The 144,179-nt window shown below is 43.9% G+C and overlaps 1 protein-coding gene and 1 long non-coding RNA gene across 2 annotated transcripts; both read right to left on the bottom strand.

Annotated features, from left to right (window-relative positions):
- Positions 1–65,784: 65,784 nt before the first annotated feature.
- On the bottom strand, positions 65,785–137,297 carry LOC135972719 (uncharacterized). Its single transcript, XR_010589198.1, has 5 exons — positions 136,766–137,297; positions 91,731–91,869; positions 78,104–78,294; positions 68,602–68,759; positions 65,785–66,432 (listed from the first exon to the last, which is right to left on the bottom strand). It is a non-coding gene; the product is annotated as an uncharacterized LOC135972719 (long non-coding RNA).
- Positions 133,552–135,953, bottom strand: LOC135972718 (uncharacterized). Its single transcript, XM_065551740.1, has 2 exons — positions 135,116–135,953; positions 133,552–134,121 (listed from the first exon to the last, which is right to left on the bottom strand). The coding sequence occupies exons 1-2, from the start codon at positions 135,690–135,692 to the stop codon at positions 133,646–133,648; spliced, it is 1,053 nt and encodes a 350-aa protein (XP_065407812.1). The 5' UTR covers positions 135,693–135,953; the 3' UTR covers positions 133,552–133,645.
- Positions 137,298–144,179: the final 6,882 nt, after the last annotated feature.

The following is a 144,179-nucleotide window of genomic DNA, read 5'->3' as shown; positions in this document are numbered from 1 at the left end:
CAAGATTAATGCATGGTAAAACATTGGCATTCCATGTGAACATTAGTCATTTCCATAGGCTCATTCTATGGAGTAAACATTTGTCTAACGTGTTATTCTGGCTTTCCTTTCCTTTTTGCCATCTGCCTCTCTTTTCCTCATTTTTCTCTCGTTATTTTTGTATCTGTTGCAATGCTCTGGGAAGATCCCTTCCAGATTCCTGACCAGAGTTTTGGAACAACCCCCTAGAATTAATCCCAGGTTTTGAAGTAGGTATAATGCATAGTCTGTCTGCAATTTGAATTTTTTTAATTTAGTCTAGTGTAAATGCTTGTGCAGTTTGGGCAAATTCAGCAGGGTGCCTAGTTTTCAAACATGCGTGTTTACACCAAGTGCCCAAACCCACATACCTGCTTTAGGCACCGGATGTGGCAATTTACATGCTCAAATGTGGGATTTGAAAACTTGGCTTTTTTATCTTACAGCATTCTTTCAAGAAGCTCCCAGTAAACTGAGACACCAGGCCAGATCCTCAGCTGATGTTAACGATCACAGCTCTTTAAAAGTCTATGCTGCTTTGCCATTCATTATACACCGGTTGAAGATACAGCTCTCTATGTCTGTCCCTCTCCATCTCCCTCGCCAGCCACCCTCCCTCCACTTTTCTTCACTTCCACATTTTTCCTTTTGTTCTCTCAGAATTTTGTTTCCTTGTTTTTCCTCCTCCTTTTGTAGTCCGTATTTAGCTTATTCTTCTGCTCTTTGTTCTTCTTTCTCCTGATGCCTGGATTAATTTGCTTCATTTCCTCTGTTTATGTCTTACTACTTTTGTCCCTCAGTATTTCTCTCACCATTTGTTTTTCTATTTCTCTCCATTCCCTTTTTCCCTTACTTCCTGCTTTTCCCCTCCATTAATCACCATTTTCCTCTAAAATCTTTTTTTTTCTTCCCACCTATTTTTGATGATTTTCCTATGCAAGGAATCAGTGACCAGATTGTTCCATGGTATTTCATTGGGAATATTTTAAGATCAATCATCATTACTGGGACCTCTTTGCCAAAAATGAATTATTATAGCAGACTGGTCAAAAAGCCATCCACTGGTAAATTCAGGTTTACACCAAATCCATTACACACATTGGTTCTGATAGCTCCCTTAGCTGACATATCCCTACCATATACTGTAAATATAGTTTCAGCACTTAAAAAATTACTCACTTTATGTAGCAAAGCAGTAAAACTCTTCCGGGGACACATTGTCTCTGATGGACAGGATGTTTTGTTGGTTGGATAATGACATGATATAAAATACATCAGTACAAACACAGAGAGCAATATTCAGTCAAAGACGGAATCATTCAGTCAGAACTATTTTGCTGTGATACTGAATGGGATAATTTCTCTTTAATTCTTAATTGACTCCACTAATTGATGTTGTGATTAAATGTGTAAAAATACTATTAACTATGTTTTTTTCTGAAAGGCACTTAATAAATATCGCCGTTTTCTATTGTACTTCAAAGTACAGTTAAGCAGGTTGTTAACCAGACAAAGGCAACACTACAATAACAGGCACAGTTAGCATTATTGGCTTTTTAGTCTCTCAGGCTATACACGAAAGCAGTGATAGCCTGGGTGAGCCGTTTACTCACACAGAATTGCAAAGAGCCAAAAATAACCAGAGAAGGACATTTTGTCACTGCTGTGATGTTTGTATCATGGCACTGCAACATGGCCACTCATGTTAATGTAGCACCATTATGCTTGCATTGTAGCAGTATCGTGATTAATAGTCCTGAGACTATTCAGCACCATGGTATTTACTCTCTTCTTCTTTCATTCTGTCATCTGATCTAGTCCATCTAGTCTGTTCAATGTCACCTGTCTCCATGTTTGTGGAAGATTAGCACCAATCAAGTACATGGACTCCACAAAACACATAAGAGGGGCCCCAAAGAGTTACATGCAGGTTTCGGTGTCATGGGTTGAGTAGTACTGCCACTCAAGTCATTTTCAGAGTCCTCATCTCCCGCAATAACCCTTGTGTATACTGTGTAACGTTGATAAACATACATTGTACAATGTTTTGTAAAGATGCATGGAAGTCGATATGTTAGAAAATGCCATTTTCGGCATGCTTTATTTTCAGTGAATAAAAATCAGGAGGAAAGATTTGCCTCCAATGATCCTTAAAAACCCAACTGAGCAGAAGCCGATTTATAGCAGCTACCTGATTCTCCACAGTGGATTCCACATTAGCTGTAATTCCAGCAACCCTTTCTGGGACACTGGAAAAGACCTGAAGTTTCCATCTTGTGTGATTCCAAAGAAAGACAATCCAGCAAAATAAGTAGGACTGTTACTCAAAAAAATGGTGCAAGGTGGGACAGGCTGGGTCATCCTGCAGTCTTGTAACAGGCTTCCTACTCCACTGTTTGGACCACCACCAAGCTGGACGCTTTCAAGTTTATAAACATCCATGGGTTATTTATTGTTCACCAGTACAGCCTTGTGCAGCAATATACAACTGGAGGTAAACTTCTTCTTTAGCCCACTCTCTGGGGAAAGAGAGGGCAAGATCTTCCCATCCTGAGATCATGTCCCCCTTGGTCCCTGCCATACTTCCCCTTTGCACCTCCTTCCTGACCTTTAACTCTTCCTACCTGACGGGTAGGTCGGTGCCCTGTCTAATTAAGCCCTTCAGCCCCAATTAAATCCACTTTGGGAGGGAAATACCCAGTACCTTAGTGACCAGAATGCTGGGTCAGCTCTGGCTCTTAGCACTCTGTCACAGGCCTATCCTCCATGCTGCCCATATGAGGAGCAGATTTTACTCCCCAAACTGGTCCTTCACATCTTATGTGGTAAAGGCTGTGAGCAGCATTACTGAGGTAGTTTGTGTGCAAAAGGGATGGAAAACCTTGCACTGCCCTTCCACATACTTGAAAAAACAGAGCAACAAAGACAAATCTTGGCTTTATCTTGACATCAAATTCAACATTTACAAACTTGGCTGTCAGAGCAAAAACAACTGATAGCAACCTCACTAGCAAGTACTACACAACTTGGCATTGCCTTTCTACAGCTCCTTGCCAGGTTGGTGTAATGTCCCTGTGTTTGCAGTGAAATTTATGAACATTCCTCTCTAGAGCTGCAGTGAATCCAGGTACTCCCTTCTCTAGCCTGGTATGATCTATGGGCAGGCAAACTGGTGTACCAACACGATCAAAAACCTTTAGTACCATATCAGTATGTGCTATATGCCCCTTGTTTTGTTTATTTTCCTTTTGTCTTGGAGTGTATTAGCAGATAATACTTAACATATGATCCAGCCTTTTCAACTGATGCTGCAAGAATATTATATGGCTCATTCCCAGCACATTGGTTGGAGAGTATTTGAACTAACCACACAAACTCAGTAATTAATTTCACCATGGTCTAATAGGATATTACCACTGAGCTGAATGAGTAAGGATGCCATAAGAAGGAATCCCCATTCCTCTGAGTCCTTAGTAGTTCATATTACTATGTGACGAGCCTAAGTCATGTTTTTGAACTGGAGAAAATAACATTTGATAAAGCAGGAAAATAAACAACCCAGTAAGTCTTTCTGACAGAGTGTACAGGCCCCCTTGGGATTCTTTCAGGGAATGCTCTTGGGCTGGAAGAACCCTGTCCCATTTGGTACATCAGAATAAAACCCCATGAGCCATGTAATCAATGTAGTGCTTTTACAAGCCAACGCACTAGCTGCCCAGGAAGCCAGTTACAACTACCAGTGTATCTATACTGAACTGTGATCCAGATACTAATTGGTTTTCATGATTCTTTGGAAGCAGAACTCCTGATGAGCAGGAGGGAATTTCTCTCTCTGGTGTCTGGCTAAAAAGAAAAGAGCTAAACCTTAGGGCTGGTTGAGCTAGAAAAGACAGCAGGCCTCATTACATTTAAACAAGCCCAGAAGGAAGACAGAGAGGGGGACAAGAGGTCCTCTCTTGAGAAGCTCCTACTGTCTAGAAGCCAGGACACTGAGCTCTGAGAAGCAAGAACTTATATTGTACATTGGCCTCTAATCTGATTTAGAGACTTTAAATATTTTTAACTATAATAGGGATATATAGGCAGTGAATCCGGATGCTGCTACATTAGATTTGGAAACACTCCCACCTGTAAACAAAACTAGAATGCCAATGAGGTACTTTCAACTTAGATTCCTGGTGAATGTTCTGTCAAGCCCTGCTGACCCCAAGGACTTCCACAGTTCATTTTTTAAAACAAATAAATAAAATTATTCTCCCAGATGGTGAGCCCAGCAACTCAAACCATAATCCCCCAAACTCACATCAGCCTATTCACAATACATCAAAGCTGAGATCTTTTTTTCCGCTCCCTAAAAGCATTCAAGCAAGTGGAAGAGCTAATACAACTCTTTTGTCCATCAAGATACAAAACTTATTAAAGGAGACATTTGAATTGCAGGGGGAAAATCTGCTTCTTATTATATAGCTAACAATTAGGAGTGGGAAAAACAAATTCTGAAATGACTGCAAATTACTACTGTTGTTTATGTCATTCAAAACACATCCACTGTGTGGTAGGAATTCACATGGCATTTTATACATATACAACTATGCAGTTCCCAATGATCAAACATTTAGTGAACTATTTTTCCAATAACTTTCCTAAACTGTCTGACGCTCTGCAACTAAAGGTTAAGTAGGCCTGCAAGGAGGCTCAGGGCAGGAAGTACATATTGCAACAGACATGTGGACCGGTAGTCAAACCATCAACAACATGATTGTTACAGTTAACTGGTTTTCATTTAGAAGTGCATCTTTTGCTTCTGTTCCTCCCTACTGCCCCTCAGCAAGTTTGAAGACAGGCTGCTCTTTTCATTGCAATGTGTGATAAAGATCACTTAGTAGTTAATGTGACAAAAAATGTGTGGCTTACCTTACCTGACCCTCTTTTAGATCTTTAAATAACAGTAATGCTGGGAATATAGCTTTTGCTGCCACTGAGAATGGTGGTTTTGCCTACACAGGGCTCTGCTGTGAAAAAGAGAGATCAAAGTAAAGAATTACACACACACACACACACACACACACACACACACACACACTTCAACAGAACTCACATAACTGCAAGAGGTAATATACTGAAAGGACTGCTGATTCCAAGAGCTTCAACCCAACATCTACGCATCTCGTTACTCTGCTACCTGCTTAATCCAGCCTCGCCTACTGAATATCCTGCTCATATCAAGTATTGTCATCTTCTACTCATAAGAAGTATATTCAAATACTGCAACAATAGGACACATTAAAATATACGCTGCTTGTGTGATGCATGTACCCAAGACAAAAATGTTATCAGGAAGTTCCTTTACTCAGTTAATTTTTCTGGTTACGTTATAGCATTAACATTTATGCAATTCTGTTATAGTCGGCCACTTACTGCTACTGTGAATTCCCTCCACCCAGAAGGATGGTGGGCATTTGTGCTTTGCTAGTTCCATAGGCAGAAAAGTATCTTAAAGATACCTATATCTGATAAGATTTCTATAGCATCTTTGTGAAGGAAAATTAGGGTTACCATATTTCAACAATCAAAAAAGAGGACGGGAGGAGCCCCACCCTAGCCCCGCCCCTGTCCTGCCCTAGCCCCGCCCCTGCCCCTTCCACTCCCTCCCACTTCCTGCCCCCTCAGAACCCCCAACCCTCCCCCCCACGCCTTGTCCCCTGACTGCCCCCTCCTGGGACCCCTGCCCCTAACTGCCCCCCAGGACTCCACCCCCTACCTAAGCCTCCCTGCTCCTTGTCCCCTGACTGCCCCCTCCTGAGACCTTCCCCACATCCTAACTGGCCCCCTAGGACTCTACCCCCTACCTGTCCCCTGACTGCCCCAACCCTTATCCACACCCCCACCCCCAGACAGACCCCCGGGACTCCCATGCCCCATCCAACCACTCCCCACCCCCAGACAGACCCCCCAAAAACTCCCGACCCATCTAAACCCCTCTGCTCCCTGTCCCCTGACTGCTCCAATCCCTCTCCCCACTCCTGCCCCCTGACAGCCCCCCCCAGAACTCCCAAACACCCCCTCGCTCCTTGGCCCCTGACTGCCCCCTCCTGGGACCCCTGCTCCTAACTGCCCTCCAGAACCCCGCCCCCTACCTAAGCCTCCCTGTGCCTTGTCCCCTAACTTCCCCCTCCTGAGACCCCCCCCCACCTGTACTCTGCCCAAAACCTTACACCCCCAACCCCCAGACAGCCCCCCCCGAACTCCTGACCCATCCAACCCTCCCCCCTGCTCCCTGTCTCTTGACTACCCCCCCCCCAGAACCTCCCTGCCGCTTCTCTGACCCCCGGCCCCCTTACTGTGCTGCAGAGCGGCGCGCTCGGCAGCGGGGGAGGGGAGCAGGGTTGGAGCTCCAGACTGCCGGAGGCCGAGGCGATGGCCGGCAATCTGTGAATGCAGGGCGGGGGGAGGGAGGGAGAGGAGGAGAGTGGTCTCAAGTTGCAGGGGAGAGGAGGGGGGAAGTGAAGGAAGGGCTCTGGCTGCCGGAGCCCGTGCGAGTGGCACCATCTGGCCGGCTGCCCTGTAAGCCCCGCACGCTCTGCATGGGGGGCGGGGGAAGTCCGGACATTGACAAATTCCCCCCGGACGCTATTTTTAACTGAAAAAAGCCGGACATGTCCGGGGGAATCCGGACAAATAGTAACCCTAGGAAAATGCATCTTTTGAGACATTTCACAAAATCGCTCTGACAGGGGGAAAAAATGGCTGCTCTAAGTCCCTACTAAACACAATGGCTAAGGCCTTGGCTACACTGGCGCTGTACAGCGCTGCAACTTATTGCGCTTAGGGGTTTGAAAACGCCCCCCCCCCGAGCACAGCGAGTGCAGCGCTGTAAAGCGCCAGTGTAATCAGCGCCCGCAGCGCTGCATGCTCCCTTGCAGCGCTGCAAGCTACTCCGCTCGGAGAGGTGGAGTACTTACAGCGCTGCGAGAGAGCTCTCGCAGCGCTGGCGGCTCAACTACACTCGTGCTTCACAGCGCTGCCGCGGCAGCGCTGTGAATCCCCAAGTGTAGCCAAGGCCTAAGGCAAGGTTTATTGGAGGGGTATGTGCATGGAACAGGTAATGCCTTTATGGATGCCCCATTTATGAGTTATGATGATTTGGCCCCAAAGTATATTTAGGCTTGGTCTACACTACCCCCCTAATTCGAACTAAGGTACGCAACTTCAGCTACGTGAATAACGTAGCTGAAGTCGAAGTACCTTAATTCGAACTTACCTTGGTCCACACTCGGCAGGCAGGCTCCCCCGTCGACTCCGCGGTACTCCTCTCGCCGAGCTGGAGTACTGCAGTCGACGGCAAGCACTTCCGGGTTCAACTTATCGCGTCCAGACTAGACGCGATAAGTCGAACCCAGAACTTCGATTTCCAGCCGTCGAACTAGCTGGTAAGTGTAGCCAAGGCCTTAGAAGAGAGAGATATTATTCCAGGAGATGGTGCTTTAAGAAAAGCCCCAGATTTTACAAGACGTGGGATAAAATTACAAGACTTGGCAACACAAGTTCTAACACAGCTTTAATATAAACAATGTCATACTCACAGTCACTAGTCCAATGCCTTGATTTTTTTTTCCGAACCTTTGATTTTGCTCACCTCTAAACTTGTCCCTGATTCCATCCTGAGCCTAGATATAGTCTTGTTATAGTTAGTTCCCAAATTGTCCCCCTGCCCCCTACATTCCTGTTCATTAAGCCTCTTTCAACACAAAGGCATCCAGAGCTAAAGCCCTAAATCACTATGATTTTCCAGTGTGTATGAAAACATATTGGGCCAGATTCTGCTGGTGTAAACTAGCGCAGCTCCATTATTTCTTTAGTAACTTGAGCCTCTTTAATTAACAAGACCACCTTAAAGCATGTGTCTGTTCTCCAAGACACACACTGTTTTATTTATTAGACAAATTGTTCATATTCATGACTATAGATTTTAAACAAAGATTTCTAGTGATAATTACCACACTTCCATATATACTTCATCAATTCTGAATTTTATTATTACTAATTTTCTATACAGCACATGCCAATTCCCTGTATTATAAATACAAGGTGGTTAATGCCTGGATAATTGTATTTACCCATCTCACGTTGTGTTTTGAGGATTAGCCACAGTACTTTTAGCCAGGCCAGAAGGGAAGTGCTTCTTCTAGAATTTTCAAGCCAGAAACTAAAATTGCACCCAGCAGTAGTGCTAGTACCATATATTCTGTGTGACATATTTGTGGGTAGAAACATCTTTCATCAATATAAACTATGGAGTTAATAGCATTTAGGCGACACATATTCCAAAGCCTTTTCTAGTGAATAGCACTCATGTTCATGTCACACCATCCAAGGACCTGATCCTGCACAGCTTTCATGTACATGTTAACTCTAAGCACAAGAATAGTCCCACTGATTTAAAATTAAGCACGTGCATAAGGACAGGATTCAAAGCCCAGTGAAGGCAGTGAAATGACTCCCATTGATTTCAATAGGCTTTGGATCAGGCCATAAGAGAGTAGGAAATAAAAAAAAAACTCTTTACCCTAAAATATTTTGCTAAATCACACTAGAACTATGTATGCCTTTCATCATGCAGATGCTCACCTCCCCCCCCCCCCCCCCAAGAATATTAGCACTGTTATAGCAGTCCTTTCGCTATTCTGCTCGACCTTTCAAAGGAAGAAAGCATCCAATAATTGAATGTTTAATTATCAAGTGGTACATTTCAATTATCTGCAGGGATCTGAAAGGAAAACCAAGGGCTTAATGAGTGGACAGCTAGAATTTCAAGGCGCAGGTCATTTTTCAATCATCCATGTCTTGACAAGCTGTCCTAATCGGAAATGTGTGGCATTGATGTAGACATATCTAAAAAGTATCTTTACTGTCAGGAGATAGAAAAACAATATTCTATTGCCAAGAAGGGATTTTCCCTGCCCCCCCCCCCTCTTGTTTTGTACCTAAAATATGTGGCAGGGTCCCGTTTTAAAATTCAGAATGGAGATCCCTGCTAGCAGATATTTCAGCAGAAATCAGAAGGAAATGCTTTGCCAATGTAGGCAGCAGGTCTTCAGGGATTTTTCAAGACTGTGCTGAAGAAAGCAAAACATATGCTCATTCGGGACAATTTGTACTTCACAAACATTTAACAGCTAGTACAGGGGAATACAAATAGAGACAACAGTGTGTGCATATTAAACCAGAGCTCCCTGTTTCAGTCTTATTATATAGATACCTGTGTCTTTGTTCCCATTCGTCAAAAATCTGCACCACAATCCTAACTCTTTGCTGCCATTTATTTCATGATCCAGTTTTGTTTTACTGGTACTTTTATAAGCAGCTATTTTCTTTTTCGGTTACAGGAAAGACAACAATGAAGACAAGAGCAGAAAAGAGAATTCAGTCAAGCTACAAGTGAGTAATAAGAGAATAATAAGATTTATGGATGAAGGATTTCAGTAAAGGAGAATTTACAGGAAAACATATTCCTATGTTGGCTAATAACACCTATGTACTGTGAAATCCCATCATGTTGAAAACATAACATTTATTGAAATGAAAGAGAAAACAAAAGTAGAACAGAGAAAGAGATTAATGTGTATAATAAGTATAAACAAAAGAAATTAAGTTGTACCTCCTAAGATGTGGCAGAAGACAAACAGCTGTCATCTGGTAATATCTGAGGATTCTTAAAATATACACACCCCTGGACACCCTGAAATGCTGTGTGGAGATGTCATTCATGGAGTTGCCTCTGGAGATAGATAGATAGTTAGAGGCGACACCACTTATGACATACCCCCAGCCACCACTGTTGTTCTGGAAGGGACTCTCAGATACTCATGTTCCTTGTTAACAGAGGTTGCCTTTGGGCCCCATGAAAAGGAGTAAACTGAGATTTTCTTTTTTCAAAACTAAGTTTTTAGAATTTTACCTTTCAAAGATAGCCTTGAAAATGTAAACAGAATGCTAGGGTAGAATGGAACAAGCAGCTGCATTCCTGCAGTAGGAGGCCGAGAAGAATCTACAGTTCCCTCCCACTCCCACCCCCACCCCTTTTATATAAAATTAGAGTTAAATTTGCTGCGTATCCCAAATGATCATCTTGCTACCCTCCCACCCAAATATCCTCAGGACAGTCCCATGCAAACTGGTGTGATGACAGTAGACAGGATGGAAGTCAACCCATATATGCTGAGGTCAACTTTGCTCATTCATATTCCAAGCCCTCTCAGGGATTGGAATTGAGCCAGCTGCTGCTCATCTCTGGCAGCTCCCACGATAGTGGCACTTGCTGCAAAGGAAACAACCATTTTATGTTCCCACCTGGGACAGCACCAGGTAGTCCCCATTGGCCATACCAGCGGGGCATCAGGAGGAGAAGATGGGCCAAAACTGGCATTGCAACTGAGTGAGTCCTGCAACCATTGTAGCCGGACTCTGCCCCAGTGACCAGGCTTACCCCAGAGACCTACTCCACCAGCCAGCAATCAGAGGGAATCCACTCTTTTAGTCAACCCAGACAAACCCAAGCTGGAAAGACCCATCTACTTCAGGAACCAAAGGGGTCCCATTTCCCATCCAGACTGCAGAGAGGACTCTCTCAGCCATATAACCAGCTACTATAGAGCTGAAGTCTGTAAGACAACAGACCTCCCACCCCTTCTGAGGTTGTGATGGGCAGTTTCAGATGACTAAGAAGGGGAGCCACCTAGAAGATCCTCTAGGATGGTCTGAGGGAAGCCTGGTGGATGAAGAGGTACTGGGATGAGGTGGGTGATTTGAGGGAGGAAACAGAATAGAATGTGTATAAAGGGGGATATAGAACTGATGATTATTTGGGATCAATATATTTGGTGGCTGGGGATATGGTACCGACTGGGGTTGTGGGAAAAAACTATTTTACTCAAGGCATGTCATGTGCTTTGCCTACTGATGTGGTCATTATCATCAGCATCATCATGTTCCCATTACGCCTCTGGCGTTTAGGGAAGCAACAAAGCTCCTCCACTACTGTCTGTTTCTGGCAAGTCTTTCAATGGTTCCCCAGCTGTGCCCCAGGTTTTTCAGCTCAGCTTCCACAGCTCTTCACCATGTTATTTTCTGGCAGCCTCGTTTTTGCTTGCCTTCAAGTGTCCATCTTATTGCTATTCTGGTGATGGAATCAGTTTCCACCCAAAGTACATGGCCAATCCATCTCCAACCTTTCCTGGCAATGATGGTCCAAAAGATACGGAGAATTTTTCTGAGGCAGGTTGTATGCAATCAAGAGAGTTTGGGCATGTCATACTTTCTTCTTCCCCAGCATTCTGCACTATAAAGTAATGTTGAAAATACGCAGCTCTGATAAATCTTGAGTTTGGTTTTGGTGTTGTATTTTGATGATTTCCAGACTGTATTTAAGCTCCTGAAGGTGTCCCTGGTTTTATTGATTTTGTTCTGGATGTCCTGGCTTGTTCCATCCTGGCTGATGGTGCTGCCCAAGTATGTGAATGTTTCTACATTGGTGAGAACATAATCCTCTCTCTGTACTGGCGATGGTGAGGCAATATTAAAGGTCAGGATATCTGTCTTATTGTGATTGATTTTGAGTCCAATTTGCTGGCTGAATGCATTGAGTCGAGTTATTTTTTCTTGTATATGGTGTTGGGTATGTGATAGGAGATTGCCATCAACTGGGTAATGCAGCATACAACAGAAGACATGCCAACAGGGATTAAATGGACACCCTTTCATCTCTTGAAGACCTGGACTTCGCATATGATCTCACTCTCCTATCACATACCCAACACCATATACAAGAAAAAAAACGGATGTGGTGCATCTTGTTAAAATTTTGGCAGAACATCACTTCTGCCAATTTTTTGATGTCTAGAGACTGTGCCCCCAAGAATGTGACTGATCACCTACTCCACCTCTCACAGCTGCAACACCTCTTTGAGAAGCACTGCTTTCATTGGCAGTGCATTTCAAGAGAAGCAAAATTCTAGCAACACCCACTGTTCTGAAGGCCAGGAGTACAACAGAATAGCTGCTCCACCCAAATTGTTCTGAGCCTTTGGTCCCATCAGCACTAGCTGATGTACCTTGATTTCCCTGCTTTTATTCTTTCCTGGTTGGTTATGAACTTCTAAAGTTACAGCCATAGTAAAAAAAGAAAAGAAAAAGGCAGACAAAAGTGAATAGCACACCTTCTCATTAAATAACTGCTGGGTGAAACAGGATGGCATCTGATTTTTTAGAACACCAGAACAAACACAGACTGTGATATCTTCAGGGACAGTCTTCAAGAGCTTAATGTTACTGATGCCGTGCTTCCCAGAAAAAAGCAATTATCCAACTGTTGTTAAACATAAAAACCTGTGAACAATTATTAAACAAGGAAGTACAAAGGGCTTACCCATATGAGTAACCATGCACATAATGTACACAGGAGATGGTTAATTGGATATACAGCCTTTCACTGTCAGGTCGCTGGTGGGAATCTAACTTGGGTCGGCCATCGCCAAAAGCCATTACTGTTGATGGAGCCATTTGATGGTTGCTTGGTGGAGTGAGTAGATGATTCCATCCTGATCCACATCATAATACACACACACACACACACACACAATAACTGGCACCTAACAGTCTCAATGGAGAAACCAAGGATGGAATGGGCATAGGGACTGAATTTCCCTCAGCTCTAAAATTGATCCCTTCAGCTCAGTGGTGAGAAGATCATTGGTGAAGTAGCAGGAAAAGATGGTTGCACTTAAAATACCTGTGCTGAACTATGCTGAGAGTGATTGTATCAGATCCCAGGACTGCCACCCAGTCACCTATCACTAGCATTATATTCACTAAAAGGGAGGAAGAGCAACTAGGAATATTAACAGTTTTCACAGTGAGGAAAGAACAAAGCCAAACTGTTTAGGCTACAGTTACAAGCCAGGGCTGAAAGCTTCCTTCAAACAGTGGGAGGAGGGGTGGGGAATTTACATAAATGAATGGAGAGCAGTGATTTTTCCATCTGCCCCTTAGCAAGGGTTTGCAACAGTGAGATAGTTTTGCAATTATCCCACAGAAGGGAAATATTGTCTCACTCCCTTTATTTTTGAGTAAATATTGATAACTTTAGTGTTGCCAAAGTCAGGTGAAACTAAAAATTGCCTCAGAGGCAAAGCCTGTCAAATGGAAATGCTAAGTTATTTAATAATCTCTCCACTGATTTGTCCTAAATTAGGTTATGACTCTGGAAGTGCAAGGATTTTGAAAAGCCAGACAGGGGAGTTGGAGGTGGAATCCACTGTGTGTTCTATTTAACACTTTTTTTTAAAGCTGAAGGGTGGGTTGGAGGTAGAATCTGTTTGTTGTTTTTGCATGTGGAAAAATCAGCCAAGTGTCTCAAATGCAGAGTCAACACGGCAGGTTTCCAAGCTTTACAGGAACACTCTAGACAGAAGAGGAAGATGGCTTAGAAACAAGTCAAAATAGGTACATTGACTAAGGGTGGAGGGCTAAGAAACATGGGCAGTGATGCTTTAAGATTTCTCATTCTCCTGGCAGACCCAACTGGGCAGTGTTGCTCTTCTGACTGAGTGCTGAACTATTTCTCTTATTAGTTTAGTTCAAAGAACAAAAGCTGTGCAAATCTTCTCCAACCAAAAACCAAAGGTGTAAAATTAGCCTTTTAGTCATTTTTATTATGAGGGGGGGGGGGGGTGACGAGTAGCCGTAAGCCTGAGGACAGCTCACCACCATCATCCATGGAGATTGGGGGAAAGGAGCAGGTTTCCCAAGGGAATCTATAGGTGTAGCCCTTGATGATCCTCAATGCATTCACCCCACCACCTCAGCATATTATGGCTTCTCCTCCATTGAGCCCAAAAGTTTGGCTACCTATCCACACAATCACCCCCTCCAAACAGGACTGGTTTTCACCCACTACTTCTTGTCTTCATGCAGTTAGCTAGTGTACATCTTCTGGGGTCAGATTTATTCAGGCTGTAGCCAATGCTGTACAGAAGGAGGTGGTCTGTGCATCCCCCGTTCAGAAGCTGCTAGGGGCTGTTTTAGCTCCTGGCATAGATTTGCAGGGACAGTGATTCTTTAGAATGTTCCCTGCTTCCCCAGATCCACCCTCTGCTTCTTCTGGCCTGCCCTCAGCCCCACTCCATCCCAGGCCCACCTCAGAACACTTCCTTCACTGGGGACCTCTGCAGAGATGGTGCAGAGCCAGCTCTGTTCCAGGCATAAAGGGCCCCTGAGCCAGTCAGTGGTAGTGCTATTCACTGAGATGGAGGTTAACTCCTGTCCGATGCTCCTTTTCAACTATTCTAGCTGGCAGGGCACCAATGAACAGAGCCCCTCCCTGGTGTCCCTGCAGAGTAGCCTGTAGGCCTTTGTGCCCACTAATAACAAGATGATATACTGCTGAGGCCAGACACCATGTTTCAAGTCTTTGGGGGCTATATTAGGCCACACTAATACCTTATAATGTATTAGATAATTAAATTAAGTTAAATTCATATGTGACAAGTAGTGAAAGTATATGTAACCTGCACCAACACACTGTAGCTCTCCATCCCCCTCTAGTGGCTGGATCTCATAGAAGTTTATCAAAAAGAACAGGAGTACTTGTGGCACCTTAGAGACTAACAAATGTATTAGAGCATAAGCACGAAAGCTTATGCTCTAATAAATAGAGACTAACAAATTTATTAGAGCATAAGCACGAAAGCTTATGCTCTAATAAATTTGTTAGTCTCTAAGGTGCCACAAGTACTCCTGTTCTTTTTGAGGATACAGACTAACACGGCTGCTACCCTGAAACCTGTCATAGAAGTTTATGAGTCTGTATAGCCTTTGAGCTAACAGAGGTGATTCTTTTTACCCATGTGTTTAAGATCCAGAGATCCCAGGTTTGATCCCCACTGTCAACAACCCAGCCAGGAGCATCATGATATATATAAATCACACCACAATAACTATCAAACCCATTATTCATGACTGACTGTCATAACTATAAAGGGAAGGGTAACAGCTGTCCTGTGTACAGTACTATAAAATCCCTCCTGGCCAGAGACTCCAAAATCCTTTTTCCTGTAAAGGGTTAAGAAGCTCAGGTAACCTGGCTGGCATCTGACCTAAAGGACCAATAAGGGGACAAGATACTTTCAAATCTTGGGGGGGGGAAGGCTTTTGTTTGTGTTCTTTGTTTGGTTGTGTGTTCGCTCTCGGGACTGAGAGGGACCAGACATCAATCCAGGTTCTCCACATCTTTCTAAACAAGTCTCTCCTATTTCAAACTTGTAAGTAAATAGCCAGGCAAGGCGTGTTAGTTTTCCTTTGTTTTCTCAACTTGTAAATGTACCTTTTATACAGTGTTGATCTTTGTTTGCTGTACTTTGAACCTAAGACTAGAGGGGAGTCCTCTGAGCTCTTTAAGTTTGATTACCCTGTAAGGTTAATTTCCATACTGATTTTACAGAGATGATTTTTACCTTTTTTCTTTAATTAAAAACCTTCTTTTTAAGAACCTGATTGATTTTTCCTTGTTTAAGATCCAAGGGGTTTGGATCTTGATTCACCAGGAGTTGGTGGGAGGAAGGAAGGGGGATGGTTAATTTCTCCTTGTTTTAAGATCCAAGGGGTTTGGATCTGTATTCACCAGGGAATTGGTGAAGGTCTCTCAAGGCTATCCAGGAAAGGAAATTAGCCTTGGGATGGTGGCAGCGGACCAGAGCTAAGCTGGTAGTTAAGCTTAGAAGTTTTCATGCAGGCCCCTACATTTGTACCCTAAAGTTCAAAGTGGGAATACAGCCTTGACACTGACATATTCCAATCATTCATTTCCCATTAGTTGAGGTATATACTCATCATGCTCAAATCAGTCAGAAGTCAGTTCCCTTTGAGTGTCACAAGACATTATACCAATGATTTAATGAGACATTTTCTATACACACTAGCTTTGCATCTAATGAGAATCTCTGCTTAAAGAAAACAGTTGGAGTGTTATCAAGATGTCAATGTATTTACATACTGTTTCTAAAGTCAGTTTAGGGCTTGTAAAAGATACAGAACTGATCGTATTGGAAAATACTGCCCATATAGTGATAATGTAGTACCTGTGTTCTGATGATAGTGCAAGCTTCTACCCACAAACCATACCATGTTGGTTCTATTCTGACCAAGCGGAAGAATTATGTTCAGCTACCATGACTTTTCATTTCTTAGCTTCAGTGTTAAGAATGCCACTGAAGATGCCAGATGTAGCAGTTTCATGTGATTTCTCTTGATGTCTGAATTTGAAATGAATCAACTTTCTTCACAGAGGCTGCTGGAAGAGCCACCAGATGATATCAGCCAAGCAGATAGGTTTGTTTTAAACATCCATTCATTTTGTTAGAATTCGAGGTTTTACAGCCACATAAACAGGAAGAAAGCAAAGAAAGAAGAAGTGGGACCGCTGAAGACTATTGCCGGAGAGGAGATTAAAGACAATCTAGGCATGGCGCAATATCTCAATGAATATTTTGCGTCGGTGTTTAATGAGGCCAATGAAGGGATTAGGGATACTAGCACCATTACAGAGGGGCGTTCGGGATGGGGGATTACCGTATCCGAGGTAGAAACAAAACTTGAACGCCTTAATGGGGCTAAGTCGGGAGGACCGGACGATCTTCATCCGAGAATATTGAAGGAATTGGCGCGGGAAATAGCAGGCCCGTTAGCGATAATATTTAATGAATCTGTAAACTCGGGGGTGGTCCCGTTAGACTGGAGAATAGCTAATGTGGTTCCTATTTTCAAAAAAGGGAAAAAAAGTGATCCGGGTAACTACAGGCCTGTTAGTTTAACATCTGTAGTGTGCAAGGTGTTAGAGAAAATTTTGAAGGAGAAACTAGTTGAGGACCTGGAGGGTAGTGGCAATTGCGATAATTTACAACATGGTTTTACGAAGGGCAGATCGTGCCAAACGAATCTGATCTCCTTCTTTGAGAAAGTAACGGATTTATTAGATAAGGGAAATGCGGTGGACCTAATATACCTGGATTTCAGTAAAGCGTTTGATACTGTACCCCATGAGGAATTATTGGTTAAACTGAAAAACATGGGGATCGATATGAAAATCCAGAGATGGATAAGGAATTGGTTAATGGGGAGAATGCAGCGGGTCGTATTGAAGGGTGAACTGTCAGGTTGGAGGGAGGTTACCAGTGGAGTTCCCCAAGGTTCCGTTTTGGGACCCATTTTATTTAATCTATTTATAACTGACCTCGGAACCGATTGCAGGAGTAGGCTGGTAAAGTTTGCGGATGATACGAAGGTGGGAGGCGTTGTAAATTCGGAAGAGGATAGGGATATCCTGCAGGGAGACTTGAATGAGCTTGTGAATTGGAGTGTCAGAAATAGGATGAAATTTAATAGTGAAAAGTGTAAGGTGATGCATTTGGGGATGACCAATAACAATTTTAGTTACAAGATGGGGACGCATTGGTTAGAAGTAACGGAAGAGGAGAAGGACCTAGGGGTCCTTGTAGACCGCAGGATGACTATGAGTCGACAGTGTGACGTGGCGGTGAAAAAAGCCAATGCTGTCTTGGGATGCATTAGGCGAGGTATATCTAGTAGGGATAAGGAGGTCCTGCTTCCGTTGTACAAGGCGCTGGTGAGACCTCATTTGGAGTACTGTGTGCAGTTCTGGTCTCCCATGTTTAAAAAAGATGAACTTAAACTGGAACGGGTGCAGAGAAGGGCCACTAGGATGATCAGAGGAATGGAAAACCTGTCGTATGAAAGGAGACTAGAGGAGCTTGGGTTGTTTAGTCTGACAAAGCGAAGGCTGAGGGGGGATATGATTGCTATCTTTAAATATATTAGAGGGATTAATACAAGGGAGGGAGATGAATTATTCCAGCTTAGTACTAACGTGGATACGAGAACGAATGGATATAAACTGGCCGTGGGGAAGTTCAGGCTTGAAATTAGACGAAGGTTTCTGACCGTTAGAGGGGTGAAATATTGGAACGGCCTTCCGAGGGAAACGGTGGGGGCGAGGGATTTGTCTGGCTTTAAGATTAAGTTAGATAAGTTTATGGAGGGAATGGTTTAATGGTAAAACATAGTTGTCAAGGAAAACCAAGCAATGGTAGGTAAATAGCATAATGGCTAAAAGGGGTCAGGATGGAGACTCTTGCCTATATGCTCGGGGTCTTACTGATCGCCATATTTGGGGTCGGGAAGGAATTTTCCTCCAGGGCAGATTGGCTGAGCCTCTGGAGGTTTTTCGCCTTCCTCCGCAGCATGGGGCAGGGATCTCTAGCAGGAGGGTCTCTGCCGATTGAGGTCACTAATAACAGGATTGGGGACTTCAGCAGCAGAGTCCAGGGAAGGGGCGGGGACGGTTTTATGGCCTGCAGCGTGCAGGGGGTCAGACCAGATGATCATAATGGTCCCTTCTGACCTTAAAGTCTATGAATCTATGAATCTATGACCACTTACTAGGACCATTTCTGCCTATATGGTATTATAGAATCATGATGCATGGGATATGATGAACACATCACCCTGCAATCTAGAGCACTCCAGGAACCGATGTAACAGATACATTTCAGAACTGACTTGGTTAAAGTGAGATAATTTGTTTTAACAAGTCTCCCTTTTGATGTGCATAATTTAGTGGATCTTACTATGCTGATTTCATGTATGCATAACAAAATCCTGGAACTCACTCAATTGTACTTCAAATCATACTAAAATTTAAGCCACACTGGTTCACAATACTCTTGAGTGTTCTATTGCAAGTGTGATTCTACTCTCAAGACTTGAATATATGAAAGTAGATCTACTTCCCATATGAACTCAGAGTTTCAAAGGCTTACTTTAGGGACAACAATTCATTTTTACTACCTTACACGACTGCGAGCACTGCAGCACCAACACCGCTAAGAAAGTGATCCAGATTCTATTCTTTGTTGTGTATTAACTAATTGTTTACTACTGTAAGTTCCAGTTGGTTGCATGTGCGCCAACTCATTAAGGCAATGGATTCAGACTGATGTCACTGGGGGCAGGGCCGGTGCAACCATTAGGAGAACTAGGAGGACGCTTAGGGCGGCTAGAGGTTGGGGGCGCCTAAAAGCCTGCTCAGGCGAGGAGGTGGAGTGGAGGTGAGCTGGGGCGGGGGGCACGGGGAGGGCCGCCCGCAGTAACAGGGGGGGTGCACAGGAGAACCGCTCCCCGCCCCAGATCACCTCCACTCTGCCTCCTCCACTGAGCACACAGCCCCCACTCTAATTCTCCTCCAATCGGTGCCGCAAGTCTGGGAGGGGAGGAGAATTAGAGCGGCGCCGGCGTGCTCAGCTGAGGAGGCGGAGCGGAGGTGAGCTGGGGCGGGCTCCCCGGGTCCGGGGTTCGCTTCCGTGGGGGCAGGGGAGGGCTCCCAGGATGGGGTTAGCTGCCATGGCGGGGGGGTGGGGGCGGGGTTAGCGGCACGGGGGGGTAGCTGCTGCGGGGGGGGGGGGTCCCGTGTGGGGGGGGGTGGCGGGCAGGGTTAACTGCCGCGGGGGGAGGGGCCGGGTTAGCTGGGTGGGGAGGTGGCGCAAGGTGGAAGTTTCACCTAGGGTGAGAAACTTCCTTGCACCAGCCCTGACTGGGGGAAGAAGTGGGAAAACACCGGGGTTCAGATATCGCACAAGACCTAATTTGGCCCACAGAGTCTTTATTAAAAGTGTTAAGAAAGGAGCTGGAAAGGACTCCGCGTAGCTTTCAGATCTCAGCCTGAGTTCACTGGTCTGGCAGTTAAAAAAAAAATTAACATTTGTAAACATGTAAACTAAGTCCATTTGATGCATGAGCTCATACATCAACAGGACACCGAATATCATTTTTATAAAGTAATTCTTCAGCATAAAAATTTTAATATTTCTTAATTTAAAATTTTTATGAATGGCACATTATGAATCTTCCATTTTCTAGAGATGGTCTCTGTAAGCTGGTATGCAGAGAGACCCATTAGATCTTCCCTGGGTCTCTCCTGTCTAAGAGACGGGAAGTGTATCTGGTTTCCTGCTCCTGGTCACATGTCCTGCAAGTACAGTTCCTAGTTTTAAAGAGCAGAAGGGCACTACCAGGCAAACAAAGACACTCATATGTGTTCCAACACTCAGCTTCCCTCCAGTCTCAGTATCCTATACGGCCATACTGCATGAAATATCTTCACTCTTTGGAACAAGTGCATTTCTTAATGGTAACATGCTACAGTCCATAAGAGGAAAGTGCCTCATATAAAATAATTTTCCTGCCAGAGGCATTATCTGGTGCTTCTAGCCCTGGTCTACACTACGAGTTTAGGTCAAATTTAGCAGCATCAGATCGATTTAACCCTGGACCCATCCACACGACAAAGCCATTTTTGTCGACTTAAAGGGCTCTTAAAATCGATTTCTGTACTCCTCTCCGACGGGGGGATTAGTGCTGAAATCGACATCGCCGGGTTGAATTTGGGGTAGTGTGGACGCAATTCGATGGTATTAGCCTCTGGGAGCTATCCCAGAGTGCTCCATTGTGACCGCTCTGGACAGCACTCTCAACTCAGATACACTGGCCAGGTAGACAGGAAAAGTGTGGGGTTCCATGCGGAGCAGATAAAACACACGACCACTGTGGTTGCAGGCTGAATCCGAATTCTGTTTATTGCAAGCTTTCTTTTATAGTTTTTTCTTAACATTACATAACACAATTAGGCTATAATAACACATCTACGGATTGGACAAGAAGGAGAATCATGTGTTTATCACATGTATAGCCCCACACCGATTGGTTCAACCGCTTCTTACATAAGGCCATGATTTATTACCTTGTTTACCTTATCTTATATAATCCCTAGACCACCAGGGGGCCTTACATAAGGCCATGATTTATTACCATGTTTACCTCATCTTATATAATCCCTAGACCACCAGGGGGCCTTACATAAGGCCATGATCATCTTATATAATCCTAGACCACCAGGGGGCCTTACATAAGGCCATGATCATCTTATATAAATCCTAGACCACCAGGGGGCCTTACATAAGGCCATGATTTGTTTACCTGGCAAGTGTCCCATCGTGACCCTTATCTCCTCATGGAACTTTCCATTAGGTTGGTGTAGGGATGATACATCCCCACACCTCCCCCCTTTTCCTTAAATAAGGAAACATAATATTACGTAAATGCCCACGAAAACCATTGGGGTGTAAATAAGGATAGCCAATAAGACATGTTCTAAAGGGATCCGATGGGGTGGCCATGGACAAGCAAAAAGGGCTTCTTGGCCAGTTTGGTTCGCTCAGGTGACCCAAACATTTTGTTGTGGGTTAACAAAAGGTACAGAGTTTGGACATACAAAGACCCCTGCTCCTATAATAAGGAGTCCGAACAAATAGAAGCACAGCATTATTAGGTGTCTAGGTTGTAGCAAACAACAAGTGCAAGTACGGTGCCGCGGGGTCGTCGTCCGGCTTCTGCATGGCGGCGTCGGGCTCTTTAGCAATTTGTGTTTTGAGCCACGGCCGGAGGGATCTTATCCGGTGGTTTTTTTTCTATATGTCCTTTCAAAGTTAGATAAGCCTGGCTCCGCCATTCTTTTTAACCTATTTTGCAACTGCTTACCCTGCCCCGGGAACTTCGCCCGGAACTTTGGGGTACAAACATTATTGGTGACAGGAAAGCCGGGCTGGTTCAGGGCTCGCAATGTGTGGGACTGCGGGGGATGGCTTTCACCGGCCAAATGGGACAACTGATTCAGCATGTCCTGTAGCTGAAGGCCCTGTTTGTACATTCCCGCGTTTCTGCCCCCATTTCAACAAACGGGACAACGCGTCAGAGGGAAGCTTTTCTCCCCGCTTTTTAGCGATGCGTAATAAAAAATCATGCACCGTCTCCTCCTCTGCAGACAAAGCAGAGCCCATTTTATTAAATGCATCCGCTCACCTGTGAGCTCATGAACGTCTCTCTTGGACGACCAGGAGCCGGTATCCTCCGGTACCTCCTGCCGCGGCTGCCACCTCCGCCTTTTCTCACCGAACGCTTCAATCGGCTGTGAGCTTACGAACGTCTCTCTCGGACGACCAGGAGCCGGTATCCTCCGGTACCTCCTGCCTCGGCTGCCACCTCCGCCTTTTTTTACCAAACGCTTCAGTCACCTGTGAGCTCACGAACGTCTCTCTCGGACGACCAGGAGCCGGTATTCTCCGGTACCTCCTGCCGCGGCTGCCACCTCCGCCTTTTCTCACCAAACGCTTTAGTCGGCTGTGAGCTCACGAACGTCTCTCTCGGACGACCAGGAGCCGGTATCCTCCGGTACCTCCTGCCGTGGCTGCCACCTCCGCCTTTTCTCACCGAACACTTTAGTCGGCTGTGAGCTTACGAACGTCTTTCTTGGACGACCAGGAGCCGGTATCCTCCGGTACCTCCTGCCGCGGCTGCCACCTCCGCCTTTTCTTACCGAACGCTTCAGTCGGCTGTGAGCTCACGAACGTCTCTCTCGGACGACCAGGAGCCGGTATCCTCCGGTACCTCCTGCTGCGGCTGCCGCCTCGCCTTTTCTCAAACCATGTTCAGTTTTTGGTCGTGCTCCAGTTGACACTGAGCTTGGCAAACCATCTAAATCTTGGTAACCTGCCCTCTTATTTCCACAGATTCCCTTTCTCTGATGATCTTTGTGAAGAAGGCCTGTCTCCACCTTAACAGGGCATGGCTGTTTGCGCTTTTTGGTAGAAGGAGTGCTGGAAGGAGAAGAGCCAGCACTGAGAGCCTTTTCAATATCTAAATTCAATTGTTCCAGTTTCTTCATGAGAGATGACATAGAGTCTGACCACTCAGATCCTTTTTCTGGTTGGATCTGCTTTCTCTTTGCTCAGCTTCTGAGACAACACCTGTTGGGTCTACTGTCTGAGAACATTGATCCCTGCTCCGCTGGCGGCTGTGTCTAGTATGATCTCTGCTAGCTCACTCTGGGCAAAGTCCTGGCTGCCTTGATGTCCAAGCCGAATCACGTCGGGGTCACCATTTGTGGGGTTCCATGCGGAGCAGATAAAACACACGACCACTGTGGTTGCAGGCTGAATCCGAATTCTGTTTATTGCAAGCTTTCTTTTATAGTTTTTTCTTAACATTACATAACACAATTAGGCTATAATAACACATCTACGGATTGGACAAGAAGGAGAATCATGTGTTTATCACATGTATAGCCCCACACCAATTGGTTCAACCGCTTCTTACATAAGGCCATGATTTATTACCTTGTTTACCTTATCTTATATAATCCCTAGACCACCAGGGGGCCTTACATAAGGCCATGATTTATTACCATGTTTACCTCATCTTATATAATCCCTAGACCACCAGGGGGCCTTACATAAGGCCATGATCATCTTATATAATCCTAGACCACCAGGGGGCCTTACATAAGGCCATAATCATCTTATATAAATCCTAGACCACCAGGGGGCCTTACATAAGGCCATGATTTGTTTACCTGGCAAGTGTCCCATCGTGACCCTTATCTCCTCATGGAACTTTCCATTAGGTTGGTGTAGGGATGATACATCCCCACAGAAAAGCCCTGGGAACTTTTGAATTTCGTTTCCTGTTTGGCCAGCATGGCGAGCTGATCAGCACGGGTGACCATGCAGAGCTCATCAGCACAGGTGAGCATGCAGTCCCAGAATCACAAAAGAGCTCCAGCATGGACCGAATGGGAGATACTGGATCTGATCGCTATTTGGGGAGATGAATCCGTGCTATCAGAACTTCGTTCTAAAAGATGAAATGCCAAAATACTAGAAAAAAATCTCTAAGGACATGATGGACAGAGGCTATAACAGGAACCCGCAGCAGTGCCACGTGAAAATTAAGGAGCTCAGACAAGCCTACCAAAAAGCCAAAGAGGCAAACGGCCGCTCTGGGTCAGAGCCCCAGACATGCCACTTCTGTGATGAGCTGCATGCAATTCTAGGGGGGGAGGGGCCACCACTACCCCATCCCTGTCCATGGACACTTGCAAGGGGGGAGTCTCACGCAGCAGGAATGAGGATTTTGGGAATGAGGAAGATGAGGAGATGGAGGAGGATCGCACAGCACGCAAGTGGAGAAACCATTCTCCCCAGCAGCCAGGAATTGTTTATCACCCTGGAGCCAATACCCTCCCAACTCGGGCTCACAGACCATGAAGCCGAAGAAGGCACCTCTGGTGAGTGTACCTTTGTAAATATAATGCATGGTTTAAAAGCAAGCATGTTTAATGATTAATTTGCCCTGAAGACTTGGGATGCATTCGCGGCCAGTACATCCCCTCCTATTAAATGGCCAACCCAATGGGTGCTTGGTATGGTAAAGGAGGGGGCTGCTATTTGAAACCATTCCCACATGTTATGAAGGTTGAAGAAGCCGAAAGACTGTGGCTTACCATGGCTGCCTACAAGCTGAATTCTGTTGCTCAGCCCTGCGTGTGTGATTTCTCACACCAAACCAGCAGGCCCGCAATATAAGAGATAAAATGCGACCTTGTACCGAAAGCACATGTGCTATGTAATGTTAACAGCTTGGTTCACCGTGAAAGAGTCTACCCATTGTTCTCTAAAATGTGTCTTTTTTTTTTTCCTCCTGCAGCTGCAAATGTTTCAACACTCCCCCTATATGCGTCCCAGAGGCTAGCGCAGATAAGAAGGTAAAAAAAAAAAAAGCACTTGCGGTGAAATGTTCTCTGAGCTCATGCAGTCCTCCTGCACTGAAAGAGCTCAGCAGAATGCATGGAGGCAGACAATGTCAGAGTCCAGGAAAGCAGAAAATGAACACGAGGACAGGAGGGACGAGTGAGATGAGGGGTGGTGGGAGCAAGAGGAGAGGTGGTGGCAGCACGATGAGAGGAGACAGGATGCAATGCTGAGGCTACTGGAGGATCAAACCAATATGCTCCAGCATCTGGTAGAGCTGCAGAAAATGCAGCAGGAGCACAGACTGCCGTTGCAGCCCCTGTTTAACAGCCTGCCCTCCTCCGCAAGTTCCATAGCCTCCTCACCCAGACACCCAAGAATGCGGGGGAGGAGGGGCTCCAGGCACTCAACCACTCCACCCCAGAGGACTGTCCAAGCAACAGAAGGCTGGCATTCAATAAGTTTAAAGTGCAGTGTGGCCTTGTCCTTCCTCCCCTACCCTCATCCACCACCCCACCCGGTACTTCCCTCCTCACCCTCTTCTCCTGGGCTACCTTGGCAGTTATCCTCCTATTTGTGTGATGAATTAATAAATAATGCATGATTTTGAAACAATAATGGACTTTATTGCCTTTGCAAGAGGTGATCGAAGGGAGGAGGGCAGTTGGCTTACAGTAGAGTGAACCAAGCGGGTGGGTTTTCATCAAGGAGAAACAAACAGAACTGTCACACCGTAGCCTGGCCAGTCATGAAACTTGTTTTCAAAGCTTCTCTGATCCGCAGCGCACCCTGCTGTGCTCTTCTAATCACCCTGGTGTCTCCCCCTTACACTCACAGATATTGTGGAGCACACAGCAAGCGGCAATAACAATTGGAATATTGGTTTCACTGAGGTCTAACCTAGTCAGTAAACTGTGCCTGCGCGCTTTTAATGTCCATTCTACCACCCTTCTGCACTTGCTCAGCCTATAGTTGAACTTCTCCTTACTACTGTCCAGGGTGCCTGTGTATGACTTCATGAGCCATGACATTAAGGGGTAGGCTGGGTCCCCAAGGATAACTATAGGCATTTCAACGTCCCCAACGGTTATTTTCTGGTCTGGGAAGTAAGTCCCTTCCTGCAGCTGTTCAAACAGAGCAGAGTTCCTGAAGTGCTAGCGTCATGTACCTTTCCCGGCCATCCCACGCTGATGTTGGTGAAACGTCCCTTGTGATCCACCAGTGCTTGCAGCACCATTGAAAAGGACCCCTTGAGGTTTATGTACTGGCTCCAAAGTGATCTGGTGCCAAGATAGGGATATGCGTTCCGTCTATCGCCCCACCACGGTTAGGGAATCCCATTGCAGCAAAGCCATCCACTATGAGCTGCACATTTCCCAGAGTCACTACCCTTGATAGCAGCAGCTCAGTGACTGTGTTGGCTACTTGGACCACAGCAGCCACCACAGTAGATTTGCCCACTCCAAATTGATTCCCGATTGACCGGTAGCTCTCTGGTGTTGCAAGCTTCCAGAAAGCTATTGCCACTCGCTTCTCAACTGTGAAGGCTGCTCTCATCTTGGTATTCTTGTGCTTCAGGGCACGGGAAAGCAAGTCACAAAGTTCCATGAAAGTGTCCTTACCCATGTGAAAGTTTTGCAGCCACTGGGAATCATCCCAGACTTGCAACACTATGCGGTCCCACCAGTCTGTGCTTGCTTCCCGGGCCCAGAATCAGCATTCCACGGCATGAACCTGCCCCATTATCACCATGATGTCCAAATTGCCAAGGCCCGTGCTTTGAGAGAAGTCTGTGTCCACGTCCTCATCACTATTGTGATCGTGCTGTCGTTGCCTCCTCACCTGCTTTTGCAGGTTCTGGTTCTGCACATACTGCAGGATAATGGGCGAGGTGTTTACAATGCTCACAACAGCAGCGGTGAGCTGAGCGGGCTCCATGCTTGCTGTGGTATGGAGTCTGAAGGAAAGCAGGAAAGCAGAGTTGCAGCGGAATCGGTGGATGATGACAGATGCCATGAGAATAGATATTTATACCGAACGACGAGAGGACCTGCGAGGTGGATTCATGGCACCAGGAGAGCAGACTTGCAGTGGAAGCGGTAGAGGATGACGGTTAGCACCACGCACATTTCCCGAGTACCCGGGAGCCCATGACAGACAATATGGAGAAATTCGCTGTCGAGGCAATATCAGCAGAGCAGAGTTGCAGCAGAAGCGGTGTATGATGACAGTTAGCAGTCCTACTGCACCATCTGCTGCCAGCAGCACCCAGGACACAACAGTGGCAGTGTTAGTGAGCTGAGCGGGCTGCACGCTTGCCGTGGTATGGCGTCTGCGTGGAAAAAAGGCTCAAAACAATTGTCTGCCGTTGCTTTCAAAGAGGGAGGGGAGACTGAGGACATGTACCCAAAACCACTCACGACAATGTTTTTGCCCCATCAGGCATGGGAGCTTAACCCAAAATTCCAATGGGTGGCGGAGACTGCGGGAACTGTGGGATAGCTACCTACAGTGCACTGCTCCGTAAGTCGATGCTAGCCACGGTAGTGAGGACGCGCTCCGCCGACTTAATGCGCTTAGTGTGGACGTACTCAGTCGGCTGTATAAAATCAATTTCTAAAAATCAACTTCCATAAAATCGACCTAATTTCATAGTGTACACATACCCTCAGATCACATGAAAACTAAAAATTGTCAATGTCTTGTTTATTCTTTCAATATATAAATTGTGAATGACAAGCCTCCAAAATGACAGAGGTTCAGTTCCATTAAGCACACAGAACTATCCAGCTTTGGGACCAAGGTTGGGAAACTTCTGAGAAAAAGCTTGAGAAATGTGTGGCATTTCTAACTCAACTGGAAATACCAGAAATCTTCCCTTTGGCATATAAAGCTAACGATGAAAATATGTAAGAATCAAACCAAAAAGTTATTCACACTTTTTGAACCTCAAGTTCATTTTGGGTCTGAGGTGATGGTTCCGGACAGTTCTTACTTATCTGACTCGCTTTGCCCAGCCATATATAGAACACAAACTCTTCATGTTACCAGAGAAAATCCTCTCAGTAGCTAACTCTGTGCAATATTGCAAGGACAGAACTATCCAACTTTGCCCTTAGAAAAAATATGACAGTATTTCACAAAGGTAGTACAAAATCACTACTGTGTCATTATTGTAACCTGTCCTTTTTAGGACCTCTACTGCAAAATACCAAAATTAAGCCTAAAACCCTAAGTACTCTATGAGGCAAAAACAAACCCAAATTTAGTAGAATCCATTGGGGTGCAACATGCCATTACCCAGCAGAGCTGAACTGGTGCAGGGGGAGTGCTTGCTCCTGAAGGGTGCTGCAGCTTGTATATCTGCTCTCAAAGATTCCTGGTGGTATTCTGGCTGGGTCATCCACAGATGCCTCCATGAAATCTAAACACACAATGTTAGCTGTGGCTTTACACCACAGACCAACCCCATGGCTTAGTGCTTATGCAAGTATCATACAATCAAAGAATCCGAATAATCTTCAACCAGAGTCAATGCACTGGAAAGGTTGCTGATGGATTTAACTTCAGAACATTTTGGTTTGTCTCACTACTTGACAATAAACCCTTGTATGGAATGATTTAGGAAAACTAAATAGCTATGCCCTTCTGTTTCACAATCAAGGAGCCATAGCAAGAATTCTTTTCTAGTGGGAGGAAAAGAAATACAGTTTATAATGAATCTAGCACTATCACAAGGATTCCTTTTTCCATTTAATGTGCAGAAACTACGCTATGCAATCCACAGCAGTGTCAGTGAAGTGAAGGCTTACTTCAGTCACATGTGCTAATACACTTGGAATGAAGAGGAGAGTGACTGGAAATTGACATAAATGTCTACCTAAATAAAAGTCGGCATTTTCCTGGCACCTTTAACCTGAGGATCTCAAAGCCAGAGGGCAGACATTTGTTAAACAAGCTCACAACATCTCTATGAGGTAGATAAATACAACTCTGATGCATCTCAGGGAACATGGGGCGGTGAGTCACCATGTTATATCTGCTTTCAGTGAAAGGGAGTCTTGCCTGTGCCAGTTGGGTGTTAGTCGACTTAACTTTGTAGTGTAGACACGGTGTGACGGGGTGTGCATGCCCCGCACTGGTACTGCAGGGGTTAATTCCTCTCTTTGGCCCGAGGAGACCACACCTCCTTGACCCTGCTGGGCATGCTCCGGCTGGAGGCCAGGTATAAAAGGGAGCAGCCCAGTTCATTTGGGACTCACCGCCAGAGAGGAAGGTGTGCTGCAGGCTCTTGCTGAAGGACCGCCGGCACTTCATGACTCAGAGGCTAGCCAGACAGCAGCTTCGAATGATACCCAGGCTCCAGACGCCACAGAGGGAGGAGAGACCGGGGCAACCACGAGACCATAAGCTGCGGAGAAGCGGATAGGAAGTAACCAACCCAGTGAGTCTTTGCAGGGAGGTGGTTGGAGAACTGGAGACTAGCTCAGTGTTTCGGCTGGAATCTCATTGAGCTGGTGGCAGGCAACTCCGACACTGAGAGGGCCCTGGGTTGGGACCTGGTGGAGAGGGAGGGCCCAGGTCCTCCTATCATGGCTGCTGCCCACTTTGGGGCGGCAGCTCACCTTACCAGCTCTACTGACTCTGGCCACTAGGCTGCACAGACTTGAGAGAGGGCGGCAATTGGGACTCTGACTGTTAGACCACAATGCCCTGATAGAGAGGGTGAGTAGATTGACTTTGGTTGTTAGGCCACATTACTCCGAGACCCAGAGGGGTCACACAGACTTGACCACGGCCTATAATGACCCATGCCCCATCCCAAAATGGGACAGGGCGTGCATGACCAGTGACATATGGCCTAAGACAATCATCCTGTTAACCACTCAAGCACTCTCTTTTGGGCTACACCAGTCCTGTCTTTGCCTCTGAAGGTTGACAACAGATGCACCCCAGATGCCAAGTCCCTTTAAAATGTCCCCTGCTGGTATATAATCCCTGATCACTTGATACCCCCAGAGATCCCAGATCCTCCATTCACAAATGAATAGCGTACCTCAGTGTACCAGCTTTATCTTAGACCATTACCACTATTTATGCACAGCACTTGACTTCAATTATCAAGCAAAAGGGAACTTAAAGAAACTATAGAGATTCAAATAAAAACCAGTGAGAGAGATGGGAACAAATGGGAACATATAAAACAGCATCATAACATACGTTCTAAAGCCTAAACTTCACTTCTGCCTAAAGAGGCTTATCTCACCCAGAGCTCTTCCCAGAGTTTTCAATCAAGCCTAACGGAGAACCACTTTTCATTAAGCAAATCTGCTGTCAGTTTATTGCCTCTCTGAGGGATACCAGGGTGTCTCTGCATCCCGACATATACTAGAACCAGGGCCGGCTCCAGGCACCAGCTTGGCAAGCAGGTGCTTGGGGCGGCCACTCCAGAAAGGGGTGGCAGGTCCAGCTATTCGGCAGACGATCCCTCACTCCTGCTCGGAGCGAAGGACCTTCCACCGAATTGACGCCGCAGATCATGATCGCGGCTTTTTTTTTTTTTTTGGCTGCTTGGGGTGGCCAAAACCCTGGAGCCGGCCCTGACTAGAACAGACCATTTATGTTTGTGTCAACACAGGGTGTTCCCCCTCCCCACTGTTTACCTCTTCATGTTAATTTCCATCTGAAGTCCCTGCTACTCTTTATTAGCTTTTAACTTACAATGCTTAATAGAATTCTACTGTATGACATACAACACACAATACAATTATCTCCAGGATGGCCTCTCTCACCCTCTGTCTGGAGAAGTTTGTCTCAAGGTATGCTACCTTCGAGGGACTGGCTTTTAACTATAGACCTAGAGAACATAATTTTAATATATACTCATAACTCCTCTTCTATTTTCCATGCATATCTCTCACAATGATTATGATGACCGGTACGACACTGGCTTTCAGTAGAGACTTTACAAGACATTCTTTTGCTGAACACAGAGAATCCCTGCACCCCTCTATACTCCTGTGCCCTCTGCTAGTTGGCATCAGAAAGTTTTTAGGTCACAGTTGTAATCCCATTTGTTACATATGAGGAAACTAAGGCACTGAGAGATCACATGGAGTCGTCCATGTTCATACATTAAATCAGTGAAAGGGAATATAATCCCGATCACTTGACACCCCAGTCCTGTGGTACAACCATTAGACTATCCTTCCTCTACATGACTCCTACTATACACCATATTCAATCAGAATAATACTTATCAATTCAGAACAAATGGATTTGGGGCTTCTTTTTTTCTATTGCTCAAGTTACAATAAGAAAAACTAAATTCCTTTCAATAGGCATACTCTGAATCTACTGGGAGAGGTCTGTTTTCCTTCAGTTTTTATTCCTCGCATTTAATCAGAACCCATTCTCTCTAAAAATTCCTCTTTTCTTTATAACTTTGGATTTATGAGCCCTTATCTGGACCTAATTCTGAAGACTTTCATATCTTCTCCTATTTTCTTTTCTATAGATAATACATCTATTTTCCCCTTAAGCTGCTGTCTTGTTCTTCAGTGTTTCTTCTGCCTTTAGGCTACTAAGCCTGCAAAGAACAGTTGAGATGCCTCCATAAGCCTCAAGATGGTCTAACACTTCCCAGGCCCGATCCAATGCCTTTTGAAGTCAATGAAAGACTCATATAATCATCTTTCCTCTGACACCGACTCTGTTTGTGACCTTGGGCAAGTCGCTTAAGGAGTCTGATTTTCAGAGGAACTCAGCTCCTGCAAGTCCCATTGCCTTCAAATACAGTAATGGGCAATGTTCCCTGTAAGCTACATGCATGCATGGCCATGCTTCAAACTTGTATCCACTGCATATATCACGCGGCTAGGAATGCTGCTGGAATCCAGGTCACACTCCATATGCCAGGCTTTCAACCTGCCGGAACATACAGCAGCTCCTCTCGCCACCAGGGACCAGGACACAGGACAGACCTGAAGCAGCAGGTAGGGGTATGGAACAGGATGGGGGAGGCAGGAGCTCCTGGGAGTGAATCATCAGGAGGCTCCCTTGTGGGCTGTTGTATTAATTTAGATGGAATATATAGGCCCAAAGAGTTAGAGGTGTTAACAGAAGCCTGTCACTGTCCAACATGCAACAGTTTTAACTTAGTTCGGAACCTCAACCTGCTTAGTACCATGGCACAAACACCATTAAAAATCTTTTCAGCCTTTCATTAAAGATACAGAAAAAAATAAAGAAAAAACAGTTAAAGCATCTGAAATGTGAAGTATTAAATACAGCTTTCAGTTTAACAACTCTTGTTCCCTTTCCCTTTAGCCATAAGGAGGTTTTAGAAGGAAAATACCCCCATTTGACAGTAATTTAGATGGTATTAAAGATGGTGATAACTATCCTTTTGGGGAAAAGAGAAGTTAGTGGAGATGGGCTGGAGCTGTCGTTGTTAAAAGTTGAATCCCATTTCCTAAAAAAAGAAGACAAAACAAAACACACACAAAGGGTGGGGGGGACGGGAGAAGAGCAAAGATGGAAAACACAGTTCCTGTCAGTCATGTTGACTTTCACATGTAACCCCCATATTTGGAAAAAGTGTGTCAGCACATTGTCTTATTAGCCACTCTGAGATCTGGCAAACTTGTACCAGCATCAGGCTGTTTGGAGCATTGCTTTTAATTGCCTTGCTGGCAGGGCCGGCTCCAGGGTTTTGGCCGCCCCAAGCAGCCAAAAAAAAAAAATAAAAGGTCCCTCACTCCGAGTGGGAGTGAGGGACCATCCGCCGAATTGCCGCCGAATACCTGGACGTGCCGCCCCTCTCCGGAGCGGCCACCCCAAGTACCTGCTTGCCAGGCTGGTGCCTGGAGCCGGCCCCGCTTGCTGACCACAGGCTTACAACAGTGTTGCAAAATATACAGTACTGGCTGGCTAAAGCAGCTTCTTATTAAACAGAAGGCAAACGGAGAGAGAAAGGAAAGACAAGAAAGGTGTGGATGGGAACGGACAAGTGTCTCACATCCCAAGTGGTGTTTCGGACTTAGCCAGAGTTGGTGAAGGTGGTGGTGTCATCTGGCTCCCTCTCTCTGGTGTGGCTCAGAACATCACTCAGGATTAGGATGAAGAAGATGTGGGGTCCCAGGAGACGGTAGTGGAAGCAGCCATGATGGTGAAGCTCACTCCTGCCCCTTCGTACAGTTGGACAGCATCACAGTTTGCTTTGCCTTCATGACTTTTCCTCTTCTTGAAGACCCCAAGAAGGAATGGTGTAGGGACTAGCCCGCCCCCTCATTATTTTGTCCGCCAATTTGGCCTAATTTCCAACACACCAATTTTAGTTCATTGAGTCCCGGTCCCACACTTCTCTTGTTTACCAGACATAAACTTAACATAGCCCTTGAGTTATCTCTGCTGTATTAATACACTTGGAAAGAAGAGGAGAATGGCTGGGAATAGACTTATGTGCCTACCTAAATAAAACTGCATTTCCATGGCACCTTTTACCTGAGGATCTCAAAACCAGGTGGGATTTATAACATAATCTGGTTAAACTGGTACTGAGCCCAGTGAGACCAGATAGACTGTGTGCGTTTTGGGAACGTTTAGCCTAGTAATTTTTACAATGTATGTACTTTGCGACAGTTCATTTAAAAAATGTATCTCATTTTTATTCCCTGTCACATTTAATCATGAAGGAGCAAATTCTACTCTCAGTGAAGCACCACCAGCCGTTTGTGTACTACCCTAGCACATTACAGCCAGGAAAACACTCTTGTCTATTTATCTCCAATCAACGGTGTTCCTGAGAAAGAGGAAGCCTTTCCCCCTACATCATTCTTGTCCCTTTTCAGCCAACTGATTAAAAGCTAATTCACCCTGACACCACTGCAAGATATACAAGAGATGTGTCTGCTTACTAGCATGGGCAATATATTTATTGGTATCAGTGGCACTGGTACTATGGCAGTACCATACTGCCACTTGCATGAGGGTGTGTGTGTGTGTAGGTTTCAATGCTGCATCGGAATAAGCATAGGACAGGTGGTCCTTGCACCATGAGCCTGTCAGGGTATGCCTACAGTGCACACTAAGCCCAGGCTCTGTCTCAGGTCTGAGCCCAAGCTCCCCTTCTTTCCACATACAAATCAGTTAGCAAGCACTCAAGCTCTGCATGCTAGACTCAGTGCGGGGGTGGGGGGGTGTCAGAACCAGAGACCCACTGTGGCTCGGGTCTAAGCCCTGTCTTTTTCCAGCATAGATGCAGATGAAGCCACAGACCTGAGTCAGGCAGTTTGTGTAGTGCAGTATGATCTTGTTAGCATGGCTGAGAGTCCCTGGTCCAGTCATTGTAACCCCAGGTTTACATATGTAATGTGAATGCTCAAGCACGGTTTTGGAAACCTATACCGACCTAGTCCACAAGCTCATGTCCCACAGATCTAGGCTTAGTGTGCAGTGTAGACATACCATCAGTGCTTGTGCTGGGGAGGAACCACTTTAAGTTCTGGTCAGGGCTGCAAAGAAGGCTGCATGGGACATACACTGAACCAGCTTCTCTCATTATTATTATTGAAGATTTATTAGGGTTACCATACGTCCGGATTTTCCCGGACATGTCCGGCTTTTTGGTCCTCAAATCCCTGTCCGGGAGGAAATTCCAAAAAGCCAGACATGTCCGGGAAAATAGGGAGGGGTTGTGGGGCTTGGGTCCAGGCTAGAGCCGCTGGGGCCGGAGCCGGAGCCGCTGGGGCCGGCGTTGCTCAGCCGCTGGCCGGCGCTGCTCGTCTAGGGCCGGGGCCGGGGCTGGGCCAGAGCCGCTCGGCCAGAACCGGGCCCAAGCCGAGCTGGGCTGGAGCCACTGGGACCAGGGTTGGGGGTGCTTGGCCGCCGGGGCGTCACCAGTCTTGGCCGGGACCGGCCGCTGGAGGGAGTCGCTCAGCTGGGGGGGCCAGACTGGGCCATACCTCCTCATGCCCTCCCCCCCCCGCCACCGCCCCAGCTTACCTGCTGCCTGCCTGTTTCAGGCTTCCCGCGAACATTTGATTTGCGGGAAGCAGGGGAGGGGGAGGAGCAGGGGGGTGGAGCGTTCAGGGGAGGGGGTGGAGTTGGGACGGGGCAGGGGCTGGGGTGGGGCCAGGGCCCCATGGAGTGTCCTCTTTTTGTTTTATTAAAATATGGTAACCCTAGATTTATACCGTAACTCTTTTTAGCCAAATAAATATCTCATCTTATTTCCTACTTGGCCTCAATGGTATCCTATAGCAATGAGTTTCACAGGCTGACTATGGACTGTATGAAGTACTATTTACTTTTGTCTATCTTAGGCCTGGTCTACACTAGGAAATGAGGTCAGTATAACAACGTCGCTCAGGGGTGTGAAAAATCCACATCCCTGAGGGAACAGTTAAACAACCTAACCCCCAGTGTAGACAGTGCTAGGTCAATGGGATAATTCTTCTATTGACCTAGCAACTGCCTCTAGGGGAAATGGATTACCTACACCAACAATTATATGAACATTCAGATTACATGCAAGAGGTTTTTAGGTAGGTCTTTTAATCTACTAGTCAAATAGTAAGATACAAAAAGCACAAAGAACTTTAGATCAACCAGTAGGAAGCCTTGGGGAATTAAGAAAAATAAGTAGACAAGAGAAGTTGGGAGTTCTGAAGAATTGTGAGGTTCAGCTGAGCATGGACTAATCTCAAACCTTATGTTTGAGATTAGTCCATGCTCAGCTGAACCCACACAGCTGGGTTTTCGCTCTGGAGGTGGCAAGCCCAAACAAACTAGAAGACCTCTGGACCAATTTACATGGATCCATCTTTTAGTATGTTTGGCATTATAAAGGCGTTGTTTTCCATTTGGCCCCTGGAGGCTAGGGAGCACTTATTGCTCATCTGTGGAGGTGGGGGGTAGGGAAGGTCACATCATGTTGACTTTTCCTGGTCTCCAGCTGCTTCTGCAGATATCCAAGATAGACAGTACAAACTGCAGAGAGCAGCCAGCCAGACTCCAGCCAGCAGAAGTAGTCAAAGCAGGGATCTCTGGACAGTCCAGACAAACCTTTAAAATGTTCAAACTTTCTTTGCCCTGAGCTGATTGGCTGTTTGCTCCAACCATCCCCCCCACACTTCCTTTAGCCTCTTCACCTCTGCTTCCCCTGCCCTGTCCTCCTTACCTTTCTTTCCATATAGTTGATCCCATTTTAATTAAACCCACTCCTAAAACACACACACACACACACACACACAGTGGAACTATCAGGGCTTTGGCGTCAACCACATTGTTCACTCTGCTGGCATGTTTTACTCCTTTCCCCACCCTCTTGTCCACTTAGATTGTAAATTGTTCAGGGCAGGGACCATCTACTATTCTGTGTTTGTACAACCCCAAGCATCCGACTCTTGGTTATCTCTTAGGCACTACCATAATAAACATAATTAATAATAAGGAGCAACCTGTCTCGGTTGTTCATAGGACGGGAGCTATCATTTACTACCAGGAATCACCACTGGGAGAAAAGCATGTAGGGGACAGGAGAGAGGGCAATTGCTGTTTCAAAAAGGGCAAAATACTTCTTGCACTGACAGGTAAAATACCAAAATGCTCTCAATATTTTTCCATATAAGCAGTTGCTGTAGGATACTGTGAGACTACAAATAAGTTTGTGACTAAGAGGTTGAGAGGGGAAGTCTTCAAGAGATGACCTCTTGCTCTCAAACATAGTCCATACTCTAAGATCTTCTGCTACAAAGGATTTCTCTCTTTCAAGTGTTTGGTTTCCGGGACATCAGCCTTGGGCTCACTCAGCGCTAAACTTTTCAAAGCATGCCCAGGAATGCTTTGGCTTGCTGCTTGAACACAATCCCCTCTCCCCACTCCCCCAAAATGGGATCTCTTAAATATTTTTATTTAATTAAATAAGTAAGCAACACCTGTGCCTCAGTGTTATTTGTTATTCATAGAGTTGGAGATGTATGCAGCACTATCTAACTAGGACAAAATTCACTCACTTTGGTCTCAAACTATCCAGAAAATCCCTGCATTCCCCTGTAGCTATCTTCTTTTATCTCAAAACAAAACTTAAAAAAAAAAAAGAGAGATTCAACATCCCTAATAAATTATCTCTTCCCCCTCTTTTTTCATTAACCAGCCAATCTAACTGGTGTTTTGACTAAGAAAGATGACTTCTCTAAAATATGTCAGTGTGACGGCTAGCATCCATCAGTAAGAGTTCTAAGTACCTTTCTTACCGTCCAACACTTAGGATAATGATACTTTGCATTTATAGAACATGGTGCCTTTTATTCAAGAATTTCAAAGTCCTTTACAAACATTGATTGATGAAGCTTCATCAGATCCTGAGAGGTAATTTTATTATGCCCACATCAAATAGCCCTGAGTAAACTGAAGCACACAGGTTTTGCAAGGCACTCCAGCAAATGGAGGAGTCAGCAGCTAAGGTTGGCCTCTGTGTTTCATGGTCAAAGACAAAGCTGCAAAACCTAGGATCAGGTCCACCCACTACTCCAATCTCTTTGAATAATGAAGCTGTCAAAGCAGTCTCCAGGTTTTGTTTGTTATTTGGGTTCTATACTCACCAGTTCCTCCAATTCTCGCATGGAGGTTCTCCACTGGATTGGATCACAGTGTCTGCCACGGATCATTTACAACAAATATGGAATCAACATAATCTCAGCACAACAACCAAGTTCAGGATCTATGCAAGCTGAATCCTGTGTACTGCTGTACGGTTGTGAAACATGGACATTGTGCCGCTCAGACTGGGCAAAGCTGGAAGCTTTCTACACAAAATGCCAATATCATATATTGGGCATAAAGTGGAATGACTTCATTTAGAATGCAGATGTTTATGGTCGCTCCAGTCTACAGACTACTGGGGCCACTGTCCGCAGACAGCATCTTACACTTTTCGGACACATTGTGAGAATGCCACAAGACAGTCCGTTGAACGCTGTTCTTTGGGTGCCTTGTAACATACGGAATAAAATTCCACCATCCAACAGATGGAGGTGGCCTAGAGGCAGACCCCCCATTACAGGGGTGCATCAAGTGCGTTACGGCATTGGACTCTCAGCCCATCATGCCCTTGCAGACATACAGGAATGGACCAAATGGCAAACAATCACTATGGCCAACCATTCAGCTCAGCATTGAAGAAGAAACTGAGGTTCAGAGATTAAGTTGATTTGTCCAAGGTACTACTAATGCCAAATATTGGACAGAATCCAGGCATTTTGACTCCCAATCCCCACTCTAACTACTAGAACATACTAACACACAGTTTGCACTAAATGTCAACGTGTGATAATGCCTACAACTACTGCATCAGAGCAAGAGTTTAACACACAGAATTCCTTCTCCTCCCCTTCCCCCACCATTACACACCAACCTAAAGGCTGGTTAACAAGAGATAGATTAATTGATTTGTACTGAGAGACTGGGAGAAATTTAAGACTTGCTATGTATTTATAAAAAGGAATAAACTTTTGCAAAAGTGGCAGTTCTGTCCCCCATGTGACATTTGCCAAAATAATGCTGATTAGTTTAGAACCAGATTTCAAGATACCATTCAATAGTTAAAACAAATGGTTTTAAAGGGACGCTTAATGTTGGATAGTTTGTATCACAAATTTTAGTCCCAATTTTGCAAAGATGTATGCATCTGCTTATCTTCACACTCTGCGAGTCAAATAGGAGACAATGTGGCCCAGTGGATAGAGCACTAGATGGGACTCAGGGGAGCTGGCTATATTTCAGGGTCGGCCACTGTCCTTCTGGGTGATGATGGACAAGTCACTTCACCTCTGTCTCAGTTTTCCCATCTGTAAAATGGGGATAATGATACTAACCCTCCTTTGTAAAGTGCTTTGCAATCTGCTGATGAAAAAGCATTACATAAGAGCTAGATATTATTACTATTCATAATGTGTAAATTTAAGCTTTGTGAGTCTTTGCAGGATTGGAGCCTTAAGAGCTTTGAAATAAATAAAATTTGCAAACCTAATACTGATGAGCCAGGAAGGCTTTATTTTTAAAATTTAATAAAAGTTTCTTCTCTCTTTTGGGAGGTTGGGGGGGTTAATATGAAGGATTATGCTAGTTTATGAGAATCAAGAAGTGAAACTAACTGGAAACTGATCACTGTAGCTTTACAGTACAGTTAAATGCAAAAATGAAATAAGTGAAGGGCGGGAAAGGGACTAGCATAAATGATGAAAAGCAAACAGTATTTAATGCTTTCAGTTTTAATATCAATCATTGGTAATATTTATATTATTTGGTCAAGCAAATATTTCCAAAGGAGAAATCTCTCCTAATAACTAAAATTTTAGGTGTGTCTGAGAACTATTGAAGTTGAAGATCAGCCCTTCATTATAAAAACTTTTTTAGAAGATACCTTAAAATTCACATTAAGATGAAGCTGGGCATGTAAATTCTCTGCTCTGGAGCAAATTTCTCCTGAAAGGTTTTGTTGAAAAATAGGTTTTAACTTTTTTCCTCCCAGTTTACATACATTACCCTCAATTCCTGTATTTGAACACAGGTAGAATGTATCCATGAATTAAGCCAAATATTTTTTAGAGAAATCAGGTTTTACAGGCAGAAGGATAAAAAAAAATACTATCCTACAATTTATTTCAGAACTCTCCAAAACAATTTTGCATATTTAGGGCCAGAATTAGCCTGTACACTGAACAGGACATTAAAAGTGGGACACAGATGCAGTCCTAGAAGCAGGCAAGAGAAGGAATTCAGGCTCCAAGAGACAGACTTTCTTCCTTGGGTCTCTGTTTTCCCCAGGGTGGGAAAGAGTTATGTCTGCCATCATATTACCTGATTATTTGTCCATCTCCTGCTCTGCCCTCATGCTGGGTAATGTGGAGCTAGGGCTCCGCCCACTCCTCACCCTCCTGTGTTTCAAGGGTTGGGGGGAAGGGGAGGGATTGTCCCCTTAATCCCATGTGCAGGTGCATAGGGCAAATCCAACTTTAAAGAATGTATGGGGATGAGCTATCTTGGTTTTGGCCTTTTGGTTGTGATCTAGTATCAGTTTGATAGGTGATATGAGGACTATATATCTTGCATTGGCAGGAAAAAGGATTAAAACGAAAGTGACTGTCTCGAATTTCTGTAATCCTTAAAAGCAATTAATTTACTTTCCTGATGCCCTAACACCAAAGTCCCATGGTGTGGGATTTTTAAAAAAGCACTTGGCGGTGGTATCGCTCTGCTCTTGTTAAAGTCCATGTGAGATTTACGTTTTACTTAAATAGGAACAGAGTGAGGGTGGTAAATGCTGTGCACTTTTGGAAATCTCACCTATTCTGGGTGCAGAATGCCAGGAAATGGAAGAGACATGGGGCAGATTGTAAACTCTGTACTCTCAATGCTGAGCAGTCATTTGCATGACTGGTCCCCACTGAAGACAATGGGAGTGCTCAGGTGAGTAACTGCTCACCATTAAGGGGTTCACAGTCTGGCGCAGTGACAGTGTCCTGGTCCAGTGGTAGCGTGCTGTAATACGCAAAAGTCTAGGATCACCTTCATCTTCTCTGGTCCTATTACCTATGACTGTTTAGCAATGGCTCTGTATTATACAGTGCTGAGTATTCTACCGACCAGATTCAGCTACGCTTACTCACTGTGAATAACACCTTACTCTACAAGTGGCTTGTTGAAATCAATGGGATCACTCGAGGAGCAAGGTGCTACTCAATGTGAGCAAGAGGGGGCTGAATGTGGCCTTCAGGATATATTATCTACATCGTGGGGGTGATTTAATGAGTCACTGTGCCGCAGAAAGGCTCCAGAATGCCCACTTTACCCTTGCCATTTTAAAGGTTCCAAAGAACAGTCATGGTCTTGCGTGGGTGTCTCAGGTGCAGGGGCGGTTCCAGGCACCAGCACAGCAAGCGCGTTCCTGGGGCGGCAAGCCGCGGGGGGCAGCCTGCTGGTCGCTGGGAAGGCGACAGTCAGGCAGCCTTCGGCGGCGTGCCTACGGGAGGTCCACCGGTCCCACGGTTTCGGCGGCAGGTACGCCAAAGGCGCGGGACCAGCAGATCACCCGCAGAAATGCCACCAAATCTGCGTGACTGCTGTGCTTAGGGCGGCAAAAGACATAGAGCCGCCCCTGCTCAGGTGTGGTCTGACACACTGTGACCAACTGCATAGTATGGTCAAGTGTGGAACAGAGTGGGAAAATATCCTTGCATCTGTCCTTTGCGCTCTTTTAATATGGCAGTAGATGGGAGAAAAAACACTGTATGATTCAGACATTCAAGGTAGTCATTTAACTACCTTTCCAGTTACAGGTCATGGAGCTGGAATGCTTGCCACATATAGATCTGTGCTGCAAGCATCCCCCCCACACACACACCCTCCAGCCTGTAGGAATCCAACAGTTATCACACAACTGTCACATGTTAACCTCATACATCAGAAATTTAAGAAGCCTGCCTAGCTGAAGGGCAGATGTATTGAACAGTGCTGTGTACACTTAAAAGCCTGTTCCATTTGGTCATATTTTATTGTCAGCCTAGCACAGCTTTTGACAGAAATAATTATCTTTTGTTCCCAACACTGAAAAGTTTTTTTTTAAACACTCTGGAATTGATGTCCCATCATTAGACAATGGCTAAGGGTTCTATTGACTTGGGATAGTTTACCTATTGTTTTGTACACGTGTTTACAAACAAAATAAGCTGGGGGGGTCACATCTCTTCTTTATGCCCCATATCTTCCAAGCCACTTGCCTCTGGGAGATGAGGCTCCCACTCCATGAATCTGCAGTCAGAGTTGAGTGCCAAAAGATAAATCAGACCTGAAGGCTGTACTCCCCTCTGGTCACATACAGACAATGACACCATCAAAATCTATGCAAAAATTGCACTAGAGAAAAGAATAATTTGTTAATAATTGCTTAAAAACCCCAAATAATCATATATATCTAAACCTCAGTCTTGTCGGCATGTGCAATGGGACCAGCAGTTAGTTAATCAGTCAATAGTGCCAAGACATTACGGAGTTGATAAACTGCACTGTAATTATAGTTGTTGCCACTTATTTCCCTTACGAATAAGTACATAGCATCTGCAAAGCCTTAGGATGGAGCCTGGGCTAATAGTTAGAATAGGGGATTGAGTGTCCATGTAGCTGGGTTCCATTCCCTTCTGTGCCATCTATCCACTTTACTTCCTTGGTGCCACCACTTCATAACAGAGCTTGCAATGCCACTGTTGGCACAACAGCAGCAAGTAGGAAGTAATTCACACCACCTTTTCCTGCCTCAGAATACAAGAAGGGGATACAGTTCTTACAGCGACCCTGGACTCTATTCTTAGACATCTCTCCGCTGCTGTTGTCACTTCTGATTTCCCTAAACAAAGAGATTGTCACTACAAAATAAGTAACAATGGAGAAACGCACAGGAATTAATACTAGTTGAGCCTTAAACTCACCATATTCCTATGAAGTGTATTTTCTGAGCTATCCTTTTGATAAGTGACAGACAGAAAAAAAAAATAGACATAAGATGCTTGGAAAGCCTAGCTGCATTTTACTCCTGTACATTCCAGTGGTACTTCTGATCCTACAGTATGTGATGCTTCCTGGAAAACTGGTCTACTGTCAGGAGATCTAAGGCAAATATGGGTCTAATGCCCTTTGAAGATTTGAAAAGGCATCTCCTTTTTTCCTGATATTATGGCTAAGACTTTCAAAAACGACTAGTAATTTTGGATGCCTACATTATTGTGAAATTAGGAGCTAATCCGATGCCGATTGACGCCATGGAATAACTCCCATTAACTTCAATCAGGTCTTGAATCTATCTTGGAAAAATTAACTTTGGGGCCTGATCCATTTTATCCAGAAAGTAGAACATCCCTGTTTCCACCAAGAAAACTTGTTGGTGGACATAGTAAAGGTATCACCTGTCACATGCAAACATTCGTAAAGCAATAATTGATGTTGTCAATCAGTTCTGGTCTTTTTAGTAAAGGCCACTCAGTTGGGAGGGAGGCAGCTAGGGCTCCAGGCCTCTGATGGGTTTCAGAGTTTATCGCTAGTTTTCCCAGCCTAGCCTCCAGCACTGCTTTTCAATGGCTGTACTTACTGTAGTAGGGCCTGATGTGGCATCATGAGACTAAGATTTGCTGCAACTTTCTTTTCTGCAACATCTGTCTTCCCAATTCAGTTTCACTTCCTGTAATCCCTCATTGTTTTACTCGACTAAAGTGTGTTGTGAGGATTGAAAGATAACCTAAGGCTATCATCAGAGCTGCTTCACATGTGCATGTTTTTTCCAATCTATTCTCTAAAGAAAGAAGTAGCTTTGGTCTTTAGTTGTTTGTATGGTGGAGGTGAAAGCGAAAAGAAGAATGGGTCTGCTTATTTGTGGTGTAGTATGCAAATAAAAAGGGAACAATGTTCCCAGTGGATCAGCAGTGTTAACAGCAGTCTAGCCATCACTATCATTGTAAACTGAATGCAAGTTTCATTTAGGGCAGGGGTAGGCAACCTATGGCACGAGTGCCAAAGGCGGCATGCGAGCTGATTTTCAGAGGCAGTCACACTACCTGGGTTCTGGCCTCTGGGGAGTCTGGGGGGCTCTGTAATTTCAATGAAGCTTCTTAAACATTTTAAAAACCTTATTTACTTTACATACAACAATAGTTTAGTTATATATTATAGACTTATAGAAAGAGACCTTCTAAAAATGTTAAAATGTATTACTGGCACGCAAAACCTTAAATCAGAGTGAATAAATTAAGACTCGGCACACCACTTCTGAAAGGTTGACGACCCCTGATTTAGGGCTTCAGAGCTGAATTCTACATTCCACAGTCAGGGTAAATTTCTGCCCTGACTTACATCTTTAGTAGTCTCTGTGGCATCAGGGTGCAAATCTGGCCAGAATTTGGCCCTTAACATAGTGATCAATTACAATGTTTATTTCTTTTGTAACAAGCCATTCTTTAAAAGTGTAATACAGAAATCTAACATGGATGAATGTGACTATTCCCTATGGTAAATACAACCTTTAAGTGTCAGTCTTTGAACTGACATCAGCTTGTTCTCCTGACAGCCGCATGACTTTACGTTCATGACTGTGCATTACCTTTAGCTAGCTGCTTCTCAAAAGTGATGACTGAACAACCAAATCTGGGCTGTGCAGAATTGCATTGTGCAGTAACCAATATTGTCAGTGTTTTACTCAGTATATTAACAGCAGAACTCCCATTGACTTTAACAGAAGCTATATGGCTAAAACCCTCCCAACATCACTTCGACAACTTAAGGGCAAAGCATCTGCAGCTAAACTATCTTTCCCACTAAAGTATTTTATGAACACCCATGCAAACACAGGCAGGCCAGATGCTCGGCCTGTGCAAGCAGGTATGGTTCTAAATGTTTGAGTAACTACTTGGGTCTTTTGGCAGGTGTGGTCCATGCTAAAAGGTTCATAGCATGGACCACACCTTAGTAGATATGTTGGCTTGTGGACCACTTCTTCTACTTATGACTTCATGGACCACCTCTCTTCCAACTGATAAGCAAGTAACATTTCTGTGGTACTTACAGCAATTGCTGACATGGAAAGTTAGTGTTTGTAACTTAACTGGTCAAAATGAGGAAGAGGAGCCAGCACCATGTGTCCAGTCACCTCTCTACCGTCAACCAGCAGATACTCCCAGATCACTGGTAACCCCTGGACTACAGTTGGGGGACTGCTGTTTCACGGGATGGTGGTCTCCAGCTGGTTCTCAGTGAACAATTTTTCAGGCAACAGAAACCTGTTCCACAATGAGCAAGACTTGGCAAGTTTGTTGACAGTAAAGCAATGAGGCCCAAAGTTGTATATTCATGGATACTAAGTGGTCATCTTCCCATAGAGGTGGCTTCTCCAGATCAAAAATAAGGAGCTCTGTCAGTGGGGAAGCTTCTACAGATGGTGCCCAGCTAGTACCTGCTCTGTGGATAAACAGGACCCCAGTCAACTCAGTGTCAGGGAGAGAGTCCTTAATTATTTATTTCCCCCTCACCCTTCAAATGTTTCAATTCTTTAATTCTATACATTTAAAAAACAATGCCAGCAGCTAGGTAATAACAAACCAGGGAGAAGCCTGAGAGGGCAGAAAGTGTAGAGAGGAAACCATTGTTGGTTTCATGGAGTTCTTCTAAATCACTGCATGTTTTAAAAAAAAAACATTAAAAAAATTATGAGAAATAATGCCTGCCCTACTTTCTGTGGGGTTTTCTTTATTAAGTATAAAGTAGCAAGAGAACTAGCAAAGTGGAATTGTACAACATATTCTTCCTGATAATTCACTGGACTTTTGCATATGATAATAATTGATGAGACAGGTGCAGACAATGCATACAACTAGATTGAAAAGCCACTCATCATTGTTATGTTTCACATCACTGACTAGAATCACTTTATCTGCAGTTGTCATTAAAAGCTAGTGACTCTACCACCATTGCCTTGGTGAATGCTATTCTGTGCATTTTTGCCAGGAGGGAGCATCAAAATGATGTACCCTTACTGAGAGCTACATATTGTTTTAAGTGCTAATTTTGGTGGATGAAATGAAGCATTGTAATATCTCTCAACTCAGTGGCATCCTTCTGCTATGGAATGTATTAGTGGATAATCAAGGGTGTAGTTAGAAAATTCATGCCAGAATTTACTAAATCTTGTCCTGTAGGAGGCAATGTGTTCTACTTGGTTTCTACAACTCTGCCATTGGCATGCTGAATGACCTTGGGCAGTCACTTTATCTCTTCATCAGTTTCCTCATGTATAAAATAGGGATAGGGATATTTCTCTTATTTGTCGTGTGCACTGAGTTGTATGAAGGAAACATTCTATACAAAAGAGCTACTGAAAATTATATTTGAAATTAGCAAAAACAGTCTTTAAGAGCCTGATCCAAAACCCTTGGAAGTCAAAGTCTTTCCACTGATTTCAAGAGGCTTTGGATCAGACCATAAGTGGTACTGTACCTTAGCATAAGTAGAAAGTAAGGCATAAAGCTTGGACAACACATAAGAACGCATGGTAAACATTTTTGGAAAAATAGCGTTATTGTGCTTAACAGGAATGGTATAAGTTAACATCAAAGGGACACAGCTCTTCATTTTAAATGCAATTTAGAGCCTATTTACATTTCACAGAAAATGGCATGTTGCTTTCATTAGGAGAAAATAAGCGTTCATGTTTACCTTCTGTTTCTCTCAAAATATTTGCATTACAAAGTCTTCAGAGTTCTAATTTGGATCCATTCACATGATAAGATTCTGAGAATGTCACTCTGAAGCCTAAAATATCTCTTGAGTCAGTGTGAAATGATAGAAGCAGCTACAACCCTGGTTGAGAGCTCTTTTTGTACAGAATATCTTCAGGTTGAATTATCACTGGGTTTCATGGTCTGTTACCACCCAATTTTTAAGTCCTTGGCCATTTTGACTTTATGAATTACACCCATGCAGTATACAGCTATACAGTAAGACATATATCTATGTCATGCTGAGAGTCCTAGATCATTTTGATATCAGAGATAACCAATCACCATCCTTATTCTTCAGCTAACTTGGATGCAACAATTTCACTGGTTGCATGAGGGAAACTGCACAGATGGTGTATTTCTCGGCCCAATAGCCACTTGCACAAATTAACACAAATCTCCCAGCACAAACCCTTTAGGAACAAATCAATACAACCACCCACACAGCAACACAACCAACACACACAATAACCCCAAACTTCACTCTAAAGCCTAGAATGTCTGTTGAGTCAGTGTAAAGCAACGGAAACAGCCACAAGCATGGCTGAGAGCTCTTTTTGTTTTGAATATCACCTGGTTCAAGCATCACTGGGATTCATAGTCTGTTACTAACCCATTTCGGCTTTTTTTAAACACATGACTTTATGAATTACAACCGTGCAACAGCATGGGCTTTAAAATGTGGCATCTGGGTATCTCCCTGATGAACAAAACATACAATGGGACTTCACATTGCATGGAAACACTAACAGAAAAGGAGACAACAATCCTTTTAAGCCCCGCTGTACACAAGTGAAAATGCTACAGCCAAGATCACCAATTGAATCTATTTATTGGTGAAGAAAGGTTAGTGGTGTGGGGGATGGGACATAAACATTTGCTCCAATTTCTTTTGTAATTATTTCCTTTCCCTCCATTTTCCTCCTCTCAGTCTATGGCTTCTTGTCTCACTTTTCAGATTAGACGCCTTTGTGCTATGTGACGGGAATGTACACCCCACACTAGGCCTGAATGCATTAAGTTGGCCAGGTTAGCCAATTAACTGCCTCAGCTGCACCTGGAGGAGGAGTTAGGGAGTAATGAGGGTTAATTAAAGGAAGCTCAGCTGGACAGGAACAGGAGGGGCCTATATAAAGCCCAGTAGCTGGGTGTAAAAGTTGGCTGCAGAGAGTGAGGGTAGGAAGCAGCCCAGGGACAAAGCAATGAGGTGTAGGACTATGAAGACCTTGACTGCTTGTTGTAGGGTCACTGGGCTAGAAACCAATGTAGAGGCTGGGTGTGGGTTCCCTTACCAGACACTGGAGAAGTGGCATGGAACACCCAATAGAAAAGGGACCCTCCCCAGCCTGGTGAAAATGAGCAAGTGAATGGGGGTGGGAGAGAGCAAGCGAAGGAGGGAGGGGGGATGGAGTGAGTGGGATGGGGCCTTGGAGAAGGGGTGGGGAAATGGTGTTCCACTTTGTTTGGCTAGAAAATTGGCAACCCTAAGCTGCAGTGAAAGAGAAGACTGTCTGGGACAGTGGAGACTGAGAACACACGCACAGGGAACTATAGTGACCTGGTTGGAGGGCTAAGCTATGAAGCAGGAGCAGTTGAGTCCTGAGAGAGCAAGACAGAGAGTGATGGAATGCAACTGCAGAAAGGCGCATAGGCCTGGCAGAGCTAATCCCCAGACTCAGCCAGGAGGAAGAGCTCCAGCTCCCTGACACCATAGTTCTCATAGTGACACGTGCTAGTGGATATACTGGACCATAAGCATGTTAGCACAGAACTCTCCTCAGGATTCTGCAAGACTAAGTCTTGTCCAAATGTTTGGACAAGGAGTTCTGGCAAGTGCTTCTCTTACATTAAGAAAAAAGACAATTCTAGATTTCTTCCCCTCAAAGTTATGCTTTTTCTGTAATATTTTCAAACAAGTACCTTCATGTTTCTCCCATGCTGCCCCTCACACTTGGGAGGAGTTCTCTGTAAACATCCACAAAAATGCTGAATCATCCCCTTCAAACTCTCCTTTTCCATGACATTGTGGAAGCAGAGAAAGAACTGACAGGAAAGGGATGCAATACATGACAGTTCGTTAGCAAGAGTCAGGCTAACTGTAACCCTGATAACGCGAGATTTGTAGAAGCGAGGATTGTGTGAGGCGGGTGAGAAAGAACTGTGTAAGAAGTCATTATGACCTGGTATAGATAAGGTGTAGAAGACCTTGTGTAGATAAGGTATAGAAAATATTGTATGTTGGCAAGAGTCAAAACAAGTGAGGAATTGAGATATCAAGATGGCCTATGTATAAACAAAATGCAACTGTTGCTCATTATTGTCTGTAACAAAAGGTATAAATGCTTGCTGTAATTGTTTACCTGTTGAGAGACCTGCTTAGCTCTCTCCCTCTGCGCAATTGTGAGAGTTAATAAAGCATCTGACTTGCTATACCTAAACAAATAGTGAGAACTCTGTTTTTCTCCGACAACATCTTCAAAAACTTAACAAGACGCTGGTGTGGTGATACCACTGCCTATCATGCTGAACAATATTGTCTTATTGCTCCCTTCTCTTTCAGGCAGTCTTCTCTCTGTATCCCCCTGTTGTCTCTTGTGTTATACTTGGTGTGACAGGTTACCCCCCACTCTAGGGTACCACATGATATACTGGAGTAGCACTGAGCCCACCTGTTCCACCAGCCTGGGCTCCCTTACTCTGTTCTGCTGAGCCAGACCCTCAAGCCTCCTCCAGCACACACCGGTAGGGACACACCCAACTGCAAAAACACCCAGATACTGAAATCAGCTCTGCCTGGGAAGGCTTCAGCTAATGAATTGCCCAGTACTCAAGTGCACACCTCACTCTGTAGTGCAAAACCAGAATTACACTGTCTTGCGGCACACAGAGAACTGTACAATGTAAGCTCATGAAATTTGCTCTCTCCTCAATGTGGAGGAACATATACAGCTTTACCCCTCCCCCGGTTTAAATTCCACAAACTGGTTTTAGAGAAAACAAAAACAAATTTAACTATGAAAGATAGATTTAAGTGATTATAAGGGATAGCAACAGATCAAAGCAGATTACTCAGCAAATAAAACAAATGCAATAAAAGCTTAAGATACTAAAAAACTGGTTACAAGTAGTAGTTTCTCACCCTAAATGTTGTTTTAGGCAGATTGCAGAGGTTCTTGCAGGCAAGCTGTTCTTGCTTGCAGCTTAAAACTCCAGGTATTTCTTTCGCAGGCCAGACACCTTCCCAGCCTGGGCTCAGTCCCCCCCATCCGTTTTTCTTTGTTTCTTAAATGTTCACAGCAGTCATCCTGGGCAGGGATTCAGTGAAGAATGACCACTGATTATGTCCTTCCCCTGTCTTAAATAGGTTTTACATATGACGGGAACCTTTGTTTTCCAGGAAGGTTCCCCCACCCCGTCAGTGGAAAAATACTGGGTATTCTATCATGGAGTCCAGTACCAGGTGACTGGATCACATGACCCTGCAGTGTCAAAGCAGCCATGAGTCAAAGGCCATTTGTAGTATCCCAGGAAGGTGGGAGATTAGCATCTTCAAAGACCTATTCTCCCTAATTGTCTATTGACTTGTCCCCAGCTAGTTAGCTATACTGATTGCATTCTGTCTGGTGGGCTTTCCCCAGGTGCAAACACTTTTGTAGTATAGTCAATATGTCCTAACTTTAGATACAAAAATGATACATGCATATAGTTATGATTTGCTGAATATGATTATCCTAACTTTTCTATCTCACATGCCTTAGTTTGCATAAAACATATCAGTTATGCTATAATCGTATTATAACAATATTTCTATGAATAATATGGGATGTAGTGTCACACTTGGATTGTAGGCTCCTCAGGACAGGGACCAACTTTTTGTTCTGTGTTTATACAGTGCCAAGCACAGCGGGGTCCTGGACCATAACTGGCACTCCTACATGCTACAGAACACAAATAATAAGTAAGTATTCACAGCGATTTAGAGTGACATTCGGAACCTAATTCTTTCAAACCCATACCTCCACTGATGAAAACTCCAAACCTGCAAGCAGATCTATAATACTGGTGGATCCTTGATTTCCAAGGGTCTCCATACAGGCAGCCCCTTGTGCCTGCATGAAGTCCCATCAAAGTCAAGAGTCCACCTACATCAATGGTTCTCAAACTTTTGTAGTGGTGACCCCTTTCACACAGCAAGCCTCTGAGTGCGACCCCCTTATAAATTAAGAACACATTTTTATATTTAAAACTATTATAAATGCTGGAGGTGAAGTGGAGTTTGGGGTGGAGGCTGACAGCTCACGACCCCCAGATAATAACCTCGCGACCCCCTGAGGGGTCATGACCCCCAGTTTGAGAAAAACCCTGACCTACATAGATCAGATTGCAGGATAGAAACACTATTTCTTATCCCCAATGAGCACTAAGGAATGTGGGTAACTAATTTAAATAAGAATTATTCCCCACATAAATATTTTCAGGCTTTTTCCCTCGCTTTGTCTTTCATGCATGGAGTATCCAAAAAACTTTTACAGAGCTAAAAATGCAGCTATGTTTTCCTTTCTGGATATGGCTAAATGTGAGAGCGTTCTCTTATTACATACAAATAAATTGGATAAATACAGTCTGACCTCAGCTGGGAACTATTGCTAAAATTCGAACTATGAACAGTTAAAGTGGGTGTGACCCTCATGTGATATCAATATGCCGTATGTACATTGGTAACCATACAATGCTGGACTGAGGAATGAATGGAATCTATAAATATAGATATAGGACATAATCCTGAAACCCTTAGTCACATAGGAAATCTTTACTTATGAGTGTAGTTCAATTGCCCAGCGACATTTTTTTCTTCCTCTTTCCTTTATTTGCAGCCTGTTGGAATGATATACTACAATAATTCACCAAACTTCCACTTTTGGGCCCAGATACTCAGCTGATGTAAACTGGCATGTTGACTTCAATAGAGCTATAACAATTTATACTATCTGAGGATCTGGCCCCCTAATTCAGCATTTGTAAGACTGTGTACACTTTCACTTCTGTGTACACTTTATAGACATTACATGTGCTTTTATTTATTCACTACAGTCTTTCAATGTGTCCCTTTCTGGGTACATGTATACAACTTAAATACAAAAAATAATTGACTAGTGTTACCTAAAGAGGCTTAATCCAGAAATAAACCAGTGTAACAAATATTAATGAACTTATTTTTGCTGTATATTAATATAGTTATCTTCCATTGTGTGTGTATTTAACATATCTATAAGTGTAAATTATATGTATATATATTATGGTGCAGATCTTCAGCTGGTTTAAGTCTCCATAGTTCTTGACTGCTAAGGATCTGGCCACACACCCACGCTACTTATTTTCACTCCATCCTAAAATGCCACTTCAGGGGCAAATTCTGTCGTTTGTGAGCACAAGTGATAATACTATCCAAATTTTGAAGAAAACCAGGGGCCTGATCCTGCAAACAGACCCACATGGGTGGACCCTTGGAATCAACGGTTATGTCTACACTGCAATTAAACGCTGCTGGCCCACGCCAACTGACTCGGGCTTGCAGGGCTTAGGCGGAGGGGCTGCTTAATCGCAACTTTGACTTGCAGGCTCAGGCTGCGGCCCAAGTTCTGGGACTCTCCCACCACACAGGATCCTAGAGCCCGGGCTCCAACCTGAGCCCAGATATCTACACTGCAATTAAACAGACGCTTAGCCTGAGTCACCTAGCATGGCACAGCTGTAGTTTTTTTATTGCAGTGTAGACATACCCAAATCTGATTTCGCAATCAGGGTCCAGGTTTGAAAATGTGGCCCTGTATTCAGTGGCACCAATTAGTGGGGCTGCAGGGAGGCGGGTGTGGAGTAAGATTTTTGCATTTGCACAAAGTTCCATAGGCCATGGAGGGCCATGGCCCAACCACAGTCAAACAACGATCCAATACTAAAGCAGTATGGCAGCTACTGCTGGAGTGGTCTGGAACATCGCTCCACTGGTGTGGCCACAGCACCACTGAAATTTGACCTGGCCACACCTCCGTACAGATGGAAGGGCAAAATTGTGACCTGGCACACGTCTAGTCTGGACAAAGGGGAGGCCAGGCCAAATGGCGCTATCATCTGGCATGCTGGGAGCCTTTACTGTACCACAGAGCTCTGGGGAGTCTGCTGGTGGCACCAGCTCAGGCACTGTGTGGGTCAGACAGGGAGTCCTGGCAAGAGGAGGAAGGGAATGAGCAAGGACCAGAACCAGAATTTGTAGCCCCTCCCGCACCACCGCCACCCAAGAAAAATCTGAATTGGTGCCACTGCCTGTATATACTTTGACACAGTATGTTGTTGTTTTTATAGGCAACTGTTTTATTAGCAGATAATTTACCAACTTAAGACTTTGAAGTGTATGTGAAAGTATGTGTCATTGTATTTATAGGTAATTTTACTTGAAAACAAACAAGATCAGAGTGCAACAGTGAAGCTTTGTTATGTCTTGTTCATGTAAAAATAAAACAAATGTTAAAGTACAGCGGGGATTCTCAACTTCTTCTGAACCATGCCCCACATTAGCTTTTTATTTAAACTTGGTGCTTGTACCTCCTACTATCATTAATGAATAATTAGAAGGTGTACTGTATCCTTCTGTAGCGGGGTGATCACCCCACTTCTGTCCTGAAGGGCATAAAACAGCCCTGGGAGAGGGCTGCAGCAGGGAAAAGCCAGGCTAACTGGGGGAAGCAGCCACAGGTGGGGCCACGCCCCAATCAGGCTACAGCTGGCCCTATAAGAGGGCTGAGGGCCAGAGACTGGAAGACACACACTCTCTCTCTCTCGCTCCTTAGAGAGAGAAGGACCTGGCTCCTGGGAAGCTGAGGAGGGTGCCTAGGAAGGGCAAAGGGAGCTGGGGAGCTCCAGCCTAGCAAAGCCCCAGGCTGAGTTAAGGGCCCACAAAGGTACTGGGGCTGCAGAGGGGCAGCCCAGATATAGGCAGAGGCAGCTTGTCCAACCCCCGCCCCCCTTGCCGATGATGTGTGGTTTATAGACTGCAGTCCGCCCCGGGGAGCGGGAGCTAGATGATGACTGGCAGTAGCCACTGAGGTGGGGATAGGGAGTTGGGGGTTCCCCTGGGTGGGGAGACCCAAATTGTGGGTTACTGCTGGGGGCAGGACCCTGACATAGAGGGGCACCAGGGGCCAAGAGGGACCCAGGGGCCAGCAGCAGGCAACACCAGCCTGCAAAGGGCACTCTGTGCTGAAAGAACTACCCAAGACTACCAGCAGGAGGCGTCGTGCTGGTGAGTCATCGCCCCACAACACCCTCCCAGAATGTTTGTGTGTGCCCCTCCCTGGTAGAGAATCACTGCAGTACAGTAACTGATCGAGAAATAAAGTAATGGATTTTAGGGCCAGAAGGGACTGTTATAATCATCCAGTCTCACCTCCTGCATAATACAAGCCATAGAACTTCAGTCAGTAATTCCTTCATCAAGCCCATAACTTCCATTTGAGTTACAAGCCTATCTTTTGGAAAGAGAACCAATCTTGATTTACAAATTGTAAGTGATGGTGAATCTACCTCATCCCTAGTTAAGTTGTTCCAATTGTTAATTATCTACACTGGTTAAAAATTTGCAACTTAGTTCTAGTCTGAATTTGTTTAGCTTCATCTTCCAGCCACCCATTCTCTTTATGGCTTTTTGTGATAGATTAAGGAGCAAGTTAGGAAGAAAGGAGGAGCTATAGGCAAATCTCAGGAGAGTTGGCAGTGTAAGAAATAGGCATGCTAATTCTTTCACTAGCAACCCTGGCCTCAGGGCTTTCCTTATGTAAGTGGGGGAATGGTCCTGCTATTATGGGGAACTTTCCTGGCTTCTGCACTACCCCGGTGAAGTGGGCTAGCAAAAGGATCTGAGTCCTTGTTCCCACTTCCTTTACCCAGAGGCCTCCCTGCTCTTGAGGATTCCCCCTCCACTCTCCTGTCTGGCAGAGTCCTTGTAACCCCAACAAGGCTGGGCCCAGGATCCTGGGGGGCTCGACCCCCAACCCTGCAGTGGTCACCTAGGACAGCGGCTTGGGTGTCCTCACTCCGGGGTACTCTCTCTGCACTGGGCATTTCCCTGACCCACGGATCATTACATACAACTTAAAGCACACAAGTTATTTAATCAATAATTAATTTAAAAAAGAATAAGGAAAAATGGGAAAGGTTAAAGGAAAACACATTACCCCGCTCTGTGGCAGGGAACATCACAAACAGTGTCTCTGGAACATCAGGGCAGTTCACAGTCTGTTCCTTGTAGGTTCCAGGCCTTCTTCTCGGGCCCTGGCTGTGCTGCAGGTTGGACACTTGCTCTGGTGGTATCTACACACCTCCGGCATTTGGGTGGTGGGACCCTTCTTCCCAGCGTCAGCTCCCCGTCAGGTTAAGATCCCCCTCCCAGTCGGGCCTGCAAGGACTCTTGACTGGGGGTGTCTTTCTGCGCTGGACCCTTTGCCCAGGGACCCCCTTGGCTGGCCCCAGTTGCTCACCACACCTGGCTCCAGACTACTCCAGCTCCCCTGTTCTAGCTCCGGCTCCACTCTGCCTCAGCACTGACGCTGCTGCTCTGCCTCCAGTCCCCTGGGCTGCTTCTCTGGCCCCTTTGACTCCAGCCCTGCTCCCAGCACTGGATCTACTCTCTCCCTGGGCTGCTTCTGTGACTCTGCTCACAACTCTGACCTGCTTCCTGGGCTGCTTTTCTGGCCCCTCTGGATCTGGCACAGCTCTGCTCCCCAGCTCAGCTTGGGCCCCTGCTTTCTCCTTAGCTCGGCCCCACTCTGTCTGACCCAGGCAATTCCAGCTCACGCGGAGGACAGGACCGCCCCTGGCCTCCTGACTCCCTGATTAGCCTGCCCGCTCTGTTATTCAGACTGACCTGGATCATTGGCCTCTCCCTATTGTTCCTGGGGACTGTCAGTCTCAGGGTTCTGATTTCCCATCGACCCTTCCCCTTTTAGTATTGGGAGCTAGCCAACCAAAACACCCCCACTGAATGTTAGTAAGGGGGCAACAGTCCCCTTACACTTAGGACTATCATCCCCTACAAAAGCTACTCCCATAAAGGGAAAAGGAAATGTCATGAGCTTCCACTTAACTTCCATTTCCTTTGCACACCTGTGGAAGTAGCAGGGAGTTTTGCAGGGGATCTGCACATGCCATGCAGGGATCTGCATAGGCCTTGCATGTCTACTCTGTCTTCCAAAGCCATTTGCCAGCACAGCTCCTATGTTCATTCCCCTGTCAGCTGCTTGCCCAGGAGAAGCATACCCTTTTCCCAGCCCCCAGAAGGGGAAGTCCAGACTGTAGGAAGGAAAATGGGTAAACTAATGCAGACAGGGTCAATGGAGTTACACTGACTATACAAGAGTGTTACTCAGGAGAATTTAGTCCTGTATGTTGGCTATTGTTAGGGAGGTGAACAGACAGAAACAACATACACGTTTATATGTATGTTTATAAGGAGGGAGGGATAGCTCAGTGGTTTGAGCGTTGGCCTGCTAAACCCAGGGTTGTGAGTTCAATCCTTGAGTGGCCATTTGGGGATTTAGTTGGGGATTGATCCTGCTTTGAGCAGGGGGTTGGACTAGATGATCTCCTGAGGTCCCTTCCAACCCTAATAATCTATGATTCTATGATATTATTTGAGGCACAGCAAATGAGACATCCCCAGGGCATAACTAGCCATCTGAAATGTGTACACTTACAAGATGATCCATCTCCCCACCCCTGTACTCCCAGAATCACCGAAGGCAAACTGGCCAAATTTTCCAAAAAGATTCCACCAAATGCAGCTATGTAGCATGAAGTTCAGCAAAGTTATAAGCAATTGAAAAGAAGGTCTTATGATAGAATGTGTCAGTCAACCTTAGTAATAGATGGTGCTACCAGCCCTGCCTATAAAAAGGAAAATACAAAGCAACAGAATGTAAACAAAATTGACCATAGTCTGGAAACCTCAGAAAACTGTCATGTTATTACAAAGCAGGATTTCTTTTACTAACCAGTAGAGGATTTTTACATGACGTTGAGAAGTATATTTCTTTGCGGAGCTGGTCTGTATCTCAGAGGTATCATAAGTACAGAACCATGTAATGTGGCAGTTACTATGGTAACAACTCATTTTCTCAGGGAAATCAGAGTGGATAAGTCAAGTAAAACCCCAAATAATTTCTTGTGACACAGGTTGGATATAGTGTTGAAATGGCACCCTTAACTTGTCCAGTCCTATGTATCAATTCTTTTCTTAGCTGCACATATGTTCCATGTATGAACTGGCAGTACCAATTTTTCCTCTTGCCTTCATTAAATTAATACACCCTGAATACATAACACAGATTTCTGATCACAACAGTATATGCTGAAGAGGGAAGGATGGGATCATAGGATATTTCTGCTAAAAGAGATGCCCACTTCATAGGAGAGTCCATCCAGCTCCCTGAGAACTGAGGGAAAACAGCAGGTTGTCTTGGGTACACATAATTTTAATTTTCATGTTGACCAAGGAAAGGAAGGGTGTCATCTACCAGGCAAATGTTACCATTTAAGCAACTCTGTACTGACCAACATCCTCCAAATAGGAGGAGATTTAAATAGTTCTCCCATCCATCCAATTTAATATTTGCACTCCTCTTGCACCATCCAGCTCCTCTCCTGGTCCCTCATATCAGAAGGGGGCCATCAGGATACTATGTCCTGAATTGTTCCTGCTTCAGACGTACCCTGTGGAATTCCACTAACAAGCCCCACATGTCTGAGATTAAAAACACACACACCCCTGTCAGAACAGCCTCCTTCCATAGAGTCCTTCACTTCAAAAAAAGTTTTCTTCTGAACTGAGACCATTAACCCACAATCCACTTTACTCCTTGGTTTTCATGGGGTAGAACACTGAATGGCCAAGCTCCTTTCCTTGTGTGGGGCAGGAGGGGTGACTCCAGAGAAACATTTGCTAGAGTAGTTGCTGCCAGCTCTACTGCCACCACCCTTTAGGACAGTCTCTGAACCCTCTCCAATGTCACTGTCCATCTAGAGCAGGGATCAGCAACCTTTCAGAAGTGGTGTGCCGAGTCTTCATTTATTCACTCTAATTTAAAGTTTCATGTGCCAGTAATACATGTTAACGTTTTTAGAAGGTCTCTTTCTATAAGTCTATAATATATAACTAAATTATTGCTGTATGCAAAGTAAATAAGGTTTTTAAAAGGTTTAAGAAGCTTCATTTAAAATTAAATTAAAATGCAGATGCCTCCGGACTGGTGGCCAGGACCCAGGCAGTGTGAGTGCCACTGAAAATCAGCTCACGTGCTGCCTTTGGCACATGTGCCATAGGTTGCCTACCCCTGATCTAGAGACACAGACCCCATTGCCCAAAGTTCTCCAACAAACTGACCTCAAATGGCTGTCACATCTATCTTCTCGTCACCTACTCCAGCATCAACTACCAAACCTGCTTCCTGGGTCACCCGCTATTCTTACTGTACTCCAGGCAGCCACTCCCTTCCACCAGCCTGTAACCCCTCCATTCCCAGACTACACAATTTCTTCTCTACCACCTCCTGAGTCTGCTGCCATCTTGGAGGAATAGGCTGTGCCAGCCTAGCCACAGCTCCTACTAGGTCTCATGCACAGTAGCCCATCTCGATCCAGTATCTAGTGTACGATGGTTGCCTACAGCACACGTGCCAGAACTTAGATAAAATGGATTTCAGTGAGAGGCAGAAAAAGAAAAAAGTCATGTCCACTTGCCCTCATGGAATCATCCCAACCCCTGAACACAGAGAAGGGGAGGATCGACCATAGAAAAGTTGCTCTCCAAGGCTGCCTAGGGCCCTTAATTACCTTGGCCAGTCCTGTGCCAGCCTGGACTTTCTTCCCAGGATCCTCCTCTTCTTCCTCTGTCACATTCCCTCTCTCCACTGCCACCTCCTTCTGCACTGAGCCACACAGCCCCAGTCAGCAGAGTCCAAGAGAGGGAACTGCCAAATTAAGTGTAAAAATATAATAAGAAAAGCCAAAAAGGAGTTTGAAGAACAGCTAGCCAAAAACTCAAAAGGTAATAACAAAATGTTTTTTTAAGTACATCAGAAGCAGGAAGCCTGCTAAACAACCAGTGGGGCCCCTGGACGACTGAGATACAAAAGGAGCACTTAAAGACGATAAAGTCATTGTGGAGAAACTAAATGAATTCTTTGCTTCAGTCTTCACGGCTGAGGATGTTAGGGAGATTCCCAAACCTGAGCCATCCTTTGTAGATGACAAATCTGAGGAATTGTCACAGATTGAAGTGTCACTACGGGAGGTTTTGGAATTAATTAATAAACTTAACAGTAACAAGTCACTGGGACCAGATGGCATTGACCCAAGAGTTCTGAAAGAACTCAAATGTGAAATTGCAGAACTATTAACTATGGTTTGTAACCTGTCCTTTAAATCATCTTCTGTACCCAATGACTGGAAGATAGCTAATGTAACGCCAATATTTTAAAAGGGCTCTAGAGGTGATCCCGGCAATTACAGACCGGTAAGTCTAACGTCAGTACCGGGCAAATTAGTTGAAACAATAGTAAAGAATAAAATTTTCAGACACATAGAAGAACATAAATTGTTAGGCAAAAGTCAACATGGTTTCTGTAAAGGGAAATCATGTCTTACTAATCTATTAGAGTTCTTTGAAGGGGTCAACAAACATGTGGACAAGGGGAACCAGTGGACATAGTGTACTTAGATTTCCAGAAAGCCTTTGACAAGGTCCCTCACCAAAGGCTCTTATGTAAATTAAGTTGTCATGGGATAAGAGGGAAGACCCTTTCATGGATTGAGAACTGGTTAAAAGACAGGGAACAAAGGGTAGGAATTAATGGTAAATTCTCAGAATGGAGAGGGATAACTAGTGGTGTTCCCCAAGGGTCAGTCCTAGGACCAATCCTATTCAACTTATTCATAAATTATCTGGAGAAAGGGGTAAACAGTGAGGTGGCAAAGTTTGCAGATGATACTAAACTGCTCAAGATAGTTAAGACCAAAGCAGACTGAAGAACTTCAAAAAGATCTCACAAAACTAAGTGATTGGGCAACAAAATGGCAAATGAAATTTAATGTGAATAAATGTAAAGTAATGCACATTGGAAAAAATAACCCCAACTATACATACAATATGATGGGGGTTAATTTAGCTACAAATAATCAGGAAAGAGATCTTGGAGTCATCGTGGATAGTTCTCTGAAGACATCCACGCAGTGTGCAGTGGCATTCAAAAAAGTAAACAGGATGTTAGGAATCATTCAAAAATGGATAGAGAATAAGATGGAGAATATCTTATTGCCCTTATATAAATCCATGGTACGCCCACATCTTGAATACTGCATATAGATGTGGTCTCCTCATCTCAAAAAAGATATACTGGCATTAGAAAAGGTTCAGAGAAGGGCAACTAAAATGATTAGGGGTTTGGAACAGGTCCCATATAAGGAGAGATTAGAGGCTAGGACTTTTCAGCTTGGAAAAGAGGAGACTAAGGGGGGATATGATAGAGGTATATAAAATCATGAGGAGTGAGGAGAAAGTGAATAAAGAAAAGTTATTTACTTGTTCCCATAATATAAGAACTAGGGACCACCAAATGAAATTAATGGGCAGCAAGTTTAAAACAAATAAAAGGAAGTTCTTCAGACAGCGCACAGTCAATCTGTGGAACTCCTTGCCTGAGGAGGTTGTGAAGGCTAGGACTAACAGGGTTTAAAAGAGAACTAGATAAATTCATGGAGGTTAAGTCCATTAATGGCTATTAGCCAGGATGGATAAGGAATGGTGTCCCTAGTCTCTGTTTGTCAGAGGATGGAGATGGATGGCAGGAGAGAGATCACTTGATCATTACTTGTTAGGTTCACTTCCTCTGGGGCACCTGGCATTGGTCACTGTCGGTAGACAGGATACTGGGCTGGATGGACCTTTGGTCTGATCCAGTATGGCCCTTCTTATGAACAAGAGCCCATCGCCTGAGCCAATCCTAGCACCAGTAGCTTCCCTGATACACTCCTAGGGGCTCTTCAGTCACGGCAGCCTGAGGTTTAGGTGGTGAATCCAACCACCCCAAACCCCACTTCAAATCACTGCAGCTTTGTCTCCTGTGACCTTGAAGTCATAACTGTTCACATGCCACAGAGGTGGTGGAGGCAAAAGCCCTGCTAGTAAACACAAATCAAGAACCCAGCAAACTTGCTGGGTTCACTATCCATATTTAGTCACACAGACCACTGGGGGACAAAGCAGTGGAAGGCAGGAGTTTGCATGGGTGAAGGAAGGCGAACGCTGAAGAGAATGAACTGATGAGCAGGTAGAAAAGTTTAGAAGAGATGCACTTTGCTTTGGTGGGGCAGGACCCCAATGCCCTCTACACATGAGCTGCCACTCCTCTCCAGTCCCAGTATGAAAACGATTAAATGCACCAGAGACAGCTCTGACTGCACCCTTCACTACAAAGGCTGCGAATGCACAGGCAATTACTCTGTTTGAATGAGACAGGAGAAATTTAAATCTGCACTCTCCACGCAGGCAATAAATCTTACATTAGCCTTTTATTAATAAGAATGACATCTCACACAATGTCTGCACAACGCTGAAAGGAAAAGGTTTAAAATTCTCTATAATTCCCTAATCAATTGCTGCCTCTCCATGTGACATTCAAAGCCTGAGTGTCACCTTCATTTTCAAGCCCTCTTCCTCACTATCAGGACCATACTCCGTGAGTCGGGGAACAGAAACAATCCCATGTGACTTCAGTGACCAATCTCAAGTACCATAGCCAGCCCAGCACCATTTTCAAATATTTGTGACTATTCAATGCTAGAAAGTTATTTGCAACACTGTTAAAAGACTCACCAAAAGTTGGCTGAGTAAATCTGAATAGTGCATACGTTGAAAGAAATTGTCATCTGCTAGGAGACTTTCCATGTGAACAGGAAAAGGGGCTTCAGTAATTCATCAAATAAACATTTGCTATGAATTATTCACTCCGTTCTAACACTAAGGTTTTTATGTTCTTGGGGTCACACAACTCTGACAGGGAGACAGAACTGGGAATCTGTTGGGAGGGACTTGTCTGCTTCTGTATTTTCTAAAAGAGGAAGAGGAATTGGAAATAATTATATTTCTCTTTTCACTTTTGAGGAGTCTCTTGGTGGAGTTACTGAGGAACTTTGCTCCTTCAAAGGGCCATTCCCCTTGGGAAGTTGCTGAGGGGAATTTCCCTTTTTGGCTGTAATTTTTCCCTTAAAGAATACAGAATCTGATTCCTTAAGGTGTCTTAGGGTTGGGGGGGATTCATGGAGGTGGGCTGGGGAGCTGTGATTAGCAGAGTTGTTTTCAGGCTTGTACCCATATTCAGGGTGAATATGAAGGGTGAAGGGACTAAGCCAAGAAAGACTGTTTTGAGACAGGCTAGATGATGAGACAGGGCAGGAAGGAGAAGAGAAGTGGGGATTGCTCTAGGCACAAACAGGGCCAGATTAGGGTTTAGGCACTATAGACCTATGGATCTTGGGCCCTAGCTCCTGGAGTCATGGGATTACAGAAGAATCTCAACTTTTCAGCTAAAAGAATGGTTTCTAGCCTTCATGGTTGCAGAGAAAAAGCTCAAAACATGGTCCAAGTGTAACTAATGCAGCACTGCCTACCTGTGTCTGCAAACAGCCTGAAACAACAGCTCTGAGGAGGATGAAGAGCCCTACACCTCTCAATGGACTGTTAACACCAAGCTCTCAGGGGCCCTGCAGACATCACCCCACTGTGTGTGTGTGTGGGGCGGGGAGAGAGAGAGTGTGTGTGTGAGAGTCAGTCAGTCAGTCAGTCAGTCGTGGAAGAATGCTGTGGCCCTGACCTGCCCACCTTTATAGGCAGATATACCCCAATTGCTGGGTAAGAATAGAGGGCTACCCTGCTGCTTTGGGGTGGGATGAAAGATGCCTCTCTGGGACAGGAGGAGACCTCTCACTACTCCGAGTGATGGACAGCTCTATAGAGCAGAGGCAGGGTCACAGCCTGGTGGGCGGGGTAACAAGGTACAACCAGAGTGCTCCCAGGTCATCGTGTGCTTAGCACTCTGGTTTATCAATCTAGCTCTGCGAGGACAAATATACCTCAGTTGCTCTCTTAGCAGCAAGTAGAGACAACTTGGGCTCCAATCCTGGTAGAGAGCTGATGGAGGAGGGGTGCACATGACCTACCCCTACTTTAGCATGTCCTTTTTTGTGAGAATATATTCACTGAGGTGGCAACCTGCTGGATGGTGGTGAGCATCCATTGGCTTGGCTCAGCGGTGGCCTCACCTACATGTTGGCTGATGGGAAGGAGCTCCTTGTGGATTTGACACAGACATATATTGACCTCATTCTGCTTAAGAGATCAATGAAGCAGCTTTTTCAAAGAACCTAGGATGGAACAAAAACTGAAACAAGGAGAGTTGCATCTCATAAAGAAAGGTTTGTGTAGCTTTGTAGAAAGTCCAAGCAAGGGGAAGCCAAACAAGTGACCCCTTTAAGAAGGTCTCAGGGAAGAAGTCTTAAGGTTCACAAGGCCCTTACCTCAGAACTCTGATCCAGAGCTCCCAAACTTGGAGCTAGCAAAGTCTCTGGGCCCTGGCAAGCTAACCCCCTGGAGCCTAACAGATCACAGCCTGCCTCCATGACTCTTAAACCCCTGCTCAGCTTCCTTTTCCTCTTTAAATAGCCCAGCACCAAAGTGGTGGAGCCAACCTACGCTGATTACACCTACGCTGGTTTGCGGTCTCTTAAAGGGATAGTATGCTTCTTCACTGGCTCCTACAAAACATGGTAAGTATTTGGGCTCAGAAACAACAAAGCACAACTGACATTCAAAATGTGTTAATATGGAAGTTGTGATCTAGTGGTTTCAGCGTGGAATCAAGAGCCAGGACACCAGGGTTCTGTTACTGCCTCACTGTGTGAACACTGGGTAGGTCATTTAAACTCTGCATCACTTACGCCACCTGTAAAATGGAGAAATAATGTTTACTCAGCTTGGTTAAACACAGAGATCTATGGATGCAAAAAGCATCAGATATGGGCCAAGACTCACATAATCATGGGGTGATGCTGTAAACCAGGGTTTCTCAAACAGGGGTCGCCGCTTGTATAGAGAAAGCCCCTGGCAGGCAGGGCCAGTTTGCTTACCTGCCCCATCTGCAGGTCCGGCCAATCGCGGTTCCCACTGGCCATGGATCGCTGCTCCAGGCCAATGGGGGCTGCTGGAAGCAGCGGCCAGTAAGTCCCTCAGCCCGCGCCGCTTCCAGCAGCTCCCATTGGCCCGGAGCAGCGAACTGCAGTCAGTGGAGACGCGATTGGCCGGACCTGCGGACGGGGCAGGTAAACAAACTGGCCCGGCCCACCAGGGGCTTTCCCCACACAAGCGGTGACCCCTGTTTGAGAAACCCTGCTGTAAACCAAGGAATAATGGGGGAAAAAAATCACAAAAACCAGGAACAAAAGAAGAATGGGTACAAATAGCTCAGGGATTGGTATCCTATTTGGCTTACTGGATGGAAGTCTCAGCTGTGAACCAAAAACTGAAAGGGAATGGAACTTCTCCATAAAGGGGGACCCAGATGGTTACTACTGAAGTACTTGGGTGAGGTGGTTTGGGGAAGTTTGCACTGCAGCTGCCTCTGCTGTGTTTATTCTACAGACAGAGGACTCGGTCTCCAGGGCTCTCAGTCCAGACCCTTTCAAAATACTAAAATCATGATAAAAGTTAAACAGTAGGGTCTTTCTCCTGTAAGCCCTTTCTCAGTGTGCAGCAAGCTGTGACAGTGCTGTACTCCAGGGCAAGGGTGAGCAGAAGCTATGCATGGGATCAAGTATGGCTAAGCACTAGGCATGGTTGTACATAAGGGTCCATCCAATCCAGTGCCCGCTGAAGTCAGTGGAAAGGCTCCCACTGGCTTCAATGGGCCTTGGATTAAGCCTTAACTCATGAACCCTTGGGCAGTAGCTCCCCTGCTTTCAAGTGCACAGGATAAAATAGAGGTGGTTTGTGGTCATAGAACTGGCATGATTAAGGAGACACAAGCTTAAGTGGAACCATCATCATGCTTCCTTCCCCTCCACATTTGCTGGAGCGACTGAGAAGGGCCAATAGGCTCCCAATGTGTGTGTGTGTGGGTGGGTGGGGCAACCTCCCTCCTGACTACTCTATGGGGTGGGGCGGGGGGTTCCCCTTCCAAACTGCTCTGTGGAGAGGAGGCTCCCCTTCAGAAGAAGTGGCACATTAATAGATAATATGAATAATGATGCCTGACTATCCCCTTGATTTCCTCCTGACCCATCAGTCCCCCTGCTCCATTGCCCCCCCATCCCATCAGTCCCTTGCACCCCCTTATTAGCTCCCGTGCCCCATAAGCTCCTGGCCAGGAGGGGGGAAGGGTGTCGTGGGGGGAGGCCATGCTTGTGCATAGACACACATCCAGTTACACTGGGGCAGGTTTCTCCAAAACTGTGAGCAGTGAGAGCCAGTAGGCTATAATGGGGAGTCAGACCCAGCTCCACAGGACAAGAGCTCTCCCTGTGGGGTGTGACAGGGTGGGATCATCCCATCCCCCCCTTCCGCCAAGAATATTTTCATCAGCAACCCATGATTCCACATCTATACCGCACTCGGACAAGCCCTAAAAGGAAGGAAGGAGAAAAGCGACTGTGGAGGGGGAGCAGACTATGTGGCCTAAAATGGAGTCTGTCTACATAACAGATCCTGTGTGTTTACCAAACTCCACCAGCATATTCTTTAATGGCTTTAGAAATGAACTTGGAGGCCTCCATGAACTTTGGCTCTCTTTATTAAGTAACTTGATATACCCCTCAATATATTTAAGGGAACCTAGATAGACATGAGGTGATGGGTGCCTTAGAGATGTGCACAGTAATATCCATTCAGAAATCATTTCAAAGGGCTTGATCAAATGGCCACTGAAATCAATGGAGGAATCTTGACTCTAATGAGCATAGGACTGAACCCTGAATCTGAATATAGTCTCTCCATTGATTCTATTGATTGATCAAAGTCTTCTCCTAAAGGACAGTGTTGGGTAGCTCTCTTGACCATCCCATACAGGAGTGGGGGGAATTTGCCCTTCCTAGGTCTCAAAAGACATCTTACCATAGATGCTGGAACTATGGGTGCTGCTGCACCTCCTGGCCTGAAGTGGTTCCCATCATATACAGAGTTTACAGTTTGGTTCAATGACTCTCAGCACCTCCAATATACAAATTTTTCCAGCACCCCTGTATCTTACAGTCCTCTTCCTTTTAATTTCTAGGAAGGTAGTCAGAGTAAATTGAATGCTCTCTTCTACTGTAGTGGATTTAAAGTAAAACATCCGTTAGCCTGATCTTCCCATTTAGTGATCAGTATCTGGCCCTTAACTCCAACAGAGCTCCTAATATTACAAAGCTCCTAAATCCATTATGTTCTCCTACATATAAAGTAAAGCAATTGTGAGTCCAGTCTTCAAAGGTATCTCTTTTCATGCTGTAATTTCTCTTCTGTAATACATCAGTATAATATTCAGCTAATAAATATGTATGCAGGATTTTTATTACTTAATAGTTGTAAGGTTAATAGTCATGGTGAATGCCCATATTTAATATGTCAATGAGCTGCAAAATGCCAAGCTGAATAGCTTTAACACACATTAGTTCTACTTGTGAATCTACAAATAAGAACCTTGTCAGAAAAGTATTCAAACCAAGATCAGTATTGATTTTGGTCCTCGGAAAAAGCACTGGACTGTGACACTTTAAAATGATAAATGTCTAGAGAATTATTTGCCAGTATTGATGAAAAGAGGGTAGCTGTAAATCTGACATCATGTGATGAACCGATCCCAAACACTAAGAGCAAAGAGAATATTGTAAGTGTGTCTGGTTAATGTCTTTTTACAGCTATATACACTAATCAACAAAGCAGTTCTGCATTCTGTATATTATAGAGATATTTAATAGGGGAAGCAGTGCTTGAATTAGGTGAGTGTGCCCCACGATAGCAGACCAGCACTTATTTACATATCCCCACGTGTTTTGCCACCCACTCTTCCACTTGCAGCCAGTGCTCTCTGGAGTCTTTATGGTTTGCACTTCATGCCTTTTTCTAGTCAGACGCAATCTTGTATTCTTTGCACATTCTGCTGGTATGGTGCTTGCACTATTTCGACTGAGGTTTGTCTTCATATCACTTTATCATGTCACATCTACATAGACCAAAAGCTCTTAAAAGCCCACTGAAGTCAATGGAAAGATACTCATTTCCTCAGGGGCCTCTTGGACTAGGCTCTAGTTCTCTAAACAAGAATGGAGAAAAAACTATTCATAGGGGAAAATGAAATGCATGGGACTAATATGCATTACACTGAATTAGGGGGCAAATTAAATCATTCTCCTACAGACGGGCAGCAGTGACGTTAAAAAACTGCAGATTTAGGAAGAGTAACTTCAAGATTGTCACTGAGGTGAGAAGTTTTTCAGGGAAGCAGTTCTCTCAGCCATACTATTCTTTTCATGTATGGAATGAAAGGATGCTACAGAAAGTCAGGTAGCCATTGTAGGATGGATTGCTTTTTAAGATAGTCATTTTCTCCAGGGACAATTTCCTAGATTTTCATAAATCAGTTTCTCCACTGTACATGGTTGTAGGCTCTACCATTTCACAGCTACACTAATTTGGGCAGCCAAGAGGAGGAACCAAAGGAGTTTTTCCTATATGAGTTGTAATCTATGGGCACCTCTCTCAACCTGCCAAGGCCCAAGTGGGGGATGTTAAGTGTAACAAAGGCTACAAATAGTGGACACATATTTAGAGTTGAGCAAAGAATTGATTTTTCAGTTCAATGACTGAATCAAAAATTCCAGGGGAAAAAGTGGTTTTAAAACAAACATTTTTTTCTTGCTGAAACAAAACAAAAATTTAAAGTCACTTGAATTAACATTTCGTTTAGAAAATGTTGATTCCAATGACATTTCATTTAAAAAATGTTGATTTCATGCTAAATGTCAAAATTCTTCATTTAGAAAATGTTGAAATACTTCCATATTTCCAAAATATGTTGGGGGTGGTGGGGAAGGGACTACAAAGAAAGACCACACTAATTATTAGTTTGGGTGCCCCCAAAATACATTTACTATTCACCAAAAAAAAAAAAAAAAAAAAAAATATTCACCCAGCTCTACACATATACATATAGGAAACTTATACTGCAGTCAGACTCATCCCTTCAGTGTGAGCAACTGTCTAACATCAGTTCCAGGGTTCTGCCTTCTGTTGCAATTAGTTTTTCAACAATAAAAGTGAAGCAGCACCAAATTTGTCTTGAACATATGTAATTTTGGGGTAAAATTAATAGTGTCCCTTGAAATGAAGGACATTTGAGAGATATGCCGGTAGGCAAGATTCTTTAGGGTGGCTGACCAGTGCTAGGCATTAGAAGCAAAAGGGGTTTTCATGACACCTTAGCAGACCTGTCCCTGAAGTAAGTCAAAGCAGCCCAAAGAGTCATTTCAGTAACCAGCAATAGAGCACAGAATTTACCCCTTCCTCTAACATGTCCCCAATGTCATGAGGGGGCACGGCATAGAACAGGCAAGAAATCTCTTAGGAGCCCCTTTAATTAGATTTCCTGTCACTTTGCACTACTGGAGTGGCCCAAAGCAGCCAAAGCCAGGGCCAGAACCTGGCCTGATATCCACGAGTGCCCCCCAAGCATTAAAGCAATTGCTTTATCCATAGCACTCCACAATGAGTTATATTAATTCTCCAAACACTTTGAATTTTGAAGCAATCCCACCAAATATCACTAAAAGAACCCATGGGTTTCAGAGTAGCAGCCGTATTAGTCTGTATCCGCAAAAAGAAGAACAGGAGTACTTGTGGCACCTTAGAGACTAACAAATTTATTAGAGCATAAGCTTTCGTGGAGAGTCCACGAAAGCTTATGCTCTAATAAATGTGTTAGTCTCTAAGGTGCCACAAGTACTCCTGTTCTTTTTGCGGATACAGACTAACACGGCTGCTACTCTGAAACCTGTCATTATGCAAGGCACTGCATTTAGCCGTATGGAGTGGAAATCCATCAACCTCATAAAAGAACCCATAAGATTATATCTCCCTGTGGCTGGGCCCCTCACCCATTAATGCACCCTCGCAGGGCTAGGCATTTGGTAACATCAGCCTTAGAATCATAGACTCATAGACTTTAAGATCAGAAGGGACCATTATGATAATCTAGTCCCTGCACAATGCAGGCCACAGAATCTCACCCACCCACTCCTGTATCAAACCTATCTCATGGTTAAAAGACTTCAAGGTGCAGAGAATCTTCCAGCAAGTGACCCGTGCCCGACTCTGCAGAGGAAGGCGAAAACCCCCAGGGCCTCTGCCAATCTGCTCTGGAGGAAAATTCCTTCCCGACCCCAAATATGGCGATCAGCTAAACCCTGACCATGTCTCCGTTTACCTTTGTATCAGTTCAAAAATATGGCCTATAGTGCTTGGCCTTTTCTTTTGACTTCATCCCTCCTTCTCCACTTTTGGGCTAGAAAGGGGGTCTCACCCCAAGGTCCCAAAGGTCCTATTATGGGCCTCCAATCACTCGTTCCAGGGCTGGATATCTCCCTGGGAGGAACAAAGGAAGTTGAAACAGACACAAAAAATACAATCCAATTAGCCACTCTGCATCTGGGTTTGGATTGCCACCTCTGAGATACAAAAACCTGAGACATCCACCTGCCCCCCACAACACACCACACCACATACATCCCCGGTAGCACCTGTCCTCCCCATGCATGGCACTTTCTCCCCATCCCACCTGCAGGATGGGGCACCAGCCCCCATGGCTGCCCCAGGCACCAACCTCACTAAGCAGGATGTGGCACCAACCAGATCTATCCCTCTCTCATCCAGCAGTGACCCCTGCAGACAGTGCCTATGCTGTCGGCATTGCCAGCCCCAAGCTCGCCCTGTTGTGCTCACTGCTCCTGAGCCACCTTTTCCCCATAGTTCCCAGACACTCCAGAGCCAGAGCTCCTTCTGCTCAGGTACTGCCGCCCTGCAACTCCTCCCCACCCCACACAGTCATTAAGCACTGGGGGAACCCACAGGAGCACGATTGATCAAACGTGGGACTTGAACAGCTACCAAAAAATTTTAAAAGGGTGGGCTGAGGGAGACAGTCCCAAGAAAACAGGTACTGGTGACAACCCTGCTGCCCCCCTTCCATGGGCGAGGGGATAGAGGAGAGGGTGGGCCTGGGTCTTCCTGTGTCTCACCCCTGCAGACTCTGTATTAGTCAGTCATGAGCTGATTGCATAAGTCTCCTGCTGCCTCTGGAACTACTTACTACCTATGGCCTTTGCAGGCATCTTCTGTATGGCAAACCTTCCCTGCACCCTTCTAACGGGAAACTGGTCTCTCTGGGTGGCTTTTCCCTGATGCTGTGAAGCTGTTCAGCTAGGATTCTCAGCTTCTGTCAGTCACCCTACTCTGTCTGGGTTGCAGCTTTTTATCCCATCTATTGCTAACCAACCATTTAGCTGCAGTTGGGGGAGGGATTACTTTCTTCACTAACTCTTTAGTGTCCACTGCTGTGTGGGGGTCTATACACCCCAACACACTTCCCTCACAATTAGCATGAGTCCAAGGCCCCATCTTGTAATTCCTGATGAGGATGAAATACGTTCTATCCAGTCCTTCATAGTGTTCTCAGGTAAGAGACACAAACAACGTGCATGCAGATGTCAGGCCAGAAGACACCCACTTTGCTAATGGCAATTACACTGTGTCAGTTATCTCCATGGATGTTTTGAGATGAAGTATGTGTAGAGCCCAGATTTTAAAATAGGGCGGATTTAAGATGGACTTTTCAGCCGTAACTGCATTTCCTGCCAAATCTTTCAACCTTAATGTCACAGTAATTTTGTATAAATGTACGTAACTAAATCCTACCATGGTGTGCAGGGCGGTCATAAGGAGCTTCTTTCCCTCCATCACCCTACCAAAGGAGAAGTAAGGATTCCTCTCTAATGCACTGGAGAGGCTTACAGAGCACATCGCTAAATGGTCTGTGTCAGGGAGCGTACCTAGGCCCTCCAATTGCCTAGTACAGTGTTTCTAAACCTTTTCACAGAGACTACCCTTTATCTCAAGTCAAATATTTTCATGTCCCCCTTACATTTATTTGTATTTGTGCATGTGCATGCACGCGCTTCGGGGGTTGACAACGAATTCTTGAAGAGTGATGGTGAGAGGAGTGGGGGAAGGAAGATTTTCTCTGCTTTAGATTGCAATGAAATTTTCAATGCCTATCCCTCCTCCACCTATTGGCGTTCATGACCCCTTTGGGCATTGTGACCCACTGGTCGAGAAACACTGGTCTCAGGCAGATGCTGCCCTCAGAAGCAAGTGCTGCTCCCAACCCCCATGGAAGGCATGCACATTGCTCATTCTGCACCCATGCTACGATCCTCAGGCCTTTTGCCTGGAATCCTGCCCCAACTGACAGAATGTGAGAGGCATAATGACTACCACTGTGACAGGTCAGGATTTGGGCCATAGTCTGCACAGTCAGTAATGTCTGTCAAGTGGCTGGATAGCTGTCTGGAGGAAAGCTGCTGTATAAAAGCAGGATTGTCATCTATATACTCATTTTCAAGGCAATGGGGAAAAAAATCACTTTTTTCACTCTGAAACAGAGGATGGAAACAGCAAAGGGAAAAGTTAGCAAGTTGCTTCTCACTCCCACTTCCAGACATGCTGCCATGTCTAGTCTGTGGGGTTTAGGAAGGCTTGGCAGTCAATACACTTACGGTCCATCTGCTCACAGCAATATCTACAATGCACCAGGTTTCTAAGTATACAATTCAGCAGTGCTACAGTGTTTATTGTTCAAGGCATAGATTGCTTTCCTACCACTTAATGCTGATTTGTAACCTCTCTCTCCAGCACTGTTTTTATGAAAAAGAGAGGGGGAAAAACAAACAAAACAGTAAATGACTCCTCTGTACCACTGATTTTGGTGCAGTGACTGTTGGCTACTGCTAATTTACTGAATAAGGAAAGGATCTACATCTAGATTTGAATGTGTGAATAATCCCCCTAGGTGGAGAAACAAGCATTTCCCCACAGTGTATTTTATTTCCACTTGCTACTAAGTGTTCTCCCACATGCTGGTTTGCATCTCTCTAAGACTTCAATTATTCTTCTTGAATCAGTCTCACAGCGCACACCCTGACGGCCACACCGATCTGCATCAAATTCACAAGAACACTTTCATGCCTACAGTTTAACTAGACTGTTTCTATGATTATGCCATATTTTATTGCTTTCGTTTAATTATATACGTTGCTCTTCAACACCTTATGTGATCTAGTCCCAGCATCAGGGTCTGATGACGTTAACAGAAGCTAAAGCAATCATCTTTGTTCGGCTGAAAAATATTGTAGGCTAAGAGAAATTCAATAATAAATGACAAGGGCCACAGACAGCTAAAAAACTCTGGCTTTCAGGATAACGAAAGGGTGAAAATCCTCAATTATCAAGCTCATGGAATTTGTGGGGGGAAGCCCCATGACATTTTTATTGAACGTGGGCCTGCTCCAAAGTCCATTCATGTTACTGGGAGTCTATTGATTTCACTAGACTTTGGATCATGCTGCCCATCTCTATATGGGCAGCATTTTGCAATCAGGCCATCTCTCAGAGCTTTTATATATCACAGCAATTAAAATTTTGGATTGGGGGGGGGGGGAACCACTTCATTCTGGTTTCCCATATAGCTAAACAGAGGTTGGATTGCTCCAAAGATCCTAACCAGACTGTAAAACCATACATATTGCACATCAAGGTTTTATTGTGTAATCTAATCAGTGATGCAGACATACAATGGCTAATCCCTAGCATTGCCTGATATATTGATCCCAGTACTCTTTGGGCTAAATTCATCCTGGGTGAAATACATCAGGAGTCCTCGATACCTGTTCGCCACAACTACAATACTGTACATTTGGGTGAGAAATTTTAAGTAACTTGCCACTAAAGATGTAATTCAAGGCTCAGGAAGAGTGAATCCCACAATGCTCTTCCTGCAGTGTCACCAACCTCACAGTGCGATGCAGCAGCCGCCTCCCTTTGTGAGGGACACGTACCATAACAGATCCGGGCCCTGATTCTGATCTCACATTGGTGTCACTCTATTCACTTCAATGGAATGTCTGATGTCCCTTGGTGCATGCAGATCTGACCCCCTCATCTGCAAGCAATAGTACTTTCAGGAGCATGTGTTTTAGAAACAGCACTAGTCTTCTGTAGAAGACAATTCAAACCCTTATTGCAGGTAGTACATGTCCACCCCCCCCACCCACACACTTACAAATGAAGTAAAAGTGGAGCTCTGCAGTTGAAAGTAGAGTGCAGATTCTCTGCCCTTCTCTGCTCCCTTTGCACACACAGAGTAAATAGTTGCTGAAAGTCCCCTTCTGGGCACAAAGCTGGTAGAGCTTCCTCCTCCACCTCCCTCCCTACATTGCCCCAGTGACTAGACAGCTGGCACATATCAAAGCAGCCTCCAGGGCTGCACCAAGGACCAGGTTGGAAGCAAAAACCCACAGAAACAATCACTCCCAAGGCAGGTTCCTGTCTGAAACGGACTCTGTGCCCATGGAAGCTGAATGAAGCAGGGAATCTGGCCCAGAAGCTGAGAAATACATGATGCCCTCCCTCTGGCTGTGCATCTTCCAGCTGGTTCTGACCTTCCAATCTACTCTGATCTGCCCAAGGCAGTAGAACCCTGTTCCCATGATGGCACCAAGGAAATTCTTTGTTTGGGGGCATCAGGGATGAAAACTGGAAGATGAACAAGGATAAAAAGAGTCTTGCTAATTGGTCACCTCCAAAGCACCATGGCGGGTGGGCTTGGGTAGCTGCATGGCCACCTTGGCTGCTCTGGTGGATCAGCAGCTACACTTCAAGCCAACACGTGCAGTTCTTCATTGAGCCTAACCTGACCAGAGGAGAGGGGCCAGACTATTTACGTGGCAGTGAAGGCAATGGTATTTGATGTCATTTCTGGAAAAGAATTGTATGTGACATACAACATCCTGGTTGGAAAGGACTCAACAAAAGGCATCACAAAGCTGTTGCTTGATCCAGCAGATCTCACTCATGACACAACCGAACTCTCAGAGAAGGAGCTGAAATCCTTGGATGATATCTTCAATAATATGTACAAAGCCAAATATCCTACTGTTGGCTACACTTCTCAAAGCACGCTGAATGATGATGGAAGCCCCAATCAGAATTTTAAGCCCAAGGATCTACCACATTTCAACAGTAGGATGAGTTTTGATGTATGATTCAATATCCTGAAAATCCTTAGATGAGCCGTGTAGAACACAACATGACTGGCAACCACTGACTATTTTAAGGAGGAAGAATGCTGTATATGAATTGGGTGCATCTTTTGTATTTAATTTTTAAACAAACCTGATGTTGGCTGCTTACTACTATAGTGAATTCCTTCAAGCAGTGAACCCAACAAAATTCCCCTCAGTGCATCTTCCAGCAGATATCATTGTGGATTGTGCATGCATATCAAGAACTATATGCAACTGATCCTAAGCCCAGTCCAGTGAGCGTCTTTACACTGGGCCTAGAGCCTGATGCAATCTGGCGCTAAGAGTTTTGGGACATTTTAACTATGTGGATATCAGCTGAGACATACACAATGAAGAATAAAGAGCACGATCCAGGAAGACTCATTTTCAAACACACGGCACTTCTCTAGAAAGAGATGTCTCTGCTCAGCTTGGGTTTAAAGCATAAAACAAGACTGGAGAGAAAATACATGGGATCAATATCCATGACAGGAGAAACCTAAGGCCAAAAGGAGGTAAAGTGAGGACACTTAAAGGGACTTGTTTTGAAAGTAGGAAGCAAGGGCTAGGAGATATCCTGTAGATAAAATAATGCATGAAATCCACAGAAGGGGAATGGAAAGCATTTAATGGAAAGTAATTGTAAGCCATGTAAAAATAAAAAAGGCACATAAAAATGTTAAAATAATACTACCTTACATTTACTTTTCATCCCAAAGCATGCCAGACAGGCAGATAGAGCAAGTGCAACACAGAGACTGCTTAGCAGTGCACACAATAGCTGAGGGCAGGAAGTGAGGAAGAACTATATTCAATTGAAAGGGCACGGAGAATTTAGGGAGACAACGTAATTACTCAAACTGGAATCTGGCCAGGATACTTGAGATATCATCTCTGTTGTAAAGGCCTGGGATGAGGTAAAACATCAGGTGCAGAAAAGGACAGGGAAGATTATACATTGAAGTTCCAAGAGTGTAAAAAGAAAAGTCACCACACAGGCAGCAAGGAAAGCTGCACAAGAGGTTAAGCTAAATAACAAGAAATTTTCAAGTGAATTAAAAAGAGGAGGTCAGGGAAGGAGACATATGGCAGTCCTCTAGGAGGTGGGAACAATAATTTATTCAAGAGAGGGGGAGAAACGCTGTAACTCAAAGTGTGTCAGAGCCAAGAAGCCAAGTATAAAGTTCACAAATGACACATTCTGTCAGAGGAATTTGAAAGAAATACATTTCACCAGGTCAAAACATAAAAATGTACCGGCTGACTTATAAAAAACCATCAGATTGTAATTGTTTGCAACTCAAACTTTAGTCTGTGGCAAGGGAATGTAGAGCTGGCCAGGCTGGAATAAGGTAGTAAATAAACTCTCAAGCCCTGGATGCAGGGAAAGATAAATAGCCAAAACATGTGATGTACAAATTAAACACTGAAAGGTTCAGGCCTAGTTGAAGGATAGAATGCAAAAAAAAAAGTCTCTCACAGTGAAAAGCAATAGTAGCAGGAGCACCACACAAACAAGCAGGCTGTAAAAAGGCATGAGAGGAGGGTGTATCCAAACAGTGCAGAACAATGGGAGCTGTGTGCTACCGGGTAAAGCTCATCTTCACACAGGTTGGTGATTCGGCCTAGTTATTACGTAGGCCTTTACCACCATAGCTCTCAAAGCACTTCACAAAGGAGGTCAGGATCACTATCCCCATTTTGCAGATGGGGAAACTGAGGCACAGAGCGGCGAAGTGGCTCACCCAAGGTCGCTCAGCAGGCCAGTGGTAGAGCCACAAATTGAGCCCAGGTCTCCTAAGTCCCAGTCCAACACTCTATCCGCAAGGCAACCCTGTCTCCACTTAAGCTTCTCCTTGATAAACCCTGGCATTGTATTATGTTGGTATTGGGGAAATAAAAACATAATATATAAAAAAGAATATAACCAGTGGAAATGGCCTGTGGAACCTGTCTTTGCTGGAATGGTTTAGTGCAGTCATGATATCTGTCTGAAATATACAAACTTGGGCCCCAGTTCTGCACACACTTAAGCATATAAAGGGTTTTATGCATGTAAGTGTCCCCATGAAATCAATTACATTACTTGCAGAGGTAAAGTTACTCTCCTGCTCAAGTGTTTTTAGCACTGGTACCTTAGTAGGAATACAACGGATAGTAGATATAAGATTAATAAAATATGGTCCCTATATTTATCCTACCTAGATAATACTAGATACTGGGTGGATGAAGATCTGAATGAGCCAGTACAGCATAGCGAACAGGATTACTGTACTAAGGCCCTTGGGGACTGATCCATAGGCCATCAGTACTAAGACACCCGCCAACTTTAGTGGATTTTGGATCAGGGTCTATCTAAACAATCTGAAAAAAGGATGCAGGCAATTATTTGGAGGAAAAAACTGGTGCTGAGATTAAGGGACAAATCCATGTATACAGCTTTCTTTTTGTCAGTTTCATTTCCTACGATCTTCAAATATTTAGAGGAAAATTAGGAATTTCTCAGTTGTGCCTAAAACTAGAAAGTGATTGTAGTAGGGACTCTTGCACAGAAACCATTTTCAGTAATGAACAAATCTGAACACTTAAGCAAAGGTTTCCTCAATGAATTTATTTATTTAACTCATGATGGTCAGCTTCTGTTTCTAACAAATGCCTTCAGGCCCAATAGAACTTCTCAACATCCATACCGATGAACATTCAGTGCTCATAAAAATGCTATTATTGGAGACATTTAGATACACACACTCCTCTCTCTCTCTCTCTCTCTCTCTCTCTCTCAATTTCCTGACTTAGAAGCCAACCCTCTTTGCACAGGATATAGTAAGTAAGGGAAGATGGTGCATCGTTGAATTAATTTCAGCTTTGTATTGCAGTGGCTAAGGGGAATTCTAATCAATATAGAGAGCGTTCAGCTTGCTAAACAGAAAGCACATCTTGTACAAAGCTGAACATTTTTCTCCTTGTCATACAGAATTATCTTAATTATTGTTTCAAGGAACAGCCTTACATGGAATCATCTAGTAGTCCAAAATGCGGCTCAGAAACTCATCACTGGAATAATTTATGATTTTTTTCTTCCTAGCATCTTGGGCTTGTTTGATATGCTTGCCATTTCTCGCTGACAGGGAGGTCGATTAAATCACATTTATATTGTAAACGTATGCATTGCTTTTTACCCTAGGCGCTGGATGAAGAGATACAGGACCCCATGGGAAAAGCAAGCCAATCCACTTTCATATTGCAAATTTCTGCTGTTCGGAAGAAATGAATGGTTGCCAGGGAGAGCTGGGAATTACTTGAGGATGCAAAATGTTATTTTAGAATTCTTTTGAGAGAAGCTTTTCTCTCCCCCCACCTCACCATTTTCACATCTTCTGCTAATGCAGCTCACATCAGTTTCTATGAAAACACTGAAGGAATGCACTTCACCAACATTCTTCAGAGGATCTGTATAAATCAGGCTTTTACTCTGCCTGTATAAAGCAGGACATTTCTTTACTTTAAAGGGGTGGGGGCAAAGGGATTTGTAACATTTTCCAAGGCATTATGTCTCCCAAATACCGCTCAAGATGGGGAAGGTCACCACATGGTTTTGAACTAAAAGAAAGTGTTAAAATTGGGGAGGGTAAAGGTCATTGCCTAGGGCCATGGAAAAATGAGGCTGCGATATCATTAACCTAACAGAACTAATTAGGAAACATTCAGCTTTTATAAATTATGCAAGGCACTCAATTTATCCTTTTTCAGATTCCTACCATAACATAGGTAATTAGAGAACATTTATAGCAACACTGTAATGTAATAAAACAACCCTTTCATTAGCATGAAACCTTCCCTCTAATACTCCCATACCTGCAAGACAGCAGACAGAATTATTATAACCTGGGAAAGCTACATGGAAACTCATTCTCTGACTGGCATCATGTTGCTACTCCTCCTCCCTCCCCTCCGCCGCCATTTAATGTACTAGTGAACACTCAAATGACTAGGTAAATAACGGACCCTACACAATTATATATGCTTTCTGCTGGAGTTTATTATGGCAGCACTTTAAGTTAACTGATTTGCTTTTTGGATTATATGCCCTGCTTTCCAGGGATCATGCAAACTTGGTTCCCAGTCCTGCAATAGGTCCACTTACAGAGTCATTGCAGGACTGAGGCCTTAGCAATTTTGTTGTCACCCTCATCAGAATAAAACATTCTCAAATATCAGCCTGGATTCCTGTTTATTTTTTAAAGGCTTAAATTGACAGAGCAATGAAAAAAAAGGGAGCTTTCTAGCTAAGCAGTCCCAAACTCAGAAATTTTGCATATACTTATAATGTAGTGGCATATGATATCTTTGAAATTGCCCAAGTTACTTAGTTTTGCATCCACAACAGATGCTTTTGAACTGTATTGTGCAGAGTTGGCCCAAAAAATCCCACAAAACGTATGCGTGGGGGGGGAAAATTGGGAGTGGGGAGTATGTTTACATCAAAAATCAACTGACAAAAAGTTTACTTGAAAATTCAAAATTCAGAAAATTTCAGCTAACTCTGGCATTTGGGGCTTTTTTGGCTTATATATTCAAGTTCTTCCTCACCTTCAGATCCTCCATATGTGCAGCTTTAAAAGGTGATTATATACTTGATCCAAAGCCTGCTGAAGTCCATGGAAAGTTTCTCTCCACTAGATGTACTGTAGAAAATATGGAAGCACATTCTGATGCCGGAGTGAGGTTTTGATAGATGAGTAAAAGACTGAGGAATTTAATATATGGTCATGGAGATTCAGCTGGTGGACAATAAAACATGAGCATGAATTCCAATATAATGGACATTTCCTAAAATGTGAGGAAAATATATTAGCAACAGAGACATCACTGTCCATCATTTTCCCTCCAGTGAGTTGCAGAGCCAGAGATACACACTATGTAGGCCTGACAACAAAACACATCAATTTTGCCTTTGCAACTTCTTAAGGTTTTTGCTCTTTGCAAACATGGAAATGTTTACAAACAATGTCTCCAGAAAACACTACATACTGCTACTGAAATATCTGCTCACTTCACAGAGCGATGCTGAATGCACACAGTTGTCACAGCTGGTGAAATTATGTACAGCAAAAACAATGAGGAGGAGAGTCTAATTTCCTAATAATTCAAGTCAATAGAGATACAGTGAATCAGTGGGAACTACTCCTGGAGTAAGCATGCAGAAAGAGTAATACGATATGAGCAAAGGTATCAGAAACTGGCTCTTACAAAACAGGCAAAGAAAAGGAGTCAGTTTTCCAGTGAACATTTTGCAAAGTGAAAAGCAAAAGTTTTATCCATAAAAACAGGATTTGTGTTAGATCAGGAAAAAATTCAATGTTAGATCAGGAAAAGCTTCCTATGACTGAAATATACTAGGCTGAGAATTCTCCAGCAGTTTCTTTCTGTGGACCACCTTGAACGGCCCTCTCAGAGATCTCTTCCCCATAGCCCAATCCTCACTCTAGTTGGCTCTCAAGGGGTGCATGATCCTGCAAACCTAAGGGCTCCACAGTCCAGAGTTTGAGAACCACTGTGGCATCTCCCAAAAGTGGTGAAAGCCCCATCATTTGGGTCATTTAAAGCTACAAATAGGGTGGACAAAGCACTAAAAAATATGACAGTAACAATCGTGCATTGGCAGGGCAGTGAATTGGATTATGTAATATGCTTTCATCTTCTATGATGTTTTATGAAAATTAAACTACTACTACCCCAACCTGAGGCCAGCTTGTTTAAAAATAAAGCAATTTCCTGGGAACATACTCAAGAACCTTTTTTCCCCCCACCCATGACTGTGTTATCACTCTGCTAACACTCCCTCTATGACTTAAATTAAAACCTACATGATTTTCCTCCCCATAGACATACATAACCAGTTTTCACTTGCTGAGATCTGATCCTGCATCACGGAAGTCCATGTGAGCAGGATCAGCCTCTTATACAGCTACACTAGTCGTGAGGCATGAGATAATTGGCTGAAGTGATCTGTACAGAAAGCAGCCAGTATTGAATGGAGTCTAACATACACTCTTTGTATACAAACACCAGCATTTTCTCCACTAAAAGTAATTGCTTTCTCTATTTTCTTATGTAAAATGCTCAGTGTGCTGTGAATCTTGTGATCCACATCAGTCTTTCAATGCTGCTTTTCTATAAATGACAAGAATGCCACTGACAAAAATATAGAATATCAGTAGAAATAATTAGAGAAGACAGAGTAACAATAAGCAAGATTCTCAGCTGGTGTAACTCAGCATACCTCCATGGCCTTCAGCAGGAGGCAATGTGGTGTAATGGATAGGGTGCTGGACTGACAATCAGGAGATCTAGATTCTAATCCTGCTTCTGCCTGTCAGTGGTTGTGGAACCGTGACCAAGTCACTTTACCTCTCTAAGCCTGTTTCCCCAGTTATCCTTCACTTTGTATGTGTTTCTGGGGCAGGGCACTGTTTGTACGTTGCCTAATACAGTACGATACCAATCTCGGTTGGGATCCCTACATGTCAGCATAATTCAGATACGAATACAGATGATAGCATAAGAGCTTGAGAAAAATTCAAAACTTTAATGACACTGTCACCAAGTTGTGGTCTGCCTTGCCTATTTCAAATGTTCCCGTTAAGACTGCATATGAGATTCTCCAGATCACATCATAGACAGCCATTAGGGAGATTGATGAGTTTGCCATGTGGTGCCGTATTCATGGGTACCCATTTAGTATCCCAGCAACTCATACATTAAGGAGTAACACCTGTGAGGCAGGGAAGTGTTAACCCATTTTACAGCTAGGGAAATGGCATGCAGAAAGCCTGATCTACTGTCCACTGAAGTTAATCAAAAGACTTCCAGTGTCATTAGTGGACTCTGGATCTCACTTAGCCAAAGACACACAAAGCCTCTGACAGACCTAGGAATTAAACCCGCATCTCCTGAGTTGCAGTCCAACATCCTAACCAGAAGACTATTCTTGGATCATAAAAAATATTCCAAGTGAAGATTTAGATCAAGTTCTGGATGAAGGTTCAAGTTAGTTCTTATTTTGGGCTCAGTCCTGCAACCCTCGCTCATTTGAGGAATCCTCTGAAATCAATGTGACTGACTGACTGAGATAGGGTTGCTCTGCTCATGTGACTAAAGATTGCAGGATCTGCTCCTTTATTAATACAAATTCTCCGAGCCCTTGTTTTTCAGCGTCTGGGTGAGATGAATAGATTTAAGTTGTATTCATTACTGTCCTCATTAAGACGTTTGCTACCAGAACAAGATATCGTAATTGTAAGACAGAGAGAGACAGTGGCATCCTGTAGCATTTTGACCTTTTCAGCATGTCGTATTGTGACCTACTGACCATTCCATCTGCTCATTGGACACTGCAGGGAAGAACCGAATAGTCATGCATGACTAACTAGGATGCAAAACAGCACAAACTTAACCCATTGGTGAGAGACTGTAAGCCTATGTGATCTTTGGAACACCTCATTAAAAATCCAACTTAGGTCCTCTGCCTTCTCCAGCTAAACTGCTGGGACTTCGCTGGTTTTGATATTATTAGAACATTTATGTTATAGTAGCAAAAGGCATTTTTATGAAGATACTACAATCTCTGCCTGAGATCTCATTGACAGATCAAGCTTCTTTCATGGAAAGTGACAATGGATTACCATTCTGTGCAGCACTTTGCAACAAGCGACAAATCATGTTTAATTTCTTGGGTATTCATTATGGTAACATTAATCCATCTGGCATTAAGCAGAGAGTAGTATGCAAGCTGATCATATTTCTCCAGTAATACAGTATTTTTCCTGTAATTTAGTATAATTCTGGAATGGCATTTCAAACCTTTTTAACAGTGATCTCCAAGTATAAACTTTCATAGTACATTAAATATGATAATATTAAGGTGTCATTAAAGCCTTGCATGATAGCAGACTTGTTCCTGGGCCAGAAGACTAAAGGCTGTGGGCTAAAGTCTCACAGAAGGGACTTGTGTTTATACATAGGATTCTGCAGCGTCTCTTCTGCCCACTCCTGAAGATGTCTATGTGCAAGTCAAAGACCATGTAGCACTTAGTCTAACCCTGGTTTTTTGGCCAACTTCCCTTCTCAATAAAAACAAATGTGAATGTCCTAGGCTTTGTATGAGCTATCACTGAGGAGCGCAAACAAGCTTTCTACAGACAGTGTCTAGTGTTCATCTACAGGAAAGCCTTTGCAACTGTGGCTGGGGTAGCAAAATGGCTAGAACTTATGCTGGCCATTTGGATATTGCATAACAGGCTACTGCGTTGGCCTATATGGATACTGAACTACTGCTGGACTTGGAGACTGAAAGGCAAAATATAAAACACTAAGACTTATGCACATGTTGAATTTTAATTTTTAGCATGCACGTAAGTATTTGCAATACTGAGGACTAACAAAAAAATAAACCCCAATAAGTCATGGACAGTTCCTGCAAGGGAGGGTTTGGAGGAGAGAACAATATAGGAAAGATTTATAGTTTCAGGGTCAGCTGCTCCTTTGTCCCCTTCCTGGTCTATGGGAGAGAGCACCCCATCAGGTGCCTGGCCTCATGTCTTTACCTATCAAGGGATGGAATTCTCAATTTTCCCACTTCTAGACCATTCCCAGGGCTATAGAATCATGTGCATCTGTCGTGTTTACCTAGCAGGTCCAAATGAGTTTTGATATCTGCAGTCCTTCCCTTTGGGAGTCACAAGCATTCAGTGACTAGTCAGCCTTCCTAACAAAAATGTATTATTATTTTACCAGAGGGGACAAACCATAGAGAAAAAGGATTTTAAAACAAAAGCAGTCTACAAGCATGTCTAGCTTACCAAAAGGCTCGTGTGATGGGGTGTAGCTACCTCACCCTGGCTCTGCAGGGGTTAACTGTGCGTTGCAGGCTGAAGAAGCCATGCCCCTTCACCTCTGCTGGGCATGCTCAGCCTGGAGCAGTATAAAGGGAAGCAGCCCAGCTAAGTCTGGCAGGCTGCTGAAGGGAGAGGATGTAGACTGCAGGTTCTCTCCAGGGAGCTGCTACAAGCCCCAACCCCAGAGTCAAGGCATGCAGAGCCCCAGACAGATTCCAGGTTGTCTGACAAACCCAGAGAGGTGGCCATGCCATCCGGAGCTACGCCGCCTGTGGAAGGAAGCAGCCATGGGGACTTAGACTTTGCTCCGGTGGGTGAACAGGGGACCCAGTCAGTGTGTTTTGGGAGGATTCTTACTGACTCGGTGGTGAGTAACCCTGCCACTGCCAGGGCCCTGGGCTGGGGCTCGGAGGAGCAGGGAGGACCCAAGTCCCCCTACCCTGGGTGCCACACACCCCCGAGTGGCGCCTCACTACCCCAGTGGGCCAATAAGCCACACAACCCCGTGGAGGGGTGCGACTTTATGGACTCCGGCCATTGGCCCCACAGCCCTGGGCGTCAGGGCCACTTTATGGACTCTGGCCATTGGGCCATATTACCCTGTTTCAGAGTAAGGGTCATTAGCACTGGACTTAACCACCTGCAGTACAGCCTCTTTCCTTGCTTGTGATCATATGTGACCAGACACCCCGTGATGAGTTTGAGGTGATGCAACATTCAGGAGGAGATGCCCAAGATATAGTTAAAAATACAAAACCACTAAGGGAATGAGGGTGGGCGATTGAGAGGCAGCTATAAAAGCACATCACTGGCTTTACAGAAATACATTTAACGGCACATATGTATCCACATGGGAAACCTGATGGTGATGTGGCCATCAAACCAAATCACTGTCCCTTCTTTTAGCAACATCCCTGTATTTTGGCATCTTTAATTTTAAGTTTGTGAGACAGCTACTCCCTTCTAAATAAATGGACACAAATCGGACATCAGGAATGGTAACATACAAAAGCCAGTAGGTGAACACTTCAATCTCCCTGGACATTCTATAACAGATTTAAAGGTAACTATTCTTGAACAAAGAAACTTCAGAAACAGACTTCAAAGAGAAACAGCAGAACTAAAATTCATTTGCAAATTTAACACCATTAATTTGGGCTTGAATAGGGACTGGGAGTGCCTGGCTCATTACAAAAAGCAGCTTTGCCTCTCCTGGAATTGACACCTCCTCATCTATTATTAGGAGTGGACTACATCCACCCTGATCGAATTCGCCCTGTCAACACTGGTTCTCCACTTGTGAGGTAACTCCCTTCTCTTCATGTGTCGGTATAATGCCTGCATCTGGAACTTTCACTCCATGCATCTGAAGAAGTGAGGTTTTTTACCCACGAAAGCTTATGCCCAAATAAATCTGTTAGTCTTTAAGGTGCCACTGGACTCCTTGTTGGTTCCCTTCTAATTGTTCTTCACCTAACTAATTTACTATTCAATATGTAAATAATTCCAAAGTCAGATATAATTAATAATTCATAAGCAATGAAGTTAAAATTAATTCTCCCATGTCTGATTTTTTTCATTTAAAAAAAATACATAATGCATGGTGGAAGTGCAAACGGTTCAAGATGTTTTACATTGGCTAAATGTATTCATGTTTTCTATGATGCTCGCTCTTTGTGTGCCCATTGCTAAGCCTTATTATTATTCAATTAGATTAGTAAAAATTAAATTCTACTGTTAAAACACATATTTCCTTTTGTTTACAGGTAATTAGGTAATTTTAAACAGCACACTTGGAGAAAGAAATTAATTAATTTGAAGAAGAAAAAAAAAGACAAGGTTGAGGTATTGTATGTATAGGTAATAAGAGGCACTCTCTTCTGGATACATACACAATTCCAATTTAAAATAAAATAATACCACCTAATAAAATTTGAACACTTTAAATGTTCACTGAGGCCTGGTCTACACTAGGCGTTTATGTCGAAGTTAGCGCCGTTACATCGAATTAACCCTGCACCCGTCCACACCGCGAAGCTATTTAGTTTGACATAGAGGTCTCTCTAATTTGACTTCTGTACTCCTCCCCGACGAGGGGAGTAGCGCTAAATTCGACATGGCCATGTCGAATTAGGCTAGGTGTGGATGGAAATCGACGCTAATAGCTCTGAGAGCTATCCCACAGTGCACCACTCTGTTGACGCTCTGGACAGCAGTACAGGCTCGGATGCTCTGACCAGCCACACAGGAAAAGCCCCGGGAAAATTTGAATTTTAATTCCTTTTCCTGTCTGGACATCGTGGCGAGCTCAGCAGCACTGGCAACGATGCAGAGCTCTCCAGCAGTGATGGCCATGCAATCTCAGAATAGAAAGAGGGCCCCAGCATGGACTGATCGGGAAGTCTTGGATCTGATCGCTGTGTGGGGCAATGAGTCCGTGCTTTCCGAGCTGCACTCCAAGAAACGGAATGCAAAGATCTACGAGAAGATCTCTAAAGACATGTCAGAGAGAGGATACAGCCGGGATGCAACACAGTGCCGCGTGAAAATCAAGGAGCTGAGACAAGGCTACCAGAAGACCAAAGAGGCAAACGGACGCTCCGGATCCCATCCCCAGACATCCCGTTTCTACGAGGCACTGCATTCCATCCTAGGTGCGGCCGCCACCACTACCCCACCACTGACCGTGGACTCTGAGGATGGGATATTGTCCACGGCCGGTTCCTCGGACATGTTAGCGGACGGAGAAGATGAGGAAGGAGATGAGGAGGACGAGGCAGTCGACAGCGCTCACAACGCTGATTTCCCCGACAGCCAGGATCTCTTCATCACCCTTACAGAGATCCCCTACCAACCGTCCCCAGCCGTTACCCCGGACACAGAATCTGGGGAAGGATCAGCCAGTAAGTGTTGTAAACATCTAAACATTTATTTTTAACAGAACAGGAGTATTAATAATAACAAAAATGGGTTTCTCATGATTAGTTTGCCCTAGGCGCTTAACGGTTCAGTCATGGGCAGTGCAACTATTGAAAAAAAATCTAACAATGTCCGGTTTTGCATGATTGTCCTGCCCAAGCCGCTCTACTGTTTTGTCACTGCTAGTGCAGCTAGAGTAAAATGCGGTCTATATGTCCGGGGATAGAGCAGAAATCCTCCTGTGACATCTCGATGAAGCTCTCCTGGAGGTAATTGGAAAGCCGTTGCAGCAGGTTCCTGGGGAGAGTGGCCTTATTGGGTCCTCCGTAGTATGACACGTTGCCGCGCCACGAGATTATCAAGTACTCGGGAATCATTGCTCTGCACAGCAGGGCGGCATACGGCCCTGGTCTTTGGAGGCTTTCCCGGAGCATTCTCTCTTTCTCGCTGTCAGAGATCCTCATGAGGGTGATGTCGCTCATGGTGACCTGCTTTGAATTAGGTAGGGGAATGTTAGTGTTGGGACTGCTTGCCCGTTCCTTTACAGAACTGTAACCGCTGGTTTGCAGCCACACTGTGGAGGCGGGAGAGGGGCAGCATACACGGATCTTTCCCGGGGACAGCCGCGAGGGGGTGGGACAGGGGCAGAGTTCCTGCTTGCCGGATTGCTGGCAGCAGGGACTGACATTGCTTTCAATGTGAAATGAGGCCATTTCTAATATTAAATTTTTAAGCTGCCACAAGTCTACGGCTTACCATGTCTGCCTGCAACAGAAATTCCGCTGTCCTGCCCCGCTTCTCAAATGTGCTGTGCAAGACCCCAGGCACTGAATGCGAAGGCCGAGAATTCGACCTTGTGCTGAGTGCGCATGTGATAGGTGCTGTGCATGGTCTTGTTCACAGAGAAAGACTATGTTCTTTGTTCACAACTACATTTATCTTTCTGAGGAATTCACTCCCTTTTTCCCATTCCCACAGCCACATCTGCGACTGTCTCACAACCTAGCCTGGCATCACACTCCCAGAGGCTAGCGCAGATTAGGCGTAGGAAGAAGACGACACGGGAGGACATGTTTTCGGAGCTTATGGCCTGCTCCCGAGCCCAGGCAGCACAGCAGACCCAGTGGCGGGAGAACTTGTCCCAAATGCACCAAGCAAACATGGATCGGGAGGAGAGGTGGCGGCAGGAAGACCAGCAGGCGACTCAAACGCTGCTTGGACTACTGAGGGAGCAAACGGACACGCTCCGGCGCCTTGTGGATGTTCTGCAGGAACGGAGGCAGGAGGACAGAGCCCCGCTGCAGTCTATCTCTAACCGCCCTCCCCCGCCACCAAGTCCCATACCCACCTCACCCAAAGTCCAAAGAAGGAGGGGCGGCAGAGTCCATGACAACTCTCACTCCACCCCTGCAGAGAGCTCTAGTAGTAGAAGGCTCTCATTCCCCAAAATTTAACAAGTGATTTCCTTCCCGCCTGACAAGCCCCCGTCCAAGTTTCACCTCCCAGTTCCATGTGTAGTTGATAATAAAAAATACGTTTCTGTTAACTACTGTTTCCATCATGTTCTTTTGGAGGAGGAGGGGAAAGGGGGTTGGTAATTGGACAGGACAGTCACCTTTGGCAGGGTACATAGGCGGGGGCAGGTACAGCAGCAGGGCACATACACAGTGCAGTGACTAGTTACCCTGGTCAGTCTGTGAGGTGGTTTTCATGTTATGTGGTGGGGGGTGGGTTGCTCTGTGACTTTGTGGCGGGGGAGGGCAGTTACAGATCTTATGCAGCGGTCCTTATCCTGGATCACAGAGCCACGCAGCAGGGGATCTGTAACCGTCCTCCCCCTGCCACAAAGTCACATCGCCCCCCCCATACACACAGTCCTGATCAGGAGGGGTGACAGGCTCCGTTGAAACAACCAGTCCACCACAGCGGAGCCTGTCAATCCTTGAGTTTAGAAGCTTCATTTGCGTCACTACACTACACCCGCTCCCCACCACAGTCTGCGTCCCAGTTTTCAAACATTCCTGAGAAAACAGTAATAAAGACAACAGTGTTCATTAACAAAGTAGAAGTGATTTTATTTCTAAACATGTGTTGGAAGGGGGTGAAGGGGGTATGTAACTGGAGAGGATAGTCAACATTAACTGGGTAAAAAAACGGGGGCAGGTTCAGCTTCTCTGTACACTAACTTAAAAGTCACAGGTTACCCTGCTCACTCAGGAACCTAGCTTTCAAAGCCTCCCGGATGCACAGCGCGTCCCGCTGGTCTCTTCTAATCGCCCAGCTGTCTGGCTGTGCGTAATCAGAAGCCAGGCTCTTTGCCTCAACCTCCCACCCCGCCATAAAGGTCTCCCTCTTGCTCTCACAGAGATTGTGGAGCACACAGCAAGCTGCTATAACAATGGGGATATTGGTTTTGCTGAGATCACAGCGAGTCAGTAAGCTTCTCCATCTCCCCTTGAGATGGCCAAAAGCACACTCCACCACCATTCTGCACTTGCTCAGCCGGTAGTTGAAGAGTTCTTTTTCACTGTCCAGGGCGCCAGTATAGGGCTTCATGAGCCAGGGCATTAGCGGGTAGGCTGGGTCCCCGAGGATGACTATAGGCATCTCCACATCCCCAACAGTTATTTTGTGGTCCGGGAAGTAAATACCTTGCTGCAGCCGTCTAAACAGACCAGAGTTCCTGAAAACACGAGCGTCATGAACCTTGCCCGGCCATCCGACGTAGATGTTGGTAAAACGTCCCCTGTGGTCCACCAGTGCTTGCAGCACCATGGAAAAGTAGCCCTTTCTGTTAATGTACTGGCTGGCCTGGTGGTCCGGTGCCAGGATAGGGATGTGAGTTCCATCTAAGGCCCCACCGCAGTTTGGGAATCCCATCGCTGCGAAGCCATCTATGATCGCCTCCACGTTTCCCAGGGTCACTACCTTTGGCAGCAGTACATCAACGATTGCCTTGGCTACTTGCATCACAACAACCCCCACGGTAGATTTGCCCACGCTAAACTGGTTCGCGACTGACCGGTAGCTGTCTGGCGTTGCAAGCTTCCAGAGGGCTATGGCCACTCGCTTCTGGACAGTCAGGGCTGCTCGCATCTGGGTGTCATTGCGCTTCAGGGCAGGGGACAGCAACTCACAAAGTTCAAGGAAAGTTCCCTTCCGCATGCGAAAGTTTCGCAGCCACTGGGATTCATCCCAGACCTGCAGCACTATGCGGTCCCACCACTCAGTGCTTGTTTCCCGGGCCCAGAATCGCCATTCCACGGCATCAATATGACCCATTGCCACCGTGATGTCCTCAGCGCTGGGTCCCGTGCTTTCTGAGAGGTCTGTGCTACTCTCAGACTTCAGGCCCTCACCGCGGTGCCGTAGCCTCCTCGCCTGACTTATCTGCATCTGCCTCAGGGAAAGGTGGATGATAAGCTGCGAGGCGTTGAGAGCGGCCACAACTGCAGCGATGGTCGCAGCATGCTCCATGCTCGCAGTGCTGTGGCGTCCGCGCTGTCACTGACTAGAAAAGTGCGCGAACTGATTTCCCGCCGGCGCTTTCAGGGAGGGAGGGCAGGAGTGATGGACGGATGACGACAGTTACCCAAAAGCACCCTCGACACATTTTTTTTACCCAGAAGGCATTTGCGGCTCCACCCAGAATTCCAATGGGCAGCGGTGACTGCGGGAACTGTGGGATAGCTGCCCACAGTGCACCCACAGTGCACCGCTTCCAATGTCGACGCTTTCCCCGTTACTGTGGACTCACAAAGTCAAATTACTGTCCTTAGTGTGGACACACACGTTCGACTTTGCAATATCGATTCCAAAAATTTGATTTAAGTAAAATCGAACTACTCTCGTAGTGTAGACATACCCTGAGAGACATTATCTCATGAACCCTCACAGCATTCCTATGAGGTAGGTGGGTATGTATTATTATCCTTATGTTACAGATGGAGAAACTGAAGGCAGATGTGACTTTCTCATGGACCCAAAGTGTGTCAGTGGTCAAGCCGAGTTTAGAACTCCTGGCTCTGGAGCAAGATCTGGTGTAGTGCTTACAAGAATTTAAGAGAAGTTACTGGTACTCAGTCATGATTTTTCTTGCTCCGCAAAGCAATATGAATACTTGAAAAGATGACCAGTGCAGGGTAAGTGACTCAGTAATGCTGGTCATGTAGTCAAATTAAGGGAACACACAATCCTGAGGCCTTCATCCTACTTCCATTCGAGTCATGAAAGCAGGATTAGACACAAAAGTCTTCTTTTACCCTTACACTTTTTTTTAACCCTTACACAGTATTCAAGGTGTGACTATATCATGGATTTACATAGCAGTGTTATGATATTTTCTGACTTATCTATCCCTTTCCAAATGGTTTCTAAGATTGATCGCTTTTTTGACTGCCACTGCACATTGAGTGGATGTTTTCAGATGTGTATTACTCTCTCTTTCTTGAGTGGTAACAGTTAAACACCATTTTGTCTGTATAGTTGGGATGTTTTCCAATGTGTATTACTTTGCATTTAACAACATTGGATTTCATCTGCTATTTTGTTGCCCACTCATTTTCTGCGATCCCTTTGTAACTCTTTGTAGTCTGCTTTGGATTTAACTAGTTTCGGTAATTCTGCATTATCTGCACTCTTTGCCATCTCACCGTTTACCCCTTTTTTCCAGATCATCTATGAATATGTTGAACAGAACTTGTCCCCCAGGGATTTGTACTTGGACATCACTATTTACCTCTCTCCATTCTGTATAATTTGGCTAAATTGGGCTAAATCCTGAGCTCATTTACACCCAAGTGGTTTGCACAGAAATATCACAAGACTACACACAATGATTCCAGCACTTCACCTGAGGGTGGTTATCCCTTAACCCATGGGTTGGAGTAGGCACTTGATAACCTGGCCCATCAGATGAACATCTTCACTAAACCATCACTGACAGTAGTAATATGCATGGACATGAGGCAGCCAATATTTCTGTTCATACCACTTCCAAAAAAAGATACAGCACAGCATGATAAGTAATGTGAAGATGCAGAGTCAAGCATTCTGCCCATGACTTCAAGTATAGGCTATGCAGACTATGTAAGATTAAAGCCAGACATGTGAAGGTAACTCACCATCACACACACACACACCCCAAAAACAAAAAAAAACCCAACCCACCACAACCTATGATATTAACAGATTAGAACACAAAGCCATTTTAGTGTCCAAATGACAAAGTGTGGCAGGGAGCTCAGTGTAAGTCATCATACTTGGTTGGGTTTGAAAATCAGTTAATTTTAAAGACCATCTTGGTTTATCCACAGAACCAAAAGAAAATCTGAAAAATATAACTTCACAAGTTCTTGGAAAGTCTCTTATGTCTTCATGTGTTAAGGGGTATTTCTTGTATCTCTTTCTACATCATTTATTATTATTTTTATTACCATTTATACCAGGGGTTGGCAACGTTCGGCACGCGGCTCGCCAGGGTAAGCACCCTAGCAGGCCGGGACAGTTTATTTACCTGTTGACGCGGCAGGTTCAGCCGATCACGGCCCCCACTGGCCGTGGTTCGCCGTCCCGGGCCAACGGGGGTGGCGGGAAGCCGCGGCCAGCACATCCCTCGGCCCACTCCGCTTCCCGCCGCCCCCATTGGCCCAGGACGGCGAACCGCAGCCAGTGGGGCCGCGATTGGCCGAACCTGCCACGTCAGCAGGTAAATAAAGTGACCGGCCCACTAGGGTGCTTACCCTAGCGAGCCGCGTGCTGAACGTTGCCGACCCCTGATTTATACTATGTCACAATATAGTTTATAAATGTTAGTCTCTGCTCAAAAAAGTTTATCATTAGACTGAAATTCTTGTTGGGAAAATATCAGTCAAAGGGCAGCTACCACTTAAATACAGCACCAGTATTCACAAATACTTGTATATATATTTACACAGTAATAGTGTTTAGAAAATTCATTTCATATCAGTGAATATTCTTATATTTACCTCAACTCTTATTTATGATCAGTCACAGCCATTTTCTTTTAAGAGTCTTGTTATTCAGCTCACAATGTACAGTGTAACAGGTATTTTTCAACAATATTTTCCTGGTAGAGGATTGCAGATTCACATTAACATGTGGAACATGAATTCTGCAGATTCACTATATTTTGCTTAAACAATTTTTACCTTCATATGAATATTGCATGTGTTGTCAGTCCTAGTTGGCAGCTCCTACAAGGGCAAATTTAAATCAGAAGCATCTACAGAACTGTCTACAGTTTTAAGATACTGCATTCTAGCACCCCAATCTAGCAGCCAGTTTCTAGACTTTGATAAGGAAACACTGAATACAAAGATATTTTAGCTTATGCATGACTAGCTTCTTCTCTAATGCAACTATGAAACTGTTCTCTTTACCTTAATGCTTTTGCTGCTGATGAACTGTTCATACACCTTCTGAGTTGTAGTTCCCAATGGAATGTCCATTCAAATGAAAGAAACATCTCAGGGTACTTAGACTGAATAAGTGTATTTCCTGGATGTACCTGGTGGAAGTCTATCAACATTAGAGAGGTTAATTAGTCAACTGAGAGCTGGAATCTCAGACTAATTTTTGCTGTCAGGGATATTGATAGATTTTTCAAGCCTTAAACCAACAATTGGTGCAAAAGATCAACCCACTAATGATTGTCAATTAGTTGTGTGACTGTTGACTTCATTTTTCTGCCTTTGGAAAACATGTCATACTCATTCACCAACATCCTATGCCACCTGTATTTTGCAGCTGTGAGAATTTTCCAAATAAATCCTCAGAGATACAAGATTCGAATGGGGCGGGGGGGGAATGGGTTGGGGGAGAAGGTTGGTAAACAGTAAGGTCTTATCATTGTAACATTATTAACTGTGTTCATTTCTCTAGAAAAACAGTGGACTATTCATAACTGCAAACTAATCTAAACATTTCTGGAGACACATTGATGCATTCACAGCTCACCTATTCCCAGGTAAATTTGTCATTCAGGAATTATAACAAAGAAGGAAAGATACAAACCAAAAAAAGTGGGGATCTACCACAACAAATTTATGTTAGAAATGAATTCTAGCAAAGTAGACCTGATTCCATAAAGACAAAGGATATAGTTATTTCACAACTTAGGGGTTAAATTCAGACCTACTTAATGTTGTTTTGTATATGAAAGAGTGTTTCATAGACTTTAAGGTCAGAAGGTACCATTATGATCACCTAGTCTGACCTCCTGCACAACGCAGGCCACAGAATCTCACCCACCCACTGCTGTATCAAACCCCTAACCTATGTCTAAGCTATTGAAGTCCTCAAATCATGGTTTAAAGACTTCAAGGTGCAGAGAATCCTCCAGCAAGTGACCCGTGCCCCACGCTGCAGAGGAAGGCGAAAAACCGCCAGGGCCTCTGCCAATCTGCCCTGGGGAAAATTCCTTCCCAACCCCAAATATGGTGATCAGCTAAACCCTGAGCATGTGGACAAGACTCACCAGCCAGACCCCAGGAAAGAATTCTCTGTAGTAACTCAGATGCCACCCCATCTAACATCCCATCACAGGACATTGGACATATTTACCATTAATAGTCAAAGATCAATTAATTGCCAAAATTAGGCTCTGTCATCATACCATCCCCTCCATAAACTTATCAAGCTTAGTCTTGAAGCCAGATAGGTCTTTTGCCCCCACTGCTCCCCTTGGAAGGCTGTTCCAGAACTTCACTCCTCTGATGGTTAGAAACCTTGGTCTAATTTCAAGTCTAAACTTCCTGATGGCCAGTTTATATCCATTTGTTCTTGTGTCCACATTGGTACTGAGCTTAAATAATTCCTCTCTCTCCCTGGTATTTATTCCTCTGATATATTTATAGAGAGCAATCTTATCTCCCCTCAGCCTTCTTTTGGTTAGGCTAAACAAGCCAAGCTCTTTGAGTCTCCTTTCATAAGACAGGTTTTCCATTCCTCGGATCATCCTAGTAGCTCTTCTCTGTACCTGTTCCAATTTGAATTCATCCTTCTTAAACATGGGAGACCAGAACTGCACACAGTATTCCAGATGAGGTCTCACCAGTGCCTTGTATAACAGTACTATCACTTCCTTATCTCTACTGGAAATACCTCACCTGATGCATCCCAAGATCGCATTAGCTTTTTTCACGGCCATATCACATTGGCAGCTCATAGTCATCCTGTGATCAACCAATACTCCAAGGTCCTTCTCCTCCTCTGTTACTTCCAACTGCTGCGTCCCCAATTTATAACCAAAATTCTTGTTATTAATCCCTAAATGCATAACCTTGCACTTTTCACTACTAAATTTCATCTTATTACTATTACTCCAGTTTACAAGGTCATCCAGATCTTCCTGTATGATATCCAGGTCCTTCTCTGTATTGGCAATATCTCTCAGCTTTGTATCATCTGCAAACTTTATTACCACATTCCCGCTTTTTGTGCCAAGGTCAGTAATAAAAAGATTAAATAAGATTGGTCCCAAAACTGATCCCTGAGGAACTAGTAACCTCCCTCCAGCCTAACAGTTCACCTTTCAGTATGACCCGTTGTAGTCTCCCCTTTAACCAGTTCCTTATCCACCTTTCAATTTTCATACTGATCCCCCATCTTTTCCAGTGTAGCTAATAATTCCCCATGTGCAACCGTATCAAATGCCTTACTGAAATCAAGGTAAATTAGATCCACTGCGTTTCTTTTGTCTAAAAAAATCTGTTACCTTCTCAAAGAAAGATCAGGTTGGTTTGGCACGATCTACCTTCTGTAAAACCATGTTGTATTTTGTCCCAATTACCATTGACCTCAATGTCCTTAACTACTTTCTCCTTCAAAATTTTTCCAAGACCTTGCATACTATAGATGTCAAACTAACAGGCCTGTAGTTACCCGGATCACTTCTTTTCCCTTTCTTAAAAATAGGAACTATGTTAGCAATTCTCCAGTCATACAGTACAACCCCTGAGTTTACAGATTCATTAAAAATTCTTGCTAATGGGCTTGCAATTTCATGTGCCAGTTCCTTTAATATTCTTGTATGAAGATTATCTGGGCCCCCCGATTTAGTCCCATTAAGCTGTTTGAATTTGGCTTCTACCTTGGATGTGGTAATATCTACCTCCATATCCTCATTCCCATTTGTCATCCTACCATTATGCCTAATCTTCTCATTAGCCTCATTAAAGACTGAGGCAAAATATTTGTTTAGATATTGAGCCATGCCTAGATTATCCTTAACCTCCACTCCATCCTCAGTGTTTAGCGGTCCCACTTCTTTATTTGTTTTCTTCTTATTTATATGGCTATAGAACCTTTTACTACTGGTTTTAATTTCCTTTGCAAGGTTCAACTCTACATGGCTTTTGGCCTTTCTCACTTTATCCCTACATGTTCTGACCTCAATAAGGTAGCTTTCCTTGCTGATCACTCCCATCTTTCATTCCCTGTAGGCTTTCTGCTTTTTATCAATCACCTCTCTGAGAGGCTTGCTCATCCAGCTTGGTCTACAATTCCTGCCTATGAATTTTTTCCCTCTTTCTTGGGATGCAGGCTTCTGATAGTTTCTGCAACCTTGACTTGAAGTAAATCCAGGCCTCCTCTGCCTTTAGATCCACAAGTTCTTCAGTCCAATCCACTTCCCTAACTAATTTCCTTAATTTTTTAAAGTTAGCCCTTTTGAAATCAAAAACCCTAGTCACAGATCTATTTTTGTTTATCCTTCCATTTAGTTTGAACTGAATTAGCTTATGATCGCTCGAATCAAGGCTGTCCCCTACAACCATTTCTTCTATAAGGTCATCACTACTCACCAAAACCAAATCTAAAATGGCATCTCCTCTTGTTGGTTCAGCAAGTACTTGGTGAAGGAATCATCGGCTATCGCATCCAGGAAAATTATTACTATTATTACTAGCACTTGTCCTCCAGTCTATATCTGGGAAGTTAAAGTCTCCCATGATCACACAATTCCCATTAAAAACATTAAAGAGGTCTCTATCCATATCCAAATCAGATCCCAGTGGTCTATAGCACACCCCAAGCACTATCCCAGTGGAGGCTCTAGTGGCTTTCTTCCCCAATGTGATTTTTGCCCAGACAGACTGTCTTATCCATTCCATCTCTTATTTCTTTGCAGTCTACCTCATCATTGATATACGATGTTTGTGTGATGCACTGTAGCATCACAGGCATGCTGTTTTCTGCAGTTGTTTTCCTCAGGATATTAACGCTAGGAGAGCTTATTAGTATCCTCTGTGTTGTGCATGCAGAGAATCAAAGCTAATACTGAAATATGGGTCTGTTTACCAACAAAGATAACTTCCAAAAGCAGAGTATGCAATTCCACCACCTAACTAGGACAATTAATGCCAGGATTCAGATGACTTTGAACACATGCCTCTTGTCTGATAAACATATTTTTAAACCCTTAGAATTGAACACCCTGTAATGTAAATGGAAACATAGAACCAAATCTGCTCTGTTAGACACATGCAGTCCCCATTGGTTTCAATTCAGGTTGCACCATGGGAGTTCTGGGGTTGTTATTGAAGAAAAAATCCAGCTCATATACTTCATTTAGGCAGAGTTACTTGTATTATAGAGATTGTGAGTCTAGTAAGTGTTAAGTGATGGGCAAACCTTAAAAGGCCCCAATTACTGAGGATTTCAAGTATTTTCACTTCTCTTTAATTTCTTTATAAATGATTTTAGTTCTTATGAAACTTGAATTGTCAGTTTTCAGCTTGAGAGCAGTTGCGGCACGTGCAATGGTAGGGCTAATAGAGACTCCACAGTAAGGTAATAGAGCCACATAGAAAAATGTGAAAAGAAAATCAGGTAAAAATTGTACCGTCATCCCAATTCAATGCACCCTTCACAGCTGTCAGTTCGGCAGACTAACTCTTTCACAGGGAAAAATCACACTCCTGTGTGGGACTCCAAAGCACCAGCAGGAAAACATCACTGAACAGCTGAAGCAGCCATAACATAGCACAGAGGAGCACTTTCAAAACTGCCCTTAAGCAATAAGCATATGTTGGACTAAAGTAAATATATTGTCTCAGCTAAACCAACAAGGTAGCACTTGCTTCCCCACACTGCCTAAACAATGGGCTTTAAACTTGTCCTATGTGGAGCACCTGTAGGAGTGAAAGAATACATCAGTCTCAATAGCCATTTTACCCTCACACATTTTATCTGACTGAGATTGCTGACAAAGATGCTGATTAGTGCCAGCTATGGGGATGGCTGTAGGAGTGATTCCACTACTCAGAATCAAGCAACAATTTCATTGAATTTTTACAGTTTTTATTTTTAGTCTAGGATGTTATTAGCATCACAGGTACAGAACTGCATCCACAATACATGACATTAAGCTGATAATGTCCCTTTAAGGGCTCTACTGTGCTTTGACGGCACAGGCCCACGTTGGGGGCAGTGCAGAAGCTTCCCAGCTTACCACCCCAGTGGCTGCCTCAAAGGGCACAATGGCTCCTTAAGGTCCCATTTAACAGGCTGAAGCATGTAGTCTCCTCCATGATTCTCTAGCAATCAGTGCTGCGGGAAGTGGAGCCAGGGTTTAAACTCCTTCCCCTCTTCTACCAGCCTTAATGATTGACACAGGGTAAATCTAGCACACTCCCAGTCCCAGATTTCCCCCCCAGAAATGTATGTCCTGTACTTCCCAGCTCTCTCCTGGACAGTACAAAGTCTGTTATTCCTTTAAGGGAATAATATGCATACAACTTGTTACCCCAAATGGTGTTAACCAGACACTTCAACTTGAACACACCGGATTAGATTAAAAAAAACATTTATTAACTACAAAGAGAGAGATTTTAAATGGGAATAAGGAATGAGGTATAAGTCAGAAATGGTTAAAAGAAAAATAAAGATAAAACACTTACTGGTGCCCAACTTAAACTACATTACATTCAAAGCAAAGTTCTCTCATCATACGCTCCAGCAGATTACTGACCAACCTCTCAGGTCAGGACCCCTCCCCCAGAGTCCAATGTCTGCTTTCTTTGTCTCTTCAGTGCCATGAATGTGATGGTCAGGGAGAGGGAGAAGTGCCTCCTCTTTATAGTTTCAGTCCCCCTCTTGAAAAAAAATGTTCTCAGCTGGGACCTAGGAGACAGAGTCTATGTGGAACGATATTCCCTACTAGGTGTTGCTTTTTTGTTTCTGGTAAAATATAGATTTTTGTCCCTGCCCTGTTTCCTGCCAAAGAATGGCCACTTAGCAGGTTCATCAGCCTTGTTTACACCTGGCTGATGTGGCAGCTTGCCCCTTGTCTCTGAGGAACTGGTTTAGACACTCCCCAGACTTATTTGGAAAACACACTTTTAGTCATCACCTTGGTTTATGGTTATAGCATCACATATAATGCTGCTACATGCATTTTAAGTGATACCTCACAAGACATGGCTCGTACAAAAATTCCTGCAGTAGGGTGTAAACACAGGGTATGTTTTGTCATCTTGGGAAAGGCACAATTAGATAATGCCCTAAAGTGGGACACAACACTTTTCTAGTCTCTTTTAGAGGTCTCTAGATAAAACATACAATATATATTCTACAGCAATCAGTATAGAAGGGTAAAAGGGTAGAAAGGTGTGGTTTTAAGGAATAATTGACTAAAGAGATATAAGCAGGGAGTATGATCAGGATAGAAAGCAGAGAGTGTGGGGTGGTTGCAAGGAAAGGCACAGGTAAATTTGTGCATATTCACCCTGGCATAACACAGCAGCCTTAGACTCAGACATAGTTTTGCTTTTCACTTTTTAATTTCTTTTTCTAAATTAATCTCCTATCCTTCTGTTTCTCAAGTTTTGTTCTTGCCTGGGCAACTGCCCAAGCTGCTAATCCATAGAGGGCAACAGGACAACTGGCAGAATAGTAAATGAACTGAACTGTAACATCATTCATGTAACTGTCTTTCTGGAGAACAGGGCAGCAGCTCCATTCTTTCAGGCATTCGTGGGGAATGTAATAGTAATAGAATGGTCTGGAAAACTACAAACAACGTTTTCCAGTCTATATTGATGCACTATCTCAGGAAAAGCTTGGGAAGTTTATCAGCATTATATATGAAGTGAGTACAGTGAAGGCTGAATTTGTCTTGTTTAGCTTCCTGCAAATTTACCAGAACTGAGGAAGAAGTCAAGCAAACTATTGGCTCATAGACTCAAGGAACAGACTAAGGCATACTGGTGATATGAGGCTACAGGCGAGGCTTATATACATTCCAACTAGCCAGAAATGCCTTGTAATAAATTGTACAAGAAGTGTTACTCAGCCAATCCAATGCTCCTGCAACCATTTGTCCCTTCCCAAATTATCAAAAGGACTTTTCTGTAGCCCTAATTACTTTAGGGGGAAGCCATCATAACTAGAGCTGGTTGGGAAAATCTTGTTTCCCCCTACAATAAATGTAGACAAAACCAACCTATTAGTTCTAATTATGTATAACTTTTTTTTACATTTTTGGGGTTTTCATCAAAAAACTGAAAATCAAAATATTTTATTTTTTCACCATGAACATTTCCCATGAACCCATTTCACCATGAACATTTCCCATGAAAATGGAGATATTCTTGGGAAAATTTCCATTTTCCGCACACCCACTTTCTGTTGATAAATGTTTCAAACAGAAAATTTTCAACCACCTCTAATAATCACTGTTAAACCAGGCACAGATGGCCTCCTCATGGAGCTTCATCAATGCTTGTCCAAACTAACACCACCTTTATACTCGTAAGTATCTTCAAAGCCAAGGCTCAAGAAGAGCTCCCTTCAGATAGCATCTATACTTGTACTAATAAAACTAAATAAATGGCCAGACAGATGTGCCAATTACAGACCTATTTCTTTGATAAAATATAGCTGTAAAATATTGGCAAAAGTCCATGCCCAAAGAGATTAATCCTACCAAGGTACACTCCCAAACTAGGTGGCTTTGTACAAAAACAATACTGCAGAAGTAATTTGTGGTAATTGATTGTTATAATTGACTTGACACAGAAGTTGACCAAACCCATGATGATAATCTCTCTGATAGGATGACCTGCAACTTCCTATTCAGTACTTTAAGAAAATTAGGTTTTAAGTGTGAATTTTGTTCTTGTATTAAGTTAATGGAACTATGGGGGTCTATGGTGACTAATGGCCACATCTCTAAACCCTTTCAACTGTATGGGTTGGAAAAGAAAAGGGAGAAAGGGCAACCCTATTATGTGAATTAGCTGTGGAAACATTAGCTGCAGCAATAGCAGCCCACTATACCAGCCATAGAACTAAGGTTATAAAGTAACAACATGGAGGTATGCTTAATGCTGACCTTGCTCTACTCCTGCTGTCCAACTCCGTCCTTCATGCAAAAGTTCAGGCAGAACTAGGATAGAAAACTTTTAGGAACGAATGTAAATTTCCTTATGATTGTCAAGACTTTCAATAGGGCTTAAAATATTTGTATATGTTCGTTTTGAATTACCTGGGTATCTCCCTGTTTCAGGCAGAGATCTGAATGAAAGAGCAGGAAACAAGTGTGGAAGAAGGGCAAAATTATTATTCATATAAATGTTTACCATGTCTCCTATGTACTCAGTTCCTTTTCCCTCTTTGTTCATCACTTCAACAAGTTAGATATCACGTTTAAAGATTTCCTGTGGAGGAAGCTTCAGTGTTCATGAAGTAACTAAACCTCCCTACCAAGGATAGAGAGGGGAAATTCTGATTTCTCAGTACTGGAATGCATCTCAATGCCTTTTTCTTGGGACACATCTCCTAGTGGTACCAGGATATATCATAATCCCCAGCATAAACATAAGGGACTACAATTTTCCTTCCCATATCTTGCTGTGGTTGATGCTACAGAAGAGCCTGGTTTAATCTGACATTAAAATTAAATGTTTTATCCATTGTTACAAGAGGACTCAATACTGTTGGGCTAGTAATCCGTTTCACGGGGTTTTCTACAGCACCTATTACAATATGATCTGTACACTTCTCTAATAATCAGAGACATGCTGATGTGGAAGCAATTTCTTTTTTTAAACCAAACTTTTTACGAAAATTGTAGACATTTCCAAAATGTTTTATTTATTGAAAATATGCTTTACCAAAAACAAAAACTGACAACAAATCATACAAAATGAAAACAACTTTGAATTTTTTTGTGGAAATTAAGGAAAAGATTTCATCAGCTCTATTGTGGAGCTACTTCCATATTACTAGAGTCAGAATTTAGGAATTCACCCAACCACACAGTAGCAATGGATCAAGGTTCAACAGAATACAAAAGTATCAGGGGGTAGCCGTGTTAGTCTGTATCTACAAAAACAACAAGGAGTCTGGTGGCACCTTAAAGACTAACAGATTTATTTGGGCATAAGCTTTCGTGGGTAAAAACCTCACTTCTTCGGATGCATAGGATACAGAATACAAAAGACGCCTCAATGGATTGCCACCTAATGCATTAGCACTATGCTCAATAGCAATGTTAACTTTAAAGAAATTGCTGCTCCAGCATCAGTAGAGCCTTTTTCACAGAGAAGGAGGGAAAGGAGAGAGAGAGAACGGATGCTGGCACAGTGTTACATGAGGAACTTGTAGTTAGAGAGCTGATCAGAAAATGTTTTCTTCCCTGCAAAAGATTTTCGATGAAAACTCTATTACATTTTTCTATAAAAGTCTCAAGACTTGCATCAAGAACAGAAATATTTTCAGTTTTCTGCAACCAAAAAACAAAAACAAAACAAAAGTTAGTATTTGGGCAAAAGTTTCGGTTTTACAGAAAATTTTCACCCCATGTTGCTGGAGGAAAAAAACAAAACTGTTTTTCAATTAAAAAACCCTCCCTCCCCACACCCCAAAAAATCTTAAGAAGAATATTTCTGAAGGCAATTTCTGGTTTGATGAAACAGCCATGTTTTGGCTAAAAATAATTTCAAACAAAAAAGATGTCTACTTTTAACATGCATAGCAGGTGTGGCCAAACTTACCGACCCTCCGAGCTGCATATGACAACCTTCAGAAGTTTAGAGCTGGGGCACGTCTGCCAGGTCATAGGTTTCAGCCCTGTGGGAGGTGCCTGAGGGGGCTCAGGGCTGAAGCCCCACTCTTGTTGAAGCCCTGAGTCCTGGCAGGCGTGCCCCATGGGGCTGGAGCCCCGAGACCCTCCTCCCTGCTAGGCAGAAGCAGCCCTGCCACAAGGTAGAAGCCCCAACCTTCTTTCTCTCCCACCCCCGTCTTCTAGTTGGAGAATCGGGGTGAGTGTGAGGGGGGGCTCTGCAAGCCACACTTTAACTGTAACTGCATGTGACTCGCAAGCCAGAGTTTGGCCACCCCTGCTGTACAGGATGAAAACAGGCCCAAAAAGCTAGAGTTATTTGGGGGGACCCACTGTAATAACATTTTGTACCTATGTAGATAGAGCAGTTTCTCTCAATCTCAGGGTGATTTACTTAGTATGTATCATCCCTATTTTGCAGATGGGGAAACCGAGGCAGTTTTCCATGTTGGATGTCTGCTGTGGCACACATTAGTTTTAATGACTTCTCTAAGGTCATATCAAGGTCAGTGGTAGAGGAAGGAACCCAACTCAAGCCTGCTGATCACCAGTTCCTTGCTCTAACCAGTGGGAAATTCCTCTCTCTCAGAAAGGCACAGCCAGCTGGTACCTAGAGAAAAGATAGGCAACCTTACCTATAGGTAAGCACCACCAGCTCTGTCTATAATAAAAACAGGACCCATTTCATGAATCCCAGTGTTCAAAAGTCATGAGTCAGCCTTAGCTGACAAGAGGCTTAAAATCATGCTTTTTTTTTTAAATCAATCTTGGGCTCTTTTAATTTGTCTTGTGGTTTGAACCTTTATGATGCACTAGCACAGGGGTGGGCAAACTTTTTGGCCCGAGGGCCACATCTGCCTGCCCTGGCCTTGCGCCGTTCCCAGTAGCAGCCGGCAGCACGCCCCTGTGGCCCCTGAGCGAGGGGGCATAGGGCTCCGTGCGCTGCCCTTGCCTACAGGTACCTCCCCCGTAGCTCCCATTAGCCACGGTTCCCCATTCCCAGCCAATGGGAGCTGCAGGGGGCGGTGCCTGCAGGCGAAGGCAGCGCATGGACTCTCTGCCCTCCCCCGCCCCCCATCCTCCCCCAGGGGCCGCAGGGACGTGGTACTGGCCGCTTCCGGGAGCGGCGCGGGGCCCGCAGCGCCACAGGGGTGGCAATCCCGCGGGCTGGATCCAAAGCCCTGATGGGCCGGATCCAGTCTGCCGGCCACAGTTTGCCCATCCCCTGCACTAGCGTCACATTTTCAAGCTGTTCTCTACAGCTAGAATCTTTTTTTTTTTTTTAAAACAAAAGCAGAGATTCTCATGCAATTTGTTGATTCTGACAGCTGGGGCTTTAGGAAAAGCACCAAATGTTGAGAGATGACAAGAGTGCCTCATTTGCAGTGCTGCTGAACAGCCACTGCTCCCACAGATCCAGAGTTTTGGGTGCTTAGCAATTCTGAAAATAAGCCCTTTCTATTAAACCATCATCAGCCTGTACATATAGCATATGTCTATATGAAATGACACACACAAGCACACGAAAGCTGATATTGTGGTTGAGACCTGGGCTGAGTCACAACAGTCGTTTGTTCAATTCCGGCTTCTGCCACAGATTGATTGTGACACCTGTGGCAAGTCACAATCTTTGTGCCTCGGTTCCCCACGTGTATAACATGAAAAGAATAACTTCCTTTTTCCCCCCTTGGTTTGTCTATTAAGATCATAAACTCTGAGGGGAGGGGATTGTCTCTTACTAAGTGTATGGACAGCACCTAGCACAATGGAGCATCTGGGCCTTGCGACATTACAATAATACAAATTAAATTAATTTTTATTTGTATTTCTGCAAGCAGGTAGACACAGTGAGTGACTTCAAATAAAAACACTGGCACTGGGAAAGTTCTCTAGCTGGTAGTTTCCAGAGGATGTTTGTGACGCTAAAGAGGCATGGTGAAATAAGGACTTGTCTGGGGACTCACATTAAGACTGGAGGTAAGATGGATGGCATGTAATATCTGCAGGGAAAAGAAGAAAACTTCACATCAATGGATTTCTGTCTCAGTGGAGGCTTAGAGCACTGGATGTTCTGTGATTATTGGTATGCTGAGTGCTAAGATGGCTGTTAAATATTTTATCAGGCATGGCTAAAACCAAGAAATGTGCTGAAAACAAGAGCTGAATGATCCCGTTTTTGAGCTTTGCATCGTGCAGTAGGTCTCTTTTTTATTTCCCCAGATACTTCTATTTATGTTTCTCTCAAATTTCACCCCACAGCAGCTACTCCAAAGGTTTTTTTTTTTTTTTTAACCTTAGCAGTAGCTGTGGTACAGTTCACTTTATAAGGGATGACAGTTAACTGAAGTAAACATAAGGACACAGCAGCATTAGGGATGTTGGTCTGCAAATAGAATTTCACTCTAATTCTCTGTGTGAGGTCTGGGAGCTGCCGATGGCTGAATCAAGAGTGGTGCTTTTGCAGATTTTATGAGGCTGATGCGTGCGAACTATTCTCCCTCCCTCTGTCACACTAGAGGCTTGGACGATGGAAAAATCATGTGAATTTGTGTGCGCACGCATGTGAATGCACAGCAAAATGCTTCTCTTTTCACAGTTTCCTACTGTTCTGTTTCTTTACTGTTAGCTGTTTTCAAGGACTCCTTGACCACCTACACTGATTTATTTATAGGGGAAGAGCATGAGAGTCTATTCCCCTCAAAAAACACAACCACCTTCTGGTTCTGCTCTAATCACTCCTAACTTGCAGCCAGGAATGTATTTGCTCCTTCCTCTCTCTACTTCTCTGTGGTTTGCACTATCATTTGCTAATGACACACTATTTACCGCCATCTGCAGCACTGAGAGTTTCCTGTGGTTACCCCCTGCCATCCTATAGGAATTTCACATATAAATCACTGAGGAAACATGAAATATTTGCTCATCACATTACACCTTCATCTTTGTTTCAGGGCGCTGAAGGGACAGACGAGTTTCTCCTCACAGATCATTTCCCACAAGTAGAGGATGAGGGGTTTGGTTCTTTGTGTGTGCGTGTGCAAGTGCCGCTGGAGGGCGGATGTGACTGTGTACACATGCATGCGTGTCTGTAACCACCAATAGAGAGTGGGTGCAAGTGTGCATGCATGAGTGTGAACACTGCTAGAGTGTGAGTGAAAAAGCACGGATAGGTGTGGGGAGGTGTAAGAGCACTGCTAGGGCATGTGTGTGTAAAAGCATTACTAGGGTAGGAGGGTGTGCATGCACACGTACGTAAAAAAGCACTGCTGGGGGTGGAGGGGGTGGGGGGGTGTAAGTAAAAGCACTGCTAGGATAAGAGAAAGAGGAAGGAATCTCCTCTGGAAATGTTCTCTTTGTTGCATAAGCTGCAGCCATTTCATTTAAGGTTGATCAGTTTAAGTAGGCAAAACTGGAGAAAAAATAAACTGTCCTGCTTAGCTATGTGGTCTTTTCATTTATCAGAAGTCTTGGGATGAGAAAATGTCTGCAGCTGAGGCCATGTTTTACTTCCTCTGAAATCAGAAGGTATTGATTTTTTCTACTGATACTCTCCCCTCCGTTTCCTGCGTCTTATGCGGTTGCAGAGCAGCTGCAGCCCAAAGAACTGTGGGAACGGCTTTCACATCTGAGCCCATTAGTCACCAGATGTCACCTTCTGCTGCCAGTGCTTCAAACAGCCAGGCAGACAATGTCCCATGCATGCTGAACATCTGAATGCCGACTCATTCAATAATGTGGACAGCTCAATGGGTTAGAATGACATCCACAGCACCTGACCTCAAAGCCATGTTTATACTGACACCTACAGCTCCACAAGGAAACATATGCATCCTGAGATGTTTTTTCCACGAGCAGCACAGTGGGTTGTTTTTCTAAGAAACCCCTCTGCTCCAAAGATTTAATTGCTTTTATTCATTAGAGGAAATATCAGCCTCTGCATTTGCTGAATTTATTTCATTTTCTGCTATGTGTGTGAGTCAAAAACACGTTATTAAAATGGTGCAGTAGATCACAACAAAATTATTTGTTTACCCCTAGAAATGCTGTATCGAACTGCCAGATTTTAAAGACATCCATCTTTAAATCCCAGCTTGATTGCTGGAAAATTGAGTGTAGAATCCCAATTGTGACCGCAACCATTCTCTGGCATTTGTTAGCAAGTTGTTTATGGGTTTGCAAAATACACTGTAGAGGGTACTTCACACTGCACAGGCACATTCTCCGCATCAGTGCTTTCTTTCATATCATCACCTAGTGTATCCAGAGCTGCTTTCACTATAAAGAGCCAAGCAGTTACTAGTATAAGATTTTCATAGTATTTTATGGGGGAGAAGGAGTGGAAGAATTATCCCCTTGAAGAGAATACTATAAAGTATTCTAAAGTACATTATATAGTACACGTTAGATTAAAAAATAAATTTTAAAAAGCTATGCTGAGCTAGATGAGTGCAGCTTTCATACCAGGTTCTGTCCTTATAAGAAATAGGATAAAAATGTCCCTAAACAATACAGTATACAGTAATGTTACTAGATTGTGATTTGGACCAGTACTGTAGTATTGCTACTGGGGGACTCACCTCCCCCCCTCCCACACACACATTTCATTAAATTTGTGGATGTTTGAGATCACATTGCACTGAAACAGTACATAGTGTCTCTTATACAATGCAAAATCCTGATCCCACTGCAGTCAGTGAATGTTTTGCTATTGACTCCAATGGGCACAAGATTTCACCCATAATCTTTTTCAAGAAAATAGTATGAAGCATTTAAGCATAAAACTACTTTGCAACAAAATAGATTTTTTACATATTAATAAATGAATGGTTTTTTTAATGAAGGCTTTGATTTTAATAAGTGAAATATCACAGACAATTAATTCTTAATATGGAGAGATGTTATTTGAAATTTTGACCAGTTTTTTTAATCTCCTACATATTCAAGTTTAAGATAAGATACAAAGCACAATTTTCAAATGTGGGCATCTTAACAGAATTTCACAGGACTCAATCCTGCCACTTCCCATTGAACTTCATGCAGTTCTCCACGTGAGATCAGATAGCTTGCAGCCCTGGGACACAAAGGATTGCGGCCAACTGTTAAGATGCTTATTTTGGAAATTACAGTTCCTCATATTAAAAGATTGTATCTGGAGTGAGTTTTTTTGCTTCCAAGGGATACCTAGAACCATACCCAACAATTCTCTGTCCAATAAGAGTTACACACAAGGAGTCAGAACTTACCAGACTGCAAGTAGGAAAGGGCTTATTTACACAGCTCTGCTCTCCTGGGGCAGCTCACCATCTACCCCACCATGGAACTGGAGCAGTACATTAAGTATACACAACAGAATAGCTTTTTCCCTGAAGGGGAGAGGCTGCTGGAGCATCCAATGCCTGTGCCACTCAGAAGGCTATTGATGTGGGCAAACATGCACAGGAAATAATGCATCATCTGTATTCTCCTGTACACTGAAGAGATGCCCTTTCTCCTTCCAGCTCAGGCTATGCTCTGTAAAATGGGAATAATAGTACTTCCTTACCTTCCCAACAGAGGCACTAAGTGAATTAAAAAAATGAATGTTGATACAGGTGCTTTGAAAGCATAATACAATCAATTGATGTTATCATCCCAACTTGTTACAGTGATTCCACAGGGTCACTATATAGTCCTAATGCACTGGGCATAGGCATTTCTGCTCATTGCTATCCTTTACATGGTTTAGCCTGCCAGCTGAAGCAGTGTCCCAATGTACGGCCCTGGTGATGTAACAGTAGTTACTTGGAGCCACAGCTAAGAGCTGAGGGCAAAGGGAGGACCAATGAAAGAACCACTCAAAAAGTGTGACTGTCCTGACTGTCAGGGGTACTACCTCTTCTTCTACACCCCAAGATCTAACCCAGCACCCCAGACATGAAGCAATTGTTCAGTTACCTAGTACTGAGGAAGTGCAGAAAGCTATCAAATAAATGAAGTCAGATCAATCACCAGGCAAAGACAGCATGCTAGCTGTAATCTTTAAACTTGCAGGTCCCAAAACTGTCAATGGTCCATAAGAAATTAAGGAAATCTAGAGAACTGAGAATATTCCTCGGGATTTCAAAGATGTAATCAAAGTTACACTATACAAAAATAAAACAAGTCTTATTGTGGCAACTTCTGGAGTAGCTCCCTGCTATCTGTAGGTGGCAAAATCTTCACTTGTATCTTGCTCAATTGGCTTGTTGAAAGAGTATCAGAGAAGTTTCTACCAGTGTGGATTTAGATCAGTTTGGAGCATCACAACCATGATGTTTGTTGAGAGACAGATTCAGGAAAAATGCATTAACAAAACATGGAATCGTATGCTGTCTTTATTGCTCTAAAGGAAGTATTTGACACTTTGGGCAGAACTGACCTCTGGAAAATTCTAGAAAAGTTGGCTGCCTCACCAAATTTGTCGATTCCACAAAGACAAAACTGGACAAGTACTCCCAGATTATGGCCTCTCTAAGCCATTCCCCAGACCTAATAGGGTGAAACAAGATCGTGTGCTGGCACCAGTCCTTTTTGGTCTCTTCTTCACAGCTGTTCTGAATTACACAACTGACAACCTTCATAAGGTACAGAACTTATGGAAAAGTTCAGTCTCTGAATGCTTACTGCAGACAGAAGTCCTAGTGAAACTCATATGTGAAGCCTTTTTTGTGGATCATGGGGCTGTATTGAGTCGCAGTGAAAGTGACCTACAGCTTATCCTTAACAGGTTCTCGGAGGCAACTAAACAGTTTGGATTCACCATTAGTCTGGAAAAAATGATGTCTTCTCTCAACCAGCCCCATCAACCACTACCACTGAGCAAAACATCACCATTGATGGTGCAAAACTAAAGAACGTTGGTCACTTCACAGACCTTGGCAGCACCATCTCAAGTGACAGTTCCTTGGATCAAGAAATAGCCTACAGAATACAAAAAGGAAACTTTCAGAAGACTGCCCTAGGATACTCAACCAGCACACCATCCAACTGTGAACACAACTAATGATATACAATGGAGCAGGTACACCATCTTTTCAATAGGAGTGTGAAACATGGACAGTTTACCACAGACACATCAAGCAACTTGAAACATTTTACATGCTCTGTCTGCACCCTCTTCTGAGGGTCTGCTGGCAAGGCAAAGTGACAAACATTAACTTCCTTGAAAGATCAAAAAGAACAAGCATCAAGGCCATGATTATCAAATTTCAGCATAAATGGACAGGTTATGTTATCAGAAGGGGGGGTGATAGACTCCTGGGGAAAAAAAGTCCTCTATGGCGAGCTGAAACTCGGAAAGCATGGAAAGGTCAGTCAAAGTAAATGCTTCAAAGACATCTTAAGCAGAACCTCAGATCATGTGGCAGAAATACTGATAACTTCGAAGACACCATCAAGGACAGGGCTGAATGGACAGCAACTATCAATAAAGGTTGCAAACAAAAACAGATGCGTAAAACTGACTGAAAAAAAGGGGCCAAGTATCATGCCAAGTTTTCAGCGGGAGCCTACATATTCCCATGACACATTTATTCATAGTCTTGCTCCTCATAGATCAGCCTATACAGCCACAAGAGCACACATGACATGTGGATATGACATACAACCATACAGATCCTTAACGTTAAGATTTTTTTTACATTGTTATTCTGAGTTGTTCTTTCACTTCTAGGTACACTTCACAAGGCCTATCTCAAATTTTTCAAAAGTATCCCCTAATTCTAAGTGTTTTCAATCAACTGGGATGGTGTGTGTTCAGCACCTCTGAAAAAAATCAGGCCCTGGGGGTCTAAGGTGTTCCTAGGGAACACTAGGAAGCTTGGCCTGAGCCCTAGGCCTGTGCTTTAAGCAGGTGTCTCACTGCTGGTTGAGGAAGCTTAGGACCTGATCCCACAAACACTCATTGTGATGCTGGCAGAACAGGTGCCAGCTCCTGCCAAGGCTTCAGGCTTCATGAGCGCTGACAAATTCATTGCTGGATACCATTCTGTTTCACCTATGTATTAGTAGGGTTAAGATAGTTATTGAACTTGTTACAATGTGTTTAGACTTTATGAAATACTTGTAAATTGCTGCACGCATTAATCTCACTTATAATATCTTTATCACTATATTAATAAGATTAATCTCACTTATATCATCTTTATCACTTAATATTTAAGGTTTTGCTTTATAACTGTAACAAATGTATGCTCCGAAACTGTGAACCCAGTCAGGATGGATTGTCTTCTGCCCATGAAGAAGGGCTATCAAAACTAGATGGGCCACTGTGGAACATCACAATAGAGAGACTTTGTTAATTGCCCACTCAGATCGTGAAGAAGCTACACGCAAAAGGGCTCATCCCATCAGCTTGAATTCTGGAAGAAGGAAAGAAACAGCTGACAAGAAAATTTTTCATCTCTTTTGCTGCTTGGCCTCTGACAGGGCTGGAGCTATGAAACAGAAGCAGAGATCCCCTGCGTCAATCAGGGTTAGCCCTAAAAGACATTCAAAGCTGACAGATTTCTACAACTTTCACCTTTTAAACCACAGACTAACTCATTTGTGTATATACATTTTCCTGCTTTAACCTTTTAATAACGTTCAGTTCTCTTCTTAGTTAATAAATCTTTAATTAGTTTGTTACAGGATTGGCTACAAGCATTGTCTGTGATGAAAGATCTAAGGTACAAATTGACCTGGGGTAAGTGACTAGTCTCTTGGGACTGGGAGCAACCTGAATATTTGATCATCTTCAATGTATAGGAGCCAACTGTCACATAGTCCAGCTTGTCTGGGTGGCAAGATAGACTGGAATGCCCAAGGGGACTGTCTGTGACTCCATGGTAAAACTGCTATACTGCTTTAGAAGTTCACACTTGTTACTGGGTTGGTAAAATCTAATTATAGAACATACAACCAAGTTTGGGGTCTCTCCCCTGCTTCTTGACAGTCTATCCTGAGGCTGGCATTTATGGTCATGAGTCACTCCAGACAGCGTGACACTCATGGGCTTAAGTGTTTGCAGGACCAGAGTCAGACATCATCTACCTGCACTTTGTTTGTGAAACAGCTGAAGAGCATGCATAGTAATGATGACTTTTCATAAATTAATCAAATTCATTCAAAGCCACTTGAGAGTAGCAATGTTAATCATTTAATCTCTAGAGCCATTTAGGACTGTCATCCCTATGGCTCTGGAACCTATGAATGTTCCATGTAAAAGGCTGTTACATTTTCATTATAAAACCCCATTTTCAGGATTTAATAAACCAGATCTTTCAAAACATAGCAGGCTAAAACTTGGCATGCTAGTTTTGCACCTGGAAGCTATTTAAGGGGCAGAGGAAGGAAACACACAGAGAAAATCTAGTAGATAAGTGAGACTAACAAGGTCATTTTCAAAATTAAGTCCCTTTATTGTTACGATTGCTGGTCAAAAGGTGCCCAAAACCATGTAAAATTGATTTTGTTTTTAGCACTAATGATCCAAGTCTGGGGCATTTGCTGTGAATTAATGACTGGTTGGGAGGAGTTGATTCCATTAACCCCAGCTGCTCATTAATCTCTAGGAAATACTTTGCATCAAGGTCATTATTGCTATTATAAACTAAAATATTTAATTTACAGATGCATTTCCAGGGCCTCATCAAGGGCATTTTTGCTGCATTTCTTTCCCATTTCATACATGTGAAGTCACTTATAGTATGATGGCCAGGCACTTCTTGAGAAATGATACCCAATATAGTAGCCAATCAAAATGTGGAATATATTTTCCAACATTCTGTTTAGCTTAAAAGTTCATTTTAATGACTGGGCCCTTTGTGAGTTGTTTGAATCCAGCCTAAATCAACAGTAACGGAAAGTTTGGTGATTCTTGCACTATGAATTAGTGGTTCATCAGTATATATTGCAGAAGTGGACATATGCAGAGCACACTCGCATAACTGAATATTTGCTCCATATTATTATTTGTATATACCCAAAAATATTGTAAAGACCTGCTTGAGATACAGCTGCTGTTATTTCCTTCAAACTCAACTCAGGTTCTCATACCTTTATATAAACCAGGGACAATAGCATCATAGGTATATTTGGCACTTTATAAACACCATTCCTCTCCTACCCTATCCCGGCTAGTATCTGAGCACTTCACAATCTTTACTCTCTTTATCAGTTTCAGTAACAGAATAACACTCAGTAGGTCTTTTTTTCCCCCCTTAAAAATATAAAAGTAAGAAGCATGGCATATTTTTTACTTCATGTCATCATATAAACCAGCCAACATTGCATGTTTGCCGCTGTCTTGTCAACTTTTATAAGTCAAAGAAACAACTGAATTACCCATTTGGGATAGGATGATATTGATTTATAGCTAACAGACATGATAAAAGACCAGGTGAGTATCAGCCAAAGAGCTACTATAGAATTGGGAAAGTATCTATCATTCCCAGTTCTATAACCTCCTTGGACCACACTACATCACCACCCTCCTTGGTGCCTACAGCCTTCATATACTTGTGCAGTTGTTACATCTGCATAATCATTTTTTGGCCAAGCTGCACGCTACATGTCTAGTCTTCTAAGTCTTTCCTCAAAACTCTATTTCTCCAGGCAATAAAGTCATTTTTGTTCCTTTCCTCCAAATTCTGTCCCATTTATTGAGTCTCTCCACTATGCAGACAGTCAAAGCTTAACAGGGATGGCGAATATACATCATTGGTTCCCCAAAATACCTTTTATGATGCCTGTTAGGTAGGTGCTGAAGGGTTTGGGGGTGGGATTTTATTGTTTTGTTTTTTGAGATACACAGTGATGTTTGTTTCCGATATCTTGTGAGGCAGACTAGCTTAAATAGGTTTTCCTATGGCGCCCATTGCTGTGGTATCTGAATTTGGTGTTGACTGAGAGTCTAAACAATTCAATTTTAATATCAGAATAATGGTGTGCATCATTACTCTGTTAACACACAAATGTGCAATATCACAATATATGAAGCTACATGCTCACATATATCAGGTATAAGATTACAACTTAAAATGCCCTAAATCTTGGGTAATCTTTTATTTGCCAAAAACCAGTAGGATTTCTTTTGGCACAGCCACAAAAATAAATGTCTTGGTTTTGTAAGTGAAGAGCTCATTTCCTTTGTATTTAACCACCAATTCAGTAGTAAAAAGTGTTTGTCCGTTTCACTACCACCCAACACACTTGAGACAGGGTATCTACAGAAAAGCCTAGCTAAGGCGTGTCTGAGAATCTGATAGCTTTGAATGGGAAAAAGTTCAGAGGCTTCAGTGAACATCTGTTTGGTTGGGTCATTCTCCTATCCCTGCTGACCCACTGCATTGTGTCATACAGAACTGACACGGAAGGATTTTTACATTGGGAGATAATATGATGCAACTAGTGTGACACACTAAATATTGCTGGTTCTTGAGTACTCCTGTGCTATACGTGGCATGGTTCCCTGAAGGCTCAATCATGAGCCTGGCTGCATGCCTATGCAAGGGGATTAGGAGCTCCCTAACTCCCCTGCATGGGCTCCTGTATCATCAGATCATGGGGTGAGCAGCCACCATCAAGTGCCCATTCCCCATCCCATGGAGGTAGGCAGGGAGTGAACAGTCATGGGTGGGGAATGGGCTCCTCCCCTGCATACTAAACTGAGCACAAGAGAGACACGTAACCTTTGCCAGCAACTGGGGTGATACAACTTTCTTTGCCCTGAGAGCAAAGCACAAAGCAGGAACCAAATTGTGTCAGAGGCACAATCTCGCAAGTCACAATTTAGTTCCAGCTGTGCTCCTGAGGCAATACAACTACATGCTGCCCCTTACTTGCGTTGTACTGCAAGGCAACAATCCAGCCTTACGTGCTGGCCCCCAAATTAACCAGGTCAACTCTCAGCGATGGCTGAGATTTATTGTGCTTTAATTTAGATAACCATTTGGAATGTTTCTATGAGCTACGGCACTGCCCCCTCTCTGCTATGCCCACTCTTTTCCTGGACTCCAGGCCCAGGCTGCCAGTGGTGGGGCATAAAAGGCACACAGCCATGCAGTTGAGGGCACAACTGGTCTATTCTTTGTAGTACTTTTGAAAACACAACAATTATTTTAAAATTTAATTAAAGAAGATTCCATATAAGCATTGTCCAAGTCCTTTGGAAAAATTCAGGCTATAAAAGCCACCTCTTTTTTTGTCAGCAATTCGCATACAGGTACCTCTACCATAAAAGTCACATGCTATCCATTAGTGATGTCACTGGGACATAATGGTTAATATTTCACAGACACTGCAGAAGGTTCCATCCTGGTTCTTTATAAACAAATTAAGGATGAGCAAACTGACTGAGAATAGGAAGACATCCATTCTCATCAGGAATAGTAAATAAGGTCCGACCCTACATGTGATATCTTAGCCACGAGGACTTCTTCAGTCTGGGGGAAGGTTAATGACAGCCAGCCAGCATAGATGGTTTTGTTTCTTAGATAGCATTTCCTCATATGCCTTGTCTGATATCTGGATTGTTAGAAGTCACAGGTATTTTTAATCACAAAAGCATTCTCACACCCCAATTCTACACTACTGCAAAAGCATAGGCTCCAATAGAATTAACAGCAGTGTAAATACCAGGCTCGTCTTATGTCTTCCCTGCTGTGGTTTCATGGGGTGTGCGATTGAGAGGTTATAGTCAGGGATCCTAGTTTTCCGTGATTTAAAAACAGAAAATACATGTTTTTTCCGTGATTAAAATGAAACGCTGAACGTCAGCTTCCCTAGCCACAATAAATATAGGTATCAGTTGAACACAATGTTTATTGATATATTTACAGTTGTAAAACAGTCACAATGCATTGTTTCTTTACTGTTGTTGATGGCCTCTTGATTTTGTTTTTTTTCCGTTCAGTTTGTGTTTAGCACTTTCCACGTGTTCTACAATTGTCTGCCTTTGAATGTCATCTACAGCCTTGCTGCACACAATACAGAACAGCACATTACCATCAACGTTAAATTTATCCTTGCCAAACTCAGTGACACGGTCTTTAGGGGTGATTTTTAAAGTTTTTGGCATCTTTTCATAACGAATTACTCACGTCTGGAGACTGAAGTGAAATTTGAGGTGCATTAAATCACAAACCCCTATACGCCATTGAGTAACCGCTATATGCTAGAAGCAGTTTATTGCTGTATGTTTAGCAATGTAAATTTAAAGTGCATTCAAAAATGAACCACAAGAGGGGGAGGTTGCGCGCATTGAATAAGTGACACTGGTACTTTCAGTAAAATTTGGTTAGTAGTTAATTAGTTTTTACATTTTGTGAAAAAAAAGATAAGATTCTCTGTATAAAATGCAAATTCCACATTTTTCCATGGCAAATGGATTTCTAGGATCCCTGATTATAATAGGATTTCATTCCTGATTAAATCTAGCAGCATCTAGGTATGGACAATGACTAGCCAATCAGACAGTCTTGTCCCATACAGTTGGTCGCGAGAGCATGGTCAGAGATTAGGTGGTGGTCAATGGGAAGAATGCAGCCTTGTTGACTTTTTAATTCCTTATATAAGCCTTCCCTCATTCCAAACTCACTTCTGGCAAGGGAGCCAAGGGGTAGCTTCTGAACTAACTAATGAAGAAGTAGGGAGCTGGAGAAATGGAGACTAATTAGCACACTGTAGGACAGTTATGCAAATATAAGGCTTAATCCAAATCCCATTGAAGTCAATGGGAGCCTCTCTGTTGGCTTTGGCTCAACCCCATAGTGCTGGAATGCCTACCTATTTTGTTATATTGGTATTAAATATTATTTATGTTCCAAAAGTGCCAAGAGATCTGTCATGGACTGGGGGCTATTGTGCTAGGCACTGTACATACACAGTGACAGACAGCCCTTTGTCCTTAATAGTTTACAGTCTAAATAGGCAATGCAGACAAAAGGTGGGAGAAAGACAGTCGAACAAAATCTCCCTCGGTCAATAGGTTAGTGGGGGGGGGGGGGGGGAAGAGTGAGCAATAGTAAGTGTCTAATAATTGGATTTGGTTTCAAAAAGCACTACAGCCTGCTAGGAGGGGTCACTTTGGCCAGCATGGACAGAGAAAACAGTGTCTGTCACAGCCAGTTTGAGATATCCTTGATGCTGAAGCAGCTTACTACAAAGGGGAATAAGGAGAGCCATTCCTTCTCTATCTGCCATGCTGGCATCGCTTTTCTTCTGCCAGGGTTAAAATGGCAGCCAGATAGAGTGGCCAATGGAGAGCAGCTTTCAGGTGTAGGCACAGCACAGGATTTTATTCTGGATCCTGCTGTAATTGGTTAACCCAAAGGTAACAGTCTTATGCATCCACAGTAGACTAAAGGCTCCATTCTGTTCCCATTGAAAACAGTGGAAGGTTAGACACTGATGTATCAAGAGCCGAATTGGGTCCAAAGTCCCTCATCCTTGGTGTAGGCCAAACCTAGGCCCTATAGACTGGTTTTCTAATTCAGTGTATGCAGCAAGCTAGAATTAAGGGGCCTTCCTCAACCCATCCACAGTCTTTGACAGGACTGCTGACCTCACAGGGCCTAGCTCTCATCTGCTCCCTCAAGGGCTGATATCTGTCCTTCCCTGAGGATAGTATGTAAGCTATTACCCGTCCTGAAGAGAAGCTCAGTGTTCCTCAGTTTATCCTCTGGAGGTTCCTCCACAGAGCAGCTGCTCTGCTCACAAAAGAGCATGTGCTAGAGGCAACAATCAAGCCATGCAGCGCTGCCTGGAGGATGGTACAAGCATATCTCGGCTCTCACATGAGACCCACTACAATGCATTTAGCTGCTGCATCCCCTTCCTTTGCAGCATCTTTACACTCTTAATGCCTGGGTCTTTCAGCTGCTCCGTCCTGTCTCTGTGGAGTAGTCTGGTTTTTCATATCCTTGACCTGGCCTCTTGCTGATCCTCCTACACTTCCAATATGTTGTCAGTGACAAATGACTACAGCGGTGCAATATAAAAACAAGGGGGAAGGGAAACAAGAAGCAACCACCAGTCAATCTCATTCTAAAGAAAGGAACGCAGCATTCAAAACGGTGCTGCCGCCTCCATTTGCTGCCACTGGTATTCCTATGATAAAATAGTCCTGTACATTCGTGTTATCAGGAGATCCTTTCCACATTAAATTCTCCTTCATTCTGGATCATCCCTGCCACTTTTCCTCTGCATCATGCATATTTCCCTTCTGCATTTTCTCTTTTCTCTGTGAATTTAGTGCTAAATGACCTGTGCCTGATAGATAGCCGGGGAGACCACATACTTTTCTCAGCAGCATTGGATTATGTACAACACAGACAGCAGCAACGCGTTCTTCCTCAGCCCATCTCATCAATATCAAGATGTCAGGGCCACCTCTGAGGGCAAAAACGGAGCTTGGCCTTCCCTGTGCCTATGGCTTCTCAGCCCACACTGTCAAAAAGGATGCTAAAAGCCAGTTAAGTTCTGGTGCTCTATTAAAGTGGATGCCTGTCCAGTCGGAGTGGGACTGGGCTCATTTTACAAACAGGGCCACCAAATGGTAAACATGTATTTGATTTCAGTTGTTTGCATCATACTGTCAAAAAGTCAGTGAAAAATTCAAGGCAATAAAAACACACCAATCAGTGTGATTGTAGGGGCCTCGTATACTTCTTGGGCCCAGTCTCTCAGCGAGTTAATTGGGAGCAGGCCTCTCATGTGGCTTGTAACAGGGTTGGCTGGCTCCTGAGTGCCCCCTTGTGGCCAGAGGTGCCTCTGAAATGCCCTGTTATCACTTTCTCCCCTCATCAGGGCCCCTTACACAGCCTCCACTCACTTTTTCTGTAGTCAGAATACCACCCCCACCTTTCGGGGCTGGATTTATCCACAGAAAAAAAAGACTCAAGGTCCCAAATTGAAGTCCAAACAAACAATCTTCCTTCTCCAAGTCTAGCCACCAAGCTAAAGGTTAAAAAGGGAGGCCTCCTCTGGCCCTTTTTTGTGGAGTTGGGTGAGGGACCTACGCTACCTGACTCCAGGAGGGGATTCTCAGATGTAGATTGTTAGCAGAGATAGGGAGAGGGCTTAGGACACAACCTTCTCATTGGCATCTCCTATTGGCTAGCTTAGGTGGCTCCTTGCCTAGCATGCAGGCTTGTGTTGATCCCATTCTTAGGTGCCTCTCCTCCCATTTATGAAGAGGGAACTTGGGCACCCAGCTCAGACTTGGTGGAGCCCAGTGGTTTTGAAGGTGCCTCAGCATTGCAACACCTAAGTTCCTTTGGGGATCCAGGCCTGTGTTCCTTGTGACTTGTTTGTACAGTGCCTACCATAATGGGGCCCTGATCCTCCACAAGGGTTGACAGGTGCTTTCTTATTGGAAATACAGTGCCATGTTCTCCCAAAACTCTGAAAGTAAGGAAATTAAAAGAGAATAAGGCTTTTAGTCCTGTGCCTAATGATGCTCCCAAGTCTTGCCAGAATTCCCCAGCTCTCCACCATCTGCACTGTTTTAACGTTGCAACATTCCTTCCACCTCCCTCTCCCCATCCTTATAGCCTTACCTACAGAGCCAGCCCTGACTAAATCTTCCCTAGTATTGTTTATTTTCTGCAGGGTATTGAGTGGGGGTGGCTAGTACAGACAGGGTAGAATATCCTTTTGAGCCTCATTCTTTGCATGTACACAGTTTCATTACCAGCATTTATTCCAACAATGCAACATGGTAATTAATTCTCTTAAATTAATTAGTGTCACAGAGGGGAGGAGGAGGAGCTGCAGATCACAATAGACGTGTTAACAATAAGCATTTCCAAGGGCTGGTCGCTGTTTGTGTTTATTCGTATTTGTATCGTTGCTGTTAGAACAGGTTTAATTAGAGTTTGGAAACTGAGCCTTTGCTTTTAGCCACCTACCAGCGATGACACTAACAGTAAGTCATTTCAAGTGAGGAGGCGGCCCCATTTCTTCATTTATGTCAGATAACTGTTAAGGTTTCAACACTTAAGAGCTTTACCAATTAAAAAAGGGGCAGATGAGTCTCCCAGTTGTCCAAGCGCCTATAAAATCAGCCTCAGAAAATAATATTCTCTTTCAACTTGGATATTATTCTAATTTAATCAATTTTGCAAATCAGGCCGATGCGCTTAATTGATCTTGTTCACTTCTAATATTGTCTGTCTTTCTTCTATGCTTTGCACCTGCCTTTTCCTGTCATCTCATTTTGCAACAAGCCAGAGTCACAATTCTTACCCCCTCCCTCCACTAACTCCCTTCTATTATATCTCTGCAGTTAAAAACAAAACCAAAAAAGAACCTTGACTAAAGAACATATTGACAGTACAGTGTGGCTAAGCAATGTAGCACACACTGCTAGTTTTCTATAAGGTGTCAGACATTAGAGCTGAACTTTTGGCTGGATCCTGTCATTTGAACTAATCTATTTCTGCTAGGAAACATGTTGGCAGTGGCAGGTGAGGGTCTTATGGTCTAACTGAAACAACAATATCCCCACTAAGGCTTTAGAGAAAAGCCAAGTATTGACCACAAGAAAAAAAGGAGAGAGAAAGCAGATTGCAAGAGCTGACAGGAAACCCAATTGCCCTGACTGCTTAGTTGGGTATATGAAAAGGTCAGACCTACACTGCCAGGATTGTTCTGAGCCTTTACACCAAAAATAAACAAACAAACTGCTCTAATTTTCCCCTAGAAGAATTTCAGCTCATTCTTGCAGGTGGACAAACAGTTCACTTGCATTTTTACTATGAGTCTTTCTGCTGTTATGTCTAAATGCTGTTAGATGGGGTACCTTTTCTGGGAGAGCCTTCTGCATTTAACTACAAAAGGTGACATAAAATAACACTACCAAATCTCAATGCAACTTCTCTCCAAAGGGATCTTTTGCTTTGGCTCATTTACTTACATGACAAGAGTTTCTTACTTATCCCCAGAAGCAGGCAGCATCTAACTTCTGTTAAATTAATCTTAGTTTAGTTAATGTTTGTCCATGACTCTGAAAGTATAAGTTATTATCCATTAATATTTTATTAAACTAGCCTATATTAATTGGAAGTATTTTGTTATACCAAAGCAAGAATTTCCCCTTTCTTAGGGAAAAAAAATGTAGGGTGTGCGCTTTGGACCCAGCTTGAGTAAATATATTAGGATGAAATTCTACTCAAATCCATTTGAGCTTGAATATTCTGCTTTCTTTACATGCAAGGAACTCCCTGTGTTATCAATAGGAATTATGGGACATTTAGCAGAACTATCCTCATCGGCCCTGTCAAACTGAACAAGATTTTGCTCTCATTTAGGTCTTGTTTCCTTTTGTGGTTTAAACCAAAACCAATCAAGTACAAAAAAAAGCAAGGGAAACAGTGGTGTTTCTTTTTAAAAAAAGAGATATCAGGTACATCAACAATTAAGCATAGAGGCAGAACATATAGGTTCAAAAAAGTGGTTCTGCCAAAGCTTATAAAATTGTTCACAGGTTTTTGGAATGTGCTGTACTGTTTGATGCCAGGGAAGCGGATGTGATACTGTTGTAGCCAGGTAGAAATGCATGGTTTCAGTGCAGAATATGCTCCATTTTGCAGGCTTCCTCCATGCAGTTGATATGCAGTGTTTTGAAGCTGTATTCCCATGCTGCATCACTAATGTATTGCCCCAGCTGCCATAGGATTAAGTGGTGCCAGCCTCTTTCGGGTGAATTTTGCCATCACTGACAAAAATCTCAATCATGGACTGAGGAGCAATCTGTGCTTCCTGATGGCATTGGATCAAAGTAAAACTATCATTTATTCTTTCTTCCATTCTGTTTCAAGGAGCTGTTAATTCTGGATTTGGGTTTGGTTAGGTCAACATTTTCATACTCAGACCTCACTCATTTCAGCATGCTTTATATTGCATTGTACCATCACACTCCTTGTTCTATGGTTGGGAATTTTCTGGTAACCCATTGGAGAGAAAAAGGCAGGACACCACCCAGGACAAGGCCTATCCCTGTCACAGGAATACAGTAATGTGGCATTAAGGAGGACAATAAACCTCAGAGGAAGAGCAATGTTAATGGGAATGGAGGCAACTTGAGAGTGAGGGGCAGAGAAAAGGAATAAAGAGACTGCAGAGCAACAGAACAACAATCTGTGCATTGACGTGGCTTCTGATTTTTAACTGAAGCCTAAGAATGCTGGAGCCCCGTTAGAAGGAGCAGCAAAAGACTAGCCATACTCATTGTCTTTGCAGATGCCAAGCAGCTGCATTAAATGGAGCTATGAGTGAATATACATATAATGGGTGTGTAAACATAGCTTTGAGATACAGAGACTCAGCTTCAGATACAGTATTCTTTATGTAACCCTTCTGCAAGGTATTCTCAACACAAGAGCTGGTTCAAATAGCTTGGGGTCCCTATTAGAACAAACACCATCTTGAGCCCCCACCCAGAATTTCTGGGTCATTAACACCTGAGTACACAGTGTGTCTCCACTCACAGGAGTGGAGTCGGTGTATGAAACAAGGAAAACTTTATCAGAGGAAAAGGGACCAGCATCGACTTGAGAAAGCATTTATAAAAAAAAAAATCTACATAGATGATAAATGAAACATTCCCCTGTGGGAATTTTGGCATCAGTCTGCCAACTCTGTTCCACACATGCCAGCATGATGTCCTGTCATGGTAGCTGAACCCTAGACCCCCTCAATTCTCTCTGAGGGCACCTCCTCCAGATGACCTGTCTCTTACCTTCACCTGACCTGGGGTGGAGGCCCACAATTCTCCCACTGGGTCCCTGGGCTATAGCACTCTGCATACCAACAGTGATTTCTCAGCAAGCCCACCTGGGCTCAAGCCCCACAAGGCTTCCCTTTGGGACTTGCAACTAGTGTGCGAAAACAGTGACGAAGAGCCTCTCCAAAACCAAGTATCACTTAATCTTAACAGTAAGAACATAGCAGAAAAAACGAAGAGGGTTTTCAACCCAACGAACGATCTACATGCAGATCTGTCTTACCTAAAGCTTAGGTAGGCCTAGCTTATCAAGACACCCCTACTTTTGGGAACTGGAATCAGTTTGTTTTCCCACAATCCCTGTCTTCAAGGGCCAGCCATTTATCAACTGCTCAGTTTTGTGTCTCTTGAACCTAGTCATACCAGTTTATGCAGCACACCGGGAGGAGGTTTGGAGCAGGATTGGAGAACATAGCAGAGTTAATAGCCCTGGGTGTTTGCTGAGGAACTCTTATTTGGGCTGCCAGATAACTCCTGCTAAAGGAGTCCTTAGTAATCATACACCAAACACCATGACAATCCCACAAGTAGATATACATATAATTCCTAAGTTATTATAGTATCTTCCACAACCTTCACATGTTCAGTAGGCAAGTTCCGTTTTAACATGTGACTTCCCCCTTCCCTGTCAGCTAAACTCCACTTGCAGTTTGCTGTCAGTGGCTAGCTAGTCCCAGAGTCCTGAGGTCCACTAGACAGGCTGTTGGGTGATTTTTATATAGCTGCTCCTTGGGAATCTCAGAGCAGTCATGGATTGAAACATACCCCAAGATTACAAACCTCTTTGTCTGGAAAAAAGTTTGCTAACCCTTTGCCAGTTTTCTAAATCAGCATCACCTCTGTCATAACTATAAAGGGAAGGGTAACAGCTGTCCTGTGTACAGTACTATAAAATCCCTCCTGGCCAGAGACTCCAAAATCCTTTTACCTGTAAAGGGTTAAGAAGCTCAGGTAACCTGGCTGGCATCTGACCTAAAGGACCAATAAGGGGACAAGATACTTTCAAATCTTGGGCAGGGGAAGGCTTTTGTTTGTGCTCTTTGTTTGGGAGTTCGTTCGCTCTTGGGACGGAGAGGGACCAGACATCAATCCAGGTTCTCCACATCTTTCTAAACAAGTCTCTCCTATTTCAAACTTGTAAGTAAATAGCCAGGCAAGGCGTCTTAGTTTTACTTTGTTTTCTCAACTTGTAAATGTACCTTTTACTAGAGTGTTTATCTTTGTTTGCTGTACTTTGAACCTAGGACTAGAGGGGAGTCCTCTGAGCTCTAAGTTTGATTACCCTGTAAGGTTAATTTCCATCCTGATTTTACAGAGATGATTTTTACCTTTTTCTTTAATTAAAAGCCTTCTTTTTAAGAACCTGATTGATTTTTCCTTGTTTTTAGATCCAAGGGGTTTGGATCTGTATTCACCAGGAGTTGGTGGGAGGAAGGAGGGGAATGGTTAATTTCTCCTTGTTTTTAGATCCAAAGGGGTTGGATCTGTATTCACCAGGAGTTGGTGGGAGGAAGGAGGGGAATGGTTAATTTCTCCTTGTTTTTAGATCCAAAGGGGTTGGATCTGTATTCACCAGGAGTTGGTGGGAGGAAGGAGGGGAATGGTTAATTTCTCCTTGTTTTAGATCCAAGGGGGTTGGATCCGTATTCACCAGGGAATTGGTGAAGGTCTCTCAAGGCTTCCCAGGGAAGGGAACTAGCCTTGGGATGGTGGCAGCGGACCAGAGCTAAGCTGGTAGTTAAGCTTAGAAGTTTTCATGCAGGCCCCTACATTTGTACCCTAAAGTTCAAAGTGGGGATACAGCCTTGACAACCTCACTCTTACGGAGATGAAGGGCTGTGGTTGCAGGATAAAGCCCTAAGAAGCCAAACTACAAACTCTCTGTGTGGAATGCCTATAGCCTTCCATGGGAGTTGAGCATGGAAGGTTTGCAAGATCCAGGTTTTTAGTGTCAATCAAACTAACTTTGCCATTCTTGTCCCTATCTCAGGCTGGCCAGGGAAACTGACAAACTGCACTACAAGGAACAGATACAACAAGACAAGGAGCTAAGCCTCAACAGCATACTGATCACTGGAATCTAAGAAGCCTCACACTTTCTAGTGGAGTAATGTACAAGTTGGGAAACACAGGACAGACCACCCTTCTATGGAAACCCTGCATGATTGAGTTCTTTGAGTGCTTACCCAGCACTACGCCTGGTTGAATTTTTATTTTTTGACATTTCAATAAAATTGTTTTGCAGATTTTTTCAAGACTTTTCACAAATAATTTCTGCCATGTCTGACCATCTTACAGAGTGGACCAAATTTTGCAACAACAAAAAATCATTTTTTGCGTTTTCTGACAAGCTCTACCCAACACCTTTCTCTAAGGCCTCTTAAGTCTTGTCTACACTTGAAACACTTCCATGGCACAGCTGCACCTTCACCACTGTAGTGCTTCAATGAAGACCCTCTCTATGCTGATGGGAGGGATGTCAAGCTGTCTGGAGAGGCTCACAGACATGAGTGCCAACCTCAGGGCAGACTGTCAAGAAGCAGGGCAGAAACTCCAAATTGGTTGTATGTTCTATACTTAGATTTCATCAACCAAGAGTGAACTCCTCAAGCACTAAAATAGCTTTACCATGGAGTCACAGGCAGTCGCCTGGGTGGCATGATGGACCAGAATACCTCAGGGAAGCCTGTCTTTGTGATAGATGATTCTTTACACTAAAAAATCACAATAGTATTCAGGTTACTTCCAACCCCAAAGGACTAGTCTCTTACCGAGTCGCCAAAGACAATGCTTGTATCCAAACCTGTAATAAGCTAACTAAAGATTTATTAACTAAGAAAAGAAATCAGTTAATTACAAGGTTAAAGCAGGTAAACATACACACAAATGAAATACACTCAGATTCCAAAAGGTGATGATAGCGAGCTTACATATATAGTAACTATGTCCTTTAGGGCTAACCCAAACTAAACTTAGTAATATTGCCCTCTCCAAATTCAAAGCAGCCTAGTGAGGATTTCTTCTTAACAGGAATTTGTATTCCCTTCCCCCAGCATTCAAGCTGTGATGGGATGAAAGCTTGTGCACACACCTTCATGGGAGTGTGGGAAGCAACCAACCAACCAAGTCTTTTGTCCACTGATGTCCCACAATGGTTTGTCTGGTGTCTATGGGTCTTCTTTTGTGGAAGAGGAGAGGACACCTCGTGGTCAACTAGTATTTCACAACTGGTAATGCTTCTCTTCTGACAGTGGGGGTTTACCCTCTTAGTAAAGACTTTTATAGTTACAGATCAAATCCTTAAATATTATCTTGTAACATAGGGTACAGATGTTATAAGATTAGTACATGCAGCAACATACAAGCATTTATTGAAACACTAAACATTCGTATGACTATCTATTTTAACAATATTAACATGGGCAAGCCAGACTGGTTTTCAGCTATGCATTTGTCAGTAAGGCTTGGGCACGAGCTGGCACCTGGTCTGCCAGCATCCCAAGGGTTTCTTCCATCACCATAGTTAATTCACCTCCCTGAGAAGCAGCAACTAGGTCAACATAAGAATTCTTCCATTGGCCTACAAATGTCTACACTGGGGGTTAGATCATCTTAACTACATTGCTCAGTATTGGAGATTTCCCCCCCACACACACTTTGGAGGATAGAGCTAAAATTCAGAGGGATCTTGATAAACTGGAGACCTGGGTTCTAGATAACAAAATTACATTAAACAAAGAAACGCAAGGTACTACTCTTAGGGAAGAAAAAACACACATGCACAAATACAGAATGGAGGAAAACTGGTTTGCCAGCAGCACTGCTAAAAAGGATCTGGGAGTTGTGATGGATTACAAACTCAACAGGAGTCAGCAAAGCAATGTTGTTGCAAAAAGAAAAAAAAAAAGCGCAAATTTTAGGTTGCATTATGTGACATGGTGTGACTCACCACTGTGGCGCCTCCTGCTGGCTGTCTGGGGAATTAGTGCTGTGCCCTCTTCTGGTGGTGTCTCACCTGCTGTCACCTCAGTTCTCAGACCCACATCAGTCCCAGGACCATGGTATCCTCTTCAGTGACACTGCCCTCCAGCGATGTTGCACTCTACATTCCCCCACCTTCTGGGGGGACTTGCAATCTACTGTCCGGCCACTCCCTTCAGTGGCAAACTGTAGACCACAGTCTGGCCACTTCCCACATGGCTCCAGCACACTCTTTGCTCTTGCATGAGGGCCTCAGTCTGCAGATCCCTGCTGCCTTTAGCTGTCTGGATCTCTGCCTGCAGTACTGCTCTGTCCAGGGTGGTTGCTGCCCTCTGCCTACAAGACAGCCAGTCTAACTCCCTCCTCATGCTCCAGGGAGTGACTGACCTGCTCTGCCCTGTGGCTCTTCTTATATGGGCCTGCCCAGCCCTGATTGGCTGCTCCTCATAACCATCTCCAATTGGCTGCCTGTTTGCGCAGCCTCCCTAGGGTCCTATTAACCCTTTATGGGCTCATGTGGGGCAGACGCCCCATCGCACATTAACAGAGGCATAGCATGCAAGTCATGGGAGGTGATAGTACTCCAGCTGAGGCCTAACCAGCACTGAGTAGAGTGGTACTGTGTCCAATTTTGGTCACCAACGTATAGAAAGGATGTAGAGAAACTGAAAAGGATCCAGAGGTGAGCGACAAAGATGATGAAAGGGATGGAATGCAAGCCATATAAGTAAAGGCTGAAGGAACTGGGTTTGTTTAATTTGGAAAAGAGAAGATTAAGGTGGGATATGACAGCAGTCTTCAGATACTTGAAAGGCTTCCATTAAAAAAAAAAAAAGAAAGAAAAGTTGTTCTCTCTTGCCAGAAGGCAGGACAAGAATCAATGAGTTCAAACTACAGCATAGCAGATTTAGATTTAAAAAAACTTCCTAACTGTAAAAACAGTAGGCCAGTGGAACAGACTGCCTAAGGAGGTTGTGGAACCTCTTTCACTGGAGGTTTTCAAAAGGAGGCTAGATAGCCATCTGTCTTGGATGGTTTAGACACAACAAATCTTGCATCTTGGCAGTGAGTTAAACTAGATGACCCTTGTGGTCATTTCTAACCCTATGATTCTATGGGTTAGCCTTAGAAAAGAGCAACAGAGGAGTAATAAGAGAAGGAACTTTGAATAATTCTGCTCACCCCTGCTAGATCCCACAAGTGGGCCACGAGCACAATAGCTGGTTATTCCAGTAACTTGTTATACATCTCAAAGTCCTGAATAGGTATAATGAAGTAACAAGATATTATTGCTAAAACATAGAGCAGACTATTTCATTATATATAAAATAGATTTAGTTTAGCTTACAGTATTTGAATTCCTGAGATATTTAGCAAACATTCATTGGCTAAGAGAGAAAACAGCTGGACTGAACAATGGCTACAAAATATTGTAATGATTTCCTTTTCTATGATTTACTTCAATGAATGACTTTGTATAACATTATATGGCTACTTTTCATAATACATTTGATCATCATAGAATGTTTGTGGAAACATGGCACACTGGCAATTGCTTGTTTACAGGCGTTCAGAATTATTTCCATTCTGATCATTAGTGGGATTCATCTGATGGTTTCTCAATCTGCATTCAGTCTCCTCCCCCCGTCCAAGACTGCTATAACTATGTCATACTCTCCTCACTAACTCAGGGCCAGACCCCACTGAAGCCATTCTCTTTGACGGGCTTTGAACCAGGCTCTAAGCATTTTCTGTAGAGTTGACAGAACCGGTTTGGAAAAGTTCAGGCCACTGCAGATGTGGATAAACTAATATACAAGAGCAAGCGCTGCAATACATGAAATTGTCACATTTGGTATGTTTTTAAACTCCCTTTATGTTGATCTTTTCAGCACAAATTAAATTGCACTCTAACGTGTCCAGGCAAGTAGGGAATAATATGGCTCTAGAATATTAAGCTAATTGTAATAAAAATATATTAGTGATAGTCATCCTCTGTGTGATATTTGTAAGGTATTAACAACCCATTTTATTGCCTGTATAATTCCAACTATCAGCGTTGAGGGAATGCCAGTTCTACAGGCTACACAGTGGATACCAAGCACATTCCTGTATCATGTGATTTACACACGAGGGCCTCTCAAAGCCATTTTAGTTTGTCAGCAACCACAAGCTACAACTAAGAATCAGAATCTTGGGATAAAGAAACAGACACTGGTAGAGGAAGAGGCAATTCCTTTGAAATTCTTGGGGATGGATATGGGGAATTCATTGGTCATTTTAAAAGATTTGAGAATTACTTTGTAGTAGAGGAAATAGGCTAGTAGTCCTGTTGGCAAATAAATAAATCGTATCCATCATTAAAGTGGAGAGAAACTTGGCTCAAATTTGGCGAATAGTTTCAGCCAAATAAGGAATGAGGGAACAAATTAAAAATCAAAAAGGCTCATTTAGAAAGTTTCATTTTGAGTAGAGATTTCATTTAGAAAACATCATCTCATTTGACCCAAATGTTTCAAAATAAACTAAAAGTTTCAATTTTTTTTGGCGTCAGCCTTCTAAGACAAAGAAAAAGAAAAAAAACACAACACCACAACCCTGTCTCCTTCCCCACCCCCAGTTAGTCACTCAACTCTGCACCTAGATAATTCCTTGGAGGTCACTTATCTGAATACTGATCCTGCTCAGCCTAACCCAGCATAGTTTATGAAAACTGATATAATAGCACAACAATGAGGTGAGTCTGCAGACAATTAGTAGCACCAATAAATTATAAGGAGAGCTGGGTAGAAAATAGTTTTCCTGTCCCACAAAAATTTTAGATATTGAAAAGTTCCCCCATCCCAAAAATAATGAAAAGTCAAAGATTGTTACAAAAACAAAAATCCAAAAACAAATAAAATTTGGTTCAATAAAAACATTTCATTTAGATAATTTTTAAATATTTGTGATATCGACTTTTAAAAATTTCTTTAATTAGCATAAGTTTGGAAACCAATCGTTTTGAACCAGAAAAGCCTGAATTTTGCATTTTGAAAATTCAAAAAAAATTCAACATTTTTTCTAGTAAAAAAAATTGTCAACCCTTTCCTGCAAGAAGTTTAGGTTTTGATGACTCGTTAGTCTCAACAAAAATGTTTTATTGGAAAAATTCAAACCGACTCTGATTGCAAGATCTTTGGGGCAGGGACCATCCTTTTGTTCTGGGTTTGTTCACTGCCTAGCATAACAGGATCCTGGTCCTGACTCGGACTCCTAAGTACTACGCTATGCAAATAATAAATGCATAATTAACCACAACAATTATAAATATGCTTTGAGATATTTACCATATTTATACATCGGTCTCACCAAATTTACTCCCACTCAACTCCACCACATGCCCAGGCAAAAGTTTTAGGGAGGGTTAGGTTTTCAAACTCTGCTCTGTTTAATATCTATTCATGACATTCTTCATAGCCATCTGCTTCCAAGTATTTCGCTTGTAAAGACCTCTGAATATGGCCTTGTCATAACTATAAAGGGAAGGGTAACAGCCCTCCTGTGTACAGTACTATAAAATCCCTCCTGGCCAGAGACTCCAAAATCCTTTTACCTGTAAAGGGTTAAGAAGCTCAGGTAACCTGGCTGACACCTGACCCAAAGGACCAATAAGGGGACAAGATACTTTCAAACCTTGGTGGGGGGGGAAGGCTTTTGTTTGTGCTCTTTGTTTTGGTGGTTGTTCGCTCTTGGGACTGAGAGGGATCAGACATCAATCCAGGCCCTCCAAATCTTTCTGAACAAGTCTCTCATATTTCAAACTTGTAAGTAAACAGCCAGGCAAGGCGTGTTAGTTTTTATCTTTGTTTTCTCAACTTGTAAATGTACCTTTTTGCTAGAGTGTTTATCTCTGTTTGCTGTAACTTTGAATCTAAGGCTAGAGGGGATTCCTCTGGGCTCTTTAAGTTTGATTACCCTGTAAAGTTATTTTCCATCCTGATTTTACAGAGATGATTTTTACCTTTTTCTTTCATTAAAAGCCTTCTTTTTAAGAATCTGATTGATTTTTCCTTGTTTTTAGATCCAAAGGGGTTGGATCTTGATCCACCAGGAGTTGGTGGGAGAGAGGAGAGGGAATGGTTAATTTCTCCTTGTTTTAAGATCCAAGGGGTTTGGATCTGTATTCACCAGGGAATTGGTGTAGAGTCTCTCAAGGGTTTCTTTTTCTGACAGTTTAAAGAATTCTGCTGTCACTCTCTCATGCGGTAGGTAAGAATAATTACTCCTAGACAGGACAGTTAGACACTTGGCATTCCATTCCAAGAGAAGAGCCTTGGAAATTCCAAGGCTGGACTGGAGATTTTATATCTGCAATTCTGACTCATAGTACTGCAAGGCTATTTTAATACAATGAAAGCTGTTTTTGATTCTATAAAGCCAGGAGAGAGAAAAGGAGGTTGCTTTAGTATTTGGGCTTGCTTTTATTTTTTCCAAAGATGCTGCCTATATCATCACATCCAATAAAGCTAAAAAATGCAGATGATTCATAAATTCTAAGGCCAGAAGGGACCACTGTGATCATCTAGTCTGACTGCCTATACCAATGGTTCTCAATCTTTCCAGACTACTGTACCCCTTTTCAGGAGTCTGATTTGCTTGGTGAACCCAAACTTTCACCTCACTTAAAAACTACTTGCTTATAAAATCAGACATAAAATACAAAAAGTGTCACAGCACACTATTACTGAAACATGGCTGACTCATTTTTACCATATAATTATCAAATAAATTGATTGGAATATAAATATTGTAATTACATTTCAGCAAGTAGCTTATAGAGCAGTATAAACAAGTCATTGTCTGTATGAAATTTTTGTTTGTACTGACTTCGCTAGAGCTTTTTATGTAGCCTAATGTAAAACTAGGCCAATATCTAGATGAGTTGATGTACCCTGGAAGACCTCTGCGTACCCCCAGGGGTACACTTACCCCTGGTTGAGAACCACTGGCCTATACAATAGAGGCCATATAACAGTGGTTGGCAACCTTCGGCACGCAGATCATCAGGTAATAGGCTGGCAGGCCACGAGACATTTTGTTTCCATTGACTGTCGGCAGGCACAGTCCCCCTCAGCTCCCAGTGGCCATGGCTCATCATTCCTGGCCACTGAGAGCTGCAGGGGGCCGTGCCTACGGACAGTCAATGGAAACAAAATGTCTCATGGCCTGCCAGCGGATTACTCTGATGGGCTGCGTGCCAAAGGTTGCCGACCCCTGCCATAAAACTTCCCCAAAATAATTCCTAGAGCATCTTTTAGAAATACATCCAATGTTGATTTGAAAATGGTCAGTGATGGAAAATCCACCACAACCCTTGGTAAATTGTTCCAATGGTTAATTACTCTATTAAAAATTTACACCTTATTTCCACTCTGAGAAACCCCGTCATTTTAACAGCACTAATGAAGTTAAGTCTTGGCATAAGTCACTGGTTTTGCCTAATAAAAGAATGCAGGTGATTTGCCAAGATATGCCATGAGGAATCCCATCTCTTGAACAGTAAATGTTATAGCTCCAGTAAGAAAACTATGAGGATTATTTATCAATACTCATGCTTTCGGGCATAAACTGTGGCAATCAAAGAGGAATGTTTTCCCCAGCGTATACAGCATTCCCTAGTTGTCTACATGATTGTAGACTATTGGAATAAATGGACCAATAGCCTGGTATGATGCTTTTTTTATTTTAAAACCTGGATTTAATCACTGAAAGCAGTGAAAAAATGTAAGTGATAAGGTTCCAAGAGCAACATGAATTCAGCCTAATTGAACTTCCTGTGCATTTAATAGTATGTATTTTATTACATGAAAGGTGACATGTTATGCTACACATGGAACCGGGGGGGGGGGGGGGGGAGGGAAATAGTTCATATTTGCAAGCTAGTCTTGCAGCTGAAATCCTGACTATTGCATTTTCCACTTGAGATCATTTTAATTGTAGAACCTTAACTTTGCATTAAAACACATGCAGTGGTTTTGTTTGTTTGCTTGCTTGCATTTAACTTTCTAAGGCCTTGTCTACACTACGAGAGTAGTTCGATTTTACTTGCATCGAATTTTTGTAATCGATATTGCAAAGTCGAACGTGTGTGTCCACACTAAGGACAGTAATTCGACTTTGTGCGTCCACACTAACGGTGATAGCGTCGACATTCGAAGCGGTGCACTGTGGTCAGCTATCCCACAGTTCCCGCAGTCCCCTCTGCCCATTGGAATTCTGGGTGTAGCCGGCAATGCCTTCTGGGTAACAAAATGAGTCGAGGGTGCTTTTGGGAAACTGTCGTCATCCGTCCATCACTCCCGCCCTCCCTCCCTGAAAGCGCCGGCGGGAAAACAGTTCGCGCGCTTTTCCAGTCATTGACAGCGCGGACGCCACTGTACTCCGAGCATGGAGCCCGCTGCGACCATCGCTGCAGTTGTGGCCGCTCTCAACGTCTCGCAGCTTATCATAAAGGTTTCCCTGAGGCAGATGCAGAAAAGTCAGGCAAGGAGGCTACGGCACCGCGGTGATGTCCTGAAGTCTGAGAGTAGCACAGACCTGTCAGAAAGCAGGCGACCCAGCGCCGAGGACATCACAGTGGCAATGGGTCATGTTGATGCCGTGGAACGGCGATTCTGGGCACGGGAGACAAGCACTGAGTGGTGGGACCGCATAGTGCTGCAGGTCTGGGATGAATCCCAGTGGCTGCGAAACTTTCGCATGCGGAAGGGAACTTTCCTGGAACTTTGTGAGTTGCTGTCCCCTGCCCTGAAGCGCAGTGACACCCGGTTGCGAGCTGCACTGAGTGTACAGAAGCGAGTGGCCATAGCCCTGTGGAAGCTTGCAACGCCAGACAGCTACCGGTCAGTCGCGAACCAGTTTGGGGTGGGCAAATCTACCGTGGGGGTTGTTGTGATGCAAGTAGCGAAGGCAATCGTTGATGTACTGCTGCCAAAGGTAGTGACCCTGGGAAACGTGGAGGCGATCATAGATGGCTTCGCAGCGATGGGATTCCCAAACTGCGGTGGGGCCATAGATGGAACTCACATCCCTATCCTGGCACCGGACCACCAGGCCACCCAGTACATTAACCGAAAGGGATACTTTTCCATGGTGCTGCAAGCACTGGTGGACCACAGGGGACGTTTTACCAACATCTACGTGGGATGGCCGGGCAAGGTTCATGACGCTCGTGTTTTCAGGAACTCTGGTCTGTTTAGACGGCTGCAACAAGGTATTTACTTCCCGGACCACAAAATAACTGTTGGGGATGTGGAGATGCCTATAGTCATCCTCGGGGACCCAGCCTACCCGCTAATGCCCTGGCTCATGAAGCCCTATACTGGCGCCCTGGACACTGAAAAAGAACTCTTCAACTACCGGCTGAGCAAGTGCAGAATGGTGGTGGAGTGTGCTTTTGGCCGTCTCAAGGGGAGATGGAGAAGCTTACTGACTCGCTGTGATCTCAGCGAAACCAATATCCCCATTGTTATAGCAGCTTGCTGTGTGCTCCACAATCTCTGTGAGAGCAAGGGGGAGACCTTTATGGCGGGGTGGGAGGTTGACGAAAATAGCCTGGCTGGTGATTACTCACAGCCAGACAGCCGGGCGATTAGAAGAGACCAGCGGGAAGCGCTGTGCATCCGGGAGGCTTTGAAAGCAAAGTTCCTGAGTGAGCAGGGTAACCTGTGATTTTATAGTTTGTGTACTGAGAAGCTAAACCTGCCCCCGTTTCTTTACCCAGGTAATGTTGACTATCCTATCCAGTTACATACCCCCTTCACCCCCCCTCCAACACACGTGTCGAAATAAAAATAGTTCTACTTTGTTAAAGCACACCGTTTTCTTTAATACTGTTTTAGCGGGAATTTTTTAAAACTGGGACGCAGACTGTGGTGCGGGGCGGGTCTAGTGTTGTGATGCGAATGCAGCTTCTAAACTCAAGGATTGACAGGCTCCGCTGCGGTGGGATGCTTGTTTCAACGGAGCCTGTCAACCCTCCTGATCGGGACTGTGTGTATGGGAGGTCTATTTGACTTTGTGGCAGGGGGAGGACGGTTACAGATCCCATGCTGTGTGGCTCTGTGATCCTGTCTAAGGACCGGCGCTTAAGATCTGTAACTGCCCTCCCCCGCCACAAAGTCACAGAGCAACCCACCCCCCCCAACATTACATCAAAACAACCTCCCAGACTAACCGGGGCAACTAGTCACTGCATCACTGCACTGTGTATGTGCCCTGCTGCTGTGCCTGCCCCCGACTATGTACCCTGCCAAAGGAGACTGTCCTGTCCAATTTCCAACCCCCTTTCCCCTCCTCCTCCAAAAGAACATGATTGAAACAGTAGTTAACAGAAACGAATTTTTTATTATCAACTACACATGGCATTGGGAGGTGAAACTTGGACGTGGGCTTGTGTCAGGCGGGAAGGAAAGAACTTTTCAAATTTTGGGAAATGAGAGCCTTCTGCTACTAGAGCTCTCTGCAGGGGTGGAGTGAGAGTTAGCAGGGACTCTGCCGCCTCTCCTTCTTTGCACTTTGGGTGAGGTGGGTATGGGACTTGGTGGCGGGGGAGGGCGGTTAGAGATGGACTGCAGCGGGGCTCTGTCCTCCTGCCTCCGTTCCTGCAGAACATCCACAAGGCGCCGGAGCGTGTCCGTTTGCTCCCTCAGTAGTCCAAGCAGCGTTTGAGTCGCCTGCTGGTCTTCCTGCCGCCACCTCTCCTCCCGATCCATGTTGGCTTGGTGCATTCGGGTCAAGTTCTCCCGCCACTGGGTCTGCTGTGCTGCCTGGGCTTGGGAAGAGGCCATAAGCTCAGAGAACATGTCCTCCCGTGTCCTCTTCTTCCTACGCCTAATCCGCGCTAGCCTCTGGGAGTGTGATTCCAGGCTAGGTTGTGAGACAGTCGCAGACGGGGCTGTGGAAATGGGAAAAAGGGAGTGAATTCCTCTGAAAGATAAATGTAGTTGTGAACAAAGAACATAGTCTTTCTCTGTGAACAAGACCATGCACAGCACCTTTCACATGCGCACTCAGCACAAGGTCGAATTCTCGGCCTTCGCATTCTGTGCCTGGGGTCTTGAACAGCACATTTGAGAAGCGAGGCAGCACAACGGAATTTCTGTTGCAGGCAGACATGGTAAGCCGTACACTTGTGGCAGTTTAAAACTTTTATATTACCACTGGCCTCATTTCACATTTAAATCAATGTCAGTCCCTGCTGCCAGCAATCCGGCAAGCGGGAACTCTGCCCCTGTCCCACCCCCTCGCGGCTGTCCCCGGGAATGATCCCTTTCGGCTGCCCCTCTCCCGCCTCCACCGCGTGGCTGCAAACCAGCGGTGACAGTTCTGTAAAGGAACGGGAAAGCAGTCCCAACACTAACATTCCCCTACCTAATTAAAAGCAGGTCACCATGGCCGACATCACCCTGATGAGGATCTCCGAGAGCGACAAAGAGAGAATGCTCCGGGAAAGCCTCCAAAGACCAGGGCCGTATGCCGCCCTGCTGTGCAGAGCAATGATCCCCGAGTACCTGATAATCTCGTGGCGCGGCAACGTGTCGTACTTCGGAGGACCCAATAAGGCCGCTCTCCCCAAGAACCTCATGCAACGGCTTTCAAGTTACCTCCAGGAGAGCTTCATCGAGATGTCCCAGGAGGATTACTGCTCTATCCCCGCACATATAGACCGCATTTTACTGTAGCTGCAGTAGCAGGGAATACACAGTAGAGCGGCTTGTGCAGGACAATCACTGAAAACCGGACATTGCTAGATTTCTTTTCAAAACTTGCACTGCCCCTTACTAAACCGTTAAGCGCCTAGGGCACACTAATCATGAACAACCCATTCTTTTAATTGTTAATATTCCTGTTTTGTTAAAAATAAATGTTTAGATGTTTACAACACTTACTGGCTGATCCTTCACCAGATTCTGTGTCCGGGGTAATGGCTGGGGACGCTTCGTAGGGGATCTCTGTAAGGGTGATGAAGAGATCCTGGCTGTCGGGGAAATCAGCGTTGTGAGAGCTGCCAACTGCCTCGCCCTCCTCATCTCCTTCCTCATCTTCCCCGTCCCCTAACATGTCTGAGGAACCGGCCGTGGACAGTATCCCATCCTCAGAGTCCACGGTCACTGGTGGGGTAGTGGTGGCGGCAGCACCGAGGATGGAATGCAGTGCCTCGTAGAAACGGGATGTCTGGGGATGGGATCCGGAGCGTCCGTTTGCCTCTTTGGTCTTCTGGTAGCCTTGTCTCAGCTCCTTGATTTTCACGCGGCACTGCGTTGCATCCCGGCTGTATCCTCTCTCTGCCATGTCTTTAGAGATCTTCTCGTAGATCTTTGCATTCCTTCTTTTGGATCGCAGCTCGGAAAGCACGGACTCATCGCCCCACACAGCGATGAGATCCAAGACTTCACGATCAGTCCATGCTGGGGCTCTCTTTCTATTCCCAGACTGCACGGCCATCACTGCTGGAGAGCTCTGCATCGTTGCCAGTGCTGCTGTGCTCGCCACGATGTCCAGACAGGAAATGAGATTCAAACTGGCCAGACAGGAAAAGGAATTCAAATTCAAATTTTCCCGGGGCTTTTCCTGTGTGGCTGGTCAGAGCATCCGAGCTCGCACTGCTGTCCAGAGCGTCAACAGAGTGGTGCACTGTGGGATAGCTCCCGGAGCTATTAGCGTCGATTTCCATCCACACCTAGCCTAATTCGACATGGCCATGTCGAATTTAGCGCTACTCCCCTCGTCGGGGAGGAGTACAGAAGTCGAATTAAAGAGACCTCTATGTCGAACTAAATAGCATCGCAGTGTGGACGGGTGCAGGGTTAATTCGATTTAACGGCGCTAACTTCGACATAAACGCCTAGTGTAGACCAGGCCTAAGACTACCTAAAGAAAGAGTAAAAAAAAAATTGAAAAGAGGAAAAACATAATATCCAACAGTGTTTCATTGTGGAGCTTACAAGCTCTACTGGCTTGATCAGTGGAGCTCCTTGCTACAGAGCATTTGAGCTTGTGAAGCTTATAACCTATAGAGCAAATCCTGCTCAATTTACAGATCTGAATGGTACCAGTGAATTCAATTGGACTGTCTGTGCATGGAAGGTGAACAAGGGGACTCACACTTGACTTGCTGCATGCATACATGTGCAGTGCATCTGTATAGAAGTATTTGTAGTCCTAACATTTTCTACTGTGTGCCCCAAAGGTGCAAGTTTCAGATGGTCAAATCTGTGCTTAATCAAAACTAATACCACTTTTCAAAGTGCATAAAGACAGTAGATCTCAAGGAGAATTTTGTCCATCCCATTTCAAACCATTTCACTCTTGGATCCTGACTGCAATGAGCATCATGATGCTGAACTTCTGTTGCCTGCAGGATTTAAGCCTTAATCTTTGATCCTGCAAAGCTTTACACACACACTTAATTTAACACACTACAAGGAGTCCCCTGTGACAGTAAGTCTCAGGGTGTAAAGCTGGGCACGTGCATGAATCACTGGAGAAGCAACCCCAGTTTTTAAGCTCTTTGGGACAGAGAGACTTTGTATTCATACCTGTTTGTAAGGCACTGCTCGGGCACCTGCTCCTAGCTGTTCTGGGGATTAGCTCCTTCCAGGTCCAACGCCCCCTTCTACTGCTTGTTCTTGCCATGTCTCTCTCTCTCTCTCTGAGGTTCATGTGGTCTCTCTTCATGGCTTGCCTGTCCAGCAAAAGTCACTATAATCCTCCCGCACAGGGGCACCACTATCCCACTGGACAACTGTCCTAGGCAGTCTTCTGGCTCCTCTGCCTGGTCTGTGCCACTTCCCCAGCGCAGGGACCCTACAACCAGAAACCAAGCTCTGCACTGTCCCAAACCCTGCTACTGTTTCCCTGGGCTGCTTTACACTTTACCTCTATCAGGCTCTTTTTCCACCCTCATCTGGGTACAGGTTTTCCCCAGGGCTTCTAGTCTCTCCCTTACTTCCTCCTTTCCTTCTCTAAAGCTAGAAATGATTACAGATATCTACACTACAGCCCCCTCTGTTCCCAGCTTCTTAGTTTTAGACCAGCTCAGCCTGTTCCTGTCCAGCTGGGCTTCATCTTCTATTAGGGCTTGCCTAGACAGACTAATTTTCCCTCAGGTGCAGCCTATCAGGTTAATTAGCCCCTTCCCAGCTACCTTAACCCTTTCAGGTGAGGGGTGGAGTGAACACCCCCGCCCACACACGCACACACCACTGTTGATGTTAAACAAATAGATGATAATTTACCTGAGCTGGATTTGAACGGGCAAAGTGAAAGTAAAAGAACCTATTAGCCATCCCCTGAGCCATCCAGCAATGTATATGTAGGTCTCTCTATAGTATAGTTTCTAGAGCACATTATTATGGTAACTCAGACCATGATGGGAATGGCCTTGATCTCAGTTAAATGCATTGTTAAAATACTCAAGATGTGCTTCTTCATCATTGATATTTTTACATGGCTGACAAAGAGAAATACCATTTTCCTTCCTCCTCCATTTCACTTTTCTTCACGATATAGTAATTAACAAGAGCCCTTAGATGCTGGCAAAACTGTCCCTTTTGAAGTCTCATCATAGCTGTCACCCTGGAGATAAAGGCAGATTATTCAATCTTGACATTATAATTGTGGAGTCAAGATAAAAGCCTGGATTAGAAACTTCATAACCTCATGCAGAGAAAAAAAATGAGATCACCATGAGGTAATTTTACTCCTGGTTTTGAAAGTTTAAGGAGTTCCTTGAGGGTGAAGAGGGGGAGAATATCATGTCTTGAACTGGTATGGAATGAACTATGTTACTTTTTTTCTATTACTCCAGTAAAAAAGGTGTTAGATGAGCTTTTATTTCTAAAATGTACCTGAGCTCTAGGGCAAGCAAATTATTCATTTGAATATGAGATGCTTTTATTTATGCTTTACCTCTGTTTTTCATCCCTTCTGCTATATATTTTTCTTCTCCTCTCCATCCCCATTTTTATATAATGTAGAAACAAGAAAAAAAATGGGAGCCGGATGGTGTAGGGGATTGGCTGAAGCAGCCTTTCACATCTAGGAGCCTAGTTTGAATCCAACCCAGGTTGATGGAGCCCCAAAGATCACAACATCTCAGGGCAGTGTTGGTGGCCTTGGTTCTGCTCTTCATCTATGAGACTCAGATCCTCAGAAATTTAGGCACCTCACTCCCACTGATTTCAATGGGCATTAGGTACCTAAATACCTTTGAGGATTCAGGTTTGGGGCATTGCTGCACTCAGTGTCACAAAGCCTCACTGACTCAGGGACCTAAATCTCATTTTCAAAAGGGATTTAGAAACTTAGTAGTCTAAATCCCATTGATTGTCCAAGGGATATGAGTTAAGTACTGAGCACAGCAATGCCTAAATAGCTTTAGAAATCTGTGCCTAAGCATCTACATCACAAAACCCACCGCTAATGGGAACTTTGTTGGCAGACTCAGCAGGAAGTGGAAGGACTGAATGGGTAGTGGAAGGACTGAATTACCTTTTGACCCCTAGAAGTGGTCTCTCCAGATCAATTTGGTGCACACAAATAAAGCAGTATGGCAGCCACACACATGGACAACCCTTTTCTTTATCCTTTGCGTGGCTGACAAGACAACATTAGTCTTCAGAATTATCAGTCTAGCAGGTTCATGAGCTCTAAAATAAAACAAACAAACAGCAATGGAGTGTTAAATCTCAAGAGGCAATGCTAACCTCATTAAGCATTTTAAAATAGTGTTGGGGAGGGTCAATCTAATATAGATAATATAAAACACACAGAGAACTGGAACAAGACTTCCCTGGAGGTTCTAAAAAGAGGCTGATGCTTTTTTTCCCCCCTTCACTTTTGTGTCTTTCTGGGATCTACCAAGGAGTAGCAGAGGAAGAGCAGAAATGTGAGAAGAAACTCTGTTCTTGCAAGGTTCACAGACTATTTTGGCAGTCCAAAAGGTTCAGATAATGTTTGGATAAGCAGTTGTAGTGAAATCCTGGTTCCATTGAAATCAGTGGGAGCTTTGACTTCAGTGGGGCTAGGATTTCATCCCCTGAACTGGAATCAGGCTCTATTTTTTTCTGAGCAGAACCATTAGAAATGTAGCTATTTCCCCTAAAAGCCATATTCTCCCACAAGATCAATCAGACTGATCTCTACTTGAGATCTTTGAGTGCTTCATTGAAATATTTTGGGGTTTTACTCTGTGTGAATAGTTCTTCTATGACTGAAAAATGCTCATCTGGAAACTCATCCCATCCTGTGATGTTCTCCTCCCACCAAAGCAATTTACACAGCAAAACCTGCATTTCAGGCAGGGAAGAATTCACACTGATGTCCTCTGTGCTGCTCAAGAGCAGAGAACTGCAGCCAATCAGGAGAACTGCCCAGGAGAGGAGAATATTACCTTTAATGAAGATCACTTCATAATGCTTTCAATAGATCTTGCTAGGAGTCACCTTCTTATATTTAATTTGTTAAACATGATGGTGAATTAAGATGAAATGTAAACATTTATATGACATTCATGATAACAGAGTCATCATTTAATATAGAAACATTTGCATTTCCATTGTCATTTCATTTTCATTTTTTTTAAATGGTCTTTGGCTTCTTGATGGAAACTCTTAAGTTTTATTTCAAGCTGTTCATTTTCTGAAAACATCCTGAATGACTCTCCAAATAGCATAGCATATTTTGGATGGGCAAAGCATCCACCCTCGAGTAAATAAAGAAGGCACAGTCAGGAGGGTTGCATATGTCTAATGCATGATTCCTTCCTCTTCTATGGCATGGAACTTCCACATCATCAGTATATGGGGTAGATTCTCAGCTTATGTAAACAGTCAGTCACTGACTTCAATGGCACTATGACAATTTACACTAGTAAAGATCTGCCCCATGGTTTCTATAATAAGAGGTATAGGGATGTAAGAGGCCTCCACAAAAGAAGATTGGCTGTTATTTAGGGTAATTTGAACTCTCTGGGGCAAATATTTCATTCAATAAACCTAGCCCATTTTCTTTTTGTGAGCTCTCCATATTACATCATGGTATTTAGGAATTTGTTGTTCAAAAATATTCTGTGTGAATGCATTTCAGACTATGGGTAGTTCTCAGACTATTCACTTGAGCCTGATCCAAAGTCCAATGAAGTCAAGGGAAAATTCCTAATGATTTCAACAGGCTTGGATCAGACCCTTAGGGGGTTCAACATTCAAAATATACTCTTCTGAATGACTGATCTAATGTTTCCTTTTTCTGATTGGAGGATGGATGAATGTATTTATGTTGTACATATCAGATGATTTCTCTCCTAGACAATCTGTTTACTTCCTTCACTCCCCAGAAATATTTCTACAGGATTTCCAGTTGAGCACTTCCAGAGCAAATATGCCTCCTACAGTAAACAAGTAAAGGTGCACAAATACAGTCTCCAGTCCAAACATTCATATGAACAACAACAACAAAATCACATGCACAGATGTATACAGAGAAGCTAATAAAAACGGTATACCCTCAAATACAATATGGAATCTACTAATTGCTCACGACTTGCCCAGCTCTACCCATTATTTATTTCCTAACACAAATGGCGGTCCAGTGAGCAAAATATTTGCCAGTGAACCAGGCATGGGAGCTGTAATTGCACCCAAGAGCTATATAGGGTATGAACGCCCTCGCAATAACAGATTAGTGCCGTACAACATGATTGTTGGAGAGAGGAATGGGAATGTTACAAAGAAAGTATTTCTTCAAACAAGGTACTGGAAACACAAGCCTTCCAGCAAAGTGTGATCACTGCTAATAATCTAAAGTGTCTAAAGCTATTCCATATACCAGTGAAGAGAAAGAAATAGAAATGATATGCAACATAAGGATTTGTCCTAGTAGAACGAAAACTCTCATATTTATATGCATCAAACTGAGAGACTGGGCAGCAAAGAAGCCTTTTACCCTGATGTTCTATTATTGACTTGGCTTGGGGAATGAATGCCAGATCTTTTGCTGAGCTTTGTGGCCGCTGAACCGCTGTGGAACATTAGTGTGGAAGGGAGAAGATCGGGAGTACAACTGATCATCCCTGTTCTTGTATATACGAAACACTGAGGCAGCTTCAGCATCTGATAAAGTCCCTCTAACTTACCATCTGGTAGGAGCAGGTGGTATTTCATTCTTAGCTTATTTCAGTAAACCTTCAGAAATGAAAGCACAAGATCGAGAATAAAGGGAAGCTATCTCCTGGGAATTTTTAACCATTTGTGGGAGACTGCAAATTAAACAGCCTCCCTGCACTTGAAACTATTGGGATCCCAGGCGCTTGCTTATTTTTTTCCCCCTCAAGGGCATGAATAACAGCCCTGTTAGGCAGCCTTTGTTTTCCAACATTGGATAGGTAGGATAGCAAGACAAATAGAGAGATGTTGGGGACCAATTTCATCCCTGGTGTGTCTTGGTACAATTCCCCCTGCACATGCTTACCACAGGTCTCAGTTTGGGCCTTACTGTGTAATGTGATTTGAGATCCAAATGGATACAGAGTTATATATAAATGTAGAGCTTTCATTATTCATTTTTAAATGCTCAGTAAATTTGGCACTGATTCTATATCTGAAACAGGTGCACACAGATGTATTTGTTATGCCTGACTTTAGTCTTTAATGCAACAGCACGAATCATGACTAATTCTTTTGCTATTCACATGCAGGTAATGATAGCCTCAGTCCTGCAAAGATTTATGCACATGCTTAGCTTCACAGATGAACAGTCCCACTGAAGGCAATTTCATGCATGTAAACTTATGCACATGCATAAGTCTTTGTAGGATCAGGGCCATATATTGTATTTTCACTGATTTCTATTAATTTATATATTAACAATGTGTGAAATAACATCATTAAGTGACAGGCAGGCAGACTACAAATGTTGTAAAAAGACAGAGAAAGAGAGATTTTAGGATCTCAATCACTGCTCTTTTTCTTTTCATAGGTGTAGGTCAATGTATTATATATAACCAGAACAATAACACTGGGGTAAAGAACTGTATACTTGTTGCTTACCACTAATTTTTCACTTTCTAGATAAAACCAGGCACTCAGTAGTCTACTTTCAATACCTAATAGAAAAAGTGACCTGAAGTGAGGATTACCTCACTCTTATCTCTGGATTAATTATCCAGTTCAGCTAAATCCAGGACCTTGTTTTTGTGAGGGAGGAGATACCAACCAATCGGAGAAAATGGGAAAAATTAAGGAGTTTTGTACTTCTTAAAGCAATCATTGTTAGACAAAGAAACTTCTTCAAGAAGGAGATTAGAAATTCTGCAACAGGATTAGAGTCCTGGACGTTAACGGGAACACACTGCACAGTGAGCAAAAAAGGCACTTTTGTTATAAAAGAAAAGAAGGAAGAAACAGTTCATAAAGTTTGCCATGATGATAAACATTTTTATTTGTGTGTTTGGCTGTATTCAATCCCTCCCTCCCCAACAAGAGTTCATACTAGCTGTGATTTATATTTCTTAATGGTATCTTTATGATGTTGCTTAATTTAAGGGTAATCATTCCTCTTTTTGTTTTTAGTCTATTTTTTTAACCTGACCATTTGTCCCGGACACCAGAGATATGTTTCCACTAAGTCTTTTCTCCTACTTTCCCCAGTTTTGCTGCCACCGGTTCAGCTCTATCAATGGTAGCACTGCTCAGAACAAGGATAAGATTTTCAAAAAACACTGAAGTGATTTAAGAGCCTAAACCCCATTTTCAAAAGTGACTTAGGCACTACAAATCTAAGTCAACCTAATACATACCGCCACCGCAGTATTTACTAAGGTGGTGCATGTTCACACTACCTTCCTGGGGTCGGTCGTGCTGGTCCTCACCAGGAGTGCTTCCACTGACCTAAGAGGGCCACTGTGGGGAGCTGAGATCCTGGTATCTCAACTCTGCTGGCAGCTCCCTGCCAGGAGTCTGGCTGCCCCACAGGCTCCTGGGATCCCAGCAGGCTGCTCCCCCACCCCCAGTGCTCCCCGCTGGGAGCCGGGGAGAAGCCACCTGCCCAGGGCTTCTCACCCCTCCCCATTCCCTGCTGGGAGCTGGGAGAAAGCCGCCCAGGGCTTCTCAACTGAGCTTCTTGCCCCAGCTCCCAGCCAGGGAGCAAGCAGGGGGAAGCCCTCTGGCCTTCTTGCCCTAGCCCCCAGTCAGGAGCATGGTCCAGCCACCCAGCTCTCCAGGGGAACAGGGGGCAGCTGGGCTCTAGCTGCCTGGCTTTCCTGTCAATTTCTGGGCTCCTACATGACCTAATTACACCTACATAAGCCTTATGCCTCTTGTGGAGGTGAAGTTATGATGTTGGTGTACTAGGGTGGGAGGAAGACTGTAGTGTAGACACTGACATAACTAGGTTGACATAAACTGCCTGATGTCAACCTAACTGTGTAGTGTAGACCAGCCGTTAGTCTGATTGAAAGTCAATAGGACATAAGTTGTAAGACTCAGCTCCTCAAAGGTATTTAGGCACCTAACTCCCAGGCTCCTTAATATCTTTGAGAATTTGGTCCTGAGTGCCTAAATCCTTTTTGAAAATGTGACTTAAGCTCTTTTGAAAATTTAACCCCAAGTGTAAAGAGCACTGTGGTAAAAACCCCAGCATCTTGTCTGCAACAGTATTCCCATCATTGCTTCCACTGAACTGATGCTAACACCAGTAGGAAGTTCTGGGGTAAAAGCCTAATTTGGACAAGACGAGCTGGTCTAGAAAGCATTGGTAATAATCCCACAGAAAGTGCAGGGCCAGATTTTCTTCCCCTTATACTGGAGTAAATGAGGAGTAATACCACTGAAGTCAAAAGACTTACACCCAAAGACAATCAGGCTTGTGCTGCAGACTAGGCCTAGGTATCCAGCCTCTTCTTGGTATACATGGATAAATGCCATAAACTTTAAAGTCACAGGGTTAGGTCCTTAT

This window comes from Chrysemys picta, chromosome 7 (assembly GCF_011386835.1).
Source record: "Chrysemys picta bellii isolate R12L10 chromosome 7, ASM1138683v2, whole genome shotgun sequence".
Lineage (NCBI taxonomy): Eukaryota > Metazoa > Chordata > Testudines > Emydidae > Chrysemys > Chrysemys picta.
The sequence above is the reverse complement of the archived record's forward strand: the minus strand, read 5'-3'. Positions and strand labels throughout refer to the sequence as shown.

Coding starts and splice junctions, on each gene's coding strand:
- LOC135972718 (XM_065551740.1), bottom strand. CDS start 135,692: ATGCAGAGCTCTCCAGCAGTGATGGCCGTGCAGTCTGGGAATAGAAAG. Junction 134,122..135,115: donor ATCTGGTGAAGGATCAGCCA/GTAAGTGTTGTA, acceptor CCATTTCCACAG/CCCCGTCTGCGACTGTCTCA.